The sequence below is a fragment of the Zootoca vivipara genome, chromosome 2 (assembly GCF_965207765.1).
Source record: "Zootoca vivipara chromosome 2, rZooViv2.hap1.1, whole genome shotgun sequence".
Classification (NCBI taxonomy): domain Eukaryota; kingdom Metazoa; phylum Chordata; class Lepidosauria; order Squamata; family Lacertidae; genus Zootoca; species Zootoca vivipara.
In genome coordinates this window covers 38274962-38419140 of record NC_142584.1, presented here as the reverse complement: position 1 = coordinate 38419140, position 144179 = coordinate 38274962, and the positions used below count along the sequence as shown (strand labels likewise).

The window sequence follows — 144179 nt, the reverse complement described above, 5'->3', positions numbered from 1 at the left end:
TAGTTGCATTATTATGAGACCGTTGGGATCCTTCTCAGGTGGCAGAAGGACAATTCGTGTGTGTGTGTGTGTGTGTGTGTGTGTGTGTGCGCGCGCGCGTGCGCACGTGTGTGTGCGCACGCGCGTATATATTGACTAGAACAAGAAAGATCTCTAAGCAAAATCTAAGGCAAACATAAAATTGAGCTGCATCAAATTTCATCATCATCATTCAAAAGGAACCCTCAAAACTTTGAGTTAAAATGAAATGCTAAAATTACATGCCTTGGGCTGAAAAAGGCTCCCCGACCTTATTGTGCAGTTACATTTCATCTGTTGTTGTTGTTTAGTCATTTAGTCGTGTCTGACTCTCCGTGACCCCATTATTCTGCTTGCACATAATAATTCAAAAGCCATCATTCAGACTGAGACCCACCACTAGCAAACAGAGTGTATAGGGTAAATTTCAGAGATTCCTGACAGGTGAGGCTGGAGGAAGGAATGGATCCTGAGAGGAGTGAAGAGCCACCTACCCGGCTGTAATGCATGCACATGTAATAATACACTATTTTCTAGCAAATTTTATTTCATTTATATCCTGCCTTTCTTCCATAACAGAATGAAAGGCACATGTGGTTCCCAGGCTCTCTTGCATGTACCTTCAGACCATACCCTGGAATGTTCCTAACCAGCAGGAACTGCCTCTCCTGTCAACCAAGATCATTCAAGTGCCTACAAAATTAGAGCAACAGCCCATTTAGCCAAGAATCCTGTCTCAGACAGTGGCTAGTCCCAGATAACTTTGGGGAAATGTATGGGATGATTCAGAGGGCACTTGTGGGTTGGCTCATCCTTGGACTCTTGCGACACTTTGAAATTGGTAACCTTTGTTCCAGTTAGGAATGCAAGGGTGATCTGCTTGCCTCATATGCCTATTGTGAAGAGCCAGCGAGCAGCCACATAGCTTGCATATTTTGGGCTGCCTCAGTTCTACTGGAGTAGAATACATTAGTAGGAGTAGTAGTAGTAATTTATACCCCACACGTGGGTGGCGCTGTGGGTTAAACCACTGAGCTTCAGGCTTCAATCTTCCCCACAGGGCCAGAGAAGTATAGGTGTCAGTTCCCTGAAACACCTGCTGCGGCAGCTGCTTCCAGGTGACTTTCTACACCTTACGAAATCTTTGTTTGTCCTGCACCATTCTTCCCACTTGGGTACCATCCCTCTCATTTGGATTTCAAATCACAGTTGTGCTGGCTAATTGAGATACAGAAGACAAGGTCCACCTAGGTTGATTATGCAACTCAAAATTGCATAACGCATGCTGCGTCACTTTGTCAAGGCAGCAACATTTCTTTGTGGATACCACCCTCTCAAGGAGACAACATCTCGGAGCAAGTAGTGATATCTAAGCTGATTAGAGGCTGGACTGCATTTAAGAACATCACAGCCTTCCCCTGGGTCTCATGACTGTGAGTGATTTGCACAAGGCCTCTGGTGCCTCCTCTTTCTCCTGAAAGCAGATTGGGCCAGTCTGACCTGAGTCACACACTCCCTATGATTCTTGACTCCAGAGCAAAGCTGGTTAGCTCGGAGTTATCCTTCCTTTTTTCCAGAATGCACTGTTCTTCACCAACAGCATTGTCTCTTCAGAGTTCGAGTCACCCTCTGTGATGCTCCGACACACACTGTAGTTCATGCTTGCTGCAGCTGGGACTTGTTGACTGTGTCACTGCCACTCTTCTACCACAGTGAAGCGCTGTTTGCCCTCTCTTTTGCCAATTGCAGGAGGACTTTCCCACAAAACAACAACAGAAAACCCAATGAATTTAAAACTCACACTGTCATAGGTTTAATTGGTGATATGCTAGGCAAGGCCATAAGCACAGAGGGCCCATGCCCTAAAGGTAAAGGTAAAGGGACCCCTGACCGTTAGGTCCAGTTGAGAACGATTCTGGGGTTGCGGCACTCATCTCGCTTTACTGGCCGAGGGAGCCGGCATTTGTCCACAGACAACTTCCAGATCATGTGGCCAGCATGACTAAGCCGCTTTCTGGCGAACCAGAGCAACACATGGAAACGCCCTTCACCTTCCCGCCGGAGCGCTATCTATTTATCTACTTGCACTTTGACATGCTTTTGAACTGCTAGGTTGGCAGGAGCTAGGACCGAGCAACGGGAGCTCACCCCGTCACAAGGATTCGAACCGCTGACCTTCTGAGCGGCAAGCCCTAGGATCTGTGATTTAGACCACAGCGCCCCCCGGCCCAAGCCCTAGTTACATCCAAATTTGATTACTTTAGTGCACTCTACATGGGGCTGCTTTCAAACACAGTTCAGAAACAACAATTAGTACAAAATGTGGCTGGTAAGTAGTTATCTAGAGCCAGTATTATGTCACTTTCATTTGTTTCTGTTCCATGTTTTGTACCAATTCAAAGTGTTGGGCTTGATATCATCATCATCATCATCATCATCATCATCATCATCATCATCATCATCTTTAAAGCCCTCAGCAGCATAGGATGAGGGTATCTTAAGAACTGCATCCTCCTATATTAGCCTGCTCAAGCACAGAGATCAGTTTTGTAAGCTCTGCTATGCAACCCTCCATCATCAGAAGTACATTGGGTGAAGTAAATATGCTAAATTTCTGTGGATTAGGCTTCTATTCAGGTCATAGCAAAAGGTTGCTGATTAGGGAAGCAGCGTCTGGGCGGAAATCCCCCCCCCCAAAAAAAGGCCAGGAAAATCCGGACGCATGGCAACCCATGTCGGGAGTTTCGTTTTTGCCAATTTCCCTTTAAAATAGCTCCAAAATGTAAAAAATAAATAAATGTGATCCTAACATAAGGCCACCAGTGAAAATCTCACAAATCCTGTTATCTCACAAATAAAACCAAACTGAATCTACAAATTGCAAGCAAACTGAATGTGGATTGGACCAGGTTTCATTGCAAGTTGAGGCTGATAAATTACTGAACTGGGGATTTATGCAAATCCTTTAAGTCTTCATATTTTATTAATGCAAAAAGAGAAAGAAGAAGCCTGTTCTATCCAACGCTGCAGACCTTTGCTCAGCTATCACTTCCATGCCTAGTCTAGGAGACATCTGCCCACAAGGTGGCACTGTGGCATGCCACTTTTGGACCATCCAGTTTATGGCACTGGGCACTGGGAGCAACGCTGTCAGGAAGATGTCTGATGAGTTAAGCAGGGCCTGCTTGAACTGATTAATTTAAATAATTTATTCTGACCTTCCATCATATTCCCAAGGGCAGTTGACAAAAAGAATTAAACAGTAGCTACTACACTCTCACAAGTCACAAAATCATAAAAGCAACACAGAAGAGTCAGCGGGATTAAAACGGTATCTTAACATCTTGGGGGGGGGAGGTTTTTTCCTGGCACCAAAGGGCAATAAAAATCTCACTGGAAGAGCATACCACAACTAGGATGCCACCACTGAGAAGGCCCTCTATCTTGGTAGGCACCTGCCTCACCTCAGGTGGAAGGGGCCCCTGCAGGAGCACCTCCATTTAAGACCTTAATGTACAGGTAGACAAATGTCAAGACAGGCAGCTCTACACATAGGCTGGTCCTAAGCCGTGATGGACTTTAAGTCAAAACCAACACTTGGGATTCAGCTCAAAAACAGACTGGTGTCCTGGGAATGATAGTGGAAGGTCTGGAGCTGGGTTAGGGGTCCTATCAGGACATGTAAACCACTTGTGACCCTACTCTGAGCTGAGGCCTCTTCTGAATCACAGAAGAGGAGGTTTCAGCTCAGAAATGTACCCCAACACATCCTCCGCATCAAAGTGTCCCCCTTTTTTTTAGCTGTGAGATGAAGGCAATTTGGCTGTTGTGCATTTCAGAGTATTCTTTCCGCAAATGATTAAATGCAAAATGGCAATTAAGATGATGTTATTTTAGATTCTTCCTAGTGGTGAAATTTTAGAAATCGCAGGCATAAGTGTGCAGGGGGTGAGGGGTGTGTGAGTGTATGTTTCATGAAGTTAATATCAATTGAGACAGCTGGCTCATTCCTTGGTCAGATGAACTGGATCTTACCACTACAGGTTACTGAGGTTTGTAGATAGCCGGGGGGGGGGCAGGGGGGGATTAAATATTTGCTATTTGTTATCTGGACACTAGAGGTCCCAATGAGGCTGCTCCTCTTGCTTTTGTTTGCTCTATGGCAACAGAGGCCATGGAGGCAGGAGATGCCTCAGAGCCGCGTTGCCTGTTATATGGTGGGGAAGAGAATCTATCGGAGATTCCATTAATTTAGCAATCAGGACGACAGCAGATAGATAAGGCATTGCAACTGCAAGGCCCCTCTTAATCAAACTTTACTCTTTTGTAGGTAGTGTAAAAAGTAAAAATAAAGGACCCCCAGACGGTTAAGTCCAGTCAAAAGAGACTATGGGGTGCAGCGCTCATCTCACTTTTCAGACTGAACTGGTGTTTGTCCATGGACAGCTTTCCGGGTCATGGGGCCAGCATGACTAAACTGCTTCTGGCACAACAGGACACTATGGCTTGTACTGGCATGCTTTCAAACTGCTAAGTTGGTAGGAGATGGGACAAAGCAAGAGGGGCTCACCCTGTCACGTGTATTCGAACCGCCAACCTTCCAATCGGCAAGCCCACTGTATAAAATGCTATCAATGGGTTGTTTGAGGCTAGTGGCATAGATGAGTGCTGCTATGAGTAGAAAGTTGAACTGTTTTAAAAAAATGGGTTCGGGTCCTGCTCAGCCCCTTAAAGGTTTTTAATTCTCTGGTTTGATTCTACTCCTTGGGAGCAGCCAGCACGGAAGAATGCCACCATGGACCTGGTTGCATACCAAGGCAGGGTAGGGTGTGTGTGTGTGTGTGTAGGCAATGCCAAAAGTGCTGGCTTGGCTTGGCTGGTGTGCCCAAACCACCCTGCCCTGCAATGTCCTGGTATACACAACAGGGACAGGGCTGCCAGGTGGCCTGGCCTGTGGCGGCTCCCCTCCCTGCTGGCTGCTCCTACCCCACCCCCTCCAGCCTTGTGTTATTTATTCATTGTCTCCAGCAGTTTTCTCCATGGCTTCTTCAGTGCTTCTTCCTTTCACTTGTTTTATTTCTACCCTTTGAATCACACATGCAAGGCTCCTGGTTTCCTCTTCCCCACTGTTGCCCCAGGCATAGCTGCAAAGTCTCCCGTTTTTGGTGGGAAACCCCTGGATTTAAATCTGTTTCCCGCCACACCCCCGGATTGTTTAAAAACCCATAAATTTACCTGATTGCCGTGTTCCCACCCCGGCGCTCGGCTGCTAAGTGGCAGGCACCGACAAGCCCCCCCCTCCCTTGGGAGGAGAAGGGAATGGACGTGCCTTGCCTAAGGAGTGGGGCTCAGGGGGAGGAGTGTAGGCTGTGCTGCGAGGGAAGGGAGGTCTGGTGGCATGTGGGGGGGGGAGAAGTGGGGCAGCTGTCATAGTGAGCCTGCCTGGCGAGATTCACAAGCGGGTGGCTGCAAGAGCAGCGGCAACAGCAGCGCGCAGCGACTCCTGCCTCAAAGAGCGGCAGGCAGCGACCACTTAACCCTTTGAGGGCGGGACGCTGAAAGAAGAGCCGAGCCTGAGATAACGAGGGGGGGGGAGAGAGAGAGAGAGAGAGAGAGATCGCTCTGTGTTGTGGCTGGCCCAGCACAGAGTGTCTGGACTGGACTCGGCGGCGGCGGCGTGATTGCGCGAGCGCCCAGCCCTGCCGGCCTCCCCACCACCACGCTCAGGCCGGAGCGCCTTGAGCCCAGCCTGCCAGTGAGCGAGACAGCTGGAGCCGGCCCGGAGCGCAGCCAGCCAGCCAGCAAGCCATGGTGAGTGAGGTGTCCCGAGAGCGGCGGCGCCGCCCTCGGCTGCAGGGTACCAGGGGCGCTTGGCTTGTAGCGCATGCGGCCTCTTCACGCCTGGAGCCGGGCAGAAGACCAAAGCTTCGCCTGCCGCCTTCGCCGCCCGGTTTGGGGGCCAAATCGGAAAGCCGCGGGCGGCGAAGTTCGCTTGGTTCAGCAAGAGTGGGGAAGCTCTTTTTGTAGCCAGGGCGGAGAAAAAAGGTCTGAGAAATAGAGGCATCACACGCCCACCAAATTTATTCTTGTGTCTTTTGCACTTTGCAATTAACCCCCCGCAGAAGCAGAATGTGCACATGGGCAGAGCCGGCACCAGAAGCCACTTCTGCGCATGTCCAGACATGCGCAGAAACGACTTCCAGTGACGCACTGCTCGGTGAGTCTGCTGATCCCGTATTTTTCAATGCGGAAGTTGGCAGCTATGGCCCCAGGTCTCCCACTTCTAGAGCTCTGCTCTTGGCCCTGTGCTGTTATCTTTCCCCCTTGTCATCAAGTCCCTCCCCTGGCATCTCATATTGTCACTCCTATAGAGGCAGTCATGTTCTTGAACGCCAGTTGCTAGAAACTCTAGGAGGGGAGAGTGATCCTTTGCTCAGGTCCTGCTTGCAGGTTTCCCCACAAGCGTCCGTCTACCTTTGAGAACCGAATGCTGGACTAGTTGGGACACTTCCCCGATCCAGCAGGGCTCGTCACTTTTCCTGCTTGGATGACTTTAACACAGGCAGGGTTGTGGATCTTCCTGCCAAATGTGCATTGGTGTTGCATTCTAATTTTTTCATATGGATTCCATCACGGAGCACAGCTGGGGGGGGGGGCACAGGTCATGCCCCTCCCACTAGACCGGGCAACCCAGCAGTGTGCAGGAGTCAGTTTAGCACAATAAAGGCATGCAAGTTCTATGCTGCCTTTTCTCTCTAGGAGTCCAATGACTATAATGCTTCTTTCTTCTTAAATAAACATTTCTTTGTTTAAGTTTCAGCATGCATTGCTTTGGGGTTCAAGAGGCTGTGCTTATCCCTCTCTGTTTGAGACTCCCTCGCCAGATTATTCTCATGCCTTAAGCAAGATTTATGCTTAGATTTATGCTTCTGGGTGTCAAACAGGGCTCTGAGTTGGAAAGGACAATGTGTTGTTTCTAGTCTAACCAGTGCATATTCTCAGATTGGGGCAATGCAGGACATCTGAAGCCTTTGTGCTAGTTTAGGCTACTTGTGCAAATCCTAAAACTCGTTTTCATTAAATACCGTACTTTCTTCTGAATAGCAGGAAAGGGCAAGGGAAATAACCAGGGGCTGCAGCAATGCCCCCACAAGGAACAGCGTTTACAGTGTTGGGGGGCCTTTTTAGCAAAAGTGTGTGGTGGAGATTATAGAAGTAAAGAAAGATATGCATGTGTATTGTGTGGAGAAACTGGAGAGAGAGTTTTTCTTCCTCTCCGAGTCTGTGTGCACCCCATACATAGAAAGCACAGTCAAACACACACTCCTTCAAAGAATCCTGGGAACTGTAGTTTTTTAAAGGGTGCTGGGAATTGTAGCTCTCTCTCTCTCTCTCTCTCTCTCTCTCTCTGTGTGTGTGTGTGTGTGTGTGTGTGTGTGTGTGTGTGTGTGTGTGTGAACTACAGTTCCCAGTATTCTTTGAGGTGTGTGTGTTTAAATGTATGGTGTATACACAGCCTAGAATCAGTGAAGCCAATTGGTAAGAGACTGGGAAATGACAAAGGGAAGTATTTCTTCACACAGTGCATAGCTGAACTATGGAATTTGCTGCCACAGCCCACCTTGAATGACATTGAAAGACCAATCCATGGAGGAGAAGGCTTATCAGTGGCTGCTATTCATAAGGGCTGTATACTACTTCAACATCAGGCTCCAGTTGCTGGGGAATTTGCATGGGAATAGTGTTATTACATTCATATGGGCTTTTCAGAGGCATCTGGTTGGCCATGGTGGAAACAGGATGCTGGCCTGACGCCAGAGGGTTCTTCTTCTAGTCTTATGTTCTTACTGGAGGTTATTATAAAAGTTTGGGAAAGTAAGTCCATAGCCATGAATCAAAAAGTTGTTCCAATTGGTTTCATGCTCAGAGAGAGAGAGAGAGGTGCTACTAAAAGAGAGTCAGAATGGCATTTCTTTCTGAAGAAACTGAGACCTCATAGATCATCCTAGAACTAAGCTGAACAAAGTGGTGGCATCTGCTATGCAATGTTCTAAAATAGTTTAATGTGGTGGGCAACCATTTCCAAAGTGGGAAGCTCCTTCATGGGAACCAGCTTCAAGAATCAGCTCTGCTAAACTGAGGTGTGACGCCAAGACATCTTAAAACAAAAGGGATGCATCATTTGGGAACTATGGCCCTATCTCTCGAGGCATCTATTTTCCTTTGCCCACAAATCCCAGCTGATGCCAGCTGCCAAGAAAAGGGAACCCCAGGCTCTCTCCATGCTGGAGCAGGTCAGAAAAGCCAGGTGGTGCAGAGATCTGTTTCTGCAGGCATCAACAACCCTTGCCTGGTGTTCATCTCTTAGGACCTTTATTCTTTGCTTAGAAAAAACACACAGCTGCAGGGCCAGGGGCATGCCAACACTTAGACTGCATCCTTGCAATGCCCAGTGCAACTATGGCATGGGCAGGTTCTTGAGAAGCTCATACATGCCACTCCTTGCATTATGTGTCCCCAGGGCCCCTCACAGTGAGAACTACAAAGGTGGAATTAATATCTTAAAGATGCCAGTAGCTCCAAGCTGTCCTCATTGTAAGCAGGCCAAGCCTGCAGTTAACAGCTCGATTATCTACTTCCCAAAGGCTTACGGTAGGACAACTGCATAATCAACCACAGGAGGAGATCTGGTGATGAAGGTGTGTTTCGCAATCCTTTCAATTGCTCAACCCTCCTCCATCATTTTTGGAGGGTTGAGCAATTTGTTTGCCAAAAGAAGGTAACAGACAATTCACTTGTCCCTGTGCCTCTAAGGAGAGAGATCTTCTTTTGCTTGCCACCAGAGGAAGGCTGAGATCCAGGAGGAGGTAAGAAGACATCCACTGGTTTAAAAATGTATGCAGAAAGTCTGCAGGATCAGGCAGAACGTGAAATTTCTGGTGCAGCTACCAACATTGATGTTCCAGGAAGGATGGGCTCTGGGGGTGAGACATCTGCAAAGGGAGTTGAGAGAAAGGCTTTGCACTGTGTCTGTCTGTGTGTTGTCGGAAGGACAATTAGTGAAGGCTTGGCTTGGGAAAATGATTTCTGTATAAGACCTTAGTCCAGATGTATTCCAGTGCTACTCTCTGTATGCTCAGAAAATGCAGCTATTTGACCAATGAGCCTTTATTAAGTAATGGCAATTAGTGTACCTTGGAACTATTAAAGGAGCAGGTGCTTTCTCCAGGCCAAGAGGGGCCCTACAGCCGATATCAGAGTGCAACAAAACAAGAAAGAAGGTATTGTGGGATTGAATTCAAAGCAGATGCTCTGTCACTGAGCTACGACCTTTCTCCTGTGAAGGAATTCTGGGAATGAGAGTTCTGTGAAGGAGGGGACAAAGGATCTCAAACTGAGCGTTCTCAGAACTAGAAAACTGCAACCCTCAGCTTTTAAGTGGATTTAGGTTTGTAATGTGGATGGATCCTGGATTCCAGGTGGCAGGAGAGGACGGGGGTCAGTCAGGGGGAAAGCATGACAAATTTAGCCTTTTCTTTTTTGAACTGCTGTACTTTAACACTGGATTTGTACACTGTAGGGGGAAGGGGGGATTTGATTCTGTTTCATGCTCTGCTCCCAGCGTTACACAGCTTGTGCAGACCAGAGAAGAGGGCTCGATGTAAAAGTCACAAACCAACTGTCTGCTTTACTAGTCAGCCTCAGTAAACCTTCCACCAGCTGATGCTTTTTATCCTTCCCTGCCTGTCTGAGACCTGTGACAAGGAAGCACTAAGCTAGCGCCCGAATGACCTATCTTTGCTTAGACTGTCTGGATAGAAATCCAACTCCAGCCATCTGGTGGAGCTTGTGGGGATGGAGATGGTGGGGTACAGGTCAGGCTACCATTTGGGATGAAAACCAGACTCATTTTGAAAGAGAAGGAGTGTTTCCACTTAACACTGCCCCCTCCCATCCTCAAGAACTTTCCCCCTAATCTAAGCAAAGGGGGTCTACAGATGAGTACTAAACTCATCCAGGTCAGCAGCACGAGATGATGAAAGTAAGGGCTACCGTGTCAGTACAGGTCAAACTGGGGTCTCCGGAATGGTCTAATTATATGGAGCATCCCAATAAAAAGGATGTAGCCATCTGTCTCACTACTTGGAAGCTCTTAAAAAATTGGTGCAGTTCATGATGACAACTGCCCTTTCCATCCTAATCAGCAGGCAGTGGCTATTTTTCCAATTGCTGTAAATTAAAATATATGGCTCTTCAGGGTGTCAGGAGAAACCGAATGCTCTCTACACTCCAAAGGAGCTTGCAGATCATTGAGAGAGCATGGATGTGTGTGTGTGTGTGTGTGTGTGTGTGTGTGTGTGTGTGTTTGTGTGTGTGTGAGTCTGAATGCATCTTTCTGTGGCCAACTAAGGAATACAGTCATACCTCGGTTTAAGTACGCCTCGGTTTGAGTATTTTCAGTTTAAGTACTCTGTGGACCTGTCTGGAACGGATTAATCCATTTTCCATTACTTTCAATGGGAAAGTTCGCTTCAGGTTAAGTACGGACATCCGGAACCAATTACACTGATACTTCGGGTTAAGTACGCTTCAGGTTGAGTACTCCGCGGACCCGTCTGGAACAGATTAATCCACTTTCCATTACTTTCAATGGGAAAGTTCGCTTCAGGTTAAGTACACTTCAGGTTAAGTACGGACATCCGGAACCAATTACACTCATACTTCGGGTTAAGTACGCTTCAGGTTGAGTATTCTGCGGACCCGTCTGGACGGATTAATCCACTTTCCATTACCTTCAATGGGAAAGTTCACTTCAGGTTAAGTATGCTTCAGGTTAAGTACAGACTTCTGGAACCAATTGTGTTTGTAAACCGAGGTACCACTGTATGGTTAAGAATGGGAGGTCAAGAATGTGATCTAGCAGATTCCTTTAACCTGGCTCAGTGCGTATGACTAAGTATGTATTGCATAACATTAAAAAAAAAAACCATGAAAGGGACTGCTGATGCCACACTGTCTCCGAAGGAAGACAATAGGGAAAAGTTGCAAGTCAGCCAAAACGAAACAAAACCAATCAACCTTTGGTGTCCCAGAAGGAAGACTAGCTGCCCTCCTCCAGAACCTGACTTCATTCATGCTTTCAGTATCTGACTAGTACTGCATCTTAGCTGAAGGAAGCCACCAGTAGGCAGCTCAACATGAATATTTTGGAGCTGGGAAAGGGGCCGAAAGGGGCAAGCAAAATGATGAAGGGGACTGGAGCAACAGCGGCACTGTTTGGGGCTAGTTACATTAGGAAAAAGAGGTCAGAAGATTGGGGGGGACACATGATGACAGAAGTGTGGAGAAAGTGAAGAGAGGCCCCGTCCCCCAATAATACTAGAATCCAGGGTCATCCAATTAAGATGAATAGTAGAAGATTCAAGCCAGGCAAGAGGACATATGTCTTCACACAGTGTACAGCTGAACTATGGAATTTGCTACCACTAGATATGGCGACCAACCTAGACACCTGTAAGACGAAGTTAAATTCATGAAGGTTATGCAGCTATCAGTGGTTACTGGTCATGGTGACTTCTATGTTTCCTTCCAAATCAGAGATAGCAGGCCTCTGAATACCAGTTGCTGGGGAGTAACAGGAAGATGGTCCCCCCCAGGTCTTCCCTGTGAGCTTCTCATTAGGGCATCTAACTGGCCACTGTGGGATGCTGAACTACATCTTCTTTTGGCCTCATCCAGCAGCACTGGTGGTTCTTGAGGGTTTTATTTTCCCTAGGTTGTAAGGGAGGAAGAGTTGCTGGAGGTACGTACATGGTGGAAAAGTAAGGCAGGCAAGGCATAATATGTAGAAGGCCCAGGGATCGCTCTGAGTGCTTAGAATTACACAACCGTTTTGAAGTGCTCATGGAAGACGAGAAACAGACTCCACCTGAGGATCTCTCCCTCATCACAGTTGATGAGGAATATGAAGACGAGCAACCAAGTCAGTCCTCTGGGAATATGCAGGTAACCTTGGAAGGGACAGCACATGGAAAAATCCCAACCAAGCCTATGAAGAGGCGAGTAGTGGTGATTGGGGATTCCCTACTGAGGGGTACAGAAGCAGTAATCTGTGGGCCTGACAAGATGTCTCGAGAGGTGTGCTGTCTACCTGGGGCCAAGATCAAAGATGTAACAGAACGGCTGCAAGGAATCATAAAACCCACCGACAAATACCCCTTCCTTTTGGTGCATGTGGGAACCAATGACACTGCAAGCCATAGCTTACAGAAGATCAAAAATGATTATGAGGCTCTGGGCAGGAAGTTGAAGCAATTAGATGCACAAATTGTCATCTCTTCTGTCCTCCCAGTTGAACGACATGGCCCAGGGAGAGAGGGGAAAATAGGGGAAGTGAACAACTGGCTTCGCAAATGGTGCAAACAGGAACGGTTTGGATTCCTAGATCACGGTCTGCAGTTTCTTGAAGATGGACTTCTGGCAAGTGATGGACTGCACCTCACAAAAGTTGGGAGGAATGTTTTTGCCACGAAACTCAAAAACCTCATCAGGAGGGCTTTAAACTGACTTATGTGGGGGAGGGAGACAGTGGTCCTGAAGGTAGGAGTCCATCTAATGCTGAAGATGATCATCCGAATGTCAAGGACCAAATGGAGCAAGCAGCATGCAGACCTAGTGGTGGGACGAAAATATCCTTAAATAAGAGACATGGGGGAATGATCAACGGTCTTCAATGTCTGTATACTAATGCACAGAGCATGGGAAATAAACAAGATGAACTTGAGCTCTTGGTACAGCAAACTAAATATGACATAATAGGCATCACTGAAACCTGGTGGGATGAGTCTCATGACTGGAATGTAGTAATAGAGGGATACAATCTATTTAAGAGAAATAGACCAAACAGGAAAGGAGGAGGAGTAGCTTTATATGTTAGGGATATGTATACCTGTGAAGAGATCCAGGATTTAAAACTTCAAAGCCAAATTGAGAGTATCTGGGTCAAAATTAAGGGAGAGAAAAACAACAGTGATCTCATTGTGGGAGTTTACTATAGATCCCCAAGCCAAACTGAGGACACAGATGATGCCTTCCTGGAACAGATGGCCAAGCATTCCAAAGGAAGTGAGATAGTAGTAATGGGGGATTTCAACTATCCTGATATTTGTTGGATGTCAAACTCAGCCAAGAGCATAAGGTCGAACAGATTCCTCACTGGCCTTGCAGACAACTTCATTGTCCAGAAAGTGGGAGAAGCAACAAGAGGATCAGCCATTTTAGATCTGGTCCTAACCAATAGTGATGACTTGGTTAGTGGGGTAGAAGTGGCAGGATCATTAGGTGGGAGTGACCATGCTCTTCTGGAGTTTATTATCCAGCGGAAAGGAGCAACCAAGCATACTAAGGTCCAAATTCTAGACTTTAAGAAAGCCGACTTCAGAAAACTTAGGGAAACGCTGGGTGAAATCCCATGGACAGTAATACTAAAAGGGAAGGGAGTTCATGATGGTTGGGAGTTTGTTAAAAGGGAGATATTAAAAGCACAACTTCAGGCAATACCAATGAGACGGAAACATGGAAGGTGCCTAAAGAAGCCAGGCTGGCTATCTAAAGAACTTTTGACTGAGTTAAGATTTAAAAGGGATATGTACAAAAAATGGAAAAGGGGGGAAATCTCCAGAGAGGAATTCAAACATATAGCCAGCACGTGTAGAGACAAAGTCAGAAAAGCTAAAGCACAGAATGAACTCAGGCTCGCCAGAGAGGTTAAAAGCAACAAAAAGGGCTTTTATGGGTATGTCCGTAGCAAAAGGAAAAACAAGGAAACAGTGGGGTCACTCAGAGGAGAAGATGGTGAAATGCAAACAGGGGACAGAGAAAGGGCAGAACTCCTCAATGCCTTCTTTGCCTCAGTCTTCTGCAAGAAAGAAAAAAACGCCCGACCTGAAGAATATGGAGCAGATGATTCAGCAGGGGAAACACAGCCCAGAATAAGTAAGGAGGTAGTACAAGAATACTTGGCTAGTTTAGATGTATTCAAGTCTCCAGGGCCAGATGAACTACATCCAAGAGTATTAAAAGAACTGGCAGAGGTGATTTCAGAACCACTGGCAATAATCTTTGAAAATTCCTGGAGAACAGGCGAAGTTCCAGCAGACTGGAGGAGGGCAAATGTTGTCCCTATTTTCAAAAAGGGGAAAAGAGAGGACCCAAACAATTACCGCCCAGTCAGCCTGACATCAATACCAGGAAAGATTCTAGAGCAGATCATTAAGCAAACAGTCTGTGAGCACCTAGAAAGAAACTCTGTGATCACTAAAAGTCAGCATGGGTTCCTGAAAAATAAGTCATGTCAGACTAATCTGATCTCATTTTTTGACAGAATTACAAGCCTGGTAGATGAAGGGAACGCTGTGGATGTAGCCTATCTTGATTTCAGCAAGGCCTTTGACAAAGTGCCCCATGGTATTCTTGTAAAGAAGCTGGTAAAATGTGGGCTAGACAATGCTACCATTCAGTGGATTTATAGCTGGCTTACTGACCGAACCCAAAGGGTGCTCATCAATGGCTCCTCCTCATCCTGGAGAGTAGTGACTAGTGGGGTGCCACAGGGTTCTGTCTTGGGCCCAGTCTTGTTCAACATCTTTATCAATGACTTGGATGATGGGCTTGAGGGAATCCTGAGCAAGTTTGCAGATGACACCAAATTGGGAGGGGTGGCTAACACCCCAGAGGACAGGATCACACTTCAGAATGACCTTAACAGATTAGACAACTGGGCCAAAGCAAACAAGATGAATTTTAACAAGGAGAAATGTAAAGTACTACACTTGGGCAAAAAAAATGAAAGGCACAAATACAGGATGGGAGACACCTGGCTTGAGAGCAGTACATGTGAAAAGGATCTAGGAGTTTTGGTTGACCACAAACTTGACATGAGTCAGCAGTGTGATGCAGCAGCTAAAAAAGCCAATGCAATTCTGGGCTGCATCAATAGGAGTATAGCATCTAGATCAAGGGAAGTAATATTACCACTGTATTCTGCTCTGGTCAGACCTCACCTGGAGTATTGTGTCCAGTTCTGGGCACCACAGTTCAAGAAGGATACTGATAAGCTGGAACGTGTCCAGAAGAGGGCAACCAAAATGGTCAAAGGCCTGGAAACGATGCCTTATGAGGAACGGCTTAGGGAGCTGGGTATGTTTAGCCTGGAGAAGAGAAGGTTAAGGGGTGATATGATAACCATGTTCAAATATATAAAAGGATGTCATATAGAGGAGGGAGAACGGTTGTTTTCTGCTGCTCCAGAGAAGCGGACACGGAGCAACGGATTCAAACTACAAGAAAGAAAATTCCACCTAAACATTAGGAAGAACTTCCTGACAGTAAGAGCTGTTCGGCAGTGGAATTTGCTGCCAAGGAGTGTGGTGGAGTCTCCTTCTTTGGAGGTCTTTAAGCAGAGGCTTGACAGCCATCTGTCAGGAATGCTTTGATGGTGTTTCCTGCTTGGCAGGGGGTTGGACTGGATGGCCCTTGTGGTCTCTTCCAACTCTATGATTCTATGATTCTATGATTCTATGTAGACACAAATCAAATATTGCACACACACACACATTTCCCTTGTGAGTACTTTTTATAAGGGCCTATGACAAAGGAACAATTTGGGGGGGGGCATCTGGGGTGGGGGAGCCCTTGAGGCCTGATAGCCTACACTGGGTCAGCTTGAATGATCTCAGTGGCATCTTCTTATTTAGGCAAGGGAGGTGACAGTGGAGGAGAGGGAAGCTATTTTCTGCATTGTGAGGTAATGGGAGATGAGCAGGAAGGGGAAATAACCCAGCATTAGCACTGTTCCTTGGGCTTCTCGTTCATTTTTTCCCCTTTCCTGTCATTAAATGGGGGAATAAGGCACCGTAAATGCAAGATTCTCTACCCAGCAGTGAAGACAATAAGGAAGCCCTGCTTCTTCCTCCTCCTCTCTCTAATTTACAAAACAACAGGACGGTCACCAGAGCCTTGCGTTCTCTCCCCAGGAGTGGGAACCAGCACGCAGTTTCCACCAACAAGCAAAAGGAGATTAGGGGTTAATTTTCTTTCATAATCTAGAGTGTCAGCTCAGCAGCACCTCGGCAAAGATGCTGATGGTGTTAATAAGGAGACAGGAAGAACTGGCATTTGGGATTAAGTACTATCCATCCTCCCGCCTTCTCTTTTCTGTCCCCCCACCCCAAACTCCCCGTCTCTCTGTGCCTTTCTGCATCTGTGCATGCAATGTAATTTTCTCCAGTATGTCCAATAAACCTAATTTCTTCCCTCAAGATTTAGATGGTTTTATCCCTGATTATATACCCAGGAGAGGTAATTCCTGCTTAACTCGGTATCCAATTGAACCCTGATGGGAACTCTCCAAGCAGCTCCAGCTCTTTAAGGCGCAGGAGCAAATCGGATTATTATTCTTGCTGGCCGTGGAGGAGTTTGTCTGAGCAAGAGGCGCTCCTTGGAGGCCCTGCCTGCCTTCTCTTGGGTCCCTTTAAGTCCAGCAACAGTGCACTGGTTTCCTCGCCTTCTTTCTGCCATGTTAAATAGCGGGGTAGGGGTTGCTGCTGTTTCATAGCAGCTTCTAGGGGAAGCTAGGGTGAGCTTCTAGGGTGAGCTCCCGTTGTTCTGTCCCAGCTTCTGCCAACCTAGCAGTTCAAAAGCACACCAGTGCAAGTAGATAAATAGGTACCGCTGTGGCGGGGAGGTAAACTGTGTTTCCGTGCGCTCTGGCTTCCATCACAGTGCTCCGTTGAGCCAGAAGTGGTTTAGTCATGCTGGCCACATGACCCGGAAAAGCTGTCTGTTGACAAACACCAGCTCCCTCAGCCTGAAAAGCGAGGTGAGGGCCACAACCCCATAGTCACCTTTGACAGGACTTAACCGTCCAGGGGTCCTTTACCTATAGCAGTTTCTCAGGTCAGCTTCTTATCTTTCTTTCTTCTTAGCAAATAAGGGTGCTTCCAGATTACCTGTTCGTTGATTTGTTTGTGGGAAGGCGAGATGACCTTGTGTCAAAGCAGGAGCTATCTCACACTACCCAGAGCATCTCCCCATCACTTTACTTATCACAACAGTCTGATATTTTGGGAAAGCGAGGCTCTCATGTAAAACTTCCCAATCTACTATAATTGCTAGGCCTGAATTTACTGGTATATGATTGAGTCTCACCCCAAAATAGTGACCATCAGAAAGTGTCTTTTATGTCTGGAGTCTTTCACAGAGCTTGGAAAGTTCATTTTTAAAAAGGAACTAGCTCAAGAAAAAAGGCATTCCTTGGGAAAAACAAACTGGTTCCTTTAAAAGTAAAACAACTTAGCTTCAGTAAATAAGAACTGTGGTAGGCACTCAGAAAGCCCTGCTGAGGACAACATGAGCTTTTCAGGAAAGGGAAGCTGCAAAGTGCAGACCACTAGAAATATTATTTGTGGAATGAAAGGAGATACGCTTGCAAACATCCCTTGACCACCTTGAAAGAAAGGTAAGGGGAGACTCCATCTGTGATCCCCTCCCATCATGTTTTCTCTCATGCTCAGGTTCTGACATTTCCAGAATAGGGCTGGGGGAAAGACTCGTGTCTGAAAGCCAAGATGGATCAATGGTCTGATCCTACTACCTTTGCACAATTGAAGCAATGCCCATTGTTTTACTACCTAAGGCTGCTGCAGGCAGTTCTTGTCATTGTGGATTGCCTGCCGGATCCACAAAGAGCAATTGCTCACTTCTGTTGAAAAAATTTTTTACCCAGCAACAGGGAGGGTCATCTCCCTGGCAAAATCCCACGATCATTCCTGCGGGGCGATTTGCATTTGAAAAGCGAGTTTCCTTCCATTGCTTGAATATATCAATGGCTTTGAATCCATTACATGGGCCTTTATGGGGAAGGGGGTGGTAAGAAAGCAGCGCCTCGGAACTGGTTGGCCTATTCTCATTGGTCTTTATAGCCAGCAGCACTCCTGCCATATTGTGGCACAGGAACCATAACAGAGAGGGCATAACAGAGAGGGCATTCCATGGGCACTTCCTTTATGGCAAGGCTTTAGAGAGGTGTGCAGTAGCTTCCTTCCTCATAGACACCACATATCTAGCAGGCATTAAGCCAGAGGCATTGAGAAGGTTGCAGCCGTCCTCATCTTCATTAGAAACCACAGGCCGGAAGCACAGTGATGCAAATGGCTATGGCAGAAGCAGAGCATCACCTGTGAAACTGGGAACTTTACTTAATTAAATGTGTGGTTAATGGCTGCTTCTCATTATTATATATGTTGCACTCTGGTACAGATTACCCCAGTACAAAACACACATGTATGTCAACATCCTACCAGTGTGGTAGAATAATAGAATTATAGAATCATAGAATTGTAGGAGGGAAGGGGCCACAAGGGTCATCAACCCCTTGCAATGCAGGAATCTTTCACCCAACATTTAGCTCGAATCCACGACCCTGGACTTAAGAGTCTCATGCTCTGCCGACTGAGCCAGGGGATCTGGGTGCAGTGCTTAACAGTGTTGGACTAGGATTCAAATCCCCACTCAGCCATGCAATTCTCTGGGTGACCTTGGGCCTGTCAGTGCCTCCCTCACAGGGTTGTTGTGAGCATAAAATGGGAAAGTGTATGGTACCTTAAGCTACACGGAGAAAAGGTGAGATATCAATGTAGTAATAAATAAATACATAGCTAAATAATAAACTAGTTAATGTGCAAAGATTACCACTTTTTGCTTCAAAATACAGTACGCACAAGTTGTTAAGTGGGAAAAGACAGGGCCGTCTTAAGCATGTCGAGCGCCCTGGCGCTGTGGTGCGGAGATCGCTCCAGCGTCCCCACCCCGCCCCGTTTCTTGCTGCGGCTGGTGGGCACGGCGTGGCACCCCACGCCACCCAGCCTTCCCCTAGAGCCGGTCCTGGGAAAAGATCAGATTCCCACTTACATGTACAGTAGTTTAAAGGGAAAGCTACCTGAAAGAGAAACTTTTTGTTTTAATACTGCTCTTTTGTGCAGAAGCCGGCCTGGCCAGGACGGCTTTCCTGTTATAGCTTCTGGGGTTGACAAGGCATGTGAGCCTCACCTGTCCTGAGCCTACCCCAGCTGAGGAATCACACACCTCCACCCTAAGCTAGCGAGCCCCATCTGGGCTGTTGGTCCTTGCCTTCTTTCCCTCCAAACTGACTGCTGTTAGTTCTGGAATCCTGAGGTCAGGGGTGGTATGTCCCATTTTGCCACTTGAGGCAAAACAGAAAGTGCCACCCTGCTCTGCAACACCACCACCACCATTGAGATACTCACCACAACTTAGCTGCCTGCCTATTTGAAGGGTGGTTTTAACCTGTGATTTCCTTTTAAAAAAGCTTAACAACTTTGGCTGCCTCCCCCTGCCCCAACAAAAATCCTGGCTACTCCCATTAGTTCATACATAACAAAATAAAAAAAATTCCTTCAGTAGCACCTTAAAGACCAACTAAGTTTTTATTTTGGTATGAGCTTTCGTGTGCATGCACACTTCGTCAGATACACTGTACACGAAAGCTCATACCAAAATACTGTACAGATACATGCACACTGATGAGAATTAACAAGAAAATAAATTCATTGGGGGGGGGGGTTATGTGATGGTGAGAAGGGCAAGTAGGTACAAATTGCTTGCATGAGTTCTCCAGGCTTCTTGTCCAACCTCCTCCTCCTCCTCCTCCTCCTCCTCCTCCTCCTCCTCCTCCTCCTCCTCCTCCTCCTCCTCCTCCTCCTCCTCCTCTTCTTCTTCTTCTTCTTCTTCTTCTTCTTCTTCTTCTTCTTCTTCTTCTTCTTCTTCTTCTCTCATCTAAACCAGGCATCCCCAAACATTGACCCTCCAGATCTTCCCCGACCACTGGTCCTGTTAGCTAGGGATCATGGGAGTTGTATGCCAAACACCTGGAGAGCCACAGTTTGGGGATGTCTGATCTAAACAATGACCGCTCACAAATAGGCACAGGATTTACTGCCAAAGACAGTCCCCAAATGCCAACAATTCCAGTCCATAGTAGCAAAGTTGCAAGATCCTGTAGCTGCAGATAAAACTGATATACATATGTAGTTGGAGCAATGAATGTAAAACAGGTACTGTACCACACCTCGGCAGGTATAGTTGGACAGACTGTGCTCGTTGAAGCATTCACAGGCTCTGAAAGACATCTGTCTCTGAATTCCCACACTCAGTCTGTAACGCCCACCCTGTGTGTACTCCTATAAGAGAGAGAGAGAGCATGCCTTGTCAAGAGTCCTGACCCCAGATTTCATGAGACACTCCTTAGTCTCTGCTCTCAGGCCCCTCTGTGCTCTCATCACCCCACCCCATGAGACGGATCCCACTTCAATAGAATCCATTATGTCTCTTTTCTTTGGTCTGCTTTTCAATAGATGACTTGGTTCTGCCTGGGAAGCACACCACGGCTAAAGAGGAGCACTGGTTGCTCGGTGTAGGAGAGAATTAATGCTAAGTGACTGTGCCTTTGTGAGCCTTGGGACTCGGAGCCCGTGGAGAATGCATGGGAACAACTGCAGATTACAACAGGGTGCAAGCAAAAGGAAGTTTTTTTTTTTTAAAAAAAAACCCCACACACCCTGAAAACAAACATCGACTTTAAATCAGTGTTAACCAGACAGGCAGCCCCCTCTAAATGCAAGTTTGGAAACAGGGGCCCCAACACTGTCTCTTTGTTAATTCTATGAAAGCCCCGTCAGTATCGGACAAAGGCAAATGTGCAAGGGATGTTGCCAAGTGTCAGGTGCAGCAACTAAGAAGGAGAATGCAGGGGAAGTGAAGAGAACGGAGTCTCAGAGGAGAGGCCCATTGCACCTCTCCATCCTTCAGAGATAGTTCCATCTGCAGCCACGCTCTCCCGGTGTGAGATGGCATTCAAACTATCTCAGCTCTGGCGGGGAGGACAGTTAACTGCAGAAATGTTGTAAGCAGAATGCAGGGGTGTCGCTATAGCCATCGCAAACATCTCCCTGGACTTTTGACAGCAGCTTTTTCAGATCATTGAGCTTCAAGAATCCAGATGGCTTATTATGGAATACTGGCCCAAGACATTTTGATGCCTGAGGCCAATGGTAGAGATCAGGCGCGCCATCTCCTAGGGGCCGAACCCTCCCCCCTTATTTTTGGGGAGGGGTGTGGCCCCCCCAATGTTCAAAGGGGGAGGAGGAGGCCAAGCATGGAGCCGAGTGCAGTGTGTGTTCAGTGGCCATCTCCTCCTCTTCCTCCGCTCCCATGGAGGGGAAGGAGGAGGGAAGCAGCCCCTGGCCAGTGGTGGTGGCAGGAGGAGGAGGATCCACCAGCCATTGAAGCCACATTGCCACTGCATTCAACTCTGCCCCTGGCTCCTCCCAGTGTTCTGATGTCACTTGTGACATCACACACATGGCACCGGGGGCCCCATTCTCTCTTGAAGTTGGCGCCTCTGATAGAGGTACACTGCTCCCTCCTTTCCATATGCAGAAGTTGACTGGATTGGTAGTTGAATCTTACTTCAGTACCAGGAACAAGAGATCATCCTAGAACTGTGGGTAGCCAGGCGGCTAGTCAGGGGGGTGTAGGGCAGGCCACATACGGTAGAATACACAGCTCTGCCTTCCAACTGAAGGGTGCAGCCAGAGGTTCAGGAGAAACAGCCAGGGACCACCTGCCACTGATCATCTGCATGAGGTGACTGTCTCACTCAGCCTAATGGTAGGGCCAGCAGAGGTGGTTTTAGGGTGGTGAGACTGGTGTGGTCGCACTGGGGTGGTGCCAAGTATTAGCATCACACAGTGCCCTGCTGAAATTTGAGAGCCCAGAGTCCTCCACTGAGGCCAGCCTTGGACAACATATACGAAGTCCATAGCAAGCAAGGAAACCATCAAAGTCACTTCCAGTACCACATAAGGGGAAGCAGCTCTTAGGGATAGTTTTTACATGAAAGCAAGGCGCCTGTAGTTCCTGCTTCATTCTTCTCAATCTTGCAGAAAAGGTTCTGGTTCGTCCCTTTAGGGGGACTGCAGTCTAAATAGCAGGCGCTCCAGTTACTTTCATTTATTCAGTCTGAACCAGACACTATACTTTGGTCTTGGTCTTATTAGTAATAGTTGCCATCATAGGACAGGAGTTAATGGATTGGGAAGCAGTAAGTGGTCTTTCTTTAAAGGTCAGGGCAGACCAGGACAGTGCTATTCAGCACTAGGCACAATGCAGCCACAGGTAAGCACTTATACAGTTCTGCCTCCTAGAATATCTTCAAAAAGGATATCGCAGATCTGGAAAGATTTCAAAGAAGAGCAACCAAAATGATCAAGAAGCTGAAGCAGCTCAGAGACGAAGGAAAAGTTACCACATATTAATTACTGATATATATATATTACACACACCACACCACACCCCACACCCACACACTCTCCACCACAAAGTTGGATGGTTTTAAATGGGGATTAGATAAATTAATGGGAGGACAAGGCTATCAACAGCTACTAGTGATGACGGCTTCTTACCACCTCCAGCACTAGAGGCAGCATTCTTCTGAATACCAGTTGCTTGGGGTCATGAGAGGGAGAGTGCTGTTGCACTCTGGGTCTGCGTACAGGCTTCCAAAAGGCATTTTGTTGGACGCTGTGAGAACAGATTTCTGGACTAGATGGGTCCTTGATCTGATCCAGAAGGGCTCTTCTTATGTTCCTTCTATCATCTACTGCTACTTTAAAAGCATCAGGAATTAACAGGCACTAAAGCAGCATTTGCCAGTCTGGTGTTTTCGACATATTGGTACACTGGAAGTGACTTAAGTAAGGATGTCTGCTGAATGCATTACCTAAGAACAATGGAGAGCCATAGCAGTAGAGTTTTGAGTAGGGGGCAAGATCAAGATCCAATACAGGAAAGCCAAAGAGGAAAAGGTTGGATTTGTCAAACACATACCGGATCAATTTGGGCAATAAAAAAAGTGGAACTTGCGCAAAAGATGGATCCTGGTAATGTTGGGAACGATGTTCAAATTTGGGGAGCAGGGTGGTTCAGGGACCCTTAATGAAATCCAGAAGCAACCCATTGATCTTCCACACCTAATTCAATCAAATCACATCACCAGTAGTGATGCGATTTTAAAAACAAGAGCCAAGGGTATCAGTAAAAAATTAAGGAAGTTTTGCTCTCTCTGGCCTTTCTGTAATTCAAGCAGTGGCTGAGAATGGAGAGAAAAACAGGAGGTGGTGGACATCTCAGAACAGAGTTAAGGAAACTAAGAAAGAAAATTAAAAACACTAGTGATATGTCTGGCCACTTTCTGCCAGTCTCTTCTTCAAATTTAGCAAACACTGTTTGCTATTTCTGTTTCTGAAACTATCTCAGGAAGATCTCAATGCTGGCAGGCATATCTAGGAAGCAGATCTCAGCTAAGTCTCCTTCCTGTCCTCCTTCCTGTTTTAACTTCCTGTGAACAAGAATGTCTCAAACAGCTTAGCATGAACTACATCATCTTCCTGAAACACTAACTTGCTGTTCTGTTCAGAAAATACCTCTTTTGTGTAGAAAGGGGCACTGGTAGAAGGGCTTCATCTTTAAGAAACCAGTTTATTCATCAAGAAGTAGGAAGTCTCAAACTCTTTAGTAGCAAACATCTATGCATGTTCTCTAATAAAATATGTCCCACTGTGTTTTTCCTATGTAAATGTACATAATATTGCAGTTTATGTACATAATATTGCAGTTTAACCTTTCCCCTCAGAACAGACCTACTGAAATCAGTGGTCTAATTTTAGTCATGTTCATTAATTTCAATAGGCCTACTCTGAGTAAAGCTTGGTTAGATACCACCCTAAGGCTTTGTAAGTCAGAATCACACTTTGCATCACACCTGGAATCAAACAGGCAACCCGTGTAGATCTTCTAAGACTAGGTACTAGTGATAGGTATTATTTTTTGGGTCCTGCTATAATCATCCCATCCACCAGTGAAAGAAGCTAAGCATCACTTGAGCAAAAGAAAAGGAAGAAAAAAATAGAACACACCCAACAACCCATTATTACTGGTAACTAGTGGTTTTCAGCCCGTTCAATAACGGGCGCTAGAATCCTGGGGTTCGGAGAAGCGCTTGCGCAGCGCTTCTCCGAACCCTGGGACCTGTCCTTGCTGTCGGCGGCAGGGGGACAGGAACGGAGGAGGAGAAAGCGCTGCTTTTTCTTTCTCCGTTCCTCTCCCGCAGCCGCCGACAGGAAGCAGATATCCCAGGGTTCGGAGAAGCGCTTGCGCAGCGCTTCTCCGAACCCTGGGACCCGTCCTTGCTGTCGGCGGCAGGGGGACAGGAACGGAGGAGGAGAAAGCGCTGCTTTTTCTTTCTCCGTTCCTCTCCCGCAGCCGCCGACAGGAAGCAGATATCCCAGGGTTCGGAGAAGCGCTTGCGCAGCGCTTCTCCGAACCCTGGGACCCGTCCTTGCTGTCGGCGGCAGGGGGACAGGAACGGAGGAGGAGAAAGCGCTGCTTTCTCCTTCTCCGTTCCTCTCCCGCAGCCGCCGACAGGAAGCAGACATCCCAGGGTTCGGAGAAGCGCTTGCGCAGCGCTTCTCCGAACCCTGGGACCCGTCCTTGCTGTCGGCGGCAGTGGGACAGGAACGGAGGAGGAGAAAGCGGCGCTTTCTCCTCCTTCCTTCCTCTCCCCCAGCCGCCGACAGGAAGGACGCGCGCACTCTCCCCCCCCCCGCCTCCTCCAACCGCGGCTCCTCACGGCCAGGGAGGGTTGTGAGGAGGCCTTCGCCGGCCTCCACCCCGGCGGGAGCGGCGGTTGGAGGAGGCAGAGTGGGGGGAGAGTGCGCGCGCGCAGTCTCTGCTGTCCAATCCCTGTATCCCTGGGGCACATGCGCAGTGACCCAGGGACACACGGGACATCTGGACGCAGGGACAACATGGACATTATTATATAGGATTATACAGTTAACAATGTAAGACATTTTTCTTTTCTTTTCTTTTTACATTGCTGAATAGGTATAGGAAAGAAATGGAACAAAATCCGTTCTGATTGGTCTTGGAAACCATGCAGGTAGAAAGAGATTGACCACACTGAATATTTGGAACACACAACTAGGTTACAATCCTGCACACACGTACCTGGGTACCGTAATAAGTGTCATTGGCATGTACGTACGTATTTGGATTGCGCTACATGTGTGATCGCCAGTGGGTTGGTTTGTCGCAACAAAATCAGCAAAACCACTACAGGATTGTTAAAGTTTTAATTTTCTTTTAGTACTACAGTACAACAGTATCACGTTTCGTGCAGCAGCAGCACTACCCGCGCTGCTGCTTCACGCGCGAGTCTCAGAATAGGTACGTCGCGCGCTCGAGAAGGGCGTGACCATATCTACATGGCCCCGCCCCCTCTCTCGCGGCCTGCCGTTCAAGCTGACTGGCTCCGCCCCCGAGCGGGGTTGTACTTGTCTCGTGGCGGACCTCGCCTTCTGCTGTGACGTAGCCAAGGCGGTGGGTTGCCCGGATGAGGCAGGGTTCGGAGCTGTGTCAGCGACTGAGGCGATGCGGCGGCAGCAGCGGCGGCAGTGGTAGCAGGAGAGCGCCGCTGGACGGTTGAGGAGCGCGAGGAGGAACAAGGGTGAGTGTAGAGGAGCAAGTGTGTGTATGTGTGTGAGAGAGAGCGTGTTTTGTGTGCGAGGGTGGGTGGACTTTTTGAAGTGCGCGAGCGGGGCTGTGGTACCGCCGAAGCCGGGTGAGACCCCACCCCACCCGGTCCCCTCTCTCTCCCCACCCCACCCCCACCGGGCGCTCTACTGCTTCACTCCGTCGCGAGCTCGTTCCGGATTGGTTGCGAAACGACAACGGGGCAGATTCCGCCCCTGCCAGCCTTCTATAAGTCGGATGGGGAGCCATGGCCGACTGTCACTGGCTTGAAGTCGTGTCATTCATCCATCAGGCAACGGCGGGTGGCCGGCCTCCTCTCCCCCCCCCGCCCCCAGGGATCGCTGCCCTCCTTTCCCTGCCACCGCTCGGGCAGGGGAGGAGGCCGCCGTTTGTCGCTCCTCTGTTGGTGGCGCCACCGCCGCCCGCCACGCTGTCAGCCTGTGACGCCTCGGCGCCCCGCCCGGAACCTGCCCTCCTTGCCCTGGACCGTTAACGCTGAAAGGTTCCGGCTGCTGCTGGCCTCGTGACTCACCTCACGGCCGACCTCCCCGCCGCCCGTTAGGCCTGGGCCTCAGATGAAGGCCTGCCTCCAGTTCTGCACCATTGGCACCAGCTCCCTTTCGTGCCAGCCCAGCGCTTAGTAAGAAGCGGGCATCCTGTTGCCGCTTCTCAGGCCTCCATTTAAGCGCTCCAGGCTCCAGTCTGTTGAGCTGCCAGTTCGGCGTTTGGCCTGTGACTTCCAGCTCCTGGCCAACCCTGTGGCCGCCCTGACTTATCATTTCTCTACCTGCCTCTGGCAACCTTCGCCAGGTACCTCCCGCAGCTTTTGTTCCAGCTGATAAGGCTCTACGACAAGCGAGGCCCAAAACCCAGTGTGTGTAAAATCTTGGGCGGCTTGGATTCCTTCCAGTATTGAAGTCTGTTCCCAGGAGTGACTCAGGGCCGTCTCTTGCAAGGTCTTTTTGGGGGATGTTTGTGAATTTCCGAAGCGAGTAAACCCTGCTTTTAAATTAGGAGAAGGTGTCAAAGAGTATATGACTTTCCTTCTGAGTCTTTGTGTGTTGTGATAGGAAAAAGAAGACTGCCCCCTTTAAGGATTTGGCTTAACCCTTTAAGGTTAAGCTGGACATGCTGACGATAGTCACACTTACTTAGTCACACGTCACACTGTATATATTAAATGCATATTTTTTTAATGTTTACATCCAAAGGCTGTCTAGGTGAGGTGAATGATTTCTCCCTCTGTTAATTCCCATTGGGCTCACTTCTTGTGTTGCACCTCACCAAGGGGAGAAAGCCTGCAGTGATTGGAAATGGACAGATAAGGTGAGGAAGGGTCATTGTTCAACTCCACTACCCTGGGTCTCCTTTTACTCTGAAAATGAGATGATGATTATTTATGAAATTTTAGACCACCCCTCACCTGTAGATTTTAGGGCAGTGCACATCATAAAAATACAAGTCAAAGAACAAAAACAATATAAGCCTCTTCTTACATGTGAATAGGGATGAGAACAAAAAATGAGGTTGCTTCCATTACATGCAACTGTAAAGTGAACTGAAAGCATCTCTCTCCCCCCCCCACTCCCCTTATTACTCTTGCCTCCATTTTCCTCCACTCCCTCTGTACCTTTCTCCTGTGTTAAATAGTTGATCACACTGGATATGGTCTGTCTTCCACATGTACACCAGTACTGTAATAATGATAATAGCAGATGTTTTATACAAACAACTCCTCCTTTGTTAATGTTGATTTTCAATGTAGAATCCTTTTAACTACTAGCCTGCCAAGTTTGGGAAAGGGAAAAGCTTAGGTGTTTTGCTGTCAGGTAGTTGCTAGGATACACAAATATACTGATGATGTCAGAGCACTAAGTTCCCATGAGTCACTGAAAATATTTTGCTTAGTGGAGGGAAGAGGCAGGTATAGTTACAGATGCTGCATTTTATTTTGGAGATAATCAAGTTGTTGGAAGGTAGCTATTCTAGATCAAAAGTAAACAACAACAAGAACAACAAACACCTACCCACCAAATCACGCAAAGTAAATCCTAATTATGGTTTTCTGCCCCAAAGAGCTGAAGGGGTTTTGTTTGAGACAGCTGCAGAGTGAAATCTTCATTGCTGCTGTTCTTGTTGCTCCCTGACCCATCTGGTTTTTTGCCCTTAATACGTGTGTCTTAAACCATGTTCTGCAATCACAGAGGCAATTTTTGCATTGTTGCTATTAGACATATCTTACACTCAAATTTATTGTGATACAACTGCTTTAATGGTATTGGCCCTTGCAGATTAATATGAGATGGGGTTCAGACTCTGGAAAGTAAAGCCTTCATTGAGAGTTCAGCTACTTCAAATAGGATAGGAAGTGAAAGCCTTTAGTTTATATTTCATGGTGTAGATAGATTTGATGTCAGGGTCTTGGCATGATGCCCCCCAAAGAGGCTTTCCTGGCAACCGCATTAACATCTTTTCGGCACCAGGCAAAGACCAAACTTTTCTTGCTTTTGAGGGTACCGTGTTTCTCCGAAAATAAGACACTGTCTTATATTTATTTTTCCTCAAAAAAACAAAAAAACACTATGGCTTATTTTCAGGGGGTGTCTTATGTTTTTTTATTAAGTATGGTACAGTTTAACCTACAAGGTTAAACTGCCTATCACTATGGCTTATTTTCGGGGTATGACTTATATTCCTTGAATGCTTAAAAATCCTGCTATGGCTTATTTTATGGCTATGTCTTATTTTCGGAGAAACAGCTTATATTTGAACTTGTTATTTCATTGGTCACTTTCTAGTGAACATACTGATGTCAATGTTTCTTAATTGTGCTGTGATATACTTAATGATTACCGATGTTACATATTTTAAAATGTGTAATGTTGATGTTTTTATTTTGTCTTTTCGTGGTTAATCTACTTGACATTCTTCTGTAGGTGATGAATATAGTCCAGTCCTAGGACCCCATGAAGAAGGTGGGGTTTTATCGGTAGGGAAATAGCCAGGCAACAGTAGGTTATGCTCTTTTGTGGGTTTATTGAGAGATTGGAGGTTGAAAATGAATGTGGGGCAGTAGTGGATAATTGTTGGGTGGTCTTCTGTCAAGATGAAACATCATACAGTAATCTGGTCCTGTGTTTTGAGTGCATGGGCACACTGCTGGTTCTATAGCATGGTCAATATTCTATTGTGGAGGGTTCTTGCCAATTTGTCTTTATGTACAACAGTATATATTAGACTGAAATGTTGATACATGACTTCAGCATTGCTTTTTGCATGTTTGCAAGGACTTGCAGGTATCAAACTGCTGCTGTTTAGGTGCCTGTAGGTGAAACTGCCAATTCAGTGTAACTTTCTCCCTCCTTTTCCTCCCAAAATTCTTTCATCTCAAGCTTTCCTTTCTCACTGCAGGTGAAAATATGTGAACATGTATCTCTTATGTTGCAGGTGTGGGGTGCAGTGTTGCATGGGTGACATTGGAAGAAGAATGGTTAGCAGGGAAAGTGGTAGGAGCCCTCTCCTGCCTTTATTTATTATTGCTGCCTCTAGTTGCTACTTTTCCTTTAAAAAAAAGTCAGGGGAAGTTTACATTGAACTATGTGCATGCAGTGTGGCTTCTGGCCACAATATGCAGTTAGGGCCTGATTTAGGATGACCTCTCTTTTAAAGTGTAGAGCTTTGTAATAAGTACTTGAGAGCGTCAGAGCTGTGCCCAGGAGGCTTGCTGCTTGGCAATAGTAAGAGCAATGGGGAGGGAGTGGCTGATTCACAACTGAGTTTAGAGAGAGAGAGAGAGAGAGAGAGACTCTACAGCTCTGAGGACATGTGATCTCTGATTGCCTAAAATTGCATCATTTACAAAGTGCATGCTTTGCAAGTTAATGCTGGGACCAATACAAACTTTGATATGTGGCAACAGCGAACAAGCTTTTAAGGGAGAAATAAGTTGATGAAAGTTTGACTAGATTTAGCTGTATCATGATCAGTTACTCTTCCAAGGAAGGGAACGGAGACCATGCAGCTCAACTATTGGTCTGGTGTACATAAAACTTGTATGTGCACCATTCCTTCATATTTGGGGCTTAGAAAGGTTAATAAGCTGTTATGAAGAAGAAAGTAAAACACAGCACAGTGCTCACGAACTAAACTGTGTTAAAGTACTATATTTGTGTATGCAGTATTGAGATATTACAGACTTTAGAATCAGTTTCTAGAATTGATTCCTAATTTAAAGTGCGTTCTGTTTTCATTTCCTGCACTGAAGTTGTTTGTGTGTTGTCTGTGACATATATGGATATATTTATTATATATTACTGGATATAAACCAGTTCAGTGAGAACATTTAACTGGTCTCAAAAACTGAGTCTGGCACCATAATGCTGTGCTTCTAAATGTATAATGACTATGGATTGATAGGTTCCCCCCCCCCATTCAGTGGTTCTCTGACGTTCTTGTATCTAAATTTAGGAACTGGAAGTAAATGTGCATTTGAGGCTATTGCAATTGAGGTAGTTTTTGAGTTGTTTGAGTAAAGTACTTGCCAGAGGAACTCTAAATAAGTCCCTCCCACCCCCACCCCCAACCAGTAAAATGGCAGGGCAAGATTGAATGAATGTTATACTTTTTTTGAAATAATTTTTATTTGATTTTACAAATATAGAGTTATAACAATACAAATGGCATATCCATATTTAGATATTTCCCTGAATCTCTGGACTTCCCACCTTCCCCTCCATGGGTCCTATTGAATGAATGTTATCCTTGATTTTGATAAACCTTCTCAGAAGAATTTAGGTCATCTTATAAAGAATCATGTTAAGTTTCCCCTACCATACCACACATTTGCTTTCCTTGTTCTTGCAGATGGCTTTTAAAAAATTATAAATGCAGCACTCTCTTTGGGTAATTCACAGTAAGCCATGGTTACTAGTTCACATTGAATGCATAGAAATTGCTTTTGATTGCAAGTGGAAGTACAAACCATCACCTTTGGCTAAGTGTTATGGTTCATATTCACTCATCCAACAGCCATCCTGGTAGCAGGAGTCTTGTTCAGAGCAACAGCAAAATCCATTGAGTGACTTGCACATTCAAAATATATTGCTTATTTGCTACATTCATTGTACTTTGTGGCAGTTAAGCTGTGCAACTAACATGTTGGCTCTCGCCCAATGTCCAAACCGGGCATCATGGTTTGCTTTGCTCCAAATGGTGGCTTCTTTGGAGAAAAATACATCTCAATCCCCTGTTCTGTTGAGCCAAGGATTATAGCTTGCTGCTGCTAGGGAGAAGTAAAGTGAGAATGATCTCTGCATCCGTGGTAAACCATAACCATAGCTTACCATGTATATCTAAATGCAACCGCAGTGTAGATTCTCTTTACAGTTCTTATTTGCCATCATATAGTCTTGAGAGGTGTTGTTTTTATTTGAACAGGTACAAAAAGGAAATGAACAGTAACCTGTTCTGAACCCTGATCTGCCCTGGTTCTCTACATGTGCCACACACCTTATTCTGCTGCTCTGCCCCATGGGTGGATATAGTTTTGTTCTCTTCTTTTGGTACTCTACAACTTCATTCATCATTTTCTTGTAAGCTTACTGGGCAGCTGGTATCAGTGAAGAGGTGATCAGAGGCTGCAGTTTGTAAATTCTTCCTTTCCTTGATGAAACTGGTTGTTTTTAGTAGTACTGAGACCTTTCATTGAGTAATCATTATGTGACCTTACTAGTCTCTGTAGATTCCAGAGCAGCATCTGATAAACACAGGTTTCAGGAAGTGCTGACATCCTCTCCCAGTCAGTTGCCAGAAGCATGATTCAGTATTCTGAAGTGAGTTAGATCTTATGATAATGTTAAAACACACTTCTGAGGAAGATAAATAATTGTTTGCTTGAGTAATTGCCACTTAAAATGTGAATTTGGTATTTGTCCCCCCTCATAAATTAATGACTGCTTCCTACATGCATTTTAAAATGTGCAGTGAAGTGAACGTGAAGTGACCTCAAACATGTGTCTTTGGGATGTGATCAGAGAGGAGTCTTAAAGATGTATCTGGCAGAACTCAAGCTTGTCTGCTCTCCATTTGTCTCATACTTGTGCTCTAATCTGACACATTACAAAGATGTGTGTCTGCGCCATTTTCTAGTTGCTTTCCTACATAGATTGTAAGAATGCAATTAAGGAATAATACTGTGGATAACATTTTTTAGAAGATTGTACTTAGTGGTACATATGCGCACAAGCTTATTTTTCAGTTTGAACCTCTGCTTTGCAAATCCTTTTTCTTTTTTGAAGGCAACACAGAAGCTGTGGCAGTGTCTCTGGATGATGGGCTTTATTCCTAATTCTGTTCAGACGCTATGCTGGGCCAATTGGCAATCCCCCCTCCAACTGCTCCCCACACTTTCCCCAGATTAGTGTTAAGTATGATTAAGCATTTCCAGTGTAACCATAGTTACCACTAGAATACATTGCCTTTAATTTGGAAGTTGAAACCACGATTAGCCCTTAAATCAGAGATTGAAATTAGCTAGCCATAGTTAGCAGTTATAGTAGGCTCACATATTGTGTGGGGGTTATGTTCCGGGGGCTGCATGTAAAGTTGTAGAGCCAGAACAACCCCAAAACCACCACTGTGTGACCAGCCTCACCTTTCTGAAGCTGGTGTGCGAAGCAGGTTTTGCCCCCTATGCAAAGTGGAGAGCTTTTAAGCTTTCTGTACTCTGGGACGCTCTTGCATGGAGTCTCAAGGCACTTGTAGGATCTCTGGGGCCACCTGAGATCTTGCAGAAGTCTTCCAGAGTCTATGCAAGACCTCCCCAGATCCCAGTCAGCATGGTAGGGAGAATTTAAACACACACCTTGCATTTTTAAAATTTGTGTAGTTGCAACTGGCTGGCTACCAAGTGCATAAAGGTGCAATTGTGTAAGTTGTATTTTGTATACTTGTATTTTGATATGCTGGTTAAGCTAATCAGAGAAGGGAGGAAAGAGTCACATGGACATAACTGTCAAGTTCTCCCTTTTTAAAGGGAAATTCCCTTATTCTGAATAGGCTTCCTCGCAAGAAAAGGGAAAACTTGACAGCTATGCACATGGGCGAGTGATTATGTGAGCGAACTAAAACCAACAAAATTAGGTAACAGTAGCTTACATTAAAGGGAGATGCGGATGGCGCTGTGGTCTAAACCACTGAATCTAGGGCTTGCCGATTGGAAGGTCAGCAGTTTGAATTCCCGCAACGGGTGAACTCCTGTTGCTCGGTCCCAGCTCCTGCCAACCTAGCAGTTCGTAAGCACATCAAAGTGCAAGTAGATAAATAGGTACCTCTCTGGCAGAAAGGTAAACTGCATTTCCGTGCGCTGCTCTGGTTTTTCCAGAAGTGGCTTAGTAATGGTGGCCACATGACCCGGAAAAACAGTCTACAGACAAAAGTCTGCTCCCTTGGCCAGTAAAGCAATATGAGCGCCACAACCCTAGAGTTGTTCATGACTGGACTTAACTGCCAGATGTCCTTTACCTTTTTTTTAGATTACATTAAAGCACCCCCGTGCTCCTTGGATAAGGAATGCTGTATTATATTGGCACTAGCTATGCACCCAATTAATATCAATTAACATTTGTAGCTTCTGTAGCTGTAGGAAATGAAGCAGTTACTCCATTTGCTATGCCAAGATTTTCAAGGGCCTTGCTGCTGCTTTTTTTCCAGTGTAATTGGAGGAGAAACGTAGTTAGGGATGTACAAAGATAAAGAGCTGATCTGAAGGATTCTGTTTTACATATTAGACAAATTGTTTCCTGAGCTCAGAGTGCAACATTTTGCTTTATTTCCCCTATAAAATAATGAACTGCCTCTAGTTAAACCAGAGAACCTGTAACAGGTACCTAAACGAGGAGGACCAGTACTCAAGCCTAAGGCAGGAAGTGAGTACTGTGCATTTACTTGTGAGCTACCATGTTTCTCCAAAAATAAGACACCGTCTTATATTTAATTTTCCTAAAAAAAACCCACGGTGGCTTATTTTCAGGGGATGTCTTATTTTTTTTATTAAGTATGGTACAGTTTAACCTACAATGGCTATCACTATGGCTTATCACTATGGCTTATTTTTGGGGTATGGCTTATTTTCGGGGTATGGCTTATTTTCGGAGAAACACGGCACATACCGTAATGAACTCATTGTGTTGTTCTGAATTGCATCTTTTTGGCTTGCTATTCAGACTCTTCAGCCTAATGGTAGTGTATACTTGGTAAATAACCAATTAGAAAAGTACTTTTGGAATGCTCTCAAGCTGTTAATGACTTGACCTGGAGTGCAACTGCCATTGTTCTAGGTGCATTTTGTGACAGGGAATTTCATTACTCCAGTCAGTTTCTGAAGATTTCAGATTATAGCTGCAGAGTGGAGGGGGAGAAGAGAGTTATCTGTTGCAGATTCCCCATTCTTGAAGACTATTTTGCATTCTTAGTGCACATTTAGATTTCATTTCTTTTCCTTTCCATTAATTGGCCAAACAGAGTTTACAAATCACTAGTTTTACTCGCAAGCTGGAATTAAGATTGCCGGAAGAAATATCAACAACCTCAGATATGCTGATGATACAACCTTGATGGCAGAAAGTGAGGAGGAATTAAAGAACCTTTAATGAGATGAGGGTGAAAGAGGGGAGGGCAAAATATGGTCTGAAGCTCAACATCAAAAAAACTAAGATCATGGCCACTGGTCCCATCACCTCCTGGCAAATAGAAGGGGAAGAAATGGAGGCAGTGAGAGATTTTTCTTTCTTGGGTTCTATGATCACTGCAGATGGTGACAGCAGCCACGAAATTAAAAGACGCCTGCTTCTTGGGAGAAAAGCAATGACAAACCTAGACAGCATCTTAAAAAGCAGAGACATCACCTTGCCGACAAAGGTCCGTATAGTTAAAGCTATGGTTTTCCCAGCAGTGATGTATGGAAGTGAGAGCTGATAAAGAAGGCTGATTGCCGAAGAATTGATGCTTTTGAATTATGGTGCTGGAGGAGACTCTTGATAGTCCCATGACTGCAAGAAGATCAAACCTATCAATTCTGAAGGAAATCAGCCCTGATTGCTCACTGGAAGGACAGATCGTGAAGCTGAGGCTCCAATACTTTGGCCACCTCATGAGAAGAGAAGACTCAACAAAACAACAAGTTATACCCGCATAAGGCTTTGCAAAATGTCAGTCAATCCTGTTTGAGAATTTAACTTCATGCTTCATAAACCACCTGTTCTGAGGACCTTAGCCTACTTTTGAAGTCTCTGTATCTGCTTAGTTTTTCACTTTATACTTCTGTGGTGTTTTTGCTTAGGACTGATTTGTGAAGAGGTTGCCTGGAAACTTGTAAGCAAAGATGTACTATGTTTGAAATCCCTTCTCCACAATGGTTGCCAATTATCACCTTTCTTGAAATTGTGCTATCCATGTTATTAGACCTAAGCCACAACATAATCAGCTTGTAACAGACTATATTTTTCCAGACCTGTTGTCTTTCATTTCTGAGAGGCCTCTTGGGGCAAACTACCTTGCACTACTTCAGTCATGCCTGTTTGAAGCGTCTCATGTTGCCATTTTGGTGCTTTAAATTTAAACTGTAAATCCAAGTGAAGTCCTTGGAAGAAGTCATTTGAAAATGGCACACAATGGGGTGGAAGGACAGATTGTGAAGCTGAGGCTCCAATACTTTGGCCACCTCATGAGAAGAGAAGAATCCTTGGATAAGACCCTGATGTTGGGAAAGATTGAGGGCACTAGGAGAAGGGGATGACAGAGGACGAGATGGTTGGACAGTGTTCTCGAAGCTACAAACATGAGTTTGACCAAACTGCGGGAGGCAGTGCAAGACAGGAGTGCCTGGCGTGCTCTGGTCCATGGGGTCATGAAGAGTCGGACACGACTAAACGACTAAACAACAACAACATGGGGTGGAAGAACCCACAAATAGTTCATTCCTGGAATGGTGCAGACTGTTTTAAATAGTACTTTGGCACAAACACCATTGATGTTACCACACTGAGAAGGCAGAGTCTGCCAAGTCCCAAAATGCCACTTAGCAATTTGATCTGTCCCTTGAGTCACTCGTCGCAATGATTTCTGTTTACATGATAGGGTTCTTTGTCCCAGTTCAGGAAGACTATACTGGATCAGGTGCATTGGTTATGATCCAGTGCAGTTATCATGTGATTGGAAGGGGGGTAACAGAATGTAAGAATGATAGGTCAGCATTTATATTCTAGATGGACACAAAAAAGTCAAGGTAATAATAATTAAATAATAAATTAATAATAAAAAGGTAACCCATAAGTTGAAACAATATCATAGCCCAATGACCAAAATATTCATCTCCATGACCTCCAATCTGTTGGCCATTTGACTATGATACTGTTTTTATAAAAAATATCATTTAAAAGTTGTCCTGTATATGGAGTAGATTTATATTTAACTTTTTTTGTATCTATAAAGTACTGGGCAGGAAATACATTTGCCATGTTTGTTCTTGATTATTCAGTGTTTATATTTCTCCACTATCATTATTCATGATACTTTTCTTAAGGTTGGCTTCAGACGATACTGCTTTTTAAGAATTGTAGTTCTGAACTGTTATATTTTTTTCTTTGTCGTGTTTTATACGGTAAGAGGAAGTAGAATACTTTATGTGTGTGCTTTGAATGTTCAGGTCAGAAATGTGGGTCACAGAAATGTGGGATGCGCCAGTTTGTTTCGCTGGAGGGGGAAATGGCTATTGATGCTTGTCAGAATTCAGCAGTATTCTTTGGTTAACAGCATTAGCATCTGTACACATGCAGAGGATAAAAAGCTATCATGAATGCAGTTCATTCCTTCCTGTGTGGCACCTCAAAAGTTAGTAAAACAAATGCCTTCTGTTGTAGGAATGGGGGCTTTAACAGTCTTCTGGAAGGAAGCAGCTGCCTAAATTTTAATTGTATTATTATTATTATTTTATCTTTCAAACTTTTGTTGGAATATGATTTAAGGGCAGTAAAAATTATATATAATGAGTCCTATTGGCCTTTTAAAAAAGTTAACTTGGTAATCTTAACGTATATTTATTGTAACTTACTAAGAGGTTTTGATCAATTGCTATATAAATCCTGTTAAATAAGAAAAATAAAACGGGAGGAACAAATTCTGCTTGGAATCATGCACCACAGAGGGCTAAACTAGATGTGTTATGAGAGATTGCCTATGTTTAACATTTTAAAAAGCCTCAGTGATCTGGATTAGGGTCATAGCACTAGGGGAAGTGCTGACCAGGGCTCTTTGCAAGGAGCTTGCAAAAAATGCTGCTGCATTCTTTACAGGTCGCTTCAAGGATTGACTGTGGAGTTCCCCATGAATAAATCAATAGCACAGTTTGTTTTGTTTTTTGTTTAATGTATTTTTATTAAAGATTTCTTGGTTTATAAAAGTATGTGCAATGTCTCTTTTTTCAAGTTACATTTTCTACAGATCAGTTTCATTTGTTGAGACTTTAGTGTTACATTAGGAAGAAAATGAGGGAAGAGGTGGAGGAGGCCATGGTGGGTGGGGGTAGGGTGGGGTGGCGATGTTTCTATTTTACTTAATGTATGTGTGGGGTTTTGTGTCAGCGTCACTTGTGCAGGTTCTCTGCTAGAAATCAATAGCACACTTGATACCAGGAAGCTTGAACTGAGCACCCATCAGCACAACCAGGAGTCTACTTTAAGGTTGTGCACTGGCAACCATGTTTCCACCTGCCCTCAGCTGATGTCACATACCATGTCAGATTTGGAACAAGTTTTGTGTAGTATAAGGGAGATAGCAAGATAAATTGGGACCCATGCTGGGCCTAATTGGGTCACACTCTGGAGCTTCCCCATACCTCTAGTAGAGCTTCTAGCCTCCATCAGCTAAAGTGCTTTGTCTCTATGCCTTCAATGTACTCTTGAAGTGCTACCCTATGTTTTTGTTGGCATGTCAAAGCAGTTCATTATCTTTGTGCTTCTGAATAGATAATGTTGTAGAGCCACTCTGCCAATTTCTATTCATTATTCAGGTGCTAGAGAAAGGGCAGTTAGCCTCTCACTGTAGCGCAGGAACAAACCTTTGCTCGGCTGAAATGGCTGACCAAACTTTACTTCTATTATCTTATTCAGTGGGTGTTAGAAGTGTTAGTTCCAGTAATTACAGGTCTTACCACCTGGCTGAAAAGCCAATGCCTGCTTTAAAATATGATCATTTGCATATTCCTTAGACAGATTTTTTCCAACTCCATTAACCCTTCTTTGAATAGTGTGGTACATTTTGGGTGTGTTTATATTTTGTTTTCCCAAAACATTTAAAGTGGGATTCAATTTAAATGCAACAATGCATCTTCAGAGAACTCTTGATGGCCTGGTTGATGGACTTAAAACATTTTAATTGCTGATAAAAAAATATGCCAATCACCCATACTCATTTCTTTTGAGATGAATAGAAGGTGAGGTATAGTTCTACTTGTTGCTTTGGAATGCTGATAGTCCTGGGGCTTGTCTGAAACCAGTAGGCCATATCAGGAGCATCCTATTAAACACTCTGGATTTTGCAGGTGACCATGATCATGGACTGTGAAGAAATCCCTGAGTTTTCATGTCCAGAGGAAGAAACTGCATACTGGAAGGAGTTATCTTTGAAATATAAACAAAGGTATGGTTCTAGTAGTTACTGAGTTTCACTTCTAGGTAGTTAATGCATTTAAATTGTTTTATCTGAGGTAACCTTTTAAATGTCTGTTGCAGCAGTAAGAAACAAGTGGTTGGAAGCCACGTATCTTCAGCAAAGCTGTGAGCTATGTGCTCTGGGATGCAGGAATAAAATTTCTTTGTCAGTAGTGGCCTTGCACTGTTTGAAATCTGCCTTTGCAAACAATGGGGTACTTTATCATCTCAAGAATGCTACTGATTGCTGCCCTTGGCAGATTGTCTCATGCTTCACTGTGGGGTTAAACTGTATATCTTTAAAAGTTCTAGTTTTACTGAAGTTTAGTTTAGGTACAGGGCAGCCTAATTTTGGTAAATAAGGTCATTCTGAGATTATAGGAGCTTCTGACTCCCTCTAGTGATTAGGATGCTGTTTAAGCCTCTGGTTCTTGTATATTGCATGATAGCAACCCAGCACATGCGTGATCTGAATGAATTCAGTTTCCTGCCTGAATACTGGTATGGAATGAGAGACAAAGACAGCCATTATGGGCTACCAGAAACCCCCACCCCACCCCCCACAGATATTAGCTAGATAGTAGATTCATTGTTCTGACTTGGTGGGTAATTTTTGTATAGTCTTGTTAGCTTCTTCTTGCCTAGAGCAGTATGATTTGAAAAAGAAAAGATAAAAAGCAGTGATGTTGGCTTCTTAAACAAGGTATGTGTTGTGCTTTTTTAGGAGTTAATACAGGGGTGGTAGAAACTACAGTATTGGGAAATTTGCGGGGGATTGGCAATGATTTTCATTTTTTTTTTTAGCAATAGCAAAAAGGATTCCACAGCATCCTCAGATTATTAGTACCTTGTTTAGAAAATATACTAGAGTTTTATCCCAATTAATCAAAAGCCTGGGCAAATAGGAATGTCTTAGCCTGGTGTCTGAAAGCTGACAGTGATGGTGCTAGGTTTTCATAGGGAGAGGATTCCACAAATGGATAGCAACCATTGAAAAAGCCCATTCTCAAGTTGTCACCCTCTATACCTCCCTCTGAAGAGGCACACAGAGAGGGGCCTCTGAAAATCCCTGGGTCTGGGTAAGTTCATACAAGGAGAATTGGTCCCTAAAGTATTGGGGGTTCTGAGCAGCATAAGGCTCTATAGGTCAAAACCCACACTTTGAATTGCACTCAGAAACTAACTGTTAGCCAATGTAGTTGGCTATGACTATGTTCAGATCATCTGATCCCAATCAAGTCAACAATCTAGCTGCTCAGTTTTGCACTGGCTGCAGTTTACAAAAACCTTTCAGTGTTTACCCAGATGTGGGCAACAGAAGCTAGGACAGGGGTTACTAGTTTTTTTGGGAGCAGTGGACAGTTTTTGAATTTTGAGAGTGATATGGGCACCCTGCATAAATGGCATGGCATATAACAAAATTAGAGTACAGTCATGATTAATCTTTCCCCATATTTATATTTCCATACTAGAAACAGCTTAACCTGTTGTATTTCAGCTTGTCATACAGATGTTAAAGGCATATATTTGCAAACTGCTTAGACACTATTGTAGTTAAGTGGTACCTAAATAAATTGTTTAAATAAATTAAATACGAACCCTGATTTCCCACAGTGTCAACACTAAACCAAAGCCTACACTGTGTCATTAAACCTGAAGAGACTTACTTCTGAGTAGACTTGTAGACCATTGTATAGTAAATTAACTATACAGTGAATTGTGAATGAGTGCAGGAGACATGCCTAAGCCTCTTTGCAAAGCCTTCACTTTTGCCTTTTGCAGGGACAAGATTCTTTAACATCCAGCCACACTTACTGTAGTAATATTTTTAGAAAATAACTTGTAGGGAGGGACCACCTGATTTCATGTGAACTCACCACAAGAAAAATGGATTCTGGTTGCTAGGGGAAAAGGAAGGGCAAACCACAAATATTCCACTGGTTGGAGAGTAAGTTAGATGCAAGAGAAGTGCACTAAAGGGGAGGAAAAAACAGCAGCTCTTTGGGGCCCTAGGGATCTCTACTGGTTGGTATCCAAACAACTTGTTTATTAATCTCTTTAGTAACTTTAAACAGTATAGCATCACAAGAGACACAGTATTTTGAATAAGCATGTTTCTCAAGTGACACAAAGGATTCTATTGTTTGGAAGACTATTTTTTTCTTTCTATGGGGATGCACATAGATAGTGTGCAGCAATTCTTCCAGTAGGCTTTCAGCAAGAATCATGGTTAACCTCCACAAAATAATGTTTCACATGATGCAGCAGTAAATACTTTTGGTCCTTTTGAGGTTCAGTGGGAAGAAGTAGCTATGGACTTGCTAATACCATATTGACAGGATGGAAGCATGGTTGGAGTAATGCCTCACTCATCATCACCATTCTTCTTACAGTTTCCAGGAGGCCCGTGACGAGCTGGCAGAATTTCAGGAGGGCAGCAGAGAACTGGAAGCAGAGTTGGAGGCTCAGCTGGTACAGGCTGAACAGAGGAACCGGGACTTGCAAGCAGACAACCAAAGATTAAAGCAAGAAGTGGAAACTTTAAAGGTACAACTGCATCTGTTAGCAGTGTTGGTGGAGGCAAATAGGAAATAGGAAATTATTGTTGCATTTATAGCTCACTTCATTATCAAGACATTGCTCTATAGCAGGCATCCCCAAACTGCGGCCCTCCAGATGTTTTGGCCTACAACTCCCATGATCCCTAGCTAACAGGACCAGAGCTCAGGGAAGATGGGAAATGTAGTCCAAAACATCTGGAGGACCGAAGTTTGGGGATGCCTGCTCTATTGGCTACACTTAGGTTTCAGGGCCAGTTAATTGCACCCTATCCTTTCTCTTATTTTTATAGTCTCTTAGCCCACCAGATTTTCAAAAGTCACTGGAAAGTGAGCAGGCTAACAGGCCTTGGAGCTTAAAACTAGTGCTCAATGTCTATTAAAGGGGCTTTTAAGAGTGAACATTGGTGTATTCTAATGCCTTTTACATGTGAAAGGACTGCTTGGTGCTATGAGTTTGCTATGGGAAGAGATGCAGTTCAAAGACACTGTGAACTGCCATACTGCCTTGACATGCTTCTGGAGAATTGCGTTCTCTCCCATAAACCTTAAGGTACTGTAACTTGGATCTTCTGTACTAAGAGTATGGTACTTGGTAACTTACAACCATCCAGTATAATGAAAAAAACATGCTTGCTTTATGTCTTCAATGAGGACTTGAGCAAACTGAATCCACTGCACCCCTTAAGACGAGCGTTCCTATCAATATAAGTCTCTTATCTGAGGGGCTCTTTTGTAGCTACACATCTCATATGCGAATTTGCTTTTCAGAAATGTGGTAGGCATTGAGGAGAAAAAGAGAGAAAAAATGGTAAATTGGTTAAGTCCTGCTGGGTGTAACTAGGTCTGCTTGTATAGGCTAGGTAGTCTGTAAATTTATCTGCAAATATGAATGTGTGTTTGAGGAAGCAGCACGGGGTGGCAGGAATGCTTCTAAATCACTTTGTTAATTTCAAAGCAGCAGAATACGTAATACTCTTGTACTTTCAGGAGAAACTTGAGCACCAGTATTCACAAAGCTACAAGCAAGTGTCTTTGTTGGAGGATGACTTGAGTCAGACCCGGGCAATTAAAGACCAGCTGCATAAATATGTGAGAGAGCTAGAGCAATCCAATGATGACCTTGAGCGTGCTAAGAGGTAAGGGTCATAGTGTTGGGTGGTAGTCTGTTCCCTTCCTGAGACAGATACTTCCTTATATTGCCTTTCTGCTCAGGTTTTTGTTTCAGAAGCTTTCAAAGAACCTTGTATTATATAAATAGTGAATTGATAACTGATGCAGTTGTGAAACTAAAACATCTACAGTGCTTATCGTATTTCCAAAACCTCTTTCATTTGGTAGCCTCTTGGCTTAGCAGAAAATATGATTGAATTTTGAAGCATTAATGTAAAACACACAATGACTATAATTTCCATTTATACAACAAATTATTTTGCACAGTCCCCATAAAAATATACCGGTATGTATGTGTGTAGTGTTTGTACCTGGTTGGATTGATTCTCTCCAGAATGATAAATTAGCATTCAGAATGTGCTGTGAGGAAAGTGGTCAATGATTTCTGCTACATCTACAGCCCACAGGATCAGGTTGGCACCAAATGTGCCTAAATTATTATTTTATTTATAGTTAAGTATATATAATAGTTAAATGTTGTACATCATGAATAGGAGCCGCAAACACCTTTAAAATGAAATCCTGCTCTCAGGGGTTTAGGGCATCCTTGCAAATAATTTCAGAAAGTTTGCTGACCACAGCCTAACCATGACTTATGATAGTTTTAGAAGTGACTCTTGAATGTGCACTGAAGAGCTGTTTTTCTCTTTGTGTGTCTAGGGCCACAATTGTTTCCTTGGAAGACTTTGAACAAAGACTGAATCAGGCCATTGAGAGAAATGCCTTTTTGGAAAGCGAGTTAGATGACAAGGAATCTCTGCTAGTTTCTGTACAAAGGCTGAAGGATGAAGCAAGAGGTATTGCTAAATTAATGCTTAGTTAATGAAGATGGAGTGTGGTTGTGATGGAATAAATAGGAACTTTTAGAATGAACGTTGAGTACAACTGTAAGCCAAATCGTTATATATTGCCATATTGTGAACTTTAGCTGGCGATATATTACGTACGATGTTGGAAAGCAGGTATCGCCTAGCCCTATTGGGAGGTTCATAGAAACAGTAAAAGGGCTTTGAACTACTACTGGTTTCCAAGCACCAAACAGCCAGGTGGGTGCCTGGAAAGTCCACACAAGGTATTTTGAGAGATGGATAGGGTCGCCCACCTATCAATCATGTGATGTCATAATGACGTCATATCATATTTGGCTTACAAGGCTGATCCTGATAAGGATTTGTCTTGTGCAGGCAAATAGGTTTCCCAACCATGCTTTATGTAGTGGCTATCGTATTTCAGAACACGAATCAACGATCTATTGGACACCAGCAGACCAGATTTGATGAGGAAATACATATTAAGTAACTTTGAAACCCATCTGTACTTTCCTTTGGAAATCCCTGGCTTATGGAACATTTCTCAAAATAGGCTTCAGCAGTACATAGATAAAGGCATGTCTGGCACCTTCAACATTCTTTCTGCAGCACCCCTGTGAGGCTCAGGAGCCCAGTTATGTCACCCCTTGCCTGCAGAGCTGGCAGCCTCTCACTGCTTTTCAAACACCCTCCCATGTAGAGTGTTCCCTTAGCCTCCTCTCCCCTCTCCTTGGGAGTCATCTGGGCAGCTGCTGCTGCCGCCCCTGGTCTCTGAGTTGCTCCCCTGCCCCAAAAAGAGGTGCCTCCTCCCACTGCCCCTCAAGGTCCTGGGACTTGTCTGTCCATTTCCATTTCCATTTCCATTTCCTTGCCTGCCTGCCTGCCTGCCTGCCTGCCTGCCTGCCTGCCTGCCTGCCTGCCTGCTTGCTTGCTTGCTTTGAGGCAGCCTCAGCTCCTGGCAATCAGTACCTGGCAATCAGTACCTGGCAAGACACTAAAAAGACCTTGCTGTGCCATTCTGCACAGACCTCTTGTCTCTCCCTGCTGTGGTGTGCTGCCTGCACTTAAAATTTGGTAAAATAAAATAAGTGTGTATATGTTATAGACTTGGGTTCTTTTGATGTTTCAACAAAAGTGTCTTTTCCACAGTGGAAGTGTGAGGTGCTATTCAAAATATGAATATGCTGTGCCAGCCAAGCAGATGCTTGATTGCCAAGGAGTACATTCATAAAAGCTAGTGGGAGGAGGGAGGTGAATTTACCTGATGGGCAGTTTGCCATTGCTTAAGGGTTATTAGTTATGCTACTTCTGTGTAACTTGCATTGATAGGCAATGGAAATTGTTCATTATTGACTTCAAGCTTTAGTTCAAAGGAGGTCTTGTCCAAGTTAGGCTTTGAGATCAAGTCATGCAGCTCCAGCCAACGTTCTGTTTGCGTCTCATTCAGCCTTCACAACCTACTTATTATGTGTTCTCTGTATTATGGAACACATTGGCAATATATTCTTCTTCAAACTTACAGATTTAAGGCAAGAATTAGCAGTACGGGAAAGGCAACAGGAAGTGACCAGGAAGTCAGCTCCTAGTTCCCCAACCTTGGACTGTGAGAAGATGGATTCAGCTGTCCAAGCATCACTCTCACTGCCAGCAACACCTGTTGGGAAAAGCTGTGAGAACAGCTTTCCCTCTCCAAAAGGTAGAACACAATACACATGTTATACTCTGAATGTTCTACTGTTTGCATTGTATGTGAATGTAGAACTTGCACAGTTCTTGCAAAGCTGTAGTAATGTAGAAATAGCAGGCCAATCTCAGTCAGAGTAGAAATTAAAGAACACATTTTGAGCCATATAACGCAACAAAGATTTATTTGTGTATTAATTAAGACTTATTTTTCCCCACCTGGGAGAGTGTGATCCTGACTGACTCCTGTTACAAAAGCTGAGGCTGCTGAAAGGATCTTGAGTGGGTTTTTTGTTGTGTACTGTATATGTGTTGCTGCTGTTGCTGTCATTTTTTGTATCTTTATTTTGTATCTTATTTATGTGGAAACTGTTCAGTTTGGTTGTATACTTTTTGATGTTTTGTTTCTTTTTATGACTACTTTTGTTACATTTTTTATAAGCTGCCTTGAGCATGTTTTTAACTTTGTAAATGTGGCATACAAATAAAATGGTTGATTATTTTTCCATTGTTTCTTGTTTTAGTTATAAAATACTATCCCATATAATGGCAATGTAGATATTTTAAGATTGTGAGATAAGGTTTTAAGGAACTGACTGAGATAGTTGATCTTCATAAATACGTGTAGTGGTGATATTTTCCCAGAGAGCAACTGTTCTTGGGGCCAGGGAACATGAGTAGGCATGCTCTTCATTTTCCTTTTTTGTTCATATGTACATCCATGTAACTAGTCTGTTGTCTTTTCCCTTCTGCAGCTCTTCCCAACGGTTTTGGTACCAGTCCCCTTACTCCCTCTGCCAGAATATCTGCGCTCAATATTGTAGGTGATCTCCTAAGGAAAGTTGGGGTAAGAGCCTTTCTTTACTATGCATGACTTATTTATTCTCTCTTTCAGAATTCCAGGCTATATTTAAAGCAGCCTAGGACTTTTCATTGATACTGTTGCATACTGATTCTGTCACACTCCTTGTTATGAGATGAACTGTAAACAAGGATGCTAATTGAAACAAATGCATTGTTAACAGCATTGTGAATGAAAGTGTCTGCTTCAAGATGTTTGAGCCAACTACTTGAAGCAAATCTCTCTCTCTCTCTCTCTCTCTCTCTCTCTCTCTCTCTCTCTGTGTGTGTGTGTGTGTGTGTGTGTGTGTGAGAGAGAGAGAGAGAGAGAGAGAGAGAGAGAGAGAGAGAGTTGGAATTATTTCTTTTGGGAACCAAAGTGTGTGCTGCTAGCTTACTGACCCTAGACAATGGCAAGCTGTTGTTGTCTTCTCTCTTCCCCCCCTTTCACCCTGCCCATTGCAGAATTCAGCATACACACACACACACACATGCATTGAGGGGTGCAAAAGTGGATGGGCAATGCTTAATGAAATTTTAGAGCATTCACCTCACAAATCCCATTAAGTAGGTTAACTCAGAGTATCCCCCCAAAGTCTGTTGTCTCTCCAGTCACATCCCAGCTCTGATGGTTATTTGTATATTCTTCTAGTATTCCTACTTTCCTGTAACAAATGCCTCTAGTGCTTACCGTTTCTGTCAGCTGCTCCCAGCTTTTCCAAGATTTCCTCATAAAATGATGCAAATTTCAATTTCTGCTATTTTAACATTTTGAAGGGCATTTTGGCTTTTCAATAGGGCATTTTGGCTTTTCAATAGGGAAGCTGAATAATTCTGGTCTGTTCTGCATTTGGGAATCCAGGTTCTATTCAAGAGCAGACTTTTGAAATCAGCTTCTCTTACTAAGAATGTGACATAAGTGGAACCAGAAGATTGACTGACTGCCCTGAGTCATCGCTCCATCTTTTATTTTGTTGAATCTGCTGATGTTGATTCTGCTTCTCCTATTCCCTCATTAAGGCAAATTACTTTAAATAAAAAACTCTGTTATCCACTTCTTTTTCAGGCCTTGGAATCGAAATTAGCTGCTTGTAGAAACTTTGCGAAGGACCAGGCATCGCGGAAATCTTACATTTCAGGGAACATAAACAGCAGCATGATCAACAGCAATGGCATGAAGTTCTGTCATTCAGGACACACGACATTCTATGACAAAGCGTAAGTTCTGGTTGTGCTCAATGTTTCAGGGATGAAGTTTGTATGCTAATAGACAAAAGCTTCCAACCTTTGGCCTATGGACATATTTCCTGTGGATATACGGTGCAACTTAAGGAAGCCCATTATCTACAGGCCTCTTGTTAAGCCAGAGAACAGGATACCTTGACCCTCTGAGGATGGGAATCTGAGCTTTCATGTTCTCCCAATTTGGCACCTAAGCTGTAGCACTAGGAAGCTGGCATGGCAACCTCAAGCAATTGTAGTGGGCCCTTTAGAGTGTTCTGTACAGTTGGGGAAAGGTGTTAATAGCAAATAGTGGAACATCACTCAAAATAAGCAAGGCATCATAAGGTCAGATTTGTTTGGCTTACTGTGACACTTCATGCTTTGGTTTCTTCCCAAGAGTTAAGTGAGGCTTGTTAAGTAAGAAACAACCTAGGCTTCACGTGCCATCGATGAAACTCGGGAGTATTCTGTATGTCTAACAGAATGTTGGTTAGTAATGGTGGTGAGCTGAACTCCCACCCTCATATTTGTTGGACCATTTGTCCCCTTGGAAAAATGAATATGTTTTCCATTAGATTTCAAGATGGACAGAATAAAATTTTGTGGTTAGTGGTGGGCTTGGACTCACTTTACTTCTTAGAATGAGGAGGCAGAGGGTTTAGGGTCAACAAGACCTTTTTTTCCTGAGTGTTAACTGTCATGCCGTTGTGTATGTGCTGATTTAGGTAAGATCATGACGGGGAAGGGTTATTAAACTATAGGGCAGTGGTGGGAAACAGAATTTGGCTGGTAAACCAGATCCTTAGCACCCCCATCCACAGTGGGACACTTTGCCAGCTGCAGTGTCAAAGTCCTGTCCACTTGTCAGTCACTTGATATCACAATGTCAGGTGACCCTGCTCAACACAGCTCAAAGTCAAACTGTGTTGCCAAGCAAGATTGCAGCGAGGCTTGAAGTTGGTGCTGATCAGCCAAATTTAACAGGTGCTGTATACAAGCCCCACTTGCCATATTCTAAGGCTCCTGGTTTTTCCTTTCTCTTGCATCTTTACCTCATATATGGCATCATATATGATGGTAGGTGGGCATGGCTTAGGAGAAATGGCCTCACAGGCCATATTAAGGACTCCTGGCAGAACAAATCAGCCTGTGGGCTGGTTTTTTCTCAACCACTGCCATAGAGAATGTGAAGGACTACAGAGTTTCTCTTCCTGTGTTATATCAAGTACAGGAAGACAAACTTGGGAATGTTTGAAATGATACACACTCTTTGTAATTTCATTATAAAACATAAGGTAAGCCCCTTCCACTCTTTCCACTGAGAGAACTTTCTCAGAAATTTCTTCTGCTCTTTCCCAATTTGGGGCACAATTTATTCTAGTCTTTTATGCCCCTCCCCTGCAAATGGGCAAAAAGAGCTGTGCCAAAAATATTGGTCCAGCTCTAGTTAAGAGTTGTTTGTTTGAAAAGTTTAAGGAGCTATGCTGCCTTGAGCATTTGTGAGGTTTTAAATAGTGTATGGTCAGCCATGTTCCTACACTTTTTGCAGAGATTTGGAGCCACTGCAAAGCAAGCCCTGCCCTATGCCACCTTCCCCCATACTTTGGATTGTGGAGGATCAGGGTCATCCTTAAATTATCCTGCACAGAGATTGTTTAGGTGAAATAAACAGGGAGTTAGGCAATGAAGTTGTTGCAGCCTGCATGCACCATTTGCAATCTTAACAGCTGCATTTCTAATACATTTTTCAAAGGCAGCCCCTGACAGACCTCAAGACAGCAGACTAATCTAGATGTGACTAAGTGTGCTTACCGTGTTTCTCATATTATAAGACATGTCTTATATTTATTTTTTCCTCAAAAAAACACACTATGGCTTATTTTCAAGGGATGTCTTATTTTTTTCCTCCTCCTCCTGCCGCGGCCGGCATTACTGCTGCGCCTATCACTATGTCTTATTTTCGGGGTATGGCTTATATTCCTTGAATGCTTAAAAATCTTGCTATGGCTTATTTTATGGGTATGTCTTAAAATATGAGAAACAGGGTAGGACAAAGTGTGGTACATCTTCCATGTGCAAAACTAAATCCACATAAGCAGCTGAGTTCTTCAAAAGTTTGGGAGGGGAAAGTGAAAGTAGAAGCTCTGCTGGCTGCCTTTGTGCCTGGCTTAATGATATTTTCTGTATAGCTTACAGACCAAGCTGCATCTTTGCCATTTGCACAAAGGTGGGATAGGAAATTGCTTGTGGATACACTTAGTCTCAATGTGAATTGGGTGTGCCATCAATGTGTGATTTGCTTCTCATAGTCATGAATCTACAGGCAAGCCTCTTAAAACCCACGCTTGCTATCTTGAGCCATACTGTGAACAGTAAGCAGATTGTAAGGTAGGAAAGGGTCACTCTTAGTCTGATTCCCATGGTACCTGCGTGCTTGTGTCATGCAACACGCAGTTGACCCACTGGAAGAATTCATGGCTTGTGTATATTTTGTATTATCCCTCTATTGCTGCATCCGTCATCATCTCGTGTCTCTTTTCAGGTCCTTTGTGCTTTTTATCTGCTTAAGCTCATATTATACTGGCTTAGTTTTTATTGCCCTCTCCTATTTCTGCTTTCTGCTCATCCCTTCATTTAGAACACCCTGGCTTTCCTCTTACAAGTCTCTCGCCAAAATTCTCTTCAGGTTTTCCCAAGTCTCATTCTGGACTTTTGCAGAAATAATTTCTTTCTGTTTGGTCCTCTTATTTTTTTGCCAGTCCCTGACCTCACCTTGCACTATGTCATATCCCATTTAGTGCAGAACTCCCTGTTGTTTATAGTAACTAGTACAGGCTTGAAACAACAGAATTGGTAAACAGTACTATAAGGCAGCTGCAGTCCTACTTCTGGGCAGTGGTTAGGGGATTCTTGCAGCTTGTCTCTTGAAGAATATGCTTAACAGAGATCTGGTGATCCTGTCTTCAAGGTAGGGCTAGGGAACAAATAACAACCACAAGCTATATCCCATGAAGCAGATACACAGGGTTTTCTTGAGCAGCAAGCAGGGAGGTATTCAAGTTGCTCAGGAGCATGCAGATAAGAGTCAAAGGCCACACTTCTTTTCTCAGTTCCTTCTGCTTTTGGCCCTGATGTTGACACACTATGGCGTCGCATCCTGTCCCTCTTCCTTTGCTGCTTCTCCTTGTCTCCCCCCCCTTTCAGTCCACCTGCAATTTATTTTTTATTTTTTGCATATTGTTAAGCCCTTCTGCGTAATTGTGAATTGGGTACCATCTTATTGCCATGCTGGCTAGGGCTGAGTATAGCTTATCATGGCATAGAAAGTGAGCTTAGGCGTGCCCTTTTTTCTCCTTCTCCCCTGTTTGTTTCTTTCTTTCTCTCTCTCTCCTTCTCTAGCCCCTGTAGTCTTCTCCCTGCCCCCAATTGTCGCTGGATCCTGAAACAGCCACGCATGTTTATGGACCCAACCCAATCTGCTGCTGCCGCTGCCTTATGAATGGCCTGTGGTTGGGTGGTGGGACTGATTGAGGTAACTCACACATTGCTCTATTGCTGGCTTTGCTGCTGTTCTGCTAGTAGCAATTGTTTACACTGTTGACTGCCTATGGTGCATTGGAATTGAGTGGCTGTTAAATTGGGGTGTGGTGGGTACTGTCCTACCTAGTTACATGCAGGAACAACTTGTTAAAGGCTGCTTATATTATAATAGTAGTAGTAGTAGTAATAATAATAATAATAATAATTTATTTATTTATACCCCGCCCATCTGGCTGGGTTTCCCCAGCCACTCTGGGCGGCTTCCAACCGAATATTAAAAACAGTACAGCATCGAACATTAAAAACTTCCCTAAACAGGACCGCCTTCAGTTGTCTTCTAAAAGTAGAATAGTTGCTTATTGCCTTGACATCTATTGGGAGGGAGTTCCGCAGGGCGGGTGCCACTACCAAGAAGTTCCTCTGTCTGGTTCCCTGTAACCTCACTTCTCGCAATGAGGGAACCGCCAGAAGGCCCTTGGTGCTGGATCTCAGTGTCCGGGCTGAATGATGGCGGTGGAGACGCTCCTTCAGGTATACAGGACCGAGGCCATTTAGGGCTTTAAAGGTCAGTACCAACACTTTGAATTGTGCTCGGAAACGTACTGGGAGCCAGTGTAGATCTCTCAGGACCGGTGTTATGTGGTCCCGGCGGCCACTCCCAGTCACTAGTCTAGCTGCCGCATTCTGGATTAATTGCAGTTTCCGGGTCACCTTCAAAGGTAGCCCCACGTAGAGTGCATTGCGGTAGTCCAAGCGGGAGATAACCAGAGCATGCACCACTCTGGCGAGACAGTCCATTGGCAGGTAGGGTCTCAGCCTGCGTATCAGATGGAGCTGGTAGACAGCCGCCCTGGACACAGAATTAACCTGTGCCTCCATGGACAGCTGTGAGTCCAAAATGACTCCCAGGCTGCACACCTGGTCCTTCAGGGGCACAATTACCCCATTCAGGACCAGGGAGTCCTTCACACCTGCCCACCTCCTGACCCCCCAAAACAGTACTTCTGTCTTGTCAAGATTCAACCTCAATCTGTTAGCCGCCATCCATCCTCCAACCGCCTCCAGGCACTCACACAGGACCTTCACCACCTTCACTGGTTCTGATTTAAAAGAGAGGTAGAGCTGGGTGTCATCTGCATATTGATGAACACCCAGCCCAAACCCCCTGATGATCTCTCCCAGCGGCTTCATATAGATATTAAAAAGCATGGGGGAAGAGAATGGAATCTGAGGCACCCCACAAGTGAGAGCCCAGGGGTCTGAACACTCATCCCCCAACACCACTTTCTGAACACGGCCCAGGAGGAAGGAGCGGAACCACAGTATGACAGTGCCCCCAGCTCCCAACCCCTCTAGACGGTCCAGAAGGATGTTATGGTCGATGGTGTCAAAGGCCGCTAAGAGATCCAGCAGGACTAGGAAACTGCTCTCACCTTTGTCCCTAGCCTGCCGGAGATCATCGATCATATATGGAAAGTTAACTAAGTCAGCTGTTGAAACTTCACAAGTGAGCTTGTTGGAAATTTTGACTGAACCAGAGAATAAACCAATCATTGATGTCCTTGTAATGTTGAGAATTGGTGGTAGCTGATAAGTGGCTGAGATGACTTCATGCGAACTCGTCTTTTGAACTCGTTAGACTAGGGATGAGGAACCACAGGCCTGTGGGGTATATGTCATCCCTAAGACATCCCCCTCTGGCCTACAGTGTCCCCTTCCCTGCTACAATTAAATATGAAAAAAGGCTGTTCCCAGAGCATTTGTTTGTCACAGCTAGGAAGGAAAGTGTCAGCACTCCCTTTGCACCCAAACACCCCGTGCTCTGCAATTAAACTTGATAAATAGCCTTCTGTGCCCTCAGTAGAAGGTTTTTCTCAAGCCTAATTATGATGGCCCATCACACCCCATTTGCAGTCTCAAGAAGATCATCCTTCCTCCAGGAGTTGGGCTTCAAAACCCCAAAAATACTGTTTTCAAGCCAAGTTCGTTGGGGGAGTGAATGCATGTGATATGAAGGCAGGTGTGTGTGTGTGTGTGTGTACAATCCCTGGAGGGTTTAGATCTCATCCTGCTTTAGATCTCATTGCCAAGAGTACAGTTGGGTGTGTTCCTTGCTTGCATTGTAGTAGAACACGTTTCTATTGCAGAATGAGAGCACCATCAGCAGAGCACGCTTTAGATCCCAGCCCAAGCCAGAATTCTATGCTGGTGTCTTTGTTAGCATTAATGTATAGCGTTATCAAATTCTAAACACATCTGTATTGATGTTGTACAAGCTAGTACTATAAATGGTCTCTGGTAGGCCATTAAGGACCACTGACAATATTACTAGAAATATATACAATGTACATGAATGCCAGTTGTGCAGGCACAACCCTTGACAGCAAAGTGTTCCCAAAGCAAGGTAAACTGGATTGATTTTAGGCAACTCTAATCTTGCTGTTTTAGTGCTATGCTTGGTGGAATTTGGAAAGCTTTAATACTAGTTCCTACATTGACTTCAAGAACCTCAACTTCATTAGTGATGCCTGGAAGTCTTTTGACGTAACAGATGTTTTCAATATGAATTGTTTCCATCTCTCCTTTCTGGATAGGTCAGATTCCCTGCACATTTCATGGGTAATTGCAACTGTTTTGGTGTGATGCCTGATGCTTGGAGATGAGTGTGTGTCACCTATCAGGAAAGCGTGGGGCTGACAGACTAATCTTGTGACTGAATTGGTTTTTGGTTTTTATTGCCATGTAACTAGATTTATAGATTTTACGTAACAGGATGCTATACTTCTGTTGAACTCGTCCTTTTCATGCATGTCATTTGAATGGGACAAATATGTGCCAGATTTGAGGTGTGTGTTGTGTACAGAAATAAAACTTCCGGAAATTTGCAAACCATGGAAAAACAAACCTCCAGAAATTTTGAGACAAAATAATATATATATAAGTACTTATTTATCAATTTCGAACTTGAATATAAAATGTTTTATGTAAATGTTAGTACTTTAGCAAACAGTAAAATTTAATGAAAATTTAAAAACAAATGCCTTGGTTGTATTTGAGCATCAATTACAAATAGGCCCAGAGATAGAGTTACTACCTGCTGAACCTTACATTACATAAAGATAACTGTTTTTGGTAAAAATATGAGAAAAAAATGATCAAATAAAGCAGGAACAATCAGTATTGTGATAAGCAAAATGCAAGTTTTTAACAATTAGGCCTTGAAACAGTCCCCCCTCCATAGCATTTATCCAGAAATGGGAAAGAAACCAAATTAATTTAAAAAAAATCTGGAGACATGAGGGGATAGTGGATTGATACCACATATCACAAGCAAGATATATATATATATATATATATATACACACACACGGTATATATATATATGCTTTATATTCAGGTGGTGACCTTTTCATGTGGGGGTTCCGTTCCCAGCCCCCAAACGCGTCAGTGGAGTGCGTATAAGCCTTCTTCCAGGTCCAAAAGGACCTGCACGTCTGCAATCACGCGTCAGTTGGACGTGCCTAAAATGCTTGCCGCCTGTATAACAGGATTGAGCTCTTTAGTCATTAGCACACAGCCAGTGTGGAAGGTAAGGGTAAAATACCATAAATAAGCACACAAAACCCTAATTGAACAATAAAGCACACCCTTGAAAATACCCACAATAAAGTTTGTTTCTAATCATGATTGTTTCTGAAAGATCAGTAGATTCCAATTTTCTGTTTCCTTCTCCATAATCTGTGAACTGAAGGTTTGCTGCTTGAAACAATATTTGCATGTTAGCTTGTTTCTTAATTCAGTGTGTACTTAATTTGCATCATTTTATTTCATGCTCAAATTTCAAGTAGAGGAATTTGGAGTAGGCTTTAAGAATTGTGCATGTCTTCAAGAAGTACCTAACATTTTACATCAGAAATTAAGGAAGTAAGATAAAGATGAAACAATATTTTAAAGCCCTGTATTAAAAGGTGTCATTCACATTAGGTTGGCTCCAATGCTGTCTGTGCATGAGTAGAACAGAATTCCGCTTGCCTAACAAGATTTCACCTGCCTGTTCTTCCATTCTGCCCCTGCCACCAATAGACCTCCAAAATCTGTTCCAGAAGGTTTAGAGACCCTTCAGAGAAAATTCCGACTGTGGAAGTCTGCTGCAGATGAGGAGGGGGAAGTCCCTTTGCTCAAATACAGAAAGCTGCCTAATCATTGGTCCCTGTAGCTCAATATTGTCTGCACTGCACTGATATATTGGCTCTGACTGGAGATTAAGCCTGGGACCTTCAGCAGGCAAAGCAAATGCTTGCCCAGTACTGACCCTTCTGTTCATAATTCCAAAAGTGAAAATAGTTCATAAGTTTCAAATTTTCTTCCACAGAGTCCTTTCTTTTTCATTGAAAAATGGAGGGGAAAGGCTTTGAAGGGAGAAACCTCCCTATTCATTCTTTGTCAATAGATTTCTGTTTAAGAAGGGGAGGGGAAGCCTGCTGAATGTAGTCACTTCTGCTGTTTGAATGACAAGTATGCCACAGGCAAGAAGCTTTGCCTGCTCATATTGACGTGGCGTTTCTCCAGCTCAATCTGCTGTTGAATCAGGAAGGCAGAGGGAGGCTTTAACGGGCCTCCTGCCTCAGACGGTTCCAAGGAGATAAGTGGGCTAGAAACGGCTGACGGACAGTTTGCTACTATGAGGGCAATCTGCCCGAAAGGCCTTTATTGCATCAGAGCTGCAGTTCAGTGAATGGCCTGGATTTTAACAGTCTTGTACGTCAGTTCTCAGCTGTTATCTTGACACTAGTGGTTTTCAGCCCGTTTAATAACGGGCGCTAGAATCCTGGGGTTCGGAGAAGCGCTTGCACAGCGCTTCTCTGAACCCTGGGACCTGTCCTTGCTGTCGGCGGCAGGGGGACAGGAACGAAGGAGGAGAAAGCGCTGCTTTCTCCTCCTCCGTTCCTCTCCCGCAGCCGCCGACAGGAAGCAGACATCCCAGGGTTCGGAGAAGCGCTTGCACAGCGCTTCTCTGAACCCTGGGACCTGTCCTTGCTGTCGGCGGCAGGGGGACAGGAACGGAGGAGGAGAAAGCGCTGCTTTCTCCTCCTCCGTTCCTCTCCCGCAGCCGCCGACAGGAAGCAGACATCCCAGGGTTCGGAGAAGCGCTTGCACAGCGCTTCTCTGAACCCTGGGACCTGTCCTTGCTGTCGGCGGCAGGGGGACAGGAACGGAGGAGGAGAAAGCGCTGCTTTCTCCTCCTCCGTTCCTCTCCCGCAGCCGCCGACAGGAAGCAGACATCCCAGGGTTCGGAGAAGCGCTTGCACAGCGCTTCTCTGAACCCTGGGACCTGTCCTTGCTGTCGGCGGCAGGGGGACAGGAACGGAGGAGGAGAAAGCGCTGCTTTCTCCTCCTCCGTTCCTCTCCCGCAGCCGCCGACAGGAAGCAGACATCCCAGGGTTCGGAGAAGCGCTTGCACAGCGCTTCTCTGAACCCTGGGACCTGTCCTTGCTGTCGGCGGCAGGGGGACAGGAACGGAGGAGGAGAAAGCGCTGCTTTCTCCTCCTCCGTTCCTCTCCCGCAGCCGCCGACAGGAAGCAGACATCCCAGGGTTCGGAGAAGCGCTTGCGCAGCGCTTCTCCGAACCCTGGGACCCGTCCTTGCTGTCGGCGGCAGGGGGACAGGAACGGAGGAGCGCTTTCTCCTTCCTTCCTCTCCCCCAGCTGCCGACAGGAAGGACGCGTGCACTCTCCCCCCCCCTGCCTCCTCCAACCGCCGCTCCTCTCACGGGCCAGGGAGGGTTGTGAGGAGGCCTTCGCCGGCCTCCACCCTCGCTTCCCTGACGTGCCCTGCAGTGAGGCGGTGTCCGGCGGGAGCGGCGGTTGGAGGAGGCAGAGGGGGGGGGAGAGTGCGCGCGCAGTCTCTGCTGTCCAATCCCTGTATCCCTGGGGCACATGCGCAGTGACCCAGGGACACACGGGACAGCTTGGACGCAGGGACAACTTGGACATTATTATATAGGACTAGTAGAATTCAGCCCGTTTAAAAACGGGCGCTAGAACGCTGCTGTCGTGCAGCGCCGGCATGGGACGGAGCTTCGGAGGTCTCCGAAGCCCCGTCTCATGCGGGAGGTGCGAGGCGGGGGGGGGGAGAGAAGCACTTCTCCCCCCCCCCGCCGCGCACCTGCCGCATGAGACGGGGCTTCAGAGACCTTCTCCGAAACTCCGTCCCATGCCGGCGCTGCGTGCCGAGGCGGCGGGGGGGAGGAGCGCTTCTCCCCCCCGCCGCCTCGCCGCACACCTCCCGCATGAGACGGGGCTTCGGAGAAGGTCTCCGAAGCCCCGTCCCATGTCGGCGCTGCGTGGTGAGGCGGCGGGGGGGAGCGCTTTCCCCCCCGTCTCGCCGCACACCTCCCGCATGAGACGGGGCTTCGGAGAAGGTCTCCGAAGCCCCGTCCCATGTCGGCGCTGCGTGGTGAGGCGGCGGGGGGGAGGAGCGCTTCTCCCCCCCCCCGCCGCGCACCTCCTGCGTGAGACGGGGCTTCGGAGAAGGTCTCCGAAGCCCTGTCCCATGTCGGCGCTGCGTGCCGAGGCGGCGGGGGGGAGGAGCGCTTCTCCTCCCCCCCCCGCCACCTCGCCGCGCACGCCAAGCCAGTCCCCGAGCCGAAGTGCGGCGCGGCGGGTGCTTTTCGCTGTTTGCCTCCCCCTTCGCTCCGGGAAGGCAAACGGCGAAAAGCCCCCGCCGCGCCGCACTTCGGCTCGGGGACTGGCTTGGCGGCGGCGGGAAAAAGGGGAGGAATTCCTCCCCTTCTTCCCGCCGCCGCCAAGCCAAAGCCGGCTTCCCTCGGCGCCCGCTGCCGCTTCGGCCGAGGAAGCGCCGTCCCATGCCGGAGGTGCGCGGCAAGGCTGCCGGGGGGAGCGCTTCTTTCCCCCGCCGCCTCGCCGCGCACCTCCAGCATGAGACTGGGCTTCGGAGCGGCGGTTGGCGGAGCGGCGGTTGGCCGTTGTCCCTCCGTCCAATCCCCGTGTCTCTGGGGTACATGCGCAGTACCCCAGGGACACACGGGACAACTGGACGCAGGGACAACATGGACATTATTATATAGGATTCCTTGTGTGACTAGCCCCAGCACTTTGCATGGTTTTTTAAGGAACAGGTTAGCCTATAATTGCCTTAAGCCATCTTCAGAATATCTGTGATCTAGAATTAGTCAGTTTTTCTTATCTGTAGGGCTCACACCACCATCATTTAGCTCACCCTGGGAAGCCCTAGCAGTCTACTAGATGCCTACTAATCAGTGAATTGTACAATTGACCAAGATTCCATAGCTGTGATGCAGACTCCAGCTGCAATCTGTGTAGAAACACTTTCGTCACTCTGCAACTTTTGAATAATTGAATTCAAGACCTATTTCTTAGCTATTGTAACACAGCCCACAGCAAAGATTTAACTAGCTCTGTGAGCTACCTAGTCATTCTTTATGTAATTCATTTTGCTTTTCTTCTGGGTTCCAGCAGCAGGAGAGTATCCCACATTCACATGCAGCCTAGCTCTGGGGGCTTCTGGTAGATTATGAGTCCCCTCCTCTAGTTTATCAAATGGAGATTAGGTCCAAGAGCAAGAGGTAGAAACAGAGGCTAGTTTGGTATTTGTGTGGCAGCCGGGAGCACCTCTACATGGAGGTGTGATGTTTGGTCAAATGCATATTGTACATTTTGATACTTCTCATAGCTTTCCGATAGACTGGAAAACTTGGATGATAATTTCTGTGTTTGGTTGTGTGGTAATGCTAAGGCAACATACCATACAAAGTTATTTATGCACACCTTGATGGTAGTGAAATCTTAGTAGTTTACAAGAAATATTAAAATTATCAGTTTAAAAGATTAAAACATGTCAACATCTGTGTGACTGAACAGGCTTGTCTAAACAAAAATGTTTTAAGCAGGTGGGTGTAGAACAGGATACAGTAAAGGTGCCTGTCTGGTGTCAGTATGCAGGGAGTTCCAAAGTATAGGTGCTGCCACACTAAAATATGTTTATAAAGCATTTGGTGTATTTCTGGATAGCAAAAAGCCCTGTTACCCATGATGAAAGCCCAAAAGGCAGAAGTTCCTGTTGAATATATAGAAAATACATGTGTACTTTGCCTTTTTCCAGTTAGTCCCCAAAATTATACAATTGTAAAATATAAACAAACATACTAAAATTGAAAATAAAAGGAAGGAGACTATTCTGAAAGGAGACAGAAGTGTCTGTCAAGGGACTTGCCTTTGCTGCATGCATTTTGGGAACTGAACAATTGGCCTTTAGTTTGCAGGATTAACAGTCCTTTGGATTTTCACAATTCAGTTTACACACTTGGCTAGCCCTTGCAAGACAAACAGTTCAGCTTTGCATCTGTTTGTGACGTGGCGCAACAAGTGCAGTTTTTACCTGTCAGTACTTCTTGTTAACCGTTTTCTCTTACTGTTCCACAGGGCAGTCAATGGCTTTGACCAAGGCCCACCACCAGGTCTAGGAGGGTCCAGACCATCATCAGCACCAGGCATGCTCCCTCTGAGTGTATGAATGGGTTGCAAGGCCATGATGGGACTCCAATTAGTTCGTGAAGGAACAAGAGCTGCTTGCAAAACTTTTCCGTTAGTGCCCCCTGCTGGAGCTGGGTGGGTTGTAGCACTCAGAAGCTGCCTGGAGAAGATCCCAGCACACACAGAGCACTCCTTATGTCAATACAGTCTATTTTCTTCTATTTCCATCGTGGACGTTCTTTAACGTGGTCACCGCTGATGTCTGTCTCACAGGATGCTGGAGTTGCACTTGCCTAAATCACCTTCTCCTGCTGCCCCTCCCTCCAGTTTTGTACCTCTGCTAAACTGGGCCTACTTTGATGCTGGATGGCCCCTTAGCAACTCCTCCACCTCCTCCCACTGCTTCCCAAACTTTGCACATAGGCACACAGGATCCCAGTGCTGTATTTCTTTTCCCCACCCTGCCCCCTTTCTGGATGAGACAGCTCATATTCAAGGGAAGCCAGGGAAGGCCTAGAACTTCTCTGGCCAGCTGATACACCTGGAATGCAGGATGAACCTGTATGGACCTTCCATACTCCCAGTGAAATGATGATGTATCCAATGGGCTTGATACCTGATGGAGCAGCCCTGCTAAAGATCTAACTGTGGTATCTCCTCTGTGGAGCACAAGAAATGTGTGTGTTGTGCAATTATGTCTCTGTTCACCAAAGCTGGTAATTTTTAAAGTAGAGCAACACCCCCGTTTAATTTTTTTTTTTTAAAAAAATAGTCAGCTTCCTCCTATGCTGCTGGCTTTTGCCTATCTTATTTCAATAAACCAGTGGTTTGGGGCTCTGGCTTCTTAGTGAGAATTGCCTAAGAGCGAGGGAAAGAGAAGGGAGTAAAAGCCAGAGCAGGCTAGGGGCAAATTGCCACTCACAACTTGGATTTTGTCAGCCCTTGTGTGTCCTTTGCTGCATTTACTGTTTACATTTGTTTTACTGTACATAGGTTTGTAAACATAATATCTTTGCCTAAGATATTTGTACATAACTTGGGCTTTGTAGCTTTATTTATTCAGAATCTCTGAGGCATGTTTTCCCTAGGACAGTGTATCAGATTTCTGTGGTGACTGCCATCCTGTGGTTCAACGAGAGATGGTCCAAAAATAAAGATCTTTTAATGTGGACACATTGGCTTTTGCAGAAAAGATGCTTCTGCCTATGCTTTGTGTGTTGTTTGGGTGAGTGGGTGGTGTCACTGTGGCAGCTGTGGAGCAGGCTCTTCCCCTTATAAAGTTGACACAAGTTCCCTTCTGCAGCTGTGGCTAGCTGTTAGTAGAGGATAAATCTGGAAGTGAGTGCATCTACAGCTGGACGTGGAGGTGGTCTGATCAAAGAGCATCCTTTTTCATGCGTTTTGGAATTGTGGCTGCCAGGCTGGGGGGGTGGGGCTCTCTTTTCCTACATGCCTAACCTATGTTGGATTCCTGCAACACATGACGAGTGCCAGGAAAGACTTAAGTTACACTAAGAACATAACTTGTTTAATGTCAAGATGGCAACTGAACAGAGGATTTAGGTCTTGCACAGCTAGCAGCTGAAATTCAGGTGTGATGGTTTCTAGTAAGATTTCCAGCCAAAATCAAAACTTTCTGCATGATGCTTCACTACTGTCAACATCCACCATGATTGGCAGTAACATGTGCTCCTATTCATCTTCATAGTTTCTTATCATGAAGAAAGTACACACCCAAAAGACCAAGCTTCAGGTAGGGCTTTTTCTCCCAGATGTAAATACATTAGTAATAATGGACCAATACACCACTCCTGTACTGTCACCATTGTTAACGTTAAGCAAAACTTAAAAGCTAGCTTTTAAATTGGGTCTAGGTAACAATCATTGGACCCTTGAGACCTTTGCCTTTAAGTTCAGCCATGGGGAACTGGTGGCCCTTCAAACCATGAATCAACTCCCCTCAGCTCCAGCCAGTATGGCAGGCTAACATCTGTAGGACAGCATGTTCTCATTCCTAGTCTAAGTGCTATAGAGCACACAAGCTGTCCTAAAATGAAGAAACAGCTTTTTGCTAAAGTTTGCTGGGAAATGCCAGCATGCAGTGTTAATCCTCTATGCAGACATTTTTAAGTAAGTTAAGTTGTTTTACTACATATAGACTACTACTTTGGGCTCCTTTATTTTAGTGTACAAACTGATTTCCTATGGCACTTGGGAGCCACCCAGAGTGGCTGGGGAAACCCAGCCAGATGGGTGGGGTTTAAATATTTATTATTATTAATTTACTGGGAAAGCTGTGGTTTCTTCCTCCTCAGTTGTTCTCTAGGCCAGGGTAACATAGTTGAGATAGGCACTGCCATCTCTCCCCACACACACCTCAAATGTAACCCAGCTGGTTTTGTTATTTCTTGAAAACGTCACTTACTTTCCCTCTATAAAATGACTAGTTGCTGAAATAGTAACAGCTGCTGGCATGCCCCTAGAAACTTATTTAAGTCTGTTATGGGACACAGATGTATCGGAAGAGAACTTAAAACTGCTAGGGCCAACCATGAAGAGGAATAGCAAATGTCTCTGCTAGGATGCTACTGAAATAGACTTGTTTGTATAAGGCTTATAGTGCAAGCACTGCCCTCTTTTGCTAGTAAACTTACTACAAAGACTCCTTTTACAAATTCATGTCCCAGGACTAATTGTGTAGACAGGTTTTCATGTGGCAGCTGTTTTATCTGCAGTAATTCATTTCAAGCCTTTATTCAGACTGGTGGGAATTTCATGGGAACCTTGTAAATAAGCCCACAAAAATTATTAACCTTGTTGCAAGGGAAATTGTCTGCATTTCCAGTCTGGCTAGAGAAAAAACACCATGAAGCACTCTTTTGCCAGAATGGAAATGTAGGCTACTACTAGCATAGTATGCTATATAACACCAAAGTTCCTTCTAGCATGCAGACTGGGGAAAGATAAAAAGATTTGGGCATGCATTAGTGTGTTTTAACCCAAGTATAACAGGCCTCTGCAACTTGGTAAAGTGGTGAGTGGGTACTGCCTTAAGTTATACACCAGTTGCAAAACTATTTATCATCTTCATTACACACTGCTACAAGAGTAAACAAAATCTAAAGGGAAAGGGATTTTGAAAGGTGTGGCATCAACCTGTCAAACTTGGCTTACAGATAAAAGGTGGTTCTCCCTTTTTCTAAATTAAGGAATGGGAGAGGCAGCACCCCCCCCCCCAAGTTACTATGACTAGTATTCCTTGCTTTATGTATTGGTTGCTGAACTCTACATACCTCTTTCTCAAATGCTAAAAGAATTTAAAACCCAAGAAAATGAATTATTGAAGTAACTCAATGTCTATTAATAATATTAAATACTGAATCATTTTTAAATTGTATTATCAACATCATTTACTTTTATAGCACCATCAGTTTACATCGAAGTAAGAATTCTTCCCCAAAGGGGTAGCTGTCTGGTCTCCCTAAATCCCGTAAGATTATCAATAGGGACAAACCTGCAAGTTTCATTTATTCATTTCTATCTTGAGTTCAGGAGGGGGAGCATCTCTTCTAAGTAAGTAGCCCAAGCATGAATGAGTCTCTAGAATGAATAAATTTATTGTCTTACAAAAATCATTGTCTAGAAATATGGAGATACAAAGAAACAAGGTATTTGCAGTCAGATGCCTGGTGGTCAACAGCCAGTTATGATTAAGAAATACCCAAATGCACAGAAACAAAAGCTTTATAACAGATGTTAAAGCTTGTAACCAAAGAAAATTATTTTTTTTTCAAGCATGTTGCAACAGATCAAGATTTCATAGTTAACACTGATTCCTCATCACTGAATATCAATACCACTTGGACTAGAGAAGATGTGTATGTAACATGATATGATAAAATTAATACATTAAATCATTGTTATAGGCAAATTATATATGTAACATTGTCTTAGTACTGTAGTGTCTAAGGCACTTTCTGTAAATGTCAGTTCACAGCTATGGAACAATAAGGATGCTAAGCTAGGTGCAGTTAACACTGTCCAAATGAAAGCCGAAGAAAGGGAGAGAGCAGTTTCACAGGATGTATCCATTTACAGGCAATGTCCTCATGCTATCCTCTGGCAGAAACACTGGTGTTGGGCATCAAAATAGCTGGCAAGAGCTTTGGCTCTAATCTTAACACTTCTGCCCCCAGCAAGGAAGCAGTTGCTGGGTAGCTGCGGGGGGTAATCCAATTCCCAGGCTCAGACTATCCAATTTGCACTGAGCACTATTAATAGTACTGTACGGAAGAAAGTGGTTAGTATCTTATTTGGTCTCTAATCTGCCAGGACATAGCACCAACCCAATTTGGAGGTTCCACGGTTGAAGAGTGCTCATTATGTAGCACCAACTGCTGCCTAGTAGAGATGCTGCTACTCAGCCATACATTACCCCCTGAAGCCCCTCAGGGCGTTTTCACAGTCAATAACCTAAATCTATCTTAAAATGATCAGGGAAAAGGCGCAGTCAGGGCTGGTACTTAAGCAGAACTTTGGAGACCAAAAGAAACGCAAGTGATTGCTACACAGCTAAACATGCATAGAAAAGGGGAAGAGGCAGGTGTCAGAAACTTCTGCTTAGGAATGGTGTATCAGAAGGGACAGAGGGATAATCCTATTGCTCAGTGCCTTAGAAAATGGCTTTACAATGGATACCTTGAAGACAAAGAGCACTGAACGAAGACATTTTTAATACATATAAAGAAGCAGTGGTACCTATATCCAAAGCAGGCTACATCATGGCAAAGCCAGGCAGCAGTATGCTGGGGCTGGCCTGCATGACCAGGTAGTGTGCCAGTTTTGCCTAAGGCAAGTCTAGGGCCACAAGGCAATTTGGTGGCCAGTAAGGGCCTCTTCTTCCTCCTCTTCCAAATGCATGGAGCAAAAGTCACATTGGCGGGAATGCCCGCTGTAAGATATGGTGTGTGTGTGGGGGGGCTCTACTCTGTTTGGGCAGCCTGCGGCTCGTTGATATCACTGCCTTTACTCTCTGCATCATCATCTGAAAGCTCCAGGGAAGCCCCTTCAATGTGCAGTTGGCGCCTCCCGGATCGGCTGGAGGAAAACGTGATTGGGCCGCCCCTCCTACAAGGAAGAGGGAAAGGAATGAGTTGTTGGAAGGACATAGACCTTTGCTCCACAGAGAAAGCTACTGAGACCCTGAGGATGTCTACCTACCCACCATGCACCACATTAGCATAAAGGAGTCCCCCTTGTTGAGACCATAGCGCTCACAGATGAGGATCACAATACCACTTAAATCATGTTTCCAGTGATAGACAGAAGCCTACAACTATGACTGGTACCTGTGTGGCTATAGCTCAGGAAACATCACTTTACCCCAGGGTCCCCAAACTAACTAAGGCCCGGGGGCCGGATGCGGCCCAATCACCTTCTAAATCCGGCCCGCGGACGGTCCGGGAATCGGCATGTTTTTACATGAGTAGAATGTGTCCTTTTATTTAAAATGCATCTCTGGGTTATTTGTGGGGCATAGGAATTCGTTCATTTCCCCCCCCCCCAATATAGTCCGGCCCCCCACAAGGTCTGATGGACAGTGGACCGGCCCCCTGCTGAAAAAGTTTGCTGACCCCTGCTTTACCCTCTCATTCATTCGTATAGGAGTTGAGTAGGGCCATTTGTTGCAAGCAGCCTGCACTCAGCCTAAAGGTAAAGGGACCCCTGACCATTAGGTCTCAGCCTACCTGGCACAAAATGAGCTAATGATCTGACCCTGTAGACATGGGGTGGGATTCAACAAAATTGTTGTGTGTGCACACACACAACAGGACTCCCCTCCCGCTCCACCCCCCAAAAAAAATCTGCTCTGGGGGGGGGGGTTGGGGAACGTCCTGTTGTTGAGGGCCACATCCCCCACTTAGTGCTACATTAAATGTCAAGCATAATGTTCAATTCTGGCTACTCAACAGCACCCTCCCATTACGTTCTGGACCACATTAGTGGCAAGCTATCACAAACTGGGAGAGGGAGAGAACTGGAAATGGTGAATCAAATGAGTCCCTCACAACAACTCAAAAGCAACCTGCCCCGAAGCATTTGCCCACACCTGCCTCGACCTTCCTCCCACCACATGACTCACCGTAGCCTGTTCTTCAGAGTGCTGACCTCCCTGCTAAGACCCTCATTGGCTTCAGTGGCATCATCCAGCTCACGCTGCAGCTTACGGCGTGAGGCATTAGCACGTGTTGCCTCCTCCTCTGCCTCTTCCAGCTGCCGTTTGAGCTGCTTCATCCTGGCATTGGCCTTCTCCATCTACAGAGCACCATCAGAAACAGGGCCCATGAAAGAAACATCCGCACGACACGCTAGATGAGATTAGAGATACTCTTTCACTTACACTCCCTTTTCGAGACAGAGAACCTCTGATAGCGGTGTAACAATATTTCGGTCTCCATCCACTGTGGGATGTCCACGGGGCAGATTGACGAGTTCATCCACTTTCACAAAGCAAGAGAGTGCTGGCTGCCTGTGCTGCTCACATGGATTTGACAAAACATTGGTTGAACTCTTCTCTAATGCACTACCTGAGGTTTTTGTTTTTTTAATCTTATGGCAAGAAGTTGCATGCTGCAGAAATACCCTTCTCCTGAAGGTATAGTTCAGTCATTTGCAATGACTCCAGATTGTGAGGGAAGAGAAGCAGAAGTTTGAATGGGCTGCAGGAGAGGCTTGCACAAGCCCCCCTGACTCCATACCCAAGTGAATGGGATCCATAGCAGCAGAGACACAGCAGGATGTGCACATGCCTGATCACTTTATAACTTTATGGAAGTTATTGGCCAAGGGTGAAGAACCTTTTCAGCCCAAGGGGAACATTCCCTCCTGGGAGTACATTCCAGTGGTGGGTGGGGAACAGCAGGAAAAGTGGGTGGGATGCTGAATTCAAATTTTAACTAGGCTACTTTCTGCACCCACTCTCATACACCTCTTTCTTTCCTTCATCAAGACAAGCAGGAGGCATTGTCAGACTTCAAAGACACATTTCGGCCATGCAAAAAACACTCAAGGAGAGTGCAATGAAGGACCAGTGAGGGGGGTTGGCCTGGAGAAAGAGGTTGTGGCCAAGGAAGGGAAGTCACCAGGGAGTTCTCTCAGCCTCCAGTCCTGAGGCTCCTTCCCCGTCCACAATACAAGCCATTGTAAACAACCTACTATGCTTCCCGATGTGCATTAGCAGGGAAAATTTTCTATAGTCGGCTATCCACAGCAGAGATTCTAAGTGGCACAGGTAGTTCCTCACCTGTTCTTTGTACTGATCTGCATGTCGGCGCTCATCCTCGACCTGCATGAACACCTCCTTCAGCTTCTTCTCTGTCCGACGTACTAGCTTGTTGGCTGCTGCCCTCTCCCTAAGGTAAGTCAACAGAGCAGTATCACTCAACTTGACGTCAAAAAGGTAACAGACTAGTCATTAGTGCAACAGAGCCCAAATGTATACCAACCCACAGCAGAAAAATAAAGCACTAGTGAGAATAATTAGGTACCAGGCTAGGTTCAAGTGCTGGTATTAGTGTATGAAGCCCTACAGAACCTGGGACAAGGATACTTGATAGTTTGCCTCATTCCCTACATACCCCACTGATCACTGCATCCAGCACAAGTGGGCAACCTGCAATTATCATTCACTTTAGGAGGTCCGCTCCATATGATGTCAGAATGAGGCCTTTAGTGTGGCAACAGCTACGATTTGGAACTCCATTCCATTGCACATCAGCCAGGTGCAGTTTCTGTTGCCTTTTCAGCACCTGCTAACGTCATTCCACTTTTAACAAACCTTCTAAAATCTGTATTCCAGCTGGTATTTGTTTTCAATTTGAACTGAGTTTATGTGTGTGCTGCTGTTTTTTTATATTTACAGTTGTCTTTAAAACTGTATTATATATGCAATTGTTTTAACTGTTTTTTATTTATGTACTGTTTTATATATGTTATTAGAAATCGCTTTGAGGTGTTACATGAGAAGAGATTCATAAATGAAATAATAATAGAAAAAATAATAATGATGAAGTGGAATAAAAAAATTCCTTCAGTAGCACCTTAAAGACCAACTAAGTTTATATTTTGGTATGAGCTTTCGTGTGCATGCACACTTCTTCAGATACCACGAAAGCTCATACCAAAATATGCACACGAAAGCTCATACCAAAATATAAACTTAGTTGGTCTTTAAGGTGCTACTGAAGGAATTTTTTTATTTTGCTTCGACTCAGACCAACACGGCTACCTACCTGTAACTAGAATGATGAAGTGGGTTCCCTTAACCATCTAGAGCAGTGGTGGCCAAACTTGGCCCTCCAGCTGTTTCTGGACTACAACTCCCATCATCCCTAGCTAACAGGACCAGTGGTCAGGGATGATGGGAACTGTAGTACCAAAACAGTTGGAGGGCCAAGCTTGGCCACCACTGATCTAGAGGACCAATTCACGCACCAAGCAGTGCTAACATCAAAGCAATAAATCACACCATCAGAAATAAATTTGATTAAGATCACACAAATGCCTGCACTGGATGATTATTATTCCTTGGCTTGCAAGCTTCTTGCTGGATGACTATCTTGTTTCATTAATAGCTACCAGAAAAGGTGTTTCAGAATAAATTGCGCTTTTTCAAAATCAAATCATGATTCAGCCTCCTGGAAACACTCTTTTCAGAGTGTGCCCTGCTTACTTTGCCTCTTGCTCCAGCTGTTCTTCGAGCTGCCCAATCTTGGCTTCCAGGGCTGAAATGGTTGCCTTGAACTTGGACTTCACCGAACCCTCCAGCTCCTGGAGCTTAGCTTTCAACTCTTTGTTTTGCCGCTCCAGCTGCTGGCGTGCATTCTCACTCTTCTGGGCGGCACTCCGCTCTCCGGCCAGCTCAGAGTTCAGCGTGTCAACCTTTAGGAAGGCAAGCAGTTGTTTAAACACTCTCATCCTTTTAGGGGCAAGAAGAAAACATTCAGCTAACACAAAAGGGGTTACCTGCAGAGTGGTTTTGCGGAAACGGTCATTGAGGAGCTCCATGTTGCTCTGCTCTTCCTCTAATTCTTCCTCCAGCTGTGCAATTCGGGCTTCCAAGCGGCGCTTCTCATCAAGCAAGGCAGATCTATAGCACAGGGGTACATCAGAGGATCACTACAAACTCAGCTAAGATATTTGGCTGCTGTCACATGTATTGAGGTTTGCGCAGCAACTGCTGCAGACACAGAACGCTTCTGCCACATAATGGCTGCTATAGGTGGAGAAGTCTACCTGGAGTTACTTACTTTCCAGAGGCACTGTTGGCAATTTCATCAGCCAGCTCATCTCTCTCTTGCTCTGCGTGGCGTCTGGCTCTCTCGGAGGCACCAAGGTCCTGAAAATATATATTTATGGGAATCTCACTAGCTTCAGCAGGCAAAACCATTTTCAAGCATATTGGGGGAGGGAAGAGAAAGCTACCATGTTACGCTGAATATCACTATCAAACAGACCTGCACAAGCAGCCTTTTGCTTTTAAGAAATTCATATGCTTTGCTTCTAGCATGGTCCAACCATGTGTGAAGTTCCCCAGCTCACATATTACCTGACATTTTCTAACATACATCAGAGGCACTTTTGAGCTACTCAAGTCTACCAGACATAGCTGAGTAATCTCTTTTAAAAATTGGCACCTTTTTACCCCAATCTTCCTGGTTCTCAAAAAGTAAGGCACCCCTGCCAACATGCAAAGGGGCCTAGATATTGGCAGCCATTTCTATTGGAGGAGCACAAGCTCCTTAAAAATATTATCTATGCTTTCCCCCTCCATGTGTCATCCAAGAAGTCTTCATGAATCTTGGGGCAACTAAAGGTGCCACAATGTTTGGTGATTCACAGTTCCACCTAGTTTTAGCTGGCCAACTGTTCAGCACACAATAATCACTGTTTTCTCCCATTTTCTTCTGTTTGTATTTGGACTCTGTTCAAACTGGACTTTGTTTTAACATTGCCCTAACCCAAGAGTTTTTGATACTGAAGCCTGACTCTACCAGATCCTTGAAAACTATTTAAATCAACTACTTCAAACAGATGAACCATTTTAGTGTGTACGCTTTTAAAGTTGTGCCAAAACCACACACACTCAACGGCAAAGCATCTGTAAAATATACACACTCAAATTGCAGAATGTTAAGATTCAAAACATTCCTATCTCCACCTTAAGCCACGGGTATATCTCAGGCAGCTTTCAATGCCCATACCTCTTGCAGTTGAAGAATTTCTGCTTCAAGGCTTTTGAGCTTTTTCTCGTTCTCCTTCGACTGAGCGAAGATTTCATCTCTAGATGCCCGGGCCTCTTCTAGTTCACGCTGATAATCTTTCATCTGAGCCTGAAATTTAAAAGGCATCTTAAGAGCAAGACAATATATTTATTCTGAGAACTTGGCCAACCAATCACATGGCCAGAATTTTCACATCTAGAGTATCCAGTTTCAATTAGATCCTGTTTTTATTAATGTTGATCAATTATATTCAGGTTATCCAGGTCTTTTTCTCTGTTACAGTAAGGAGAAGCTGAAAAGGACTTTGGGGGCCAAGGTCTGGTTAAATTATTTCTGGAATAGCTGTGCACACCTGCAACTTGCGCAACTGTTTGATTGCTTCGTCGCGGGCTTTGTTTGAAGCCTCTATCTGAGCTTCTAGGTCTTTCAGATCTGCTTCCATTTTCTTCTTGGATGCCACAGCCAAAGCACGCTGCTTCCTCTCATCTTCCAATTCTGCTTCCAGCTCTCGGACCTACACGGTAAATCAGCAACAAGCAAAACAGGAAGACAAAAGAGAAGAATTCAAAAAAAGTCCCGTAGTTTGGAGCTGCCTATAAGGAAGGATGAAGTCTGGAGGAAACATTTGTGCAGTATATAAATAAAAACACAGACAGTAGAATCCACATGCCCTTATGAGGATGCCGTAAAGAAACCCTCTGATAATCCGCATTAGCTGTTCAGGAGACAAGCCAAGCTGAGGGCATATAAGCAGACAAAAATGCAGAAGAGCTACATGGGCTACAATCAGCTATGTTTTCACTTGCCCAGTGATTTTATGAGCAGTTTTTCACCGAGAGCTTCTATGTCCTTTGATCCATAGCTCCTGTGCAAAAGCTGAATATTACAGGTTATTAAGTTGCAAAAGAAGCCAACCGTAATTGTTAACCTCATAGTAAGGCCAAAAGGGCACACTTGTTCATGGTACACCGGTTCCCAAAATGGAGACAATAAAAGCTTTGTGTAGTCTCATTAATTCTTCAAAGCAAAATGGAAAGTAATTTATGATCATCTATGCAAAAAAAAACCCTTAAAAAACTACTGAAGAGCTCAAACAACTTAATGTGTTTTACCGCAAAACCAAATTTAAAAAGAAAGAGGCAAAGAATACGGCATCATTTCCTGAATCAGAACTTGAAAGACATTTTCTTAACAGACTATTTCTAATATGTATGAAAAATACAGCAGCTTGTATACAGTAAAAAGCAACACCTATTTCTACCTCAATAAGAACCTCCAGCCAGCAGCACCCATACTAGAATTGAAAGAAATCTGTTGAAGGACACCTGCGCTTAGCAAAACTCCTGAGTCAGCAGTCTACAGTACTCCTTTACAGTTAATAAATCCTCCTTGACGGTTTCCATATTCATAGTGCTCAGCACTCTGTACATTAATTACAACAGCAGAAAGGAAACTATCAATTCCATGATCCAGATTTACTCTACCTGCCCTCCGTCGTGTAAACCACAGAGCCAGCAAACTGCTTCCCCCCCCACCCAAGGCATTTTTGTAACAGTGGTTCAGTGAATACTGAATCCATAGGCATTACACATGTATGAAAGACTATGATAAATCGCTATGGACTTAATACAAATTAAGATTTTCTGCTTTATTTACCAAAGATTTTCAGCTTTATGCACCCTTCAAAAACCTGGGTGGAAAAAAGCCTAAATGTAACAAAATCTGGCATTTTGAGAATGCAACAGCCACTGCCCTTTCAAAGCATAAAACAGGCATAAATTGCTAGAGTGTCATGAATGAAGACAGATTTTGTTTGGCTCTTGGGGTTGGAAGGACTTGTGCTTCAGGTGACTAACATTCCAGCTTCAAAGCTTAATAAAATCCAACGACCTACCGCTTTAGTTTGAGGGACACTTGCTCAACAGAACTTCCAGCCACCAGTATGGTTACTTCCGTATGTTAAAGGCCTTACCTGTTTTACTAAGAGCCTCTTCTTCTCCTCATTCTGCTCATCTCTAGACTGGAGATCCCGCTCAAACTGTGCTTTCATGGCTTGCATGTTCACTTCCAGGCGCAATTTGGCATCTTCTGTGGCTTGCAACTCATCCTCCAGCTCTTCCAATTGTGTCCGCATCTCCTCCACTTGTTGCTCCAAGGTGCGCTTGGATTTTTCCAATTCATGAACCTACAGCCACAATCAAATGATTAGTGTTCTTACATTCCCATTTTTTCAAAAAACAAACAAACCCAAAAAAACCTGTGAATAGTTTTTTAAGTAGTATAATTATTTCAACAAATCCCACATTAATAGGGGCATTAAGTAAGATTTTTGCTTGGATGCCTCAAGTACGGTAATAGGTATAAAATCGCCAAACTTGCAGATAAAATGCATGCCAATGATGCCTGCCCAAGACCTGAAGTCCAAAATTCACACGACAATATACTGTTGGGTCATCATACCAAGTAGATTTGGGCTTGTGGGTTGCCATACCAAAAATATTGGGAACCACCGACATAGAACACAAGTGCTCATGCCACATTTGCTTCTGCCTTTGGAGAGCACACGGATGGAAAACGCTACCATAGTAGAGAACATAGAGCTCTTATGTTCAGAAGAGTGTAAAAGCTGAAGTTACAACAATGGCAAAAATGCACAGAGACATGCAACTTTAACCCTAGGACTATGAGCGTTTGTGTTTTAAGAACCTCCCAGTGCACGCAGCTGTTGAAGCATACAGAATTCCAGAAGTCTTCTCAGAACATTAGAATGAATGTGCTCCAACTGCCCAAAGTTCAATTTGACATACAACCATTTAAGCACTTGTTCAAACTGTTCTACATCATTCTCAGTCATGCAAATAGTACACCACTCACATTTTTGCCCACATCATCTTTGGAACTCATCAAGTCTTCCATCTCTGTCCGGAGTTGCTTGTTCTGCCTCTCATATTCTTCACGGGCCTCCAAAGCTTCCTCCAGGGCTCGCGCTAGAGAGAGGGCTTTGGTTTCTTTTTCTCTTGCCTCGGCCTCTGCACGGTCCCTTTCCTCTGCATAGCGGGCAGATATGTTCTTCTCTTCTGCCAGCATCTGAGCATCGCAACATATACAAAGTTGGAAGAAGTCGGACATAAATATAGATTTCAAGCTCTTAGCTTCCAAATTACCATGGTAGTTTGATACTTTGCATCTCAACCTTGAGAAGCTCTGGGGCAACCACAGTGAATGTAAGAGATGAGGGTGCATCTCTTCTCATCTCCCCAATTCCTCAATATTGATCCTGTTTCTCAAGAATGCATTAGGATTCCTGCAAGCCCCAAGTTAAGTAGCCAGCTGAAAACCAGTTTAGATATTCCAGCAGCTCACAGGTAGAACATGAAAATGCCTATGTAACAAGATTATCTACTGGGGAAATAATAGCTAACTGCTACATGTATTATCAAGAAGAAAGCAAGAGGATTTATATTGTGGCATACCTGATCAAACTTCTTCTGCTTTTTCTCCAAGTTGGAAACAATTTGGCGCTGATGATCAAGGTCTACTATTAAGTCATCAAGCTCCTGCTGAAGACGGTTTTTGGTCTTCTCCAGCTTATCATATGCCATTGCCTTTTCTTCAAGACGCTGGCTCAGAATTTCCATGTCCTTCAGTAGTTTCTTCTTGTTCTCCTCCAATCCTTCAATAGTCCCCAAGTCATCATCAACCTTCTTTTTGGCATCAGCGAGCTGAGTTTAATGAGCAACAGAAAATAACGTCGTCATAACCTTTCTGTGTTTGGCAAAGAGACAGACATGCTTTGTGCAGGTGGAAGTTGGCTTGTTTTCCATTGAGGTGGCAAGGTTCTCAGGGCAAAGCTGTGTGCAGGTGAGGGCTTACACACAAAGACAGCAGATGACTAGGCTAGAACCAGATAGAATGGAGAAACATTCCTTCATTCAGGTCAGTTGCCACCTGCAGTAGTACGGATTACCTGCACATTTGTTTTTACTGCTTTACTGAACTAGGTCTATTTTTACTGAATTTATTGTATTGAATTGGTGAAAATACCCCATCCCCCAAAAGCAGCTGCATCCACTATCCAAGCTAACAGGTAAATAGACTGGTGTAACCTTGAAATGCTTTGCAAGAAATCAGGAGCGGTACACCTTGCTAAAAGTTCACAGCTCCTGACATTTTCCTGCTCCGGTACTGGAGATACAGTAATGAAGAGTCTGGAAAAGCCAATTCAGTTTAAACTAGTCTAAGACAAACCTGGCTGGAATAAAAGCACAGAGATGCGCAATTGCCCGTGTATTCCATGGCTTTTCACCTGAGACTGCAGAGTCAACATCTGTTTCTCCAAATTCTTCCTGGCTTCCTCCTCTTCCTCCTGCTGCTCCTGCAGATTGTTCTTCTCTTCCTCCAACTGTCGAATCCTGCTACTCAAGTTCAGTTTCTGTCGAGTCTCCTCTTGCAACAGCTCCTGTTGTGGGAATGAAAAACGCACTCATGTTTATCACTCATCCCGAGAGAATCTGAACTTAGCCTGTGACGTGGTGGTCTTCAGTATGGAATGGGGATATTTACTTGCTGTGAGATGGTACGGGGCTGGGTAAGGATGTCAAGTTTATGCTGGGGTGATCTGAAAGCATTAACTCATTGTTATACAATTTGGTAATAAGATGCATCGTTACAGATCTAAAAGCAGTTAACTGGTCCCAGCCAAAAAGAGTCATCTGTTAAAATGAGGAAATATCCCAGCATCTTATTGCCAAAGAACGGGATGAGATTGCTGCCATCAGGAAAATGACATTAATTGCACAGCAGGAAAAGGGCACTTCAGAATTGCCAGAGCTGGTCATGCATTACAGTGGAAACTGGGTGATGCTATTACTGCAGCACTACCCATCATGCTCCTCAGAAGCAAGTGTACGCATCAAAAGGACATAGGGAATCCTGTGCCATAAAATGTCCAAAGTTGTGTTAAAGGTTTGAACAAATCATTGCAAGAGAAAAGTTGAATCCATTATTTTAAATGTGAGCATGCAATTGTCTTGTTCATCTTCAGCACAACTCTTGAGACAGAATACCTTTATTTCCACTGTGCAGATAAGGAATGAACCAAGAACACCAAAGGATGCTGCTCCATGTTCTAGATCTGCAAACACTTTTGGTCACCTGTACACTGTTGCTTAGAAATGCTTGGGCCTTAACTCTTCCAGAAACATGCATGTAAGTTCACAGGAGTTGCATTATCTGCACTACACGAACACCTTTCTATTTTGCAGGGCCTTCATAGCTGGAATTAATTTGCTTCTCTTCTACTGATTTTATGTATAACGACTGATTTATACTCAGAGCAGCCTCTGGATTGCATTCGCTTGTGCCTTTCCATGAACAGGAGTCCTTTGATCTAGTGGAGGTCCCCACTAATGAAAGAGGAGGGGAGGCAATTTTCACCAGTCCCCACTGCAGCTTTTATCCACATTGTTCTAGAGGACTCCAATATGTTGGAGCAAATTTTGGCAGGGTGAGCAGCTGCAAAAGAAGTCTCCCCTCCTCTTCAGTTAGCTGAGGGATCCACTGAATCAAAATTTATTAGATGATCAGAAGAGCTCGACTACAACCAGCCCCTTGTACTTCCATTTTAATCTCTGCTTGGCTTATATATAAGTTTTTTGCTGACTTAGGATCCCTTATTGGAGAACAGAATGGCAGAATAAAAGAATTTCAAACAAACGTGCATTCTAGAATTGTAGACACACCTGCGTATCTTGTAGCTGAGACTCCAAACTGGCAGCATCTTTGGCAAATTTAATGCCTTTTTTCTCTGCTTCTTCCAGGAGACTTGAGACGCTCTCCAGCTCATTCTGCAAAGCAAAGGAATCTAGAGGTAATGTACTCACATCTTGCTTGTGATAAAATGTGTTTTTCCAAAGCTACATCCTCAGTATGGGATATTCATAACAGTATTCATCTAAGGCAATATTTGAAATAACTATGTTCTGATGTCTCATTGCGACTATTTACATGAGACTTCGCTTTAAAATATACAGCAGACTTGAGAAACTGCAATGGAACTAAGGAGACTCTTGCTATTTCAGTTTCCTCCATGACTTTGACAAATACTTTGAGAACAGCAACTACATTCTATTGATTCCAAAAGTAGCCCAAGTTGACCCATTTGCAAGACATTTCTTTTGCAGCTACTTTAGAGCAAACCAGTTGGATGATCCACCTTTTATCCGCAAGTTTATCACTGCCTTCCTATGTCAAACAGAGCTAACTTTTGTTTATGCACATGTCTCTTATAGGGTTCTAGTCCTCTTGACTGGGCAGTTGTGTATTACATGAGTAAAGGTTGTTCGTTTTTTTACAGCTTCAAAATGAAGTGGCTCAAAATTTACTTAGAAGTTTGACCCTGTCCACATTTTTACCGTAGAATTTTCTTGAAGCAGCTTTGACTGCAAAATAAATAAAATACCATCCTTTAACACTTCCAATATATTTCATGAGAAGTCCTAAAAGTGTTATGATAAACTGGAAGAGAATTTTAAAACTATTCTCCTCCGCCTACTGCAGCAGTTTCTGATTGGTACAGATTTCCCCCAAAGTATTCTACACCCATGAACCATCTCTCTGACATTTTTACTGCTCATTATGTTTGTTATATACTAAATGGCCGGAAAGGATTCAAGGCCCTGGAGCATAGCCCTGACCCAAGACCTACATTTCTTATGAGCTTTTGAATACTTTTATTGAAAACTTCCACAAAAAGTTTCAACAGCCTCCCTAAGAAACTGATTCTTTAGTTTTAACTCTACTGAATCTGTAGTGAGCAGAATGAGGAATAATTCCCACTCTGATGTTTTTGTGCAACTTTCTCAAAATTCAAAATGTTTCTCAGAGCAGGATCAAGACAGGGGAAGTAGGACTAAAACTCTATAAACAGCCTCCTTGTCACAAGAGGAACAGTAACGTTGCATTTTTCAGGTGCTTAAAACTATTTCAACTTTCAAGAACCTTATCAATGCAAAGCAGAAACTTTGCATGTGCTCACCAAGGGATAACTAGTGCAACAAAAAGTATTACCAGCAGCAGCTCCCGTCCTATTACCTGACATTAATGCCACACCAATTTTTCAAAATACTACATCTGTATCAAGCAGGAGCATTTTAGAAGGATGTTTACTAAATTGCGTAGTCTGACCAAGAGTTCGTGAGAAAAAGCTAAAGAATCGCTCATCCAAATTTTTACCTGCAGTTTGCTTGACTTTTCTGTAAGTTCTGTCCTCAGCCTCTCTCCTTCTGCAACCTTGGCCAGCAGTTCCTGAACCTGCCCATCCAGCTTCTTCCTCTTGTGCTCCGATTCAGATCTAACCTGCTGCAGCACCTTCACCTCACAGGCCAGCTCCTTGTTATCCGTTTCCAAGCACTGCTTGTTCTTTTCAAGATTTGATTTGAACTAGAAGCAAAAGAAAGGTAATCACACTTCACCTGCAATATAAAAGCTAGGCTTCACCTGCGGCAAAATTCTTTTTTCTAGATCCAGACTAAAATTCACCGGCTTTTTCATTTGAGGCATCGCAAGTTTGGTCATCTGATTTGAATTCTTAGCTGCTTCAAGTTCAATATGAATTTGTTTTTGAAACTAAACAGCTTTAGATATTGCACTGCAGCACAACTGTAACACTTCACTGCAGAAGTGCCTACAAATGCATGAATTTGACACTGACACGTAGGCTACTGGCTACAGTCATAACAGTGGTTGCAACAATTATGTGAGCAATTAAATCATAAAAGTGTGGTCTCATTTGCCAGAAATGTTCTGATATACCTAGGGTGGAGCAGGAGCTGCCACTGTAGATCAGAATTCCACATGGGATGCAAGAGGACCCAAATCTTAACACTTTATCATTTTTAGGTGCATATCTGTGAGCAACACCCATATGAGCAAAGTCAAATGAGCTTGCATTTCTGAGATAGGTAGCAAAGACTACTGCATTTTCACCCTTAATCTGTTGGACTTTTATCTGCTGTCCTGTTCAAAACTGCTGATAGGTTGGTTAAAAAAATGCAAGATCAACTGACTTAAGTAGACAAACGGCCGCCATATCCACTGTGCAGAGTTATTTATGAAAGACGAGAATTAACATCTGTTTGAATGTATTAATATTTGAATATCCTGCCCTCCTTCCACTGAACCCAACAGAGTATATACGAAGGGCTCTGAGGCAGTCTCCCGTGCATTCAAGTGCATCTTCCACTCACTCGTTTGGCCTGTTCAAGCTGTTCCGAGAGCTCTTCCAAGGCTGTTGCATGCCTCTGCCTAATATCCTGAATTTGGGCTTCGTGATTCTTTGTTTCCTCTTCAAGTGCTTTCTTCAGCTCAGCAACTTCCTGCTCACGCTTTGTCCTAAGGAATACCCAGCAAGACAAGATCTGAAGGTCTGAGAAGCTTCTACCACAGTGTTTATTTTCCAACGATCTTTGCCTCTATGCAAATTTAAGATAGTTTTCAGAGACAAGCAATCTACCAGCACTGCCCAGAAGTAGTAGTAAGAAGAATCCAGTTTGGATAGAATAACCATGTTTTAGTTGTTATTCCCCAAAGGCAGATTTCTGTGGCAAGGGAGAACTACCACCACTTAAATGTTACAAAAAAAACACCAAACTGGAGATTAATCTGTGTCACAAGACATGAGGCAGTCCTAAGTTTATTACAGTATAAGGCAGGCATCCCCAAACTGCGGCTCTCCATATGTTTTGGCCTACAACTCCCATGATCCCTAGCTAACAGGACCAGTGGTCGGGGAAGATGGGAACTGTAGTCCAAAACATCTGGAGGGCCGAAGTTTGGGGATGCCTGGTATAAGGAGTTCTGGGTTACTTTTGGAAACTCTTCCTGTGTGAGAGTTTTTACAAAGATGTAAATCATTAATGTTGCTTTGATTTAACTAAAGTTTCAACTATGTCCTGCCCTTGTTACCTCTCCCAGAGAGAGTTGTAGCCAGCACTTCAGATTTACCAGAATAGGGCTTGTTCTTTATGAGGAATCAAAGCAATATGAACACATTCCTTGTTATGTATCTAGTCTTCTACTAACCTGAGCTCTTGCTGAGCCGCAGTGGTATCCAAAGTATCTTCCAGCTCAGTCTTCAGTGCCTCCAGCTCCTCACTTAGATCTCTCTTCTGCTTTTCAGCCTTGTTTCGTGAAGCCTTTTCTGATTCAAGGTCCTCCTGCAGTTCTGCAATTTGAGCTTGAAGTTCTCGTATTAATTTCAGCGCGTTGTTCTTCTGAACAGCTTCCTCATCCCCTCTGGAAACACAACACAATTTCTAGAATAAGAATGAAGCTCCGGGTCTGGGCTTTGCAAAAAGCCTAGTCAAATGTTGGGAGTACAAGTAAGAGTTCTAGACTTCCACAAGAAAACTTATCGGTGAAGAGCAATTTGGCAGTGTACTGGATTCTGTCTACCTAGTTGCAGATGGAGATCTAAGGTGGAAATCAAATGGCGTTGGATAGCAACAGTGACTAGATTTTGAGTCCTTGCAGATGCCATGACACCACCAGACAACACACACCCCTTGACATCTGCAGAGGCCCACTGCTGCTCCTGATTTTAATTTTATTTTTTCCTTGTCATGAAAGGAAATTGGTGATGCTCAGGAAAAACACACATATGTGATACTGGGCTGGGCTGTGGAGTGTGCAATTTACACGGTACCCCAGCACCAACAAAGCAGAAATATGCAGTAATAGCTTAATAGCACCCTACAATTCAAAATAACCCGGCTCAATCTTGGCATATTCTACCTGGCAAGAGCAGCCTGCAGCTCCTCTTCTTTCTTGGCAAGCTGGATTTTTAGCTCCTCAATCTGGGCTTGCAGCTCTGCAATTTGGTCCTGTAGATCAGTTGTTTCTCCATCAAGTTTCCTTTTAGCTTTTTCCAGTTCTTGACGAGTCTTTTCTTCTTTTTTCAAGCGCTCTTTAGGAGAAACAATCATGGTAAGTGGGGAATTTTTGTCTACTAAACGCTATCTTGTGAGAGCATGCCAAGGATGAACTTGCTAAAAATGAAGGTAACCAAATGGCTAATTCAAGATTTAGGGGCATAGAGTTGCATCATTCCCAAGTGAAAATGCCAGAATTCAGTGCACACATTTAGAGCATCTAACTTACAGATCACTACCACAGGACAGAGCTCCTAGAAATTATCATGTTTCAAATAGCATTCTGTTTGAACACTTCCAACATGAAGAGCAATGCAGTCTGGGTTTAAAATCAGTGTTGTAAGAACATAAATGAACCCTATAGAGGAACAGTGATGTTTCATTTCTTATCTGATTAATTTCTGCTATCTTCCAAGGCAACAGAATTGGGACTAGAACAACTCTATATGCCACTTATGTAATAATTACTATTGTTTTTATCACAATGATGGGACTGCCATTTGACTTTTCTGTGCCAGGGACCAAGATATCCCGGGCTGCCTATCTCTAGAACCTGGGAGGCAGACTTCTTAAGGAAAGGAACTTCTCCCCACAAAGTCCCCAAACTATACCAAAACCACAACTTGGTGACAATACAAATCAAGGTGTTTAATAAGGAAACCTGATTGTTCTCTGACAAGAGCAGAGGTTCACCAGCTAAGAAACAGAACCTGACCAGGCCTGGAAGACCATGATTAGAACCCTCTTGCCCAAAAGCTCCAAAAAAACATCAATTTATTCCACAGTAACTTCTAAGGTAGTTATGCCTGTGTGTGCACCTGCATTTGTGCAGACAACAAAAAGAGCACTTGGCTGAGGCAATAACTTTGCAGGGAATAGAAGGATCTTAAATGACAACCTGATGCATTTTGAGTCTGATGCATTAAGGAGTATTTCGTTTATAGAAAGTTTCTAGTCTGAAACATGATTGCATTGTTTGTGCATAAAAGGGTTCTCTGCACTTTGTTTGCTCTGGAGACTATAAGAGAGACTCTTGCAGGCAGCTAGATCTAGCTTCTGGAAAGCACAACAGACAAGTTTTCATCTGTATCAAATTAAAGGACATATTTGCTAGAAAGAAGTTGACTATAGAAATCTGGTTAGAAGCCACTGAAGAATCTCTGGAGTATCCAGAAGTACTCTACAATTATTGGTTGTAGAAATCCTATAGAAAACTGAAAAGTATTTGGAACCTCTTTAGTACCTCTGTTGGTTATTTAAAGCACTAGGTAAAGGTAAAGGTAAAGGTAAAGGGACCCCTGACCATTAGGTCCAGTCGTGACCGACTCTGGGGTTGCGCGCTCATCTCGCATTATTGGCCGAGGGAGCCGGCGTATAGCTTCCAGGTCATGTGGCCAGCATGACAAAGCCGCTTCTGGCAAACCAGAGCAGTGCACGGAAACGCCATCTACCTTCCCGCTTGGAGCGGTTCCTATTTATCTACTTGCATTTTGACGTGCTTTCGAACTGCTAGGTTGGCAGGAGCTAGGACCAAGCAACGGGAGCTCACCCCGTCACAGGGATTCGAACCGCCGACCTGCTGATCAGCAAGCCCTAGGCTCACTGGTTTAACCCACAGTGCCACCTGGGTCCTACTGAATAGTAACTCCCGAGAAGCTTGTCTGAAATATGTAGTCAATGGCTGATGGTCACAGAAGAGGCTGAGGTGGGAAATGTGCCAATTTCCTGTTGGGTGATGTTGTGTTGGGGATAGAATCTCCTCACTCCTTCTCAAAAAGATGACTAACAACTCCTGTTAGTCAACAAAACCTTCAGTGTGTTAAGCTAAACTTCTGGCCCTCAACTAAAGATCTCATGGGAAATCTACTTCCCAAGCAGAGGGAAGAAATAGGAACTGGGAGAGATCCATCTCTTAAGTTAAGCCAGGATCTTGCGAGGCTAACTATAGGATTTCTGGTGTGCTCCCCTGTTGCCTCAGAGGAGAAAAACAATAAGGAAGACACTTTGGGAAACTGTAAAAATGCATTCTCTTCCTTTTTGGACTGCCAATGGACTGCATTTGGTGACACCTTTATGCTTTCTTCCAGGATCAGGTTACTAAGTGTAAGGAAAGGTTATGACTAGCTTAAGAAATTGCAACATGAACTTCAAAAATATGGCGCATGTCAGTTGCAATCCTTGTTATTCAATTTCAGCCTAACTAAATGTCAGAACTGTAATACTTTCAGAATCAAGTCAGGTGGCCACAGCACTGTAGGCAGAAACTATTCCCAAATTAGGACACAAAAATAAGTAAATGTGTATGGAAAGTCAGAATTCTATGATGTATGCGTTTTACAGCCAAAAGTTATTGCACATCTAAATCCAAGAAGGGGGTTACGTATACTGTTGATATTGCAAGTGCAACACTGCAAATATTTCATGGTATTTCTTCTCAAAACATAATCCATCAGTGGATGCCAAGAGCAGAAGGGGAACTTTTATAAACAGAACACTGAGATAAAGAAAAATAACTCTGTTTTGAAGCAAGTTGAGATAGGAAAAATAAATGATAAGTAAAGAACTTCCAGAAAGTATTCTAATGTGCAGCATAAACAGTGATGCTAAAAAATTTGCAAAAAAGAGAGAAGTCAGTAAGATTTGGAAGGCAAATTGGAGTAAGGAAGTGGGGTATGAAGACTGGAATGCCCCAGTGAGAGAAGGGATCCTATTCTTGTTGGTATGGCTCTGGTCTCCCAATAGGAGAAAGAAGGAAGTTCTATAAGTAACAGTACACATAGGAGTGAATTTTGCTTTGGTGGTGACAGGTGCCTATATATTTGCAGTAACATATAACAATCTAGGAATGCAGAAGTTGATACAAAACAAACACATTCTCCTCTTTTGTCATTCCAAAGGGTCAACACAGCAACACCCAATTCATATGAATAAGACTCAATATTTTCCAGTAATGAAGGACATGCTGCTTTCTTTCTTTTTTTAAAAAAAAATCCACTTAACATAGACAAAAGTCAGATTAAGACAATGTGCCCAATGGCCAAAATGGCTATTAAGAAAACACAAAGGAACATTTGAACACATTTTTTTTGCATTTGCAATGCTGAAAGCAAACTGCTAACCTAAATAGTTTCCTTTGTGCTGACATTTGTAATAATGAAATACTCAGATACCAAGAGATGCAAGTCCCAATATTTGAAAATCCGTATTTACCCTGATTAATTCATTAACTTATTTGTTACAGCTGGGATTAGCATGTTGGTCCACTGACTGGTTAAATGTAGTCCACTGACCTCTTATTTGACCAAATACTGCCAAATATTTCATGAAGGGGAGTATGACACTGGATAGGTTACAGCTTAGCTTTTCTATTTAGTTATGTATCAGCAGTAACAGAGAATGAGGACTGCTTGCCCCTTCACCCTGCAGTAGCCAGCAGCATACTGCTGACATACCAATGCAGACAGAAGAATAAAGCAGGGAAAACAGGTAACCAAAGAACTAGCCTGCTTTCAATTAAGCACATGTGTCTTTAAAAACCAACTTGTGCTCAACAGTTCTTTAAAAAATACTTTAAAATATGTAAAGCAGATGAAAATGTGTTTGTCATCAGAAGCCCTTCCCCTTTAAAGGAACAAAAATGGTATGACATAGCACTTTCTGAAAAACTGACCCAGAAACTACATACGATAGTGGGGAGGGGAAAGCGGGGAGACTTTCATAGCAGACTGGTGGCCATTCATTCAGCACACCAACAAAAACTCTACAGCACAAACTGCACCTGCTGCATTCCACAATGTATGTGCTAGCATTCCAAAATGTGTTGAAGCTGGTTTCTGAAGGCTGTTTCATGGTTTGTGTGGGATTTTGTTGGTTTATTTTATACTGAGTTTTATTGTATTTGGGTTGTTGTTGTAAACATGTACATGGGAGCAGGCAGACCGTAGGTCAACTTGTAAATTCACTGATTTTATTTAGTAACAAGCCAGTTGATTAAAATATCATTGCTCCAACAGTTAGTGCTTCAAAAATACTTGATCAAACAACTATTTTCTGACCAAAGGCCCAATTCTAATAGCTGCCAAACTGACACTGTGGAAGACTATTATTGTACCTCTGGTCCCAGAAAATGATACACATAAAGGCAGCGATAAGCTTGTTTTTTGTTCAGTATTAGCATACTTTAGGACTTTTACTGAGAGTCCCTTCATATGGCAAATCTTGAAATTGCTAACCTTCCAGATCTGTGATCATCATTTCCTGCTTGTTCTTGAGTTTAGCTAAGTTTTTGGCCTTTTCTTCTTCTTCAGCCAGCTGTGAAGTACACTCTGCAATTCTATCCTCCATTAATTTCTTTTCCTAATTGGGAAAAAGAAAGCAACTGTTAGGTAGTACATATATGGGCTCAGAGCAATAGACATGGGTCCTGCAGATACAGCTTGAGGCTGCATGAATGAGGTGGCAGGACAGGACAATTCAATTGCCCCTCCGTATTTTACTGATCCTCCTAAGATTTTAAAGCAAAATGTGCTGGGCAAGCTGAAAAGAAGCCTTGTTACTTAATTACTTCCAGGTAATTAAAACATGGGGCTCATCCAGATATATTTAGTAGAGGGCACAGCAGTAATCACCTGGTTCAGGACATATCATTCCCCAGGGACGAGCGGGAAATGTTTATGATGGTTCAGATAGGAGAGAAGTAGAACTGACGAGAGTGCAGAGAGGCAAGAGCTCCCTAGGGCAAACACATGTGCTTAAGATATTTGGAGAAGGATGTTGTGTATAGGGGTTTACACTGAGTTTCTGAGCCAGGATGGGCCAGCTGGAATGGTGGACTGGAGAGCACCAGTGGGGGGCAGTGAACGCAAGCTCCAAGGACAAGGAAGGGTGTACTGGAGGTGGGGTTGCTCTGGACATCATAAAGTTCAACAAGCTACAATTCTCAAAAGGGGCAGACCTCTCCACAGAACCATTGTGGGTGGAGATACTGGGCCAATGGCAATTTAATACTTCAAGAGACATGCTGTCATCCCCCTGACCAAAATGCTCGTGGTGATTTTGAGATGGAGATTGAAATCTAGGAGGCATCCGAAATAGGAAGTGTAGAAACCAGTGACTTAACTACCCTCATGTAGACTGGATACATGCATGTTCAGGTCATGATGAATAGCACTACCGCCATACAAATAGAAACAGGTCCCCAAATGCAGGTTGGGGTTAAAGGTGGGACCTGGGCTTGGAAAGGCTGAAGAATGCTACTATAGAAGATGACCATTAAATCAAAGCTGTCTTTCATAGAATGAACAGCAAAGCACACCCTTTTTGCATGACTTATGACATCACTGCATGATAGCAACACAACACATGACAAGAGTTTGCTCGGGGGGGGGGGGGCAGGGAGGGTCCTAAATCCAAGCAACAAACAGGTGCCAATTACTCTCTGGATTACAAGATTGAGGAGCCACAAGATGGCTCCCACAACAGTCACTTTTCACGCATTGCATTATTGTTTCCACATTCACTAGTTCTAAAGGAGTGTGTCACAATTTGCTCTCACCTTAAGAAATTTGGAATTTTGGTCCTCTAACAGTAAGATCTCTTCTTCCATCTTTTTTATTTTGGCTTCAGCTGTTACCTTCTCCAGCTGCAACTTCTGCCGAGCACCTTCTTCCTCATCGAGCTGCTCCTCTAAGTCCTTAAAAAACAGAAAGCTCAACTCAGCTATATTATAACTTGCCCACAGTTTTCACATGGTCTCACCAAAGGTAAGTTAATGTACCAAAATTTAGACCTATTTTCTAATCATCCTACCATCAGCACATCAAGAGATACCTGTATGTGCGCCTGCATTTTCTTCTTTTCATTCTGTTGCACTTGGTTCCTTTCTTCTTCCTCTTCCACCCTGGATTCTAAATCATGCAGAATTTCTTCTAACTCTTGCTTCTTTGAAGCCAGACGGGCTCTCATCTCTTCAGCTTCAGCGAAGAGTTCTGTCTCTGCTTGCAACTGCTCTGCAAGAATATTTTTCTCTTCCAATAGCTGCAAATACAGTAAGAAAGTATTGTCAATCCTCCTTCGATATATTGTCAAAAACAACCATTTCATAGTTACGGGAGCATCTTGCATAGCTCACCCAGTCCTAAAAGTTGCTGAAAGAACAGGCATGCACAGACAACCACAGTTACCAGAAGGAAAGACTTTTGAATGATGCTATTGGCTGCAATCTTGTGTCTATTCCTCCAGTTGTTCTCAAGGATGGAACCAAGAAGGAATAAACTAACAAGAGGGAACAAATATATTCTTTATCTAGCCTAAGCTCCTGTTCACTATACCAGCCTTCAACTATTTTTGCCACCAGTAGCCATATATGTAGAGAGAAACTATACAGCATACAGGGGTATACTTTGGTCTTTCAAATTTCAGTGGCTCCCTATGCAAGGCCAAAATTCAGCATCCCCTGCCACTCACCTTCTGTTCTGCACATGTGCTATGTCATGGTTGTGACGCCCCCCGTGGCTCCATGCCCAGTGTGGGGGAACCAGTTACACTGCCCTAAACCTGCCTCTGATTATATGTATATATCCAGAAAAGATTGAGTTCAATTTCAAAAGAGATCCACTGTGCAGCTTCATACCCCTTCTCCAGGCCAGTCATTAAAATGTATTCACTATAACTCCTTGCGTGTTTATTTGATCACACAATATGCTTTCTATTCCTACACAAACTAGCTAGATGTATCTAACTACAGAAAGTTAAGGCGTTAGTTTTGCCTAGGTAGATAATAAAGTCATACATGCTATTAGAAAAAGGCCGACTTTGTGCATAGGTCAGATTGTGTATACAAACCTGTTGATGTTTCCTTTCCATCTCCTCAAGTTCTGCTTCTACCTTTGTCTGTTTCTCCTTCACCTTCAGAAGCTCCTCATCCTTAGCTTGAAGTTCTTCCTCCTGACGAGTAACTTGAAGCAGGGGCTTCACCTGCAAAGTGTGACACAAGAGGCATGTCACTTTTGTGCTGTTGAAAATTCCTAACCACCACCACCACCCTTTGTGGACAACCTACCTTTGTGAACACTCTCCACCACTGCCAATGCCGCAGCTTCAAATAGGCAGCACAATTTCTCTGCAGGACTTTCAATGCACTCAGCTGCTGCTGTTTCTTAGCAAAAGCCCTGAACACAAACCAAGGTTTTCTATTTCAGTTGGGAATGTTTGCATTTTCACAGCTACATCAAAGCATTTCCAAAGCCATATACAAGTGCAAGGGGGCAATACTCATGGCTTTTAAAAAAAATTATCCTAGCAATAAACTTATTCCATCAGACTGCTTCTCAATCTTTTTAGCAGTGAAATAACCATGCATCTGTCTGTAAATTCAGTGCTTTTGATTAAGCTAACTGAACATTTCCACAAAATCCGCACTTCAAATATAAGCGTCTGCCAATATTACTATAAACACTTACTTTCTGGCAAGGTATCCCCTGCAGACTGCCTGGAAGAAGATAATGATGTCTGTGATCTTCAGATCCCTTTCTTCTTCTAGGTGTGCCAGAACACCAGCTCGGAAAAAAATCTTGCTCTGTCCAATTCTATACAAGTTGGGGTCCAGCTCTAATGCTCTGATCTACACAAATATCCAAAACCCATTTGATTCAAAATTTATAAGGCAAAAAGATAATGGTTTTTAGCAATGTTATATTGCTACTGAATGACTTACCATGCGTTCACAAGCCTGCTTCCCATCCATAAATCCCTTAGGAATTGCATTAGGAGTCAGGATCTCATATCTACCAATCAATAAGAAAACAACTAGTTAAGCTCGGATCAAAATGTACAGGCACCAATTTTCATTTAATCCCCGTGCTATGCTTGACTAATGACAGAAAGTTTTGTTGAGGGGGAAGACTGGGTCTAACCACCAGAAATGATGTAGCTCTAAACATGCATTCTGCAGTAAAAGCCAAATCTAGTTATTATAGTACCTCTGTCTAAATTCTTGGAACACTATCCTGTTTGGAAATCCTTGCCGACAAATCCTTATTCCTTCCAAGACACCATTGCAGCGAAGCTGATCTAGAACGAGGTGCGGATCCAGCTTCCCAGCCTAAAGGCAGAGAAAAAGCTGTTACAGGACAGTACTAGCAGCTCCTTGTAATCATCCTTCTGGCTTTTACCCTTACCTAGTTAAAGGAAAAATTGGGTTTCTGAATACCTGTGCAAAACATGAAATCCAAACCCTATCATGTCAGCAAATACATCAAATGTCAATAGTCAATAGGCAAATGTCAATAGTATGAGTGCCTGGGAAGGAAAAATTAGAAGCACCTTTTAACGTTTGAAATGAACACATACCCTCTTTTCATGGTTTGGAATGATGCAGCGGACAAAATTTGGGTTAGTATTTCGCAGCGTGGCCATCAGTTTGGTGAGGGACTCCTTGTATAGCTGCCCCACGGTACGGAACATGCCCTTCTTGGTCTTGTAAGTCGAGCCAAACGCGGTCTCTGTTATCCCAGTGACTTGATCCAGGCCCACAATGCGGTCCACTGTAGGCAACAAGAACACCGAATTAAGCGGATTCAGGAAACAGAGCAGCGCAGGAGAGATAAAAGGTTCGACAAATGCTCTGCGCGACAAACGGTGGAAGGTGCCGCCTACTATGGCAAAGCGATCTACGTATATGTGGAAGCAGCAGGATTGAAAGCAACACACCAGGCAGAACATTGTAGCTTTTGCCATCACTACAAAGCACAAGTCACAGCTTTAACCGTCTAAAATGCACCAAAAGCCATTCCCTTTTCATACGTAAAAGGAATTTTAGACCAAGCTGCTGCAAATAATGTGAGTGAATATGTGGGAAGGTTTACAATAGAGCAAAAAAAATGCAAATGACAACATGTATCAAACTTTGCTAGAAACGAACCATGACTACCCTCCCAACAACTTCTGCTTAACTTGAAGTAAACATGGAATAATATTCCCATAGGAAATGGTAGTGGTGGGGGGGAATAATTAGGCCATTTTGTTTCACCACTGACATTCCCTTTACCACATCGTATGAAGTGCAATTCTGTGGGTATGTCACAGTAAATATATCAGTACACCTGAGATATCCACTATGTATGTGACAATGATAAGGCTTCTGTAAAGCTCTTCGCTTTTTTTGAGGAACAGAAGGGAAAGGATTTTCTATATTGTTTTCCTCTATGGATTATATAAATAAACCAAACTCTAAAGGCATATGAAACCAAGCACACATTTGGAGCAGGAGGACAGGGGGTAGAGAGATGTTTTTTGGTCAGTTAGCAAAAGAGAAATGCAAATAAAGTAAAAAAAAATCTCAGGACAGTACTGGGTATTCCTAGGAAACACCACATTAAAATCTTCAACCTAATATCTTGCTAATTAACCTAGTCATTGCACCAGGAATCTAACATCTTCTTCCCTGTTAGACCACAAACGCCTCAGCCTTAAAGGTTGAAATTCATACTAGGTTCAGGGAGTCCTTTCCCCTGTGTCCCTAGATAAATAAAAATTTAGACAACCTGGACATGCTGCTTGTACCGACCGACTAGCACTTCATAGTACTTTGAAGTTCAAGAATCTATCCCGCAGCTAAAACCACTGCCATGTCTACTTCAATTAAGTAGGCATAAATTACATCACAGTATTTACTAATGAGAGATCAATGCATGCTGCATCCTCCAATGAAAGAGGAGCCAAACTGTAACCAACCCCCAAGTTTAAGTGAATATGGGCCATATGCTTAAGTATTTGCACAAGCCTGTATTTCACAAAATACATTTTTTTCCTATCAGGAGTAGAAATCAGTCCCCTCTAGCGATCAAGGAAGCACCGCACGAGAGCAGATTCGCTTAGGAAAAAGCAACATGCTTCATTTTGAAACTACATCAATATGATTAACTTAGATACACCCACAGAGATACATAAATTCTCTGCTTATGTATGTATATTAGCTTACAACAAAAGCACAATCAGACACGTAACATTTGGAATGGTGGCAGTAAAAATCTAATAAAATGCCAAAGCAGGCTCCGTAACATACTTTTAGTGAAAAACAAAGCAGACTAAAGAGCAGCTTTAAAGTTTACCAAAATAAATACAGTTTTGCTAATGAGGTGATCTTATAGGTTTACTCAGAAGTAAATGCCACTCCAATCAACTGGGCTTAGTTCCTTGTAAGTCTGCTTAGGTGCTCAGCCTAGCTGAGATTTGCTTCAAGATTAGAAGTGCTCCTGGAGATTAATGGGCAGCATATACCCCTGGCAGAATTCGTGTACAGTGGGACCTCGACTTAAGAGCTATTCAACATCCGACGTTTTCGAGTTACAAGCGGGAAAAGTGGCCGCGCGCTTACGATTTTATCGACATCCAAACAGAAAACCCGTTCGCGGCTAGATGTGGTTTCCTCGACTTACGAATTTTTCCATTTCCAATGCATTCCTATGGGAAACCGCTTTTCCTATGGGAAACTCGACTTACGAAGTTTTCGACCTATGAGTGTGCATTCGGAATGGATTAAAGTCGTAAGTTGAGGTCCCACTGTACTTGGGCCCAAGTACTGATGGACTTCCCTCATAAGCTATCATTCAAAATATAGGCATTTAATAGAAATGGTACTAATATTGAGCAGCTTCTGAAATAATAAACATTCAACATGCCATTTAATGCCAGTGCAGCAAGTTGTATAAAGAAAACTTGCTTTGACTGCATTTTTTTTTAATTAAAAAAATTGTATACGGACATGAACATGTACAAATCATACCAAACCAGAGTACCGAGACTCCTAATTTCAAATACCCAAAGTCATCGGGATATGTTGGAGAAGCAAGCCTGTGTTTCAAAATGCAGCTACGCACTTGCAAAGCTTCTAGAAGTGCAGTACAAAAAATGAGACTATGTATGCAGCAGCAACTAAATAGGTATGTGCACAAGAACATTTGCCTTGTGGAGGCAACGCTAAGGTTAGGATGAAATGGAAGTTCATGCTTGCCTAACAAGCAAAAAAATGTTTTTCCTACAGATCCAAGTCCTGCTTTTAGGAGGCCTATGTTATTATTTTTGTTTTTCATTCATTCACCTGGTGTATCAGGAAGACCAGTAACATTGTCATAGAAAGAAGCTCTCTGAATATTGTGAATCTCTATGGCACAGAAACGGCAAGAACAAAGAGCAGATACACAAGACAGTCTAGTTAGTAAAGAGAAGACAATTTTGAATTGCAAGCAAGCTTTAACAAAGTGCATAACAGGTCACTATGGTGTAATGATGGATCTTCAGCGGTGTGTTGATTTCAGGGCCCAAACAGTGAACATAAAGGTGGGTGTCAGACTATAGATTTACAAGGAAACATGACAGTGATTCCATATTTCACAACAAGGAACCGTTTACTGAAAAAATGTTCTGAAATGGAACAATTGTTGTGTTCATGCATACTTTGGGACTGGTTTGCAGTCTCTTTAACAGAGAAACCAGTGCTTTTTTACTTTAAAAAAAATGTTTAGGGGTACTCTCATTTTCCTATTCATATTGAAATACTGCACCTCAATGAGGCTAAACTTAGATTTCACAAAATGTTCATGGGTATGCGTACCCCTGCGTACCCCCCCCCCCCCCCCCCGAAAAAAAGCACTGAGAGAAACTATGTATGGACTGTGAAGCAATAAGCCCATGGTCACACCTTCTACTAAGTTTACAACTTAACTTATGACAGATGTGGAAATGCCCCCTTCTCACAATCCACGCGCGGTCCCTGCTCCAAAGCAGATACGGTACAATATCCCCAGATGGGTGTTTATCATAGTCATTACACATTTTTGAAACCTGGCTCCATAAAACCTCAAAAGCATATCTTCGGTCTTCAGCATGTTTACTTTTCTTCACTAAAGTTGACCTTAGCGAGGAAATAAAACTGCTAACATTGCGCCTTTGTATAAATCTATGATGGGCCACACTTGTATAGTGCAGATGGTAACTGTATCTTTAAAGGGATGTTTGTAGACCTGAAAATGATGCCGAACAATGGCAACCAAATTTACCAGGGGCCTTAAGCATGACCCCTACATACGGAAAGCAGACCATCTTGATTTGTTGCTAATTTTGCTAGCAGGTTAGGTTCAAGGTTCTTGTGTTAGCTCACAAAGCCCAAATCAACTTGGGCCCGAAGTACAGTACCTCAATGACCACCTGTTCTCTTATACACCACCTCACTCCCCAAGATCCTGGTGGTCCCTCACAGGCCTGAGGTTTGGTAGGCCTTCATTACAGGCCTGTAGGGGTTTGGCAGGGACCAGCCCCCCCTCCTTTGAGATACCCCATGAAAGCTGTATTTTCTGGACAGGCCTTCCCAATATGCATTTCTTTTTTAAACCAACCAGTATCTTCTCATGTTTTAAATTATGTTTTATAGATGTTTCTAGATTTTATTGTATTTTATGCTGTCAGCTGCCTTGATATATTTTATGTATCTATAGAAAACGCCCCTCCTACAGCACTTTCTGAGCACCCAGGAATCAGCTGGTTGTCAATAGCCATAAAACGCTTTTTTGCGCTTATGTCTGGTTTGTAATTTCCCATAGGCATCCGTTTGGTCACTATGGAACACAGGGATCCAAGATTAAGAGTGTCTTTTGGTGTAATCCATCAGATCCCTTCCTAAATTAAGTTAATGTGAAGCTAGGAGTTAAGCAGTCATTAAAAGGATACTAAATTATAACACCATATTGGAAGCACTCCAAGCAAAGCAACCAAGTTTTAAGAAGTGTTTTTGGTTAAGCAAGCTTATGTTCTGCCATACCAGGCACACAGAAAATTAACAATGCAAGAAAAAGACTTAATGTACTATTATGATAAAATCTTTAAGAGCTATTTAAACTTTGATTATTCAAAATTCTTAGTTTACAGTCCCGTTTTACCAGTGAACCCATTGCTGATAACAAAAACAGCAGCTTCGGTACTTTTACCTGTCATGAAAGGTTGAGAGTTGTTTAGTCGCAACAGACTTTCAAACTATCCTGAATGACTATGAAAAGAGTGTACTCAAAACACACTTGCAGCTAAGTAGCTTGATGTATGGAAGTGCAATCAACCCGTAATGACACATGTACAAGTAAATTTTGATACTGAAGCGGCACTTCAAACCCTCCTGCTGCCACTGCTGGCAGGAGTATCAGAGGAATTGCACTAACCCATGAAGGATTCATGGTAAGCTTTCCAGACAAGGCCCCCACTCACCCACCAGGATTTACCAGCTCATCTTATATAGATTAGGAGCAGAATCTTACCATCCTTCCAAAGCTCTGCCACAAATTTGTCTGAAGACTGGTGTAGAAGCGTAGCCACGTTGTCATTCAGAGGGTCCATATTCTTCATAAGCCACTCATCTGCCTTGTAGTCCACCTGGAATTAAGCAAACGGGGTAAATACCGGTAGCAAATATTGCATCTCCTCATATGTGATTGACATTTAAGCAGTGCTGAAATTGTGAGGAACCTCTGCACATACTGAACTCCCTTTTCAGACAAACACTGAATGTACCACACTGTCAAGGCACAACCTCTCCGTCACACTGAATGCATGATATGGGTTGTCTGAACAGGGTTTTTACGTGTACAGTGGATCCACTTAACATGATGCTTTCCAGACTCTCCCTCTGCTGCAAGTGACCCATAAGTCTTTCAAACTCATTTTAGAGATCACAACTTTCCAATGTTTACATGGCGGTAGGTTACTATTGAGAAAATGCCCCCCCCACTGATTGCAGGGTTATTATCATTAAAAATATATATATTCTGATTCTTATTTATTAAAATTATCCCACCCTTCTACCACAAGGTGCTCAGAGAGGCATTTGGAGTCCTGGGCAGCGCCTCACTGATGGATAACACTTTGTTCCTTGAGCCTGCAAAAGTTCAGGCTGACATTAACCCGGAAGTAACTACAAAGGTGGCTGAGTTTTTGTCAATAGTATCTCTTAAAGAGTGGTGAATGGCACAATTTGGCAGGAAGAAACTCCTCGTTATTACATATTTTACATGGCTGGGTATTTGTATATAGTTTAAAAATTTATATATGGATGTTTTATGATGGCCTATATTTGTAATGCCTAATAAAGGTTTGGCGAAGTAAGTAAAAGTTCAGGAGCTGAAATTGACTTGTCAGGGCAAGATATGAAAAAAACACTATGAGTTTCTGGCAACTACAGTCATACCTCGGTTTAAGTATGCCTCGGTTTGCGTATTTTCAGTTTAAGTACTCCGCAGACCTGTCTGGAACGGATTAATCCACTTTCCATTACTTTCAATGGGAAAGTTCGCTTCAGGTTAAGTTCGCTTCAGGTTAAGTACAGACTTCTAGAACCAATTACACTCATACTTCGGGTTAAGTACGCTTCAGGTTGAGTACTCCGCGCACCCGTCTGGAACAGATTAACCCACTTTCCATTACTTTCAATGGGAAAGTTCGCTTCAGGTTAGTTACGCTTCAGTTTAAGTACTCCATGGACCGTTTGGAATGGATTAACCCACTTTCCATTACTTTCAATGGGAAAGTTCGCTTCAGGTTAAGTAGACTTCCGGAACCAATTGTGTTTGTAAACCGAGGTACATGCTGCTAGAGGTGTATCAAAGGGGAAACAACTGATAGCAAGGCTTCTCCAGTCCTCGGCCCAAAGCACTAGCCAGTTACTATTTGCATCTCATGAACACGACCCAGCCTTCAAACTTTCAGGAGGGATGAATAGCAACATGGCTACCTCTCACCCCGCCCCACCCAAAATTCAGTAGATGTTTGATCATACTGACTTCGATTCAAGATTTGCAGGACCACCCTGCAAAGATCACAGTGGGATATAGACACTTTGAAACCCAGCTAGGTAATCCCCAGTGGCAAAATATTGATTCAAATTGTGAGGTACCCTGTTTCTCATATTTTAAGACATACCCATAAAATAAGCCATAGCAGGGTTTTTAAGCATTCAAGGAATATAAGCCATACCCCGAAAATAAGACATAGTGATAGGCGCAGCAGCAATGCCGGCCGCGGCAGGAGGAGGAGGAAAAAAATAAGACATCCCTTGAAAATAAGCCATAGTGTGTTTTTTTGAGGAAAAAATAAATATAAGACATGTCTTATAATATGAGAAACACGGTACCTTCTTCAATGATGAAGTTCTTCTACAAATTAACTGATTAATACCTATAAGGGCGAAATTGATTTTCTTTGAAGTACTGCAGCATGTGAAGTATCTTGCATGGAATCAAAATGGGCGCCAGAGTTTGGAAGCAACATATTTCACTCTTCAATCCTACCTGATGACCAGACTCAGGAGGCCAAACTTATTCTCAAATAGGAAGATACACAGGCTCCTGTAGCCTCTCAGAAATCCCACAAATGGGACACACTGATAAATGCTGAAGAAATCATATAGCATTTCATGCTTACCCTTCCTGCATAATGAATGATGCAGAAGTCTGCCTTGTCCTTCAGCTGCCGAGGCTTTTGGAATTTGGAATGGGTTCCTTGTTCCTGGACCAGTTTTTCCACAAATGTCTTATCAGTTGCTTTGGGGAACCAGCACTCTTCATCCAGGAGAGCAAGTACACCAGGGGGGTTGGCCTAGCAAGGATTAGTACATAAATAAATGTTTTATTGCCAGAATCTATTCTGTTCTCACCTCCCCTTGTTCGATATTCCTTTCACCGTACAGTTGCACCTGAGCAACACAGCTCAAGCAGAGCACGTGCTTATGCAGAAATAAGATCTATATTCGCATTTCAATGGGAGATACAAGTGGACATACGTGACTAATGGCAATGGATTCCCCCCCACAAGTCTGTTGATTTTGAAATCAGATACAACAAGGGAACAAGATACAAGCATATCAAGAAGTCTAAAGCATCAAGTTCAACCAACTTGACACTTTGCCTCACAGGATGTCTCATAGCAACACAGAGCTACCTGAAATGTAATCAAAATTATCAGAACCGAGGAAAGAGCTATTAAAGGTATAGGATGAGAAATAGGAAAAGAAACAGAGCTCAGTGACATATACACTGAAAGTCATGGTTCCCTACCAATCAGTTAGCTCACAAAATAATTTGGGCCACAAGCAAACCTACAGTACATTTGGGCATGTTCCAAGTTACCAGCGCCTTGTTAATCAGATCAAGTGAGGCACGTATTGCCTGTAAGAACATCATCCTGAATTTCAGTTCATAACAAATTTTTCTGGCTGGGTTATTTTTTATTATAAATGTGCTTTTTAAGTCGCCTGTTCAGTTTTTAATTAGAAGAGCAGAATAATAAAGCCACAAATGCAAATCAGGAGAGTAGCACTTGCTGGATTTGTCTACAGGCACACTTTACAGAAATGCCTCTTGATGCAATACTTAAATCCTTTAGAAAAACAAAAAAACAAAACTTGGATTGGTAAGGTGTATGGAATGATTTACATCAAAGAGAGATCTTGGTTGAGAAAGCGATGAGATGTTAAAAGGGCAAGGATGAAAACTTACAGGTCTTTCAATTAAATCAATACAGGGTTGCAGATCCAGTCCAAAGTCAATAAAGTTCCACTCTATGCCCTCCCTCTGATACTCCTCCTGCTCCAAGATAAACATGGTGTGGTTGAATAACTGCTGCAGCTTCTCATTGGTATAGTTGATACAAAGTTGTTCAAAGGAATTCAACTAGGGAAAAATATCAAGAAAGTTAACATTTTAGAGTTTTACAGCTTTTGCATTGGTATACTACAAGGTAAGTTTTGCAGGGAAAACCATTTAACAAGCAATTGGCCAAACATGCAGACAGTTTTGCAAATGACGCTATGATAGCAAGGAAATAAGGAAGACATGCTAATCTCTTACATGGAAACCCCATCTCATTCAGAGCTTACCAAGACTGCTTAAAAGTCATGAAAAGCCACTGAAAAATGTGGTCACGTGTAGAGTAAATTCTTAACTGTGAACTTTCAATATTGCAGTTTGGAGCTACTAGATCCATTGCAATGTTACAAAAATCTCCCAATCTGGTAAGTACTGGAGATTTCCTTTCATTTGTTTAAGTACCTCAAAGATTTCAAATCCAGCAATATCCAGGATTCCAATGAAAGAAGCTCCCTGTCTCTTGGTCCTATCCAGAGCTTTGTTAATGCGGTGAACAAGCCAGCGGAAAAGGCGTTCGTAGGTGGCTTTTGCCAATGCCTCCACAGCAAAGTCTGCCTGAAAATTTGAACAAGAATTTGAAAGAGGTCATAAGAAAATAGAAATATTAAGTTTAACACAGTTACTATTTCTAATAGAAAGATAATGAACCTGCTACTTCCTAGGTATATTTATTTTATTTATACCCCACCCTTCCTCCCAAAGGAGTATAAATGTTGCAGATGAGGTCATATTCTAATTAAGATCTAAGCTTGAACGTTGTACCACCTAGACACAGAAGGCCAGCTATTATGTGGCTTTCTAGTTTTTCTATAGGCACACACATATCAAACTGTATCTCACTGATCAACCACTGCACCCAGTGTACTGATGCTCAGTGTACTTGTCTCCTTATTTGGAACTCCAATGCTGAAGCTCAACCGAGAGGCATTGATGGGGATCCAGGCAATTTTGAAATGCCATAAAAAAACTTGTCAGCAGTTTTAGGGCTCCAAGTGAAACCCAAGGCCTCATATGCAGTCTTACTAACACACACAGGATATTTAACCACCCCCCAGGGCAAAGAGAAATGGTGAGAATGTTTTCTGGCCGGAAATTGGTGGCTACTTTGGGTGCAATAAGATTCGACATTTTGCATCACAGAGCTTACTTGTTCTTTGGTTTGTGCTTTCTGGACGTAGTCCCTGCCAACTTTAATGCGTGGAGTGAGTATTGCTCGAGTAAATTCCATTACATTCATCCCCAACAGGTGGCAGAGTTTCTGTGCAACTACAAATACAAACAATGCAATCAGTTACCAGAACCTCGACAACTGGTTGTAACACTAAATAAGGGTCCCCAAAAAGTATTCCCCACATTTCCTAATGCTAAGGAACCCTTTCCTAGTCAGCTTGTTTGCCAATGAACCCCCTGTGTATTGCAGAGGGCTCCAGTGAATGTTCTAGGCCAGGCATAGGCAACCTATGGAGAGCCAAGGTTGCCTGTGCCTGTTCTAGGCTGACAACTCAGTTCATATAGGCTTAGTGAGCCTTTGTACTACCCTACATGAACCAAGCGTACACCCTAGCACACATTCAGCCATTGCCCTGCAGCTACATGTTGCAGGGGAATGATGCTGGCAATGGTGGGCAAATTGACCTTCAAGGAAGCTTTTCCACCATTACCGATTCTATCAATGAGGAATCTCAGCATTTTCCAAAACACCATTTGAAAATCACTCAAGGAGTAACACCAGTACAGTCGTACCTTGGGTCCCAGACGACTTGGTAACTGCCCGTTTTGGCTCCCAAATGCCACAAACCCAGAAGTGAACGTTCTTTGGAACCTGAACGTCCGATGGGGCTTCCAATTGGCTGCAGGAGCTTCCTGCAGCCAATTGGAAGCTGTGCCTTGGTTTCCAGACATTTTGTAAGTCAAAAGGACTTCCGGAACGGATTCTGTTTGAATTCCAAGGTATCACTGTACTTCACATTAATGAAAGGTAGGGTGATGAGTAAGCTCTGCAACTCAACAAGTGAAGCCTTCCAAACAACCAATGCAATAAGATCATAATTCTAGCATTCATCCACCAGGAACGTGTACCTTGGTTTGCATATAATAAAACTTTGTGTTAGCATATAATAAAACTATCACTGAAACTCTGTAGATTCAGGAAATACAGATTAAATATAGTTGTGCTTCATACATGTCACAGCATACATTTTACCCAATATTAAATCAACGCTGGGGGTGGGGGGAATACTGAACCCACTCTGATGACAAAGCCAGTCACATACTACACTATGCATTAACAAGTTCCCTTAATAAATCCACTTAAGCACAAAGGGCTGAATGATACAGATGATCCTTGTCACAGAGAATACAAAAGTGAACTAAGAACGTGAGAAAAATCCTACTTGTGTCAGGATTCTCAAAAAACAAAAACAACCCCATGATTAAGAGGGAGATTAGACACAGATAGTATTAAATTATAAAGCCAGTCCTATGCACACCACCCTGTCACTTGAATGATCAGATTTTCTAAACTTAGCATTTACTGTCTCCAATTCTCCAAAAAGTCGTTTTTGGCTCCAGAATCACTGTCCCTGGCAGCATAATCACTGTATAGACCCAAGAAAAATAAACCGATTCAACTGCACATACCATTTTACTTGGGAGTTTTAAAGACTTTGCTGATAAGCTCTTAATGAGGTTAGAGTTCAAATACTTTTTCAAAGAGGAAATACCTCAACATAGTCTCAGGGATTCTGCAGTATTTAGTAGGCTTGGGAGTGGGGGGAACAAAGCACAAGATGTGTGAACAATACCAGTTTCTTACTAGTATCTGAAGGCTAGGACTTATCGTTACAACCACAGCTGCCTTTATATTGCAGGCATAACCAACATGGTGCTTGGGGCTGATGGGAGCTGCAGTCTTCAATGTTTGAATGGCACCACATTGGCAATCCTTGATATAGAGGGAGCTGTTTCTTTGCAAGCATCTATGCAGATATCAATCATTGATTAAGAAGATATACTAAATTCAAGTCTACTGTGCTTGTAATTATATTTACCCGTATTTTCCGGCATAGATGCCTGGTCGGTGTTTCGCTCTTTCTTGAAGGAAATGTTACCAAACTGCAGTACTGAGGATACCACTTTCAACATAGCTGGAGGCACACAAAAGAGCAGAGGACAAAAGCAGATAAATACATCATGTACTGTATACATGTTTGACAGGCAGTCAAGTTCAGTATGAAAGAAGAATATCTAACTGGATCAGGAAAACCACAGGACAGGCCCCCTCTGTTTCAGATAAGGTCATAGCTGTATCTGACAAGTCCAAGGTTTCAACAAGTCAAGGTATTTGTCAGAGGCTCAAACCCTAAAATAAAGGTACTGAAATCCTACACTAGGGTAATCCAGTTCTACACCAAGAAGTGATTACCCTTTTTTAGGATTTATGCTACTCTTGGAGTTAATGAACTACATCAGCGTTTCTCAACTGCTGTTCTGCGGCACACTAGTGTGCCGCGAGACGCTGGCTGGTGTGCCGCGACGTGCCGCGACGAGAAGGGCGATTTGCATTGTCACGTGCCTGGCGGCCGCCAATATACACCACTGACCCGCCGGAAAGCAATATTTCTCCTCCTCTTTCCCAAAGCTCAGTGCAAACGAGCCTGGCGGCCGCCAATACACAACACTAACCCGCCAGGAAAGCAATATTTGGCAAGTGTTTCTTACAGTCATAATTATAATATAGGGCAGCACAGAGTTAAATTTTCTAACTTTTTTAATGGTGGTGTGCCTCGTGATTTTTTTCACGGAACAAGTGTGCCGTGGCCCAAAAAAGGTTGAGAAACACTGAACTACATAATACTGAACTTACTTTCTGCATTTTTACAAAAATGTTACGGGTTTTAAGTATAAAAACACACATTTCCCTGCTTAGAAAACCGAAGCTATTTCAAACATACCCAATATTTCATCATGAGAAAATCCCATGATATACATGGCTTCCATTGTCTCCTGAAAGTTATCCTTATCTTGCTGGCCAGGAATGGGCACGTAGCCATTGGACAGGAATCTGTAGTTATTAAACCCTTCAAGGAGTAAATCAGCTGTATTGAGGAGGAAAAACGCAAGAGAGGTTTCTTCAATACACTGGGTAAAGTAACTTTCCATTCATTTAATCCTAGGGTTGCCATACTTCAAAATGCAAAATCCCTGACATCTGCAATGTGGTTGGGCTTTTGTAGGGAACGAATCCAAATTGTTGAGCTTTTGTGGGAAAACCTCCCCCCAAAATAATGGTGTTTCCACTGCTTCCCCCCCCCCCTAATACTGCCATACATCCGGATTTTCCCTGACATTTTGCCAATTCGGCAAAATTCCCCCCTGCACCATTTTTACACCCCAAAACCAGGACATGGCAGGAATTTTCCAGACGTATGGGGAGCCTATACAAGATGTTATGGCAGGCCAGTATTTTATTCTCTAACAATGACAATGTTTAAACAGTTCAAAGAACAATTCACTAGTATTTATAAACTATGGGCTGGAAACAAACAAACAAACAAAAACTTTCCAGAGGACAAATGTAGACAAACAATATTCCAGAAGACACAAAAGTAAAAAATTAAGAACATCTACATCTGGAATGCTGATGATCCCAAGAAGAAGTGGAAGCCTTCTCACAATACCATGTTTCTCCGAAAATAAGCCATACCCCGAAAATAAGCCATAGTGATAGGCAGTTTAACCTTGTAGGTTAAACTGTACCATACTTAATAAAAAAATAAGACATCCCCTGAAAATAAGCCACCATGGTTTTTTTTGAGGAAAAATAAATATAAGACGGTGTCTTATTTTTTGAGAAACACGGTAAATTTGTGTTTCGTCTAAAGTGTAAATACCATGCTGCTTTGGTCTACCAACAGCACCTTGGCACTATTCCCAGCTTGAGTACTCTTCTGTCCAGTGTGAGTTTGATAACTGATGCCAGCACTCCTTTAACTGCCTGTGGCTTGAAGCTTATGTGTTTCTGTCCAGGAAAGGGCTCAATAAATTTTATAAAGCTTTAGACTGTAATTGTCTGCTGGATCTGTTAATATGGGTGATGCAGATTTCATTGAGGCCTGCACCGCTGCAGCATTCCAAATGCAGAACCTGAACTCCAAATACCGAACTGAAGCCTAGCTGCAGAGTTCATTACTTAGGAATAACTCACCCAAGGTATCTTGGACAGTGCCAGTCTAAATGACCTTACAAACAGAGCCACCTGTGCCCTTTACACATGCAAAAAGACGCTAAAACCATGAAATCAATTCAGCTTGTTTAAAGGCTGCAACTAATAAATTCAAAAGAATAATGCACTGGCTCACCTTTCAAGTGTTCACCTGCCCCGGATAGAAGCTGATAGAAGATATGAAAAGTCCGCTCATCTTTGGCTTGACGGACGGCACGTGACTTTTCTAGTAGGTCTGAGCCAGAGCAATTAAGGATTTTTATGGACAACTATGCATTTTTGCCATGAAAAGGAAACAAACTCCTCCTAATTAACAACACCAATCCCCCACCCCATTTCTTTTCACACATTCTATTTTGCACTGTGTCTTTATCAGCACCAGAAATTCTCAGGGTAGAATCTGATGTGTGAAATCAGTACCTCTGAAATCATTAGAGGTCCTACACTTCTTCCAAATAGTCTGAGCTACATCCACCATGGGCTGCACTATTCATAAATTAATCAGATCAAAATTGTTTCCTTGAGTCTTCAAGAGAGAGAGAGAGAGAGATCACAAAATCCATAAATTAAGCAGAGGTGCAATACTACTTCACAGCCAACTTAGAGAGAGACATGGATATGTCACTGAAAGGAGAGATAATGTTCTCCTGGTATGTGGGAAACTCCCTCCAAGCTTACAGGCTGTGGATAAACTGCTGGTGCTTGACTACTAAATGCCATTAGGCTCTGATTCAGAAGATTCAGCAACCCATGATTCCTGTTTGCAATTGCTCAGTGGCAAGATAAATGCTCTCTGCATGTGGCAATAGCCACAGGTCTTTTTCAAACTACTTAATCTTCCAGAGCTAAGCTCTAACAGAGGAGGCAGCTTTGGACGTATAACCCTGCTATGAGTAAATCGTCCATTTAGGGAAGACTTGAAGGAAATGTGACATTTTTAAATCATCATCATCATCTATTAAATTTTTTAGTCCCTCTGGGCAACCCAAAGTGACCTACAACCAACCAACAACCAAATTAACAACAAAATAAAACACCACATAGATACACTAAAACTAAGGAGGTAAAGAAATACATTTAAAAATTTCCACCAACTTCTAAAAGGCCACAGATAGTTAAAGGCCAAGGGCCTGGTTATAGAGAAAAGTTTTTGCCTGGAGCCGAAGAAGAAGAAGAAGAAGAAGAAGAAGAAGAAGAAGAAGAAGAAGAAGAAGAAGAAGAAGAGGAAGAAGACGTAATTGTTTTTAAAAGAAGGTTGAAGGAAAAAAATAGAGTGGAAATGTGAAAAGAGCAACTGAGGGAGCTGGATTTCAGAAGTATGTATTATAAAGGAAATATAAGGCAGAACAAAAACATGTAAAAAAATAAGGTATGATGATCAAGGGAAGGGTAAGTATTGTGTAGGAAATATATATGCCATTTTGGGTGGGGGTGCATTTCAACAGTGGATTTCAACACAACAGAAAGGAGCAAGATATACAACATGCGAGTCCATGAAGCCTAGATGCTCCATTTTTATTTGCTGACAGAATCATATGGCAAGCTCCTCTCTTGATTCTAGAATCTAGAGGCCCTTAAGAAGTTCATACTTCAGGGAGCTTTGCAAAGTGTTGTGTCTCCAACCATGAAATTGGGATTTTGCTTGCGTACTGTTTTTGAGCTGGCTATAACAGTTGAATGGATTTCAGAAAGGGAAAAGTAGGGAATTTGGAAGTGCAGCATATGTAGATTTGAGGAAAATGTGGTAAGCAATCAAAATGGTTGCAAGAACTCCATGCTAAGTGCCAGGGAACTCCCAGAGGGTTGCGGGAGGAGAGGGAGGCCAGATTGGGTTACAGGGATCCCCAGCTCCTCCTCTCTAGCACCACCTCTTCCAGCCGGGATAGCAGCGAGTCGTCCAATGGGGAGGAAGGAGGGGTGGTCAGAAAGGTGGGGAGAGGGCTCAGAGAAGGTAGCGAAGAACCCTTGCACTGCCTGCAACAGGAGGTTTCAGAAGGGGAGACGTTGTTTCCGGCGCCCTATCTGCGCAGAGAGGTCAAGTGCAAAGAGGGTAGGCGGAGAATGGGGGTGTCCAAGTTCTTCTGTTGGGCTCATAATAGGAAGGGGGCACTCCCAGATTCTGCGAGTGACTGAGATGACTGTGTTTTAGTTAGCTCTGCACTGTACATAGTATGCACAATAAACCTGTAAAAAGCCAGGTTGGAGTCCAGCGTCGTTACTCGTGTGTAACCACCTCACGCCCATTACACTAAGTCTTCCCCTTTCTGTATTCTGACCTGCAGACCTTTGTGCAATTGTCACAACCAGTCACAAAAGCTGTAAAGTAGTTACTCATTTTAATTACTTCCTATCATATCTAGTCCACTGGTAATTTCCCCAGCAACAAAATCACCCAGGTGCAATTTCAGTGTATACCAAGACAGAACACAGCCTTGTAACTCAGTCTTCAGATGACTCAACTGATGAAGCTTTATTTACTTCAGCAGAACCTGAGCCTATACAGCACTGAGAATTGGGATAAATGTTGACCAGCCTATTGTGGCATATTTTAAAAATTGCGTACCTTGCAAGTCAGGAGTGTGCACCAGAATTTCCTCAATATTAAGGTTTGTGCATATTTGGTGCTTATTTTACAAACCAATAGTGCAGAAGTGGACCTCTACATGAGCCCCAAGTTCTCAAACATAGCCACTGAAGAAGTGTCTACTATATTTTAACCAAGCCATCAATACACTTTCCCAGATCATAATCAGAGTTTATCAAATGAGCTACTGAGAACAGGATACATGTTTCAATGTTGGCCCCAACAATATAACCAGTAACATCAAAATTTATTCTGATGAACTTGCCCTGTAGGAAAAACACATATAAGAAATTACTACCTTACAAATTCAATGCATCCAAGTTTATTTAAAATGAGAAGCAGCAATACCTCTCAACTACAGCTACATTTTACCTTTACATCCATTAAATCAATGTTTGAATGCATTTCTTAGTGTATCACTATTATTACGCTTTGATCAGGTGAAGATAATTCACAATGGATTTCTCCTTCAGGGGAGGAATTCTCTCTTATCAAATCAGAATTTAAAAACCTTCACTACTGGAGATTACTTCTATACAAAAATAAATCACCATCTGGACTGCATTAAACTACTCATTACAAAAATAGTGCCAGAGCCATTGGAGTGATTATGTTCACAACATCAATGCAGACTTAAATGAAAAATGTAATAGGAAACAGATGCTTAAGGACTTTTACAGGAAAGAAACTTTACTGCATTCACGTCTTTGCACCTCCTGTAAAAACTGAGCAAAACAGCAGCGCAGCCTGCGAACTTTTAGCCAATGTCCTATCTGTGGAGCTACCATTAGGTTTCAGATAGCATGTATGAGAAGAAGCCTAAATACGTCTACTCTGCAATGCCATCATACTTTGGACAGATTGAGATTTGGTTGATCTAACTCATCCCAACCCAGTTACAAGAAAAGGCCTCTCATTTGTTTGTTTTTTTACATACTCTCGTCTGTGCTTATGAATATTAAAATATTTGGCCACAATGTGTTTCACAATGTCATTCAGTGACTTCACATCCGAGATAAAAGATTTTAATTAGGGACTCACAGCCTGTGCTCTTTGTCATGGTGCTAAACTATTTGTTTATTTTGTCATGACATTTATGCCCTGCCTTTTATATTGTCCAAGTGCTCCTCCTCCTTTTCCCCAATTTTTATCCTCTCAACCACCTTCTGAGGAAGGCTAGGCTGAGAGGGAGTGTGACTGGCTCAAGGTCACCCAATGAGCTTCATGGCTGAGTGGGGACTGGAACCCTGGTCCCCCTGGTTCTGGCTCCACCATGTACTGTATATGCACACCTACAGGGTACTACTGATGCTCAACTTGTAGTAGTCATTTAAAGTTTACAAAGCATCAATATTATAATGAAAGCAAGATTGGAAGGCTAGTCATAAGCTAAATAAATGGAGTGACTATATGCTGCTACCTCTCCTCTTCTAGAGAAAGAGGTAACAAATTGGTTCTTTCTGTTGTAAACTTCAGCTGTTACATGACTTGCTCATGGAAAAATTATCCCTGAGCTCTTTTTTTAAAAAATGTATCATAGGTAAACATGGAATTTAATCGGGAGGGGATTGCTTATTTATCCAAGGCATGTTTACACCAACACAACAGGGGATGGATTCATTTAGACTGCAATGCTACACCCAGGCACCACAGAGTAAGACCCATTCAACTCAGCTGGACTTCTAACTAGGCATGTATTGGATTGCACTGTTAGACCAGTAACTGGCACAGACCCTGGTACTTATGGAATATATGCAGACAATGATCTAAAATTTCATGCACCTGAATCAAGATTTGTTTTGGCCCAAGTGATACGTAGCTTTGTAATGCAAGTTTGGTTGCTTCCAGCGTAAGTCTGGGCATTGAAGACCAAGATTAGAGGGGGGGGGAATTCCCCCCTCCCCAAAGAGAAGAACTACTGCATTTCAACAGGTTTCTGAAGAGTAGATCTGCCTAGAAAAAATAGTTTAGCATTTAATTAAGGTTGTTTGGTTTAAATTTAAAATTTAAAAACTTACAAAACGAGAGGAATTATCATTTTTCACAGTCTTTGCATTCCCAAAGGATTCCAAAATGGGATTGGCCTGTAGAAGCTGACGTTCCAGTTCACCCTGGGGGGAAAAGGCAACCCACAGACACAAACACAAAGTTAGGCAACTCCAATCCAAGAGCAGCACAATTTCCTAGGTGCGGTTTCCGTTTTGACCGCATATGTCTTCTCAATACAGCATCTTCAAATATATGCTTAATGCTGTTAACAGTTGAGATGGACAACATTATAAAAAACAGTTGGAAAATATGGTATTAAAAACTAAAGAAATAGATACAATTTATGTTAGGGCTAATGGATAAAGCACAGGGTTGACAAACTGCCACCTTTCAGGCAATTTTTGAGGAAAAAAATTATGCTCCATCTTCCACTTAAAAAAAAAACTTTGTGAAGTAGACATATATCATTTTAACTAATCATCTGTGCAGCACAGATTTCTGCTCCCACATCTAAACAAAACTTATAGGATTGGTTTAGACTGAAGTGAGCAGTGTTGCCTTAGCTCTGGCTATTCTCAAACTTGAGGTGAAACAGTATTTCAACTACGAGCACAGGACACACAATTAATTTTGCAGTTTTTTAGAAAGGTTTTTAAGTCTGAGTTGCCAGCTCAGACATATCTGGGAGAACTCTTTTCCCACTGCTGTCCATGTTAACACCTGTGTGTATCCATTAGCCCAATGAGGAGTCAAGTTGGTGAAAGATGAGATTTTCCCTGCCATGTCTTGGATAGCAAAGGTGTGTGGCAGAGTGGAATTGTATCTGGAATATAACTGCAAAATTAATAATAGCACCGCTAATAGGTCTGCTTTTTCCAGTCAATCTTGTTTGTAGAAAACATATGAACCTTAGGCTACCTAACAATAAGCGGCCTCCATCCAACTGCTTTGAAATACCAATACTTCACAGTACGATTGGTTTTGTTTGGTCCCAATTTTATATATAAGATAAAGATTTCTGTTGGTTAATGTTTGTACAGTACCTTTTTAGAAATGCATTATCTGAACAGAATTATCGCTTAGTCTCTTGACTGAACATTCTCTGCTTATCCAGCTAACATCAAACACTCACTGGTTTCAGAGAAGCAAGTGCTTAACTCTCCTGTTGGAGTTAAACAAGTGAGCTTTATACAGGGTGAGTCTTTTAAAAGAGGCCCCGTGGAACATGTGTACTCTGTATCCACGGGGCTCTTTTAAAGGACTCACCCTGTATATGCAATGCTTTGGCAGAAGAATGTAACGTAATTCAATGTGCTTTTTCTGAATGTTTAACTAAGACTACACCATTCTATCTATAGTAAGAGGAAGTGCAAGGCTGGTTGATATCCATGATAAAAAAAACCCCTTTCATACAGGAAAGACACATATTGTTGCCTTTTGCATCTTAACTCTACATGGCAGGTTCTTGCTAGTTCCTCCTTTCTAAGAGATTACCCAGCAAAATGCCTTTCAATGCGCACTGAAAAGCACAAAAACAAAACAAAACACAGAAACCAAGTAATAGGGGCTCAAACAGCTAGTTCAGAGTCAATTCAAGTGAGCACACATCTGACAAGCAGAAAAGGTCGTAATTGTTTGTAAACAATATGAACTGCAGAAATGAGCTCTATGGAGTCTGCAGGAATACATCTAGTCAAGAACCGAGTTTATCTCAGTTTGGACAGTTACAAAAAACTGAAATACGCCAAGATAAATCATTTCATGGAATACTGATGCTACCTCCTGTTAACAGCCCAAACACACTAGCATAGTGTGCCTTTAGCTGTTTTCTCAGCAAGCAAAATAAAATTTCAGACTTCACTTGAAGAGAGACATTCATTTGCACCCCCCAAGTGTGTAATCAATACAACAGGTTTAATCTGTTATTTTAGTCTCTATGAAGTCAGATCTTGAGGTTTGTATAATTGCTTGCCTATAACACAGAAATTAAGAACTGGTAGCCCTCCATATCTTGTGTACAGTACTCCCAAGTCCCATCAGCCCCAGCCAACATGGTCAGGGATGACAGGACTCTAGCAAACATGGAGTGTTACAGATTCCTAATCCCTGATATGAACACTTTAAAATAGGTTTCCTAGTTAATCTTACTTATGGCTCTAAAATGCCTGGCGCACTTGTCTTGGTGTCATGCATCAGTCCCATGTGAGGAAACAGACAAGAGGCCTATGGAGACCACCACCCCATTCTGCAATGTTTCACAGAACCTTGAAACCATAGGCAAGATCTACACTGGCTTTCACACATAAATTCAGGGAGATCTTGGAAAAAGCATCCAAAATATTGTGAAGGTGTGGTAACATGCAATATATTCATGCAAATCAACAGTGTAATGATAGGTATGAGAGGCTTTGCTCTCAGCATCCCTGTGATTTGACTCATTTTGAGAGCGGGGTGAGAAGCTAGAAGAGTTACATGCTACTCACATACAACAGGGATCCACTCTGCAGTTCAAAATGACAATGAAACAGAATGTTAATGGTTATGAACTTATGAAACCTACAGAAACACACTGGAATTAAAAATACAAAACGGCTTTATTGGGTTCCTATAGGAGAGTTTACTCATCTTTTTAATATAGAAAATCTGTTGACAGACCCTTCTTCAACTTCACAGTATAAAATAAACCCGATGAATATGACACCGGGTAGCAAAAACTTTTATCTTGTTTAAAGGAGATCCATCCATGTTTTGCTCTACACTCCAAGAGTTATTCTCCAGTTACCCTAGTCTATGGATAAGAAGTCATTCAAGCTCTCCTACTGATTAAGCAGTGGCCCATAACGGTTATAGATGGAAGAGCTATAACAGAATCTGTTTGTTTGCTTTTTCATAGAAAGTAAGCAGTATTAGCCTTTCCCTTGCTGAAGGTCACATATTGGACCAAATAGCTAACCAGTCAACCACATACCAAACCATAGGTGGTTCAACCTTCAGCAGTACTTAGGCTGCTCCTAAAATAATCCACATGCCAAGAGAGAGTCACAGCGAACTCCTACTCACCCCAAAAATCTTAGTTTCAACGTCAAATACCTGTACATAGTACAAGGCATCACTTCATGACATTATACAGGAAGTAATAGGCCACTTATTTAATTAGGCAGGTGACAGCTTGAGTAAAAAAAGAATGGGGAGCAAGAAGAATCCAGAACAATCACTCCTGGGATTCGAATGCCCTCTTTCCTCACTGGCCTCTAGAACTAAGAAATTATGCAGTCATAGGTTGACTACAGTTCAGATTTATCCTGAGCTGCAGGAAATCTCTAGGCATACCAGCACTAAAACACTCCTGCTTTCCCCATAAAGTCAGCAAAATATGGAACAATGATGCCCAGCAATCTGGGAGAATCTGTGTCTGACTACTTTGTCAGTTGCGCTGAGTAATATGCACGCTCAAAGGACAATTACGGGATATTGGTGTTTCTGTACATGTGCAATAATGAAGTTTACTCTTAGCTGCATGCCTGTACCAGAAATTACTTGTATACTTATATTGGATGCTGACAGGTAGTCTCCTAAAAATGTAAAACAAGAATGATTAAGCCTATATAAAGTTTAGAAGCATAAAAAATACACTTGCCTGGTGCTTCACTGGCTTAGGTGACTCGGGCTGTTTGTTGTAAACAAACAAATTCACATGTTAGCAAATCTGACCTTGCCTTCCCATCCATCACCAAGATTTCACTCTCATATACATGCTAGTATGTTTTCTTTAGCCACTGTGTTCGTCGTGGCAATAGCTAAATTTTAGCCAGATAGAATTAAATGTGAACTTCATTCAAGGAAAGCTGAAGATCTAAAAGTACTTTTTAATCTTATTTCATGACTCCAAGTCTGATACTGGCTTCTTTTAGAAAAGGTATAGATTGGTAATACAATATACACTGTATGCTCTCAAGACATAATTAAATACAATGTTTCCAAAAGGTTTTGACAAAAAAACAACCTAGAATTTTTATTTTCTGGATCACATAGAAGTCTCTAGGCAGTGTATTTAATTTCCTTTGCCAGGATTCAACAGGCCTGATGTGCATTCAGGGCCTCCAACATGCATACAGATGTGTGCATGCAAGAGCTGTGTGCAGTGTTTGCACATGCAGGGGAATTCCTAACTCGGAAGAAAACACAACACAAACATGTAGAACTCCATATGTGAATCAGAACTCTGTATCACTCTAGAGTATTTCCCAAACTTGGGATACAGTAGCACAAAAATTGCCGAAGTTTACATATGGGTACTGTGCCACACACAAAAATTCCAAAACCCAACAAACTGAGATGTCATTTTCATTATCCATAATGCCTTTTATCAAAATTGGATTATCCACACAAGGGATGCTAAATAAAACCTATTTGTTAAAGATGCAATGTCAAATATTGGTTCATAGAAAGCAACACAGCTAAGACCAATGGTGAAAAATTCAATCCTGTGCTTCTGTGACATCAATTGGACAACTCAAGTACTCATTTATATTGCACTATACAATGAATATTGTGGGCAGATAAAGCCCATGTTCCAAAACATGGTGCCTTCTCCATAGCTATAAGGCAATAGCAGTTTAAAGAAGAACATTGTGCTCTACAATTGTTTGTCAAAGCAAGAAAAAGTTTCGGAAGGCAACAGTAGGGAGTTTTCAGGTGCAAGTTACACAAACAGATGCTTAATTGTTGCAAGTTACAGAATTAAAGGAGGGTAGCAACTAAATACCTTAATAGTTCTAAAGCTACAGAATGTGGTATGCCTTCACAGTGTCTTCAGAGGTAATTTAATGGTGTTCCGTTTCTCACTTCCCCATATAGCAGGAGAAGTGCATCTGCTCTGCACGTGCATACATATACAGTGTACACACAAATCTATACCACCAGAACTAGTGGAAACCAAGATATGGACTGCTAGGGACAGAGGGCATGTTTTGTGCCCAACTACGACACCGTCCCAAATTCATTATTCTTCTGTCAACAACGGTTAGTCAACCATCCATTCACATGAACAACATGAAAAGTGTATACTCGGATACCATTTTGGTATGGGACTAAACCCCAGCAACAGAGGAAGGGACTGGTTTTATGTCCTATGCTTCATGTTGCTGTTGATTTTGCTCCACAAAACTCATTGCTAGCCCTTGAGAGCCAAGACAGTTCCATGAATAATCCTTTCCTTGGATTCCATTTTTGGGGGTATGCTCAAGTACTGGTCTTCAAGTGGTGAGCTGGGACCCACTAGTGTGTTGTGTCCTGATTCAATATGGGTCGTAACAGCTGGGACTATTAGGATGCAAATATATGGCAAAATTTAAGAAATGGGTCCCCAAATGCATATTTGGGTTAAAAGTGGTTCCTGGAACTGAAAACTTAAAAGTTACCTGTGCTAGACCTAACAGACTCCTAGGATTTGTATCTATTAAATGCCCAATGACTTTAAATTTTTCAGTCCCCAGTTACAGGGCACATCTCTATCTAGAGGAATAGGAGCCACCCAACTGCACACTAAAAGCACATGGTGTATCTGGTACCGGATCCTCCTTACCATAGTTGTCAAGTTTTCCCTTTTCTCACGAGGAAGCCTATTCAGCATAAGGGAATTTCCCTTAAAAAGGGGAGAACTTGACAGCTATGCTCCTTGCATCTCAAATATACATAAAAAAAAATCCTAATGCTAACAGCAAGAACTTAAGGAGACATTGCAATGTCCAAGAGAGCACAAAAGTGGGGCAATGACTTTTCATTCAAGAACATGTTTTGTTTTGCTATAGAACTTAGCTTATAGCACCACAGAAACTAATGCCAACGGCGTATTGTACAAAATGTATTTCTATTTTAAGAATTCATTATATCCACACACACATACTGGATTTTACAGAATTGTTTCTAAAGACAGCTGTAACAGCCAGAGGGTTGTTATGTACACATAGCAATTTGAAATTTACCAAGCTGGCATCCAACTGTTTATGCTTTGTAACTTCTAATAGAGTCCAATTGTAACACAACTATTAGATAGCTATTCCTTTAAACCAAAGCAAGCTCTTTGTTGAATAGATAATGAAGCAAACAGCAGGGCTTACAAAGTGATTCCAACTTTAAGTGGCCTGTTTCTCAACACTTGTTTACCATGGACAGGGTCTCGGAAGCAAACCTCAAAGCAAGGTATTAACCTTATTTACAGAATACAACAATTACAAATTAAGGAAATACCATGTAAAACTTACAGGAATATTGTGGTCTTTTCTTCCTTTATGAGAGGAAGCAACATGTGCAAGATACTGAATGACTTTCTTGGTGTTCTCTGTTTTCCCAGCACCTGATTCACCTCTGCAAGAACACACATAATTTAAAGCTAAATTTGTAGAAGAGAAACAACAATCAGGCTTTCACTACAACTTAATGTCTAGGATAATGTTATTAATGCCAGGTTTGGACAATTGCAAGGTACTTTTTGGTTCCCGAGATATGAGAAGATGCTGAATTGAGTTGTTCAGTAGTGAGTTTTATTTTAAACCACTGTTGTACAGCAGATACACTTGGTACTGAGAGCACTTCTCACTGAAGGAACTCTCCCTGTCAATGAGGCAGCTTGCTGTTCCAACTGAAAATACCCTAAAGGTATTTCACTTGGATGGTGGATTTTAAATAATGAAAACCAGACATTCCGAGCTAACTTCTAAAAGCACTCTTCAGTCACCCAATGGTAAAGAATGAAAACTCCAGTGAGTTTGGGATAGTTCAGTCAGTAGAGCATGAGACTCGATCTCAGGGTTGTGGGTTCCAGCCCCACCTTGGGCAAAACACTCCTGCACTGCAGGAGGTTGGACTAGATGACCCTTCGTGGTCCCTTCCAATTCTACAATTCTATCTGAAGTCACCTCCGCCACTCAGGAAATACCATTTGAGTCTCCCTCACCACTCAACTGTAGGATGCTGTGATCCAAGAGTCCTGTCCTGCCCCATTAAGATTGACAACTAAAGCATAGCAAGAATCAAAACATTCAAGTTTGTCACTCCTGTTTCAATTCCTTAGGAAAAATGAAAGATGAGATAGTGATATACACGCTGAGAACCAAAAAAGGAATCTCCTGGAAGAATATATAAATTTGCACAACCATTCTCAAGTTGCCTGATATAAGACTTCTTCAAACACAAATATGTATTGCTGCAAATGAAGGAGCCACTTGAGAAAGAGCCCTAAGTTTCTTTATGCTGTGAGGAGTAACAGAATTTAAAGGATCTAGCTAAATGGTGGTGAATACTTCATGTACAATATCCAAAATTACTGCTATTTTATAATCAATTGCATATGGTCCATCTAGCTTGCACAAAGAAAAAAAGAACGTAACTTTAAGCAGGTATTTAACATGTCAAGCAGAAGTTCTATTCTCTTTATAAGCAGTGGCTGCAAAGCTGAAAATGAAGTTAATCCCCCCCCCCACACACACAATAGTGTATTGTTGCCAGATGGTGAACTATACAAGATTTCCTGGAATAGAAATACTTGATGAAAGAGGACACACACACTCCTGGCCTTTAGAACACTATTGGATCATTCCATGATTGATGTTGGATTTTCAGATTTCACTGCCAAATAGACTTGTTATATACTGGAGACATATGTTCATTGATACTACCTTATTAGTTACGTATGGGGACCATAGCTGCCAAGTTTTCCCTTTTCTCACGAGAAAGCCTATTCAGCATAAGGGAAAATCCCTTTAAAAAAGGGATAACTTGGCAGCTATGATGGGGACCCCACTGACTAACCCAAAACATTTACATTTTTCATTGGTTTTATTATGTGACAAATGACTCTCTGATCCTCAGAAGACAGACTGAAGACCTCATTAGTCTTTTCATCTCCCCCCGGTATCTTCAGTGCCTTTGCCTCTTGACTTCTGTATTCCTTATGAATCTGTGAATTATGAATGGAAGATGTTTGAGGTAAAAGACAGTGACTGCCTTGGCAACCACGTGAATGGTGCAGATAGTGTGAAGTGGGGTTACTGCCCTTCACTAAACCCCTAAATAGCTGGAAGCCTCTCTTCCAGATCTCACATGCATGATATGCTTATATTTATAGCCTAATCCAGACATAGGCAAACTTCGGCTCTCCAGATGTTTTGGCCTACAACTCCCATGATCCCTAGCTAACAGGACCAGTGGTCAGGGATGATGGGAATTGTAGTCCAAAACATCTGGAGGGCCGAAGTTTGCCTATGCCTGGCCTATTCCATCCTAAAGCCATGGTAGCAAGCAGCAGCAAGAGTTGGCTCGCAACAGGAGCTAGAACAGGGACCCCAAACTAAGGCCCAGGGGCCGGATGCGGCCCAATCGCCTTCTAAATCCACCCTGCGGACGGTCCGGGAATCAGCATGTTTTTACATGAGTAGAATGTGTCCCTTTTATTTAAAATGCATCTCTGGGTTATTTGTAGGGCCTGCCTGGTGTTTTTTACATGAGTAGAATGTGTCCTTTTATTTAAAATGCATCTCTGGGTTATTTGTGGGGCATAGGGATTCATTTATATTTTTTCCCAAAATATAGTCCAGCCCCAGACAAGGTCTGAGGGACAGTGGACCGGCCCCCTGCTGAAAAAGTTTGCTGACCCCTGAGCTAGAATAACAGTTGCGAGAGCAAGCAGTAAACTGTGAAGTTCCCAGTTCCAAGCTCACCTCCATGAAGGCACTGGACACACTAGATCCAGTTCCTACTAAGGCAGGAATGCCACAGCCTGCCTCCTGCAAAGGAAATTTAGTACATAGTTTGGTAATAATGATCTCTGCCACCCGTGAGATCGTTCAGTGAATAAAGTTAAATGTTAACTCTTGTGTAACTCATCTTAGGAGGCCCTGTTCCCAGTGAATCTGACAAATAGTAGTCATCACACTATCACAGAACAAAGCTAAGCTCCAAAATGTATTTACTTACGTGCAAAGAATTGATTGGTCCTCACGATCTGCAAAGGAAAAGGGAACAATTTATGATTGACATTTTGGTGCACATATTTTGCTAATAAGGTACGCAGAGACAGAAAACCTGGGAGGAGGGAGAGTAAAGGTGACAAGAAGTCACCAGGAACAGCTAGAACCTTAATATTATCCAAAGGGAAATTCTCACCTCTGTAACATCCATCCACAACCCCTCTAATTTTTAAATCAAATCACTCAGACAAGGTCTTAAAGAATTAAGTGTACCGGTAGGCACATGTATATATGCAGTCCTTCAGGTACCCTAGATTTAAACTATGGAAGACTTTTAAGGTTAAAACATGCCCTGAATTGAGCCTGAAAATGGTGTTAACTTAAACAGAGGTCATACAAGGTACTAACCGAACAATATGCTACTAAGGCTCGCTATTCTATACTACCGCTGACAAAAGGGCTCTCTGCATAAGTCTACAGTAGGGAGACAAGAATGTCACCACTTCAACATGCCTACCATACATCTCCCCCCCCCCTTTGGCACTGCCAGCCTTTTGGGGACAAGTAAGCAAATTTGGAATTTTGAGCAAGTGCCATGGGCACCAGTCACACAAAGTGGCTGCTATAGGGGTAAAGCATAACACAGAATAGTTATGACATTAAAAAAGAAAAGAAAAAAGACAGGAGCACAAAATAGTCACACCACCAATGGGAAACACCTATATTAGCTGCAACTGTATTTGCTCAGAAAGCAGCTCATTGCACCTCTCCTCTTGTTAAGAATAGATGCGAGTGTGGATGTCCAGTCCTAGCATCTAATGAAATATGGGCATGTTTCAAAGGTGTGTGTTCAGTGTAGGAGAGGCCTGAGCAAGTGTAAACAGGAACTGAGCAGGAACAGAAAACAGTTTCTTGTGCATTGTGGATTTCTGAAGGCGTATTTACTGTGACCTTACAAAGGTACCATAGGAGGTACTGCCTGTGACTGCCGAAATGGGTGGGAAGCCTCATATGCAAGCAAAGCAAAGACAATTCGAACAACTATACAACTTAGCCTCCTCTGGACAGAGATCTTTCAGCAAGTATTGTTGAAGTTTGGTGTTGAGGTGCCCACCAACCATATAACTACCAGGTCTCATTTCAGCATACATTTTTCCTTTCAGGGACTGCTCATACAACGTATATGTTTTTGACATAACCAGGTGGTGAAAGACTCTTAATTTTAAAATATTGGCTTAAAGGTGATGTGTCATGTCAGATACAAGCCCTATCCACTTAAAAAGATTAATGTTTAAACTTATATTTGTAGAAGAAATGTTAGCATATTGAAAAGCACACACAGATATAAACTAATGCAATACCCTTCGGGAATCATTCAACAATAAGCAGAAATAAATGCAGCTGTTACACATCACTTTGACATTCATGGAACACAAAAATATGGTTCTGTTATAGCAGCAGATAATTTATAGAGCTGCGTATGTCTGCGCAGAGCAAAGGATGAAAACTTAAGCATTATTTCCTTTAAAGAAAATTTATAAAGGCTGCTAGAATGCTTTTGCCTCATTTCTGCCACCAACAGCAGACTGCAAACTGAGCCAAAAGCAGAATATGAAGCAAGAGAAGAGCAGTTTGGACTGGGCTTCTGGGGTAATTTAGAAAATAGAAATAATGAAAAACAAAGTAAATGGCTAGAAATACTTTGGAATAGCTGGTAGACTGTGCTACACAACATATGATGAGCTTCTCCACCAATTTCCCTAGTGGTCAGAAGATTAATTCACTCTTTACTAGCCACGAAATTTTGGGCAATTTGTATTCTAATTCACCATCAATGCATGGGCAGCAACTTCCACTTTTTCCTGTTTATTAGCATTGCTCTTCATTTATTTTTTGAGGGAGAGGACAGTGTTTAATATTAAGCCTTGTAAAGACAAAAAGCCAAGTGTTTAGACCAGGCACCCCCAACCTTCGCCCCTCCAGATGTTTTGGACTACAATTCCCATCATCCCGACCCTGACCACTGGTCCTGTTAGCTAAGGATCATAGGAGTTGTAGGCCAAAACATCTGGAGGGCCACAGGTTGGGGGTGCCTGGTTTAGATCAACACTGCTTTGTCAGTCATAACTTTAAAGAGCTTTGAGCTGACATAACACATAAGACTTGGGGACTAGGACAGTGTTTCTCAACCAGTGTGCCTCCAGATGTTTTGGGACTACAACTCCCATCATTCCTGACCACTGGTCTTGCTAGCTAGGGATGATGGGAGTTGTAGTCCCAAAACATCTGGAGGCACACTGGTTGAGAAACACTGGACTAGGACACTCCTCACCATGACCAGCTACAATTGCTTTTGTGTTGATACAGCAGAAAAGGAGATGTTGGCCTTTCAATACTTAAAAAACCCACAAGGAAGTATGCTTCTAGGAGAAAGATATCAGAAAGCCTTTGTGGGGGAAAATTTAAATGAGAATTTACCTGACAGGATTTTCCTGCCAAAGTTCACCATAAGCTATTTCCTTCTTTTTAATTATTTATAGTTTCTACATTTCTGTTTCTTGAACAAAGAAAGACTGTGCACCTTGTGTGTCTGTAACACGGTAATAAAAAGGATAGCCTTTTATAACGAATCATTTTTCATTTTAATCTGCAGTGCTATAGAACTCAGGTGAAGTAAAGCCCAATTGAATATCTTCATAAGTGAAGTACAAGCCCCATCATGGGAGGAAGCAAGTATTTGCTGCCAGCTCCAAATGGCTGGTAGGCAGCAAGGAAAACCACCCCTGCCACTTCTCTCACCCACAAACATCCTTCCAAAGCAACCGCAATGCAACAGTGCAGGCCCTTCTAGTTCCAGCAACTGTTTTGCATCGTTCTGCCATTCCCATCCCCCCGCATCATACAGGGTCACCAACACAGCACCCACAGGTAAAATGAATGAAGACCTTTGTGAGTGCCCGTGAAGCCACCTCACACTAGGTGATCTTAGGCCAGTCACTACCTCTCAGCCTAACCTGGGATCTTCTGAAGAAATACTATTGCTATGAACTGTTTGGAGGAACACAATACTTCCCCCACCTTCCTATTACTGTACTATGTCATTAAACCAATACAGAGAAGTATGTGTGTGAGAGAATACTGGACAGCTTGAAAAATAACTATTAATAACAAAGCCAATGAAACTAGGTTAATCATGACCCCAGCTTGGCAATATAGTTTACAGGAAACTCATTCAACATTAAACTGTTTTTGTAAGAGTTAACAGACTCCATCCTCTAAATACAGCATGCCCAAAGCAGATATACAAATGCCAGAAAAGTAATGCCAATGTTTATACAAGGGCAGCTATTACTTTTAAACCTAGTTATAAAACTTTCAGTAACACTTGTCTGAACACAACTCATTTTGAAAAATGAAGTTAGTTTATAAAGAGAACTCTGGAGTTAATTCATGTTCATAATGTAGCCAAAGTGTATTACTGGACATGCACGCAAGAACATGATTAAGAAATTTTGTACCCCAGCTAAGTTTATCAAGAGTTACTGATTTTTTTACAAGCTTCTTTAACGTAGATTTCATGCACTAATGTTTAATAGAACAGTTAAATTCAGTAGCAGCTAGCAAGTCAGCACAGATACCGGTAGTAATGCGCTGTTAAGCCATCTTTCCAATGCCACGTGGGGTGGGGGAGAATCCCAAGAACAGGGGGCAGCAGAGGGGGATTTCAGCTTGCCACACTTAGAAGAATGTGACGTTGAATTCCACCCAGAGGCATTATCTTGGAAAAAGGTAATGAAGCAAAGCAAATGCTTAAAATGCTTCTTTATCCTGAAGGGGGGTAGGAAGGGATGCTATCCACTAGTTTGTAACCTATACCCTTGGCTTCAAACCTGATCGGCCTGAAGTTTTTTTCCTTCATGAATTTTTATCTTTCAAGTAAGCAAGCCTGCTTTTCCTGCATTCCTAGAGAACACTCACTCCTCATTCTCTTCTGTGTGCCTCCACGATTTCTTCCAGTTATCAAACACTGCAAGAAATCATATGCTTATTTGGAATACTGTGTATAATTTCTGGTCACTTCACCTCAAAAAGGATATTACAGAGTTGGAATAGGTTCAGAGGGGGAAAAGGCAACCAAAATGATGGAAAAAAGCGGTTGAGAAACTCCCATGTGAAGAAAGATTGGTTTTGAGAAAAAGAAAGAGGGGACATGGCTGAAGTGTGAAAATGTATGCACGGTGTGGAGAAAGTTGTGAGATCCCCCCCCCCACTCAGAAGAACTCATGGACAACCAGTGAAGTTGAATGTTGAAGGAGAAAATACTCCTTCACACACCATTGTTAAACTATGGTATTTGCTCCCACGAGAGGCTGTGATGGCCACCAACTTAGATGGCTATAAAATAAGATTAGACAAATTCATAGAGGATAAGGCTATCAATTTCTGGGCCAAAGCTCTACAGATGTAGTTGGTTTCCAACTCCCATCACCCCCCCTGGAACATGCCCATGGGGCTGTTGGGAGATGGAGTCCAACAAAACCTGGAGGGCCATAGCTTCCCAGCCCCTGCTCTAGGATATCCCACACACGGCACAAAGACCTTGAAAACGAACATTCAACTTGACTGAATTTACTGTTAGACACAGTTGATGCAGCAGTTCGAAGAGAATAGCCAGACTCCTGCTCCACTTCCTGCATATGACAAAGACACAATTCATCTGACATTTTCCAGTTCTTCCCTGCACACTTAAGAAACTCAGCCTCGTTCTAATCTGCTGCAACACTATCATTAAATTTTATAAAAGCAGACTTTGTTTACCTACTCTTGGGTCTGTCCAAGTCCCATGAAGAGCTAAGTGAGGCTTTAGCAGGGTTGGCAGTTTGACAGAAGCACAACTGCAACCCATTCAAAGTGCAAGGAAGATAAAATACCGTAGGAAGAACGGCAAAATAAAGAAGAAGAAGAAGAAGAAGAAGAAGAAGAAGAAGAAGAAGAAGAAGAAGAAGAAGAAGAAGAAGAAGAAATAAACCCAAACATTGTAGGCCCTTCTGCAAATTTTCAGCTAGCTGGAAAGCTAGGAATACAATTAGAACTGAATGGTTTTGAAGAACAAGCATATCAATACAGTATCAGGCCAAACTTACAGGAACAAGCAGAACAATTGAGTCGGGCCAGTGGGAGAGTTTAGCAAACCTCACCTGTATATGTTAGTACTACAGTACTGAATATTGGAGGAAGAAACACCCCCCCCCCAACCACTGACAACACATTTTGAACTCCATCCAGATCGAACCTGTAAGGGCATTTGAGGAGCTGCAAATATGACTTTCTAAATTCTGTGGTAGATTTTCTAGATGTAACTAGATTCCTTTCATAGCAGCCTACGCTAGATGAGGATTCTAGACATCATATATGCCACAAGAAACTTGAGGCCTCCAAGCCTACTTCAAAGTGCAGATACTTCCCCTATTACACCAGAGAGCCAATTTTCAGACGCTTTGCAGTAGCTCAAGCTGAAACCCCCCTCCAGTTTCGCAATTTTGATATGCAGATACAAAATAGGGTGCATCCATTTTCTTTAGTAGAATTTTGGTTTTTTCTCATCTTTCCTGTAAATTCTGAGAAAAATCTAGTAATTGCCAGCATGCTGTTCAAATTTTATCCCCCCCCCAGGATGCTAGACGGCGTGTGAGTTGGAAACTCCAAGCGCCTCTACTCCCCCAAACAGAACAAGTGACCTAAATGACCCTCAACACAGTGGTACTATTTTTAAAAGCACAGAAGTTGTCTTCAAGATGCAAGCATGTGACAAAGCAGCTTGGACAAGCCTGCCTTTAAAAGAGTAGCACAAATCATCCCTAGTGTAATTCAGAAGTTTCTTCAAGCTCTCCCTCAGTGGTTACTCCCGCCTAAGTTAAAGGCTTGGATACCTAGAGAGCAGTGTGACTGCTTCTCTCCAAATTCCTTGTGTCCCTGCATGATCACTGAGGTCTTTGCGGGAGTCACTTTTAGTGGTCCACCATGGCTCAAATGCATAGTTCATATCCAACAGGAGCTGTGCACATAGTATTACTGGTCCCATTTTATGTAACTCCCTTCCAGTTAACGTCAGGCAGCTGCCACCATCCCCCCCCCAAAAAAAAACTTCTGGTGCCTACTGAAGACTTTATTAATTATTATTATTATTATTATTATTATTATTATTATTATTATTATTCCAGCAGGTATTGTAATTGAGGTTTGATTTTATAGTTTTGACTATTTTTTTGCATTGTATTCCTGCAAACCACTTAAGAGACGACTCTAGTTAAGCAGTATATAAATTGTTTGATATATAAATAAATCATGCATGTGTCCCCAGTCCTGGAGGCAGAGAGCACAGCTTTTCAATGCTCTGCCTTTCATGTACCAGAAGCAACAACTGTAGTTTTAATAATGCCAAGTGTTAAAGCACAACAGCTGCCAAGTGCTCCATTCTCCAGTTCTTTCTTCACTTGGCAGTGAAGTCATGGAACTGAATTATCTCCTCAAAGCCTATTGCCTGAAATTTATTCCCATTTCCCATTTGAGAGAGGCCAAAACTTGAGGGCTCTAATTAATGTTAAACATCATGCTAACTGTCTTTAATGCATTAATGTCTATTAAGGCAATTTAACCATTCATAAAAGATTCTGCTGACAAACTCCAGGGATAACAATGTTATTAGCGAGAAGTGGAAGCCCCCAAGGGGCAAATTTTCTGCAAGCGGTTTCATTTAGCCTGCAAAGTCTTCCATACGTAAGTACTAAGCATCTCTTCAAGTGTAGAATGTGGAGTCCCCCTGCCCCAAGGATCAGCACTCGGACCTGTGCTTTTCAGCTTGTTCATAAACTACAGTACCTAGAGTTGGGAGTCAGCAGGGAAGTAGCCAAGTTTGCTGATGGTGGTAAATTGTTCAAGGTGATTAAAACAACACTGCTTTCCAAAAGGATCTCTCCAAACTGAGAGAATGCATGGGAAAATGAAAAATACACCTTCGTAGGTCGAAAAACCCTATCTAAAACAGCTGTGGTTTCCGTTCAGATGTGGAGAAATTCGTAAGCGTGCAGCCATTTGCCCCATTCGTATGTCGAAAAATTCGGTTGTAGAGTCGTTCGTAAGTCGAGGTACCACTGTAGTTTACTTAAATAGGTAAACATAAAGGATCCCTGGACAGTTAAGTCCAGTCAAAGTTTTATTTCATAACCCTGAAAGGATAGATAAAAAGGCAGAATATTTGAGTACTGGCAATAGCCGTTGAACAGTGGGGTAGCCCAGACTTGCAAAGGACTTAACATCTAGCACTTCTGCAGCCATTTCAAGGTAAGAGGATTCAGTTGCACAATGGCAATTGGAAAATCCAAGAACCAGCTCTCCTCCTTCTCCCTCTCCCTCCCTCCCTCCCTCCCTCTCTCTCTCTCTGTGTTGCCCTAAAAAGTCTTCCCTGTTTTATTTTGATTATATTGCTTGCCTACTAACTGAAGTTCTTAAGATGGCAGAGTATGAATATATCAAATACAGTCATACCTCAGTTTAAGTACGCTTCAGTTTGAGTACTTTCAGTTTAAGTATTCCGCAGACCTGTCTGGAACGGATTAATCCACATTCCATTACTTTCAATGGGAAAGTTCGCTTCAGGTTAAGTACGCTTCAGGTTAAGTACAGACTTCCGGAACCAATTGTGTACTTAAACAGAGGTACCACTGTAACCATAACCTATGAAGGCCATGGAAAAAGTGAATTCCCAGCTACGTCTTCAATACTTTGAAGTATGCAGAAACCCTGAAAATGCTGTAGCATAATCTTCTTCTAGCCATTTTTCACAGCATCCTATGCGTGAAACAGAAGCCATGCATCCAGCTCCTCAAGTAGCAAGGAAAATATGAAGTTTAAAAATTTGCACCTTCACAGTAGGGTTCACCCCTCCCTCCCCATTGTCAGTTTCAGAATTAGTTCTCACTAAAAAGCTTGGAGGGGGAGAGATAATTCATCCGAGGTTTTACCGGTAATTAATTTATCCACCATTGAAGAACTTGTCAGACAGTGGTATTTGGGTATTTGAGAACTTAGCAAGATGTGGTAGGTAGAGTAACATTTTACTTTATAGTGCATTATTTGGGTGTTTCTATATTTAACAATATGGCATACAAACTGATTGAAACATTTGTGCAGTAAGCAAACTTTGTGAAATCAATATTTAGGATGTCTCCAATGTGATTTGTAACATTCTTTTAAATATACTGGCAGCTACCTTAAGAACTTTGGTTATTAGCCACGGTATAGAAATATCAAATAACCTATGAAGTCATTGGGAAAGTATAAACAGGTCAGTTTTACCAACAGAAAGGTGCAAATGTAGCATACGAACAGGCAGATACCGAAAACGATTCCCAGCTGCATACTTAACACTTTACTAATAATAAGAAGGAAAATTATTTATTTATTTATTTATTTATTACGTTTAAAACGTGCATCTTACCTTGCAACATGCATCGATATGCTGATTCGGATATTGCATAAATATGTGGAGGCATCTCATGGCGTTTCTTTCCCCTGTACATTTCAATGATGTTCTCAGAGTAAATTGGGAGGTTCTTGTAAGGATTTATGACTACACAGAAGAGCCCGGAGTATGTCTACAGGGAGGGGGAAAGAAAAGTTGATTTGACCTGTATGTACTACTGTTTAATTTTTTAAACTGATTGTTAAATAAATAAATAAAACTTTTCCCCCTTTATTTTTTGATGGATTTCTGTATTTTAATGTTTTGTTGGAAGCCGCCCAGAGTGGCTGGGGGAGCTCAGCCATGGGCGGGGTATAAATAATATTATATCATCATCATCATCTTTGGTTTAATTCACAATGCTAAATTGTGGCTAAGAGTGAACAGGCAAGCATGCATGTGCAGAGTTATAAAATTGTGGCTACTTCACTCCTACTGCACTGTTGGAAAATAAGCCATGGTTTGGCATAGCATTACACATGAACCCAGACTCATGGTTTGTCTAAACCAGGCATCCCCAAACTGCAGCCCTCCAGATGTTTTGGCCTGCAACTCCCATGATCCCTAGCTAACAGGACCAGTGGTTGGGGAAGATGGGGTTGTAGTCCAAAACATCTGGAGGGCCAAAGTTTAGGGATGCCTGGTCTAAACCATGGTTTGTCCTGCAACCAAGGTTTGCTTTTAGTTTACACCTTGTGGTTTGTCAAACCACATGCCTAGCAGGAGCAGAGAGGAGAAAGATGCTTGTTATTTTCTAAATATGCAGCAACATGCTTGCTCGTTCACATTCTGCCATAATTTGGCTTAGTGTGACATGCAAGCTGAGCCACTGATTCCTTTCCAACCTGTCCTTAACCACACAACGCTCAATGCTTTGTTTTTTTGTTTTTGTTCAGAAACATACACAATGTACTGTTAGCTTACACAAATTTCACTCCTGCATAGACACAAGCAAGCAAGCAAGCAAGCAAGCAGGGGAGAAATGTTCCACACTACAGCATTATTGAAATAAAGGTACTTGGTGGGTCTTTTAGAAGACTTCAGCTTCAAAAGAGTGTTTACCACTATAGCTCATGTCAACGTCGGGGGTGGGGGGAACAGCACAAGGTCTGGACTGATGTTTATTTGCCCTCCTACTTAAACCAGCAGAAGAAAAATTCAGATGACAACCAAGCACATGGAGTGTTGCATTTCGCTGGTGCAGAGAACGATTTTAAGCTCTCTGCTTTGCTCACTGGGCTCTGGAAGGCTCCCACAAGATCTTGGATGCACTGGTGACATCTCACAGGAGCCTCCAGAACCTGCATGAGACCTTCCCAGAGCCTAGTAAGCAATGTAGAGGGCTTAAAATCTCTCTCTGCCTTCCGGGTGGGGCAAGGCCCACTCAGCACACCAGCTTCAGAAAGGTAGGGATGGTCACATGGAGAGGGGAAATTCTGTGGTTGTTCTGACTATAAATGATTTCAGCTTTACGCACAATCTCCCTGAAAATAACCCTGTGCAAAAATTGCAAGCCTACTGTATACTATGACCACAGTCTTGGCATGGAAAATGGAAAAGCTCTAGTCTCAAGGCTGATGCTGGTACCTCTTTGCATAACTAGATGCTCCATTTGTGGCAAGTCAGAGTCTTGCTAGATTTTAAGCCAAAGATATTAGACCATCTTAAAACACAGGCCCAAATACAGTGGTACCTCGCAAGACGAATGCCCTGCAAGACGAATTTTTCGCAAGACGAATTGACTCGCGGAACGAATTAAATTCGTCTTGCGAGGCACCACTGTATCTCTTTTGAAATTCTGCTTCTCAAGTGAAGAAACGATATATAATCTGTAGCAGTAGCAGCATATAAACCTGTGTCCTATATTTCCCTTCTTCAGTAGTGCCAGTCACTGTTCTACAACTTTCTTAGGATTTGGGGCCCTCACTTCAGCTGCCACTTCCTAAGGAGGAACAGAACAATCCTCAGTTCCATAAGTACAGGGCTAATTTATCTATGCCGTACTATTAAGTAGCCTAGAAATGGGAACCTTATTTTTAAAAAAGCAATAAAAGATAAGACCATCATGTGCACTGTTCTACAACTCATGTTAGTGTGAATATTTAACCTAATAGTACTGAACAAGATGAAAAACAGATCGAAGTACACACATATATAAAAAAGTGAATGCATGTCTTGAGGTAAAGGTAAAGGTAAAGGGACCCCTGACCATTAGGTCCAGTCGTGACCGACTCTGGGGTTGCGCGCTCATCTCGCATGATTGGCCGAGGGAGCCGGCGTATAGCTTCCAGGTCATGTGGCCAGCATGACAAAGCCGCTTCTGGCAAACCAGAGCAGCACATGGAAACGCCGTTTACCTTCCCACTGTAGCGGTTCCTATTTATCTACTTGCATTTTGACGTGCTTTCGAACTGCTAGGTTGGCAGGAGCTGGGACCAAGCAACGGGAGCTCACTCCATCACAGGGATTCGAACCGCCGACCTTCTGATCAGCAAGCCCTAGGCTCAGTGGTTTAACCACAGCGCCACCTGGGTCCCTATGTCTTGAGGTAGCGTGGGGAAAATACTTATTTATGCCTCCTTATCAGCAGGTTTTTGAAACTTAATGCTACTACAGCACTAGACAGTATTGCTTAGTAATTTGAAGTCTACATAAAGCCCACAAAGCATCCTGAAGGAAAATATGGTACAATTTGTCACAGTTATCACTGGAGTGTGGATATTTGTGGAACCCTGTCAAGAGTACATTCCAGCATTCCTAGACCCTTTTGAACAATAAGACCTAAGACTTGTTCTTCAAGAAAAGGAAGCTATCAGTTGCTTGAATTTGGCAGGGTTTTCAATTGCTTATCATGTAAGCAGTGGAAAAATTACATTCAATTTAATTATAATTTCATTATAATAGAATGCATATGTCCTTTACACTGATCCTAGCAGTTTAGTTCGGTACATCTGTACTTCTGCAAAGCGAAGAATTCGTAGAGAAATTAGTATCTGGTACAATCACAATAACCAAAGCAAGAATTCTGTGTTGTTGTTGTTGTTGTTTAATAAAATCGAGTCTCTAGTCACGCTACAGAAGCTCAAAAGTGGCCTCTGGTCACAAAGTAAAGTTTATGTACCCCACATAATTTCATAATCACTTCTTCCTAAACCCCCTATTGCCTACCACTTTCTCAGCTCTCTGGGGGCAGCCCTTAAGAAAACTCGCAAAAAACACCTAAATCAACCACTTGACACAAAACACAGTGCAAAGTAAATTTGCATTGTATTGATTTTCATGGTTTAATTTGAAAAGTAGAAGGCAGTACAATATTTCCTGATTCACTGAATACAAATGTGGTATTGTATTTGGCTACAGCTCCTCTTTCAAATACTATTTTATAGCTCAAGCACAAATTTTCCTTTCCCAATGCAATTTAAATATGAATTTCTTCACTTCAGGTCTTTCTAAAACAGAAGGCTGCATAGACTGTTTGCCTTGAATATGTGGTATAATATGACTCGACTCAAAACTTTGATTAAACATTTCAGGTATTATTAATGTTGACTTCTTTTTCTTGGTGTAGAAATTAAGATCTAAGCCAGTGCCAATAATATGCCACACAGTAACTGGATTGTTCAATTACAGCTATTCACTTTGAACTAGACCTCAAAATAAGTTGTACAAATCTCAGATGTGGCATGGAGAGATTCAAATTTTGAAATTTTAAACATTTCCATTAGAAGTTTTATATTGAGAGCCACCTAAAGATCAAAATCAAGAGTCTTTCCAATGCTGCTAGCCCCTTTTAAAAGAAGTGATGTGGGGAATTGAACTGAGGATCTTCTACATGCAAAGCATGTGCCCTACCATTGAGCTACAGTTCTTCTCTTGAGCTTTTACTACCTTATTAATATGCACATTTGATAAACGTATGATATACCAATGGATAAATCCAGGACCCTAAGGTGGCGTTATATCTAGATACTGGGCTGGGCTTTCCTCTGCGCCCAACCCCCTTTGTAGTTCTTCCTTGCTTTTTCTTCTGTCTTGAGAAAATAGAGCAGAAAAAATGAAATATATTAGTGAAGGACAGAAGGGAGTCTGAAGCTTCAAGTTTTCTTGTTGTGTCTTGACATATGAACTTATGGAAGGGGAAGGAGCATGAATCAGCTATTTGAGTATGTAGGATGCAGCAGAACGCTATAGTTTGATTACATTCAGTATTGGAGGGAGGGGAGAAGGAATTTATAAGCTTATGCGAACTTATTGCTCTACTGTTATCCAAAAACCATGTAAAGGGTGGAAGTGTGACTTTGGGAGTTATTTAGGTGGGTTGAGGAAATATTGTCACTGTTACTAGTTTTTGAAAAATGGGGGGAAGTTGAGTGATTTTAAAAGGGGGCATATTTGTATTTAATTTGGTAAAGCCCAACATGAGCCACTATAAGATTCTGAAAGATGGGGCACATTGAACTAGAAGTCCACTAATGCAAAAACAGTGTCATATTGACTCAGTGTCCATTGTCACACACAATATGGCAAGGGATATGATAGACGGTCATTGTAGGAGTAAGAGTGGGAACAAGGTACCAAGGCAAAACAGATAAAAATCTAAAAATGGTGAGACTTTTTAAAAATAGCTAGTGAGGAAGTCATGTGTACAGTGGTGCCTCGCTAGACGAATTTAATTCGTTCCACGGGTCTGTTCTTATAACAAAAAATTTGTCTAGCGAATCCCATAGGAATGCATTGAATTATTTTTTTTTTTAAAAAAAATTGCCCATAGGAACGCATTAATTGAATTTTAATGCATTCCTATGGGAAACTGCGATTCGCTAGACGAATTTTTCGTAAAACGAATTTGTCTAGCGAGGCAACCTCCGCTAGAAAAATCCTTTCTTTAAGCGAAAATTTCGTCTTACAAGGCGTTTGTTAAGCGAGGCACCACTGTATTTCTTGGGGGATTGTATTCCACGAGTAAGGGGCCACTAGTGAAGGCTTGTCTTCAATGTCATTCAACTATTACCACAAAGAGTCTAGTTTATTAAAGCAGTTTCCAGGTTCAGATATAAAAACCTACAAGTTTTATATTATGGCATGTGGGTGAAAAAAGAAGGAAAAATATGGGCACAATGCTCCTTTTCTAAGTCAAATAAACCATGTTATTTGGCCATTACTGTCACACCTAAGCCATGCCTATAAGTCAAAACTAGCACCTTATATTGTGCACAGGACACAATACAGATGCAACGTACCGGTATATTTCGGAGCACATATATAATTTGGTTCCAACAAACCCAGCCCTAGATAATCTACCACATTCTGTCCCTGTGGAAAATTCTGTTTACAGGGGCACGCCCCACACAAAGCACTTTACAAGTGTCCAGTCCTTTGAGGGTGATTTGAATTATCCAACAATAAAAGATGCCAACCATCAAGCAGAAATGCCTAGCTGAAATCCAGCCAGCAAAGCTGAAGATGCATAGAAATTACTAAACTCAACTGACAAGGAGGAAGTAAGCCACATCTAGAACAGGAATCCTAAACTCCCAAAGGCCACAGGACCTGCCAGCTATCATCATCACTTCCACCTTGCCAAGATTCAACTTCAGCTGATTCACCTGTATCCAGCTCCTGACCATCTCCAAACACTGAATAATCATTCTAAGGACAGGTGCAGCCCTAGACGAAAAAGTCAAGGCTGCATATCCTCACCAGTTGCAGTAGCAGCTTGCAAGTCAGCTCTCCTATCTTCCTAACATTGCATGTTAAGGGGGAGGCTAGGCCACAGCGTTGGGAGAGTCAGATTAGCTCCCTGCTGCTTCGTCCCTTCCCCTCTAACAATAGTGATGCTTGGGAAGATAGGAGAGCAATGTTTCACCCATGCCACCTCTCTCGACTACCACCGACTACTTGTCTATGCCCAAAACTATGACCAGGGGCCAAACACTCATCATTCTTTTTTACAACCCCAAACTGAAGAACAAAAGTGAAGCTTGGAAAGAGAAGGTTCCAGTCACACAATGAAGAGATGTTCGTAACCAGTTTCAAAGCCTTCCCAGCCACAAATGCTGAACATTCAAAAACGTTTGTGAGTCCTGGTCACCTTACCACCCCACAGTCAAAAGTATCAAGAGCCACAGACTATCTAATAAGAAAAAGTAGGGTGATTATCGGAACCCTAACCACACTGTGGAACAAGTTACAAGTTATATATAACATCAGGCTGGCATTTAAAAAGATACAGGTACTTTTTCACATTTCAGTCAATAAGGAAGCTGTTGTTGGTTGCTCCATGGTCCAGTAAAATAATTATTACTTACATAAATGAGCCCAGAGTAGTATCGGTCCTTCAAATTATGTAGAACAGAGGCCTCATTTAAGCAGGTTAATTCTGCCATGTCTTCCACTTTAGAAAATTTGGGAGGGTTCATCTTCTGAATGTCATCTTTGTTGACAACCGCTTTCTTCCCATTCTCAGCCAGTTCAACCAGCACTTCATCTCCCCTCTCCTCTTTGATGCTTGCAGCTTCAAAGCCATGGCGTTCCGAAGGAATCCAAACAAGTTTTTTAGCAGTCCAGTCAGCCTGTGTAGCAGGGTTGTAGATTACTGCCCTGTCCACAAAGAGATATCTCTCAGGGTCCTCCTGTCCTATCCTCTGCGCCATCATGAGGGAAAATAACAAAAAACTGCAACCTGGGGGGATATGAAAACAGAAGTAGCAGTTAGTAGTAATACATGAACCTGAACTGGCTAGTTTCTCAAACTCAGCAGATTCTATAGCTAGAGTACTGAATAATCTCAAGGATGTATACCCAAATAGGGGATTTAGGAGATTCTGCAGAAATGGGTGCTTATGAAAGCGAAACATCCTATGAAACCAGGCCAGTTTTGTAAGAAAGCATCTTTGCTCTAATGTAATGCTCATGCTTGCTTAATAAGAGCCCCATCTGTAGCCATGCAAGTATCTGCATTTCAGCTTGCTTTTCCCATTTACTTTCAATGCACTGACACTACAGTCCACCAAGACGCAGGTGCCGCTGTGGTCTAAAGTAGTGTTCCTCAACCTTGGGCCTCCAGCTGTTTTGGGACTACAACTCCCATCATCCTTAGCTAGCAGGACCAGTGGCCGGGGATGATGGGAGTTGTAGTTCCAAAACAGCTGGAGGCCCAAGGTTGAGGCCCATTGGTCTAAAGCACCGAACCTCTTGGGCTTGCCAATCGTAAGGTCAGCAGTTTGAATCCGTGCGACAGGGTGAGCTCCCCGAAAGCGTAAACGTAACAGCACCAGTAGATAAATAGGTACTGGAGTTGCGGGAAGGTAAACAGCGTTTCCATGCACTCTGGCTTCTGTCACGGTGTCCCGTTGCACCAGATGTGTTTTAGTCAAGCTGGCCACATGACTCAGAAAGCTGTCTGTGGACAAACTCCAGCTGATTGAACTTAACCATCCAGTCAAACCAGAGGCTCCAATCTTATAAAGCTAGGGACAAATATTCAACTCTATAGGGCTTATTTTCAATTAAAAATGGACTTTCTTATGCCAAAGTACTTTGATGCAGGATACCAGTTTCTGTATTTAATGGCTTTAACTTTATATATATGAAAGTTATATTTAGTACTGTACAATTTGTTTTTGGTGCAGTAACAGAAATAATGGATTACCACTCCATGACAGTTCCACAGCTGTCAGTTCATTCAGTAGTTTCACAACTAACTGTCCAATAAATAAGAAGCACTTCCATTCATTTCTGGCTAATACAAAAAATGTTTATATGTTACGTATTTGACACAACAATGAGAATCAGTTAGTATGATATAGGAATAACACCCCCGGGGGGGGGATGGAGGACGGGATGGACAAGGTGGAGAAAGTGTGTTTTGACAAGCAGATATGCCAATGAGAAAATCCTAAAACAGAACTACCTGTAGTGGTATGAGAATTGTGTGAGGGAAGACTTTGCAAGCAACTTCTGAAGGAGGATAAACCAGCTGAGTTGCCAGCTAGGCTCCGCTGGAAAATGGTAGGCAAACAGAAGCAGTGTTCGAAATTCCCCGAGCGCCAGGCACATTTTGCAATTACAACAAATAAAGGCTTTACATATCGTGCTTTGCATGTCATGCATCTATCTCATATATTGGTTTCACCTTTTAAATTGCATTACTGAAATAAATGCACTTTTTGACAATATTCTAATTTTCCGAGTTTCACCTGTAAGTCTTCAATGGGATGGGTAAAGATGTAAGCAGAAGCTCCGAGAAACCATTTAGCAGTCTGAACTTTAGTTCAGGGGATTTTTGGATGGAGATGTGCAATCAACTTAAAACAAGTATCCTCATCCTAGCACCTTTTCCTCTGAATGAAGATAAACACCCAATTAACCTAGTATCTTTAACTCTCCAATCTAGACATAGGCAAACTCAGCCCTCCAGATGTTTTGGGACTACAACTCCCATCATCCCTACCACTGGTCCTGTTAGCTAGGGATGATGGGAGTTGTAGTCCCAAAACATCTGGAGGGCCAAGTTTGCCTATGACTGCTCCAATCCTTCTTTTGGTAGAAAATTATTCCTTATGGGTAACCTACAGCCCTGAGCCTAATTACAAAAGCTACCTGCTTCTCTGGGAAAAGTAATCAGTCCCTCCTTTAGCAGCCAACTGGGCAGGGAGTAAGAGATTGTGGTTTCAGAGAAAGAAAGGAAAGGGCCCCCCCCTGGTCCTGTGTACTTTTGGCTTTGGCACATCCATTCGACTACTAGCATGTGGCTGTTGACCAAAAAAAGCAAAGGTTCCCCACCAATGCTGTAATACCAGCCATACTTAAATCTTCAGGCGAATCACTTGAATAAAATCCCTAAACTCAGATCTGCTTGGTCATAAGTCTAGAAATAGTGACCAGCATAACTTAAGCATGGCACTTAAGCATAGGCGACATAAAATGCACATTAGTAGCTATGACTGCAAAATAAATGTTGAGCCTATGTGTAATGCTAGAACATAAACATGGGAATGTTAATCCATAGCAGAATATGTAATACTTCTGAAAATAATCAATTGCAGCAGTTTTAATGAAATTACATGATTTCCGCCATAGCCAAGACACACATTTAGAAATATATTGTCAGCATAGAATCAAGTTTGAGAAATTTAGCCAGAAACTTAAGAGACCAAGTAAAATGAAGTTCTGTGCTGTGCATTTCCTTTAATAATAAGTTACCTGAAGGCACAAAATGCCAGCCAATAAATTCACTTGGATGTGCTCTGGAGCTGAACCAAAGTTCTACTGACGCTGGAACAGTAATGCAATCAAAGGGCAGATGTTCAGATTTGATGCAACTGGTAATGTTTTGAAATACAGTATATCAAATTTAACAGTGAAGGACACTATCTAAAGTTAAGGAAACATATTGCTTCATTGATTTATTTGATGCATTGCGTAACTACTATATCCAATCCAACCTCACTTTGTCTAAGAACATGGTCAAGCAAGTTAAAATGTTAATTCTTCCCATGAAAGATAAAATTCATGATGTGTTAAGTAGGTGTCATGCAATTATGTTTTGCTAGGACGCCTTCCAAATGCAAGAGTTTGCTATCCTATTTTTTAGCATATAAATCATTTTATTATAATGGACAACACTTTTGTAAAGATTACCAAAAAAAATAAAAATAAAGTTGTGCAACGTAACATTCATTTACAAATATTGCCATGCATTCCAGCATGCAGATTAATAGTAGCATTTCCTGCACTGCTCTAGACAAACAGGTCACAGTATTCTCTGCTAGGTGGTTGCTTTGTGCTGACTTGTTCACCACCATCCTGGAACAATTTTTAGTAAGAGTGCTAACCCATCTCACCATTTAAAATGAAGTGTTACAATCCAACACCCATTTTAAATGAGGCAGTTTTAAGAATGATGCACGCATTGGATTGTATTCGACTAACTTTTACTCAGAATGGACCCAACTTCATCACGGGTATTCATTTCAACGTGTCTACATTGAGTACAAGTTAGTTGAATACAACCCATTCAAGTCTATTCTCCTTCAAGGGAGACACCTACTTGTCAGACTGATAAGTTACTAAAGCTGAATAAAGTGTGAAGTCATTCAATCCACCAGAGGGCCATGAAGCAGCCTGCCTTACTTGCTGCAGACCAGATGAATTCACATCAGTAGACCAAGAACTGACTACAGTAAGCACAGCTAAGAAGGAAAAGTGCTTTAGAAAAAACTGCTCAAAAGAAGGACCCAAGAAAGAAAATAAGGAGCAGTAAGGTTGCTCCAATTGAATCTAGAACCCAAATAAGTCATGCCCAAAGTAAGAGCCACTAGCTCTACAGATGCTATAGACAAATTTGACTGAAATAAAGATGGCACCTTTGAAAACACATGAAGACATCTATAGCAGTATTATTCTAGCAGGGGCTCTATACTTCCAGCTGCCCTGTGCACATATACATACATACATACATACATACATACACACATACATGTATACTGTATATATAACACAGCAAATTGATAGGCATTTATTTTTCCTTTCTAGGTTAAAGCCAGAACTCCAAAGCAGGCCCAGGTGTCATTCTAATACAACAAAGTAGCCGACCAGCACTGTGCAACCAACATATAACCAATAATCCAGGTGAGTGCATCAGCTAGTTTCTAGAGCAGGCATCCCCAAACTTCGGCCCTCCAGATGTTTTGGACTACAATTCCCATGTTTCCTGACCACTGGTCCTGTTAGCTAGGGATCATGGGAGTTGTAGGCCAAAACATCTGGAGGGCCACAGTTTGGGGGTGCCTGTTCTAGAGCAAAGCAAAGAAGGAATCAACATGGAATGTATGGAATAATACAGTCACATGGCAGAGGGGTGGGTATGCTCCCAAATGGGTTACCTGGGCAACCTTACTTTGTCACACAGTTGGACAAGACCTCTGTTGTTTGCCATTCAGAGAAACCAGCACTAAGTGTTAAGAAAAAAATCACTTGTCAGGCTACATCACTCTTTTCACATCATCAGACAACAGTGACTAGAATAAGAAAAGAGCAGAGTAAAGGATGGGGCGAGGTTTTAGAGGTTCCGTGCAGCCATTTCAAGAACACTGAAGCATGTTACATACACCTGGAGCATCTCGCATGAGGAACAGAACAATGCTACGTAGCCCACTAGGTCAAGCAGTTTTGCGTGCTTGTTGTGGCCGGTAGTTTCGAAATTAAGTGGTAGGTGCTCCCAAGTTTGGAACCAGTTGTGACCAGCACCCACGGTGAAGGACAAAAGGGCTGCGTGACAACTTCCCAGTCCTCACCGGGAAGATGGAAGAAAACAGACGCCGCCAACCCACGGAAGGGCGCCAAGACCTCTTCATTGGACAGGGAGATTATTTGGAAAAACGGGGTTACGGCTAACCGGCGCCTTCCTAGCGGCCACACAAAAGGCAGCTGGAGGGCGGGAGAGGGTAGCGCCCCTAACCTCAACCCTATACGGCCCCCAGAGATGGATGCTACCGAAACCTCAACCGCGTACGGACTAAACCGATGCCTACCCCTCTGGCTTCAACCGCACCCCTTACCCCACGCCGTCAAGCAATCCCACCCACCCCTTAAACAAAGGGACACGTGCGCTTTTCGGCGACCCGGGCCCCGAACAAGCAGACCTTTTGGATACGTCTGCACCGGCGCGCATGCAGCGCGCTGCAAGGGAGGGGAAGGGAAATGACGGGAGGTGGGAGACCATTATAGGAGAGCCCCATTCAGTTGCATTTCCCAGGAGGGGGGACGTGTGCTATTCGTTTCGCGCACCTCCCTCAGAAGGTGGAGTGGGAGAGGAGAGTGCCTGAAGATGAAAGCGAGGCAAGCGGGGAGGAGAAGGACCGGCCCCCCGTCTAGGGAAGCACCGGTAGGAGCAGACCCCGCTGCTTTCGCCTCCCCCTCCCCATCTCGTCCAGACTAGGCGGGAAAATGTGGGGGAGGGGAAAATAGAGGGGGGCATTCGCAGCTTCCTCCCCCTCTCCCCGCTTCTTCCTTTCCCCGCACGCCTCACCTCTTCTCCGCGCGCGCGTGCCCGCGCCGTCCTCTCGGCCGCTCAAGCTGGTCCACTGTATGCGGAGCCGCCTCTCCTCCCAGCGCGCGCGCGCTCGAACCGACTCCGCACTACCCGCCCCGCCCCCGCTCCCGGCGCCTTTAGCGCCACACCGAGCACTCCCCACCTCCTCTCTGGCACCGCCCACCAATAGGGTGGAAAAAAAGAAAGTTGCCGGGCTGCCCCGTTGGTCGCCTCGCGCGCCTATCGGCGTCCTTCCTCGCCGCCTATTGGCCTCTCCTTTAGATCCGCCCCCGTCCAAGCCAGGCTCATAGCAACCTTCGCAAAGCTTCTCGTCCGAAATTCCATCTCCTCCCGCTTCACCGACCCTTTGCGAGGCCTCGGATTGGCTGGCTGCCTCTGCCTATCAAAGGGAAGCAGCCCTTCAAGTGCTGGGCGTCTAACGCTTGTCACCCGAGCATATTGGGATAGAGGCGGGACAAGGAAGGTAGGTTGGACGGCTGCGGTTGTCCCGTTTGGCGGCGGCGGCGGCGGCGGCGGCGGCGGCGGCTGCTTGCTGCTCCTCCTTTCCTCGCCGAGGTCAAAGCGAGTCCGGACCAGAGCGGCGCCGCGCGGGGTCAGGTGCAGCGCCCAGGGTAATGCGCGCGCGCGCGTGCCGTGGGGCCGAGAAGCGCTGCAGCCTTTGCTCCCGCTGGAGTGCATGTGTCGCATGTAGCAGCACCCCGCCCACTTGCGCCGCATGCATCTGCAAGCAGCTGCAGTTGCCGCGCACGCCATCGCCCTCCTCCCGCTCTGCGTGCCTACTGCGTGGCTGGTGTAATTAGGACATGCCACTAGCGCGATGCGTGTAGCGGGGCTGCCCATCCTGTGGCGCTGCGTGTAGCGTTGCGGGAGAAGACCCACAGGGCCTTGGGGCCTTGGGGTACGATGCACGCTGCGCCCCACCCGCCGCATAGGCCGTGGCGTTGTAGCAAACCCAGACCCTGCATTGACTCCCTCCCTCTTGCAGACCCCTCTACTTTACACAACGTCCGTGCTGACCACTTCCCTCACACCCGGTACAAAAGCTCGGATGCTTTTTGCATTGCATTCCTGCAGTGAATTAGATATCTTAAAGTACCACTCCCGTTCTCATGGAAAACTACCCTTTCATTCATCTGAAGGGGTGGTTTTCTGCAAAGACTGCAGTACAAATAACGTCATGTAAATAGCTTTTCCTCGCCCATTCCCTATGCAACAAATCCACCCCCACCCCCCCTAGTCTTGAGGGTCTGTGTAGAATGATTGTACTGTACACCCACCAGAAACTGAGTTCACACCTCTGATATCTCTTGGCCTCTACACCACCCTTTGCTTTTTGCTGCTCACAGCTACACTCATTCTCTGCCAGTTCACGTTCATACCACACATGCACATAATATACCCTGTTTCTCATATTTTAAGACATACCCATAAAATAAGCCATAGCAGGATTTTTAAGCATTCAAGGAATATAAGCCATACCCCGAAAATAAGACATAGTGATAGGCGCAGCAGCAATGCCGGCTGCGGCAGGAGGAGGAGGAAAAAAATAAGACATCCCTTGAAAATAAGCCATAGTGTGTATTTTTGAGAAAAAAATAAATATAAGACATGTCTTATAATATGAGAAACACGGTATTGCCAATAACTAGATATGGACACTTAGACATTAAGTGAGTGATTGATCACAATTTAACCATAACATGCTTTTCTTGAATGGCATCTTTCATGATATTCTACAGGTTTAACCAACTTGTTCCGAATGCTACTGATAATTAAATGCAGAGTGGCGGGAAACTCTCTCTGTGTGTGCTCACGCCAAAAAGTTTATTTTTAAAATCCAGTAAGCATAGTTCGTAATCTCAGTTCAGCAACAGCAAGGCTGGCTTCTGAATGTATCTGGAGAGGACTTGAGGTCACTGAGAGAGTTCACAGGGCTAATTGGATCTGGTGCTAAGGAGACTGATCAGGTGAAACTCATTAACAGGGTTAATGTATATACTGCACTTCAAAAGAACAAAGGCAAATTCTCCATCAAGAAAAATAATTCAATAACTGATGCAAATGTTTGTATATGCTCATAATGTGTTTTGCTGTTTCTAATTATGGGGAGAAGTATGGTCCTATACAGAATGTAGAAGCACCAATCTGGAAATCCTACTTGGATCCCAGCTCTCTTGAGAGCCGCTCCTAGTTCCCATCACATTTTCAAGCCTCTCTTTGCAAACATATGGACTAAAATTTGCTTTAAAAAATAAAGCCAATATTTTATGAGTGCTGGGTTTTTAACCCCGAATTAACTTCTGTCCTGGAATGTTTGTATGGAAATCCAGAACCTGCTCAGTCCTGTCCTTCGAAGGTCTAGGTCAATGGTTCTTAATCTTTCTTAGTCATGGACCCCTTGGAGAATCTGATGAAAGCTATGGATCTCAGAAAACATGCACAAAAATACAAAATTTTGCATATACCGTATTTTTCTCTGTATAAGACAACCCCATGTATAAGATGCCCCCTACTTTTGGGGACCCCAAATTTAGAACATGGACATATGCACTATCCATGTATAAGACACCCCCATATTTTTAACCTTATTTTAAAGTTTTTTTTTAAAAAAACCCTAGTCTTATACACTGAAAAGTACAGTAATTTATTTTATTGCATTGGGGGATTTGTAGGCTTCGAGTTGAAACTTACTGAAACTCCTCAATCCATGAACCTCAGGTTAAAAAAACCCTGGTGTTAGGTTATTTGAAGAAAGAACCTGAAACCTTTAAAGGCAGGTCCTTCTTTCACTGTACAGTGAAAAAGGGATAATTCAGGCTGCTGTGAAATGTCTTTGTGAACAGTTTTTAAAAAGAAGAGGGAGCTGACACTTGTTTATTTTCTTCTTTTGTGCAATAAAATATATGCATCAAATGATTGAAAGAGGGGGGAAAACCCATGAAATGGTTTACAAAAAGATAAAACAAGAAAAACAATTTTAAAATACTGTACAACAAGAAAAAAATTAAAAATATGACAGTGCTTTAAAACCTACAAAAGTTTAAATACTAAAACAAATTAAAATTATCTCAACTTTCTTAGCATCTTGGTAGACTTGTCTAAACAAGAATGTTTTCAACAGGTGTCAAAAAGAGTACAGTTGCTCTTTTTGTTTGTTGCCATTGTGGTAAGCGGTTGGTGGAGCTCGAGCATGTCTTCCCACAAGACGTTCAAGATCAAGCGGTTTCTCGCTAAGAAGCAGAAGCAGAACCGTCCCATCCCGCAATGGATCCGCATGAAAACTGGCAATAAAATCAGATACAACTCCAAAAGGAGACACTGGAGGAGGACCAAGCTCGGCCTGTAAAGAGAAGCAGCTCCAATCTTACCAGCACAACCCTGTATCTTGCATCAAACTGTCAAGCGCCAGAATGGTCTCTTCCTATCAACCTGCCACATTATCAGGGCTGGAATTCTGTCTTGTGCTGTGCAGTCTCCCCCCTTTGTAGAAATATTTGTTATTACAAATATTACTGAATAAAAAACTGAATGATGAGGAAAAAAGAGTACAGTTTATGGCTTAGGAGAATGTTTTCTTCCATAGAAAGTGTTTATTTACTTATGTATTTACTGCACTTATTTGGGATTTTTCTGCTAAGCCACTGCAAGGGGTGTACAATTTAAAATACAGTGGTACCTCGACTTACGAAGACAATCCGTTCCGTGGCTGTCTTCGTAAGTCGAAGTCTTCGGTTGCCGAAGCGCCCATTCTGCACCTGCGCGATTTCGCACTTCTGCACATGCGCTGACCGCGCTGCTTCTGCGCAGGTGCAGAATGCGTGCGTGGCGAAAAGACTTCAGAAGTCGAAACCTTTGGAAGTCGAGACATTCAGATGTCGAGGTACCACTGTACTAAAAAATGGAAAAGAAAAAAAAACTAAACAGCAAAATTGACTCAGACCAGCCTCTGCTTCAAAGCTCTTTTGCGACAGAGCTTTGAACAGATTCTTCTGAGCAAGCATTCATAGGATTACACTGTAATCCATCACTAGTTATATGCAGAATACACCAATTGAAATCAGTGGAATTAAATAACTTAAGTCCCAATTCTGTCTACGACTTAGTTGGGCACCAATCTTAAGCTGCAAATAAAAAAGTCCTAGGTTTAAATGTTGTGTCAACCATGAATTCACCATGTATTCTTAAAGCACTCTTGAACTCGCATCTCCCACCCATGATATAGAAGTAACAATACTGATCAACCTTACAGAGACTTGTAAACATTTTAACAAGTGAATGTATGTGAAGTACTTTGAATACTAAACACTATTCTAAATAATAGTAATCTTGATTCATCTTTGCCACCCAGCCCTGAACTTTCATAGGATTTTTTGTGAACATTATGCTCCTTTAATGTCAAGTAATATACTGTTTTGGGTTAAAGCAATGGAAACTAATTAAACAATGGAAACAAACAATATATGTTTTTTTAAAAAATTAAGCATTCTTAAAAGGAAAGAATATGTGGGTTGAGACAAGGACTTGCTTTTTCCATTTTTTATGTGCTCTCAAATGATAGATTACATTATAAACCTGACTTTAGTAGGAGTTTTTTGCTGCCTACAATTGGAATGGAAGCCAGCTGGATTTATAACCTAAATAGAGCAAGATTTTGCAGAAGCAGGGGAGCCGGTGGTGTGGCTCCTTTTACTTCCTTGAAGAAATGGATTCGGTCATATATGGTGGGGTGAACAAGTCTGTGCAACAGTGGACCAAAGAACTCTTTCCATTCCCAACTGTTTTCACATTTCCTTCTTAGTGCCAACACCATCATACAGAACCTGGAGGCCAACAGCAAAATCCCTTTGGATTACGCTTAAATTTGAAACTAACTTCCAGGGAGTGTATTGGAGATAAAGAGCTTAGAAAAGAATGAGGGATCCAAGTTTTGTTAAATGCCTTGTGCTGATTTATGGCTATGACTTCTGTGAAAGTTTGCTTTGTGGGGTGACGGGAGTTCAGTTTTTGCACTCAGAAACCTGCTCTTCACATACTTTGTCCAAAACAGCACATGTGTTCGCAGTGTGCCTAGACATGTCCTGCTCATGGTGGCTAGGTCCCTCGGAGAGAAAAAGAAGAGAGAGGTGGCCCTCTGTCAGGTGTCCCACAAAAGACCATAGATCTTTTGCCAGTAGCATATGCCCCCAAATAAATGTGAGACAAAAGCGTAAGAGGGAAGACCATTCTATGGATGCATTTTTCAACAGTGCTTCTTGTTAGATTGAATGGGTAGCAGGAGAGCATGTGATTTGATTTTACAGCAGGGGTGCCAACTTGAATAAAATATGGGGGGAGCAGATAAGCCCCACCGCACAAAATCACATGGGACGATGCACACACACCATTTGAATTGCAATGCCTATCAACTGGGGGGGGGGTGGCCCCCAGGAGTTGGCTCCTATGTTTTACAGTACACTGAACCATCAAAGTAGACTTTTTAAGCACATTAGGGGATGACCTCACTGCATTTTAAGTCACTAATGTGAACATACCTGGAGTACTCTGTGTTTCATTCAACCAAGTTTTAGCAGCACATTGCCAGGATTTGATCTCTGATACAGATCAAAGAACAGCAATGAAGGAATGTGTTGGGCTGCTGCATTTCCATTGCTATTATGTGCATGGTCTTAGATCTAATGCCAAGTATTCACTTCCATGTAGGGATAGTGATAGCTAATTAATATACAACTATCTTGAAAAATCTCTGGCAACAATAGTCACCCTACACCACAATTGCCTCATTACATAAATCATGTTTAGAACACCACAACACACACGTAACTGGCTGTAAAGTAACATAACATTATCTGAAGAAGTGTGCATGCACACGAAAGCTTATACCAAAATAAAAACTTAGTTGGTCTTTAAGGTGCTACTGAAGGAATTTTTTTATTTTACTTCGACCCAGACCAACACGGCTACCTACCTGTAACCATAACATTACAGTATATGCAATAAAACTAAATTAATCGTCATATCAAAAAAATTGCAAAGCACAGTTCCTAATAGCAATAACATATCATATTACTATTAACCTTCTATATGTATTTATTGTCGTAAAGTCCAAGGATTGTCAAGTCCAAAGATTACAATGTACAGTTCCTGTTGGTGATTTCATTTATACTGATACAGTGGTACATCTACTTACGAATTTAATGCGTTCTGAACGCACATTCGTAAGTCAAAAAAAATTGTAAGTCGAATCCCATAGGAATGCATTGGGAGAAAAAAATCGTAAGTCGAAGCAACCCTATCTAAAAATTCGTAAGTAGAAAAAATCTTATCTAAACCGCATCCAAGATGGCGGACGGAGCTCCATTCGTAAGTAGAAACATTCGTAAGTAGAGTTATTCGTAAGTAGAGGTACCACTGTATCTTCTGCATCATCCTATGTCTTGAGAGTGTAACAAACGGGAACTGGTTCCGGTTTCCGCCGGCAGGAATGGCGGACCTGTTTTCCATCCCTCTGACCTTCGTGAGGAATTTGGCGGTTGCTAGGGGAGTAAATGGCAACCCCCTACCCTCTCCGGGGGTTACAGAGAGGGGCCGCTGGCCCGCGATGCTCCCAGACCCACTCCGACTGTTTATGGAGTGGGGGGAGCTTGGGCTGAAAAGCACTTACGAGGGCCAGGACTCCCGGACGCTAATCTGCATGGCGGGGATTTCCATGGTTAAAGAAGATAATTAGGATTAAATCTATGGACATACTTCAGAAGGAGGGGAAGAAGCGCTGTTTACTGCTGAGAAATTTATGCTGCTGAGGGAGAGGAGTCAAAGGCTGTATATCATCTGGAAGAAGGATTGATGGGGACGGAGCGATAAGGGAATGGAGTCTTTTCTTTATTTTTCTTTATATGAGTTACTTCGTACCTTCCCAGACGCGATGTCCTGGCTTGTTTGGAGTGAAAGAGAAGCAAAAGACTGTGTGAGTTGAACTTTATAAACTGTTGTTACTGAGCATATTTTTTAAAGATGTGGAGTTGCCGATGAGAAAAGCCCCCCCCCTAGTCGGACGGAAGGAGTCCTGGACGCGTTCGGAGGATTTATGAGCTGTGACGCACTTTGAATTGGAGCAGCGACCTGAAGCTAAGTTCAGCTATAGGGCAGCTATAGGGCAGGGAGATCCATTAATTTACCAAGAGTTTATGGTTTGATGTTTGGGTCTTCTGCCTGGAAAAGCTGTAAATTTTATTAAGATCGTTAATCTTCATGGCTATGAGAGAAAACGAAAGTGATTTGAGCTTTTTAAGATGGCGCTGCTTCGACGCAACAGGGAGCTCCAGACTAAGAAGATTTATGGGGAGGCTGGACTGATTAACCCACACAGGAGAAAGAACATTTGTGAAACCTTGTTTGATATTTATCTCAGCAGCTGGGAAACAACCGGTTGAAAGTGGAAAACATCTATGTGACTGTAAGGGGAAGATCTGGATTATTATGAACTTGGAGGACGATTTGAACTTTAGAAAAAAGACGGCAGTGGACGGTTGCGAGGAATCCCCAATTTCTTGAAGCATGGGAACCCAAATAAAAAATTCTTTAGACGATTTGGCATAACATTCGGTTTGATTGATATATATATGTGTATAATTTGAAATAATGAATGTGATATAATTGGTTTTAATTGGAAAATTAATAAAAATATATTTTAAAAAAAAAGAGAGTGTAACAAACGGAACTACTTAGTAACAACAAGGCAGCTGATGTTAGACCAGTTCTCAGGATACACCCGTTTCGCCCATTGGGCTTCTTCAGCGACAAGGTTTCCAGGTGCAGGCAATTAGAATTAAACAGTCAATGTTTAATTCTAATTGCCTGCACCTGCCCCATTGCAGGGGTTGCTTCTATATACTGTAGCTTAGTTTCAATGGTCATTGATATGGAGCGTCTCTGACTGGCAACTTCTGCGTTCCTGTGGACTACTTTCGGCTGAAAAACCCTACTGAAAAATTTCCTGGAAATAACATGATATTTAATTGCCATCAGGAACTGTGCTTTGCAATTTTTTAAATATATTATGATTAAATCACAGTTTTATTACATATAATGTTACGTTACTTTACAGCCAGTTACGTGTGTGTTGTGGTGTTCTAAACAATAGTCACCCTGCATTCTCTGCAACGGTCTGAAAATGGCCAATAAATATCCACTAGGACTACCCATCCACACTTCCTAGGAAAGTGACAGAAGTGGCTTGTCAGGTCGAGTTCTTACAGGTTAAATTAGTTCTACAATTCTAAGATTTTTTTGATCTCTCTGATAACTAGTCAAACATGTTTTATTTCCTGCTGTGTGGTTCATCATGTAAGAAGTATTATAACCTTAAATGCACAGTAATGCAGAGCCACACATTTCAGGGATGGCCGTGGAAGTTATAATAACCTGGTTTGGCATCACTCTGGAACTAAACAGGAATGGTTTGACCTCACTGTGTTGTGGAGAACTCTGCAGGGGTTACAAAGACGGTGTCAGAATTCTTGTCTCTGTTATTCCTTACTCGTCATTTGAGTCCATGCGAGTCACTTCACTTCTCTGCTCAACTGGTTGTCTCTCTTCCTGGGGTATTGAATCATGAGTGTTAATTCAAGCTGATGTGCCTACTATTGGAATGTTTCTTTGATGGACATACTATTTTAGTCCTGGAACCTTTCAGAATGGAACTCAGTTGTCCTAAAGCAAGTTTGGATGGCCATTTTTGGCTTCGGTGAAAAACACTTAGCTAAAAGTTATTTTTATTGGTTATTTTTTATTGGAAAGGGTAAAGGGGGGGAGGAAGAATCCAGGATTCATCATTTTGGGTTGGGGGAAAACCAGAACTCAAAACACATACAAAAATTTCCTAATGTTCAGACAGAATTGTCCAATAATAAGTTTTAAAATGTTAGCCTTCTTGCTGAATATCTGACTTTTCTGTTTAAGACAAAAATTGCACTCAGATATCATTAACGTGCTATGGTCCATGGGGTCACAAAGAGTCGGACACGACTAAACGACTAAACAACAACAACAATCATTAACCTTATTTCACAAATGAAGCCTGTTCTATTCTCTTATATTCTCTTATGTATCAATGGGGAAAGTGAGGGTTCCTTCTTTTGTGTGTTTTATAGAGTTGAACTTCATTATCTTTCTAGGAAGATAGCCCCCCCCCCCGAAAGTTTGCATAGCAGCTAA

At 43.1% G+C, this 144179-nt stretch overlaps 3 protein-coding genes across 15 annotated transcripts; 2 read left to right on the top strand and 1 right to left on the bottom strand.

Moving 5' to 3' along the window:
* The first annotated feature begins 8836 nt into the window (after positions 1–8836).
* NDEL1 (nudE neurodevelopment protein 1 like 1) lies at positions 8837–59904 on the top strand. 10 transcript variants are annotated; one of them, XM_088661677.1, is made up of 12 exons: positions 25525–25663; positions 26901–27015; positions 38285–38382; positions 40787–40940; positions 41942–42090; positions 42785–42921; positions 44456–44629; positions 45372–45463; positions 46523–46674; positions 50080–50212; positions 52815–52839; positions 58683–59904. In XM_088661677.1, exons 3-10 carry the CDS (start codon positions 38291–38293, stop codon positions 50177–50179), a joined length of 1050 nt encoding a protein of 349 aa, XP_088517803.1. In that variant the 5' UTR covers positions 25525–25663; positions 26901–27015; positions 38285–38290; the 3' UTR covers positions 50180–50212; positions 52815–52839; positions 58683–59904. The 10 variants fall into 10 exon arrangements, with proteins under 10 accessions (XP_088517805.1, XP_088517807.1, XP_088517803.1 ...); XM_088661679.1 differs by lacking the exons at positions 25525–25663; positions 26901–27015 and adding an exon at positions 8837–8885; XM_088661675.1 differs by lacking the exon at positions 26901–27015.
* Positions 59905–62326: 2422 nt separating this feature from the next.
* On the bottom strand, positions 62327–135054 carry MYH10 (myosin heavy chain 10). 3 transcript variants are annotated; one of them, XM_035104703.3, is made up of 43 exons: positions 134943–135054; positions 129220–129593; positions 122888–123044; positions 114398–114425; positions 111688–111790; positions 109062–109091; positions 107908–107925; positions 105454–105546; positions 103638–103701; positions 100988–101086; positions 99581–99724; positions 98678–98773; positions 96775–96893; positions 96030–96182; positions 95478–95651; positions 94405–94578; positions 92247–92361; positions 87295–87488; positions 86925–87046; positions 86660–86729; positions 86406–86566; positions 86006–86114; positions 85789–85920; positions 84775–84981; positions 84500–84637; positions 83178–83301; positions 78809–78980; positions 78098–78310; positions 77263–77407; positions 76250–76456; positions 74758–74862; positions 73323–73475; positions 72490–72738; positions 71891–72103; positions 70989–71201; positions 69369–69530; positions 68996–69124; positions 68042–68130; positions 67758–67881; positions 67465–67673; positions 66037–66145; positions 64876–65048; positions 62327–63860 (listed from the first exon to the last, which is right to left on the bottom strand). In XM_035104703.3, exons 2-43 carry the CDS (start codon positions 129565–129567, stop codon positions 63716–63718), a joined length of 5982 nt encoding a protein of 1993 aa, XP_034960594.3. In that variant the 5' UTR covers positions 129568–129593; positions 134943–135054; the 3' UTR covers positions 62327–63715. The 3 variants fall into 3 exon arrangements, with proteins under 3 accessions (XP_034960594.3, XP_034960595.3, XP_034960596.3); XM_035104704.3 differs by lacking the exon at positions 107908–107925; XM_035104705.3 differs by lacking the exons at positions 107908–107925; positions 109062–109091.
* A 241-nt stretch (positions 135055–135295) lies between these two features.
* LOC118081485 (large ribosomal subunit protein eL39) lies at positions 135296–138509 on the top strand. Of its 2 annotated transcripts, none has more exons than XM_035107970.3 (2): positions 135296–135429; positions 138088–138509. In XM_035107970.3, the coding sequence occupies exon 2, from the start codon at positions 138157–138159 to the stop codon at positions 138310–138312; it is 156 nt and encodes a 51-aa protein (XP_034963861.1). In that variant the 5' UTR covers positions 135296–135429; positions 138088–138156; the 3' UTR covers positions 138313–138509. The 2 variants fall into 2 exon arrangements, with proteins under 2 accessions (XP_034963861.1, XP_034963860.1); XM_035107969.3 differs by having other exon boundaries at positions 135398–135577.
* Positions 138510–144179: the final 5670 nt, after the last annotated feature.

What these genes read in the sequence shown, in the direction of transcription:
- NDEL1 (XM_088661679.1), top strand. Translation starts at nt 38,291, where the DNA reads ATGATCATGGACTGTGAAGAAATCCCTGAGTTTTCATGTCCAGAGGAA. An exon ending in AAGAAGTGGAAACTTTAAAG is followed by an intron (nt 40,941 to 41,941) that starts GTACAACTGCAT and finishes TTGTACTTTCAG; the next exon opens with GAGAAACTTGAGCACCAGTA. An exon ending in GCTGAAGGATGAAGCAAGAG is followed by an intron (nt 42,922 to 44,455) that starts GTATTGCTAAAT and finishes TCAAACTTACAG; the next exon opens with ATTTAAGGCAAGAATTAGCA.
- MYH10 (XM_035104703.3), bottom strand. Translation starts at nt 129,567, where the DNA reads ATGATGGCGCAGAGGATAGGACAGGAGGACCCTGAGAGATATCTCTTT. An exon ending in TTGATTTAATTGAAAGACCT is followed by an intron (nt 94,579 to 95,477) that starts GTAAGTTTTCAT and finishes AATCCTTGCTAG; the next exon opens with GCCAACCCCCCTGGTGTACT. An exon ending in GGCAGAGCTTTGGAAGGATG is followed by an intron (nt 87,489 to 92,246) that starts GTAAGATTCTGC and finishes TGTTGCCTACAG; the next exon opens with TGGACCGCATTGTGGGCCTG.
- LOC118081485 (XM_035107970.3), top strand. Translation starts at nt 138,157, where the DNA reads ATGTCTTCCCACAAGACGTTCAAGATCAAGCGGTTTCTCGCTAAGAAG.